The sequence below is a fragment of the Bubalus bubalis genome, chromosome 22 (genome assembly GCF_019923935.1).
Source record: "Bubalus bubalis isolate 160015118507 breed Murrah chromosome 22, NDDB_SH_1, whole genome shotgun sequence".
Taxonomy (NCBI): domain Eukaryota; kingdom Metazoa; phylum Chordata; class Mammalia; order Artiodactyla; family Bovidae; genus Bubalus; species Bubalus bubalis.
This window is the reverse complement of record NC_059178.1, coordinates 5,470,962-5,615,140: the sequence shown is the minus strand read 5'-3', so window position 1 is coordinate 5,615,140 and position 144,179 is coordinate 5,470,962. Positions and strand designations below refer to the sequence as shown.

The 144,179-nt window shown below is 46.3% G+C and overlaps 1 protein-coding gene and 1 long non-coding RNA gene across 3 annotated transcripts; both read left to right on the top strand.

The window, feature by feature from the left end:
• Nucleotides 1-39,987: 39,987 nt before the first annotated feature.
• ONECUT2 (one cut homeobox 2) lies at nt 39,988-96,944 on the top strand. 2 transcript variants are annotated; one of them, XR_003106037.3, is made up of 3 exons: nt 39,988-41,379; nt 48,157-48,237; nt 84,711-84,825. XR_003106037.3 is itself a non-coding variant. In XM_006055290.4 (2 exons), exons 1-2 carry the CDS (start codon nt 40,125-40,127, stop codon nt 84,995-84,997), a joined length of 1,542 nt encoding a protein of 513 aa, XP_006055352.4. In that variant the 5' UTR covers nt 39,988-40,124; the 3' UTR covers nt 84,998-96,944. The 2 variants fall into 2 exon arrangements, 1 of the variants encoding a protein (XP_006055352.4); XM_006055290.4 differs by lacking the exon at nt 48,157-48,237 and having other exon boundaries at nt 84,711-96,944.
• Nucleotides 96,945-100,576: 3,632 nt separating this feature from the next.
• On the top strand, nt 100,577-109,174 carry LOC123331099. The gene is made up of 4 exons (XR_006640454.1): nt 100,577-101,790; nt 102,769-102,834; nt 105,082-105,143; nt 108,558-109,174. It is a non-coding gene; the product is annotated as an uncharacterized LOC123331099 (long non-coding RNA).
• Nucleotides 109,175-144,179: the final 35,005 nt, after the last annotated feature.

Below are 144,179 nucleotides of genomic sequence, written 5' to 3'. Positions count from 1 at the left end.
TTCTTAATATCTTCTGCTTCTTAGGTCCATACCATTTCTGTCCTTTATCAAGCCCATCTTTGCGTGAAATGTTCCCTTGGTATCTCTAATTTTCTTGAAGAGATCTCTAGTCTTTCCCATTCTGTTGTTTCCTCTATTTCTTTGCATTGATTGCTGAAGAAGGTTTTCTTATCTCTCCTTGCTATTCTTTGGAACTCTACATTCAGATGCTTATATCTTTCCTTTTCTCCTTTGTTTTTCACTTCTCTTCTTTTCACAGCTATTTGTAAGCCCTCCCCAGACAGCCATTTTGCTTTTTTGCATTTCTTTTCCATGGGGATCGTCTTGATCCCTGTGTCCTGTACAATGTCACGCACCTCAGTCCATAGTTCATCAGGCACTCTATCTATCAGATCTAGGCCCTTAAATCCATTTCTCACTTCCACTGTATAATCATAAGGGATTTGATTTAGGTCATACCTGAATGGTCTAGTGGTTTCCCCTACTTTCTTCAATTTAAGTCTGAATTTGGTAATAAGGAGTTCATGATCTGAGCCACAGTCAGCTCCCAGTCTTGTTTTTGCTGACTGTATAGAGCTTCTCCATCTTTGGCTGCAAAGAATATAATCAATCTGATTTCGGTGTTGACCATCTGGTGATGTCCATGTGTAGTCTTCTCTTGTGTTGTTGGAAGAGGGTGTTTGCTATGGCCAGTGTATTCTCTTGGCAAAACTCTATTAGCCTTTGCCCTGCTTCATTCCATACTCCAAGGCCAAATTTGCCTGTTACTCCAGGTATTTCTTGACTTCCTACTTTTGCATTCTAGTCCCCTATAATGAAAAGGACATCTTTTTTGGGTGTTAGTTCTAAAAGGTCTTGTAGGTCTTCATAGAACCATTTAACTTCAGCTTCTTCAGCCTTACTGGTTGGGGCATAGGCTTGGATTACCGTGATATTGAATGGTTTGCCTTGGAAACAAACTGAGATCATTCTGTCATTTTTGAGATTGCATCCAAGTACTGCGTTTCAGACTCTTTTGTTGACCATGATGGCTACTCCATTTCTTCTAAGGGATTCCTGCCCACAGTAGTAGATATAATGGTCATCTGAGTTAAATTCACCCATTCCAGTCCATTTTAGTTCACTGATTCCTAGAATGTTGATGTTCACTCTTGCCATCTCCTGTTTGACCACTTCCAATTTGCCTTGATTCATGGACCTGACATTCCAGGTTCCTATGCAATATTGCTCTTTACAGCATCGGACCTTGCTTCCCTCACCAGTCACATCCACAACTGGGTGTTGTTTTTGCTTTGGCTCCATCCCTTCATTCTTTCTGGAGTTATTTCTCCACTGATCTCCAGTAGCATATTGGGCACCTACTGACCTGGGGAGTTCCTCTTTCAGTATCCTATCATTTTGCCTTTTTATACTGTTCATAGGGTTCTCAAGGCAAGAATACTGAAGTGGTTTGCCATTCCCTTCTCCAGTGGACCACATTCTGTCAGACCTCTCCACCATGACCTGTCCGTCTTGAGTGGCCCCACTCGGCATGGCTTAGTTTCATTGAGTTAGACAAGGCTGTGGTCTGAGATTAGGGGCGGCGGCTGAGACGAGCTACCCCACGTCTGAGGTCAGGGGTGGCGGCTGAGACGAGCTACCCCATATCCGAGGTCAGGGGCAGCAGCCGAAAGGAGCAAGCCCATGTCCAAGGAGCGGCAGCTGCGCGGGTGCAGGAGGGCTGAGAGGAGCTACTCCACATTCAAGGTCAGGAGGAGCGACCTCGTCCAAGGTACGGAGCAGCAGCTGCGCTTTGCTGGAGCAGCTGTGAAGAGATACCCCACACCCAAGGTAAGAGAAACCTAAGTAAGACAGTAGGTGTTGCAAGAGGGCATCAGAGGGCAGACACACTGAAAATGTAACATAGGTTAATATAATACTTTAAACTTTCAAAAAGAGCCATCACCAGCAGATGTTTGCATAGAGAGATGGTTCCAGGTTACACTCTTGGTGCCTGGGCACGGGTCCTGCTCCCACAGTTGTGCCTTCCCACTCCCATTTCTGTCCTGACATGAGACTGTTCTCCCTGCTACTCTGCCCTCAAATCCCCACCATGGACTGCCTTCCTTGTATTTGCTACTTCTTTGACCTTTAGCTCATCCAGCTTTGTATTTTATGCTCTGGGAGACGGCAATGGCACCCCATTCCAGTACTCTTGCCTGGAAAGTCCCATGGGTCGCTAGGAGTCGGAAAGTGAGCGACTTCACTTTCACTTTTCACTTTCACACATTGGAGAAGGAAATGGCAACCCACTCCAGTGTTCTTGCCTGGAGAATCCCAGGGACAGGGGAGCCTGGTGGGCTGCCGTCTATGGGGTCGCACAGAGTTGGACACAACTGACGCGACTTAGCAGCAGCAGCAGCAACCCAAATACTGTTAGCTCCTTGAGGCAGGGACCACACCCCATCCTGCCTTGTGTCCTTTGCTCTCTTTTACAAGAGGCACTTGGTGTTTGTTAGTTGCATGACTGTTCAGACTTGCCTGTGGCTCTCCTTAGAGTCATAATTGTAAAAGTTCCTGCAGCTGCTAGCCCTGTCTCCTTGGCAGTATCATTTCTATCAACAGAAAATGCTTTATTCAGTTTCAGACATAGAAAGACAGTGTAGCTCAGTGTATGGTGGCACTGAATGGTTTTATGGCGCTGGAGAAGACTCTTCAGAGTCTGTTGGACAGCGGGGAGGAGATCAAACCAGTAAATCCTAAAGGAAATCAACCTTGAATATTCATTGGAAGGACTGATGCTGAAGTTCCAATAGTCTGACCACCTGAAATGAAGAACTGACTCACTGGAAAAGACCCTGATGCTGGGAAAGATTGAAGGCAGGAGGAGAAGGGGACAAAGGATGAGACGGTTGGATGGCATCATTGACTCAATGGACATGAATCTGAGCAAACTCTGGGAGGTAGAGGACAGGGAAGCCTGGTGTGCTGCAGTCCATTGGGTCACAAAGAGTTGGACCTGACTTAGCAACTGAACAAAAATAGCCTCATGTAAGAGTGTCTACTCCTCTGTGGGTGGCCTGTCCCACCCCAGCCAGAATATTCCGTCATGGCCGTTAATGCTTTTCTTCTAAAGTAAAGAGCTCTGAGGGGTCAGTATGTATGTGCTCAGTCACGTCTGACTCTTTCTGATCCCATGGACTGCAACACTCCAGCCTCCCCTGTCCATCACTATCTCCCGTAATTTGCTCAGATTCATGTCCATTGAGTCAGTGATGCTATCTAAAAAGTAATAGTGGGGTAATATCTTGCCTTTAACAATGAAATTTACATCTTACTGTGGAGCTCCCAGAGGCTAACCCTGGGTCCAAGTGATCAACTGTCCCAGTTTGCAGGACTATCCCCGATTTTAGCACTAAAAAATCCTGAGTCCTGGGAAACAGTTGTTCTCCCTAAATAGAATTCAAGAGGTCTCTGAATCTGGATACAAAACAAATTATGTCCTTATTTTGATTAACCTGTAATTGAAACTAACAATTGCTTTCAATTGTAAAAGTAGGCAACAAATCAGTGATATTAGCAATATCTATGACTCGGTTACCAGCACAAATCGCAGATACTTTATTACATTAAATTGAAGCAGATATCTTAAAATATCATACGTTCTTCACTATTTTGAAATAAATGGGTATTAAAGCCACCACTTTAACTCGTTGGATCTCATTTAATGCATTAATTTAAGAAAATATATTATCAGGTCAAAATTTTTGTTTTCACTATTTTCAGTTATATGCAATACAACTATTGCTTTTTTTAAAGTATGAGACATGGTCTACAGGCTTCACTAGACTGCCAAAGAGATCTAATAGCTCAAAAAAGGTTAAGAATTGCAGAGGCACCACGCAGAACCTGAAAACCTAACTTCCTGGTACTGGAATTTACAGAACAATGTACAGGGGAAAACATTATCTCATTTTCTCCACCACACTCTCAGGTGGTTACTAATCTCCAAAGGTCATGCTGACGAAGTCTATGCACTTAACCACCAGACAATCTGAACGTCCTGCTTCCCAGGTGACGCCCCGGTGAAGAATCTGCCTGCCAATGCAGGAGACACAAGAGATTCGGGTGTGACCCCTGGGTTGGGAAGATCCCCTGGAGAAGGGAATGGCAACCAGCTCCAGTGTTCCTGCCTGGAAAAGTCCATGGACAGAGGAGCCTGGTGGGCTGCAGTTCACAGGGTCAAAAAGAGCTGGACACGACTGAAGTGACTTAGCACAGCACAACACCTATACTCTATCAAACAAAGAATAAATCATTAAAAACCCCAGAAGTATTAAAACCCCAGATATGTAAAGGTATTTATGCTTTTCCACATCTGAAATGTCAAAACTGCAGCATAAAGAGATACGCAGTTACAACTTGGCAGATAACAGAATTCACATGCATTGGTTTTTAGTCTGGCTGTTTCTGTGCAATACTCTCTATCATTGTCTCCGTAGTGGAAAAGATACAAATTGAGAGATATAACATCATAAACTAGTCAGTTCTCTCACAAATCAGTAAGTAAATATAACACAGCAGTTCTGATAAAAGTTCCAATCAGATTTTGGGAATAGAAGGCAAAGAGCAAGCAAAAAAACAATTTAACTTGACAAAGTGACTATTAAATTCAGCCCAGGAAAAAATAAATAAATAAATAAATTCAGCCCAGAGACTATTTATGCAAAAACAACCAAAAAATTCTCAGAAAGCAATTAGTAATGAATGACTAGCTTTGGTAGATATTAAAATATATAGAAAGCTACCATAGTTAAAAGTGTAATATTAGTGAATGAGTAGACAGAAAAAAAAATCGATATATTCTGCTCCAGAATAGAAATTCTGAAAGCAGATCCAAGAATTCAGTATGTAATTACAATGATATTTTAAATCAGTGATCAAATAAATGGTATTGAAAAAAAGGCTCAGTGTCTGGAAATAAATAGTTCATAAAGTTACAGTCATTGATGTTCCCAAATATGAAGAGGTATGGTGGTTGGGTTTTTTTTTTTTTTGGTGGTGGTGGTGTTTTAACAAAATTTTTCATGTTCTCCTCCCATTATATTTATCTTTTGTTTTATTTACCAGGTTATTCAAATATTTAATCACCTTGCAAATAGTCACTTCCCCAAAGTGAGCACCGTTTTTATTGGTAACTTTTTTTTTAATTCTGTTGCATTAAGTCTTAGTTGTGGACTTCCCTCATGGCTCAGCCAGTAAGGAGTCTGCCTGCAATGCAGGAGACCCAGGGTTGATCCTTGGGTTGGGAAGATCCTCTGAAGAATGAAATGGCAACCCACTCCATTATTCATGCCTGGAGACTCCCATGGACAGAGGAGCCTGCTGGGCTACAATCCATGGGGTCGCAAAGAGTCAGACATGACTGAGTGACTTCACCTCTTCCCTCTCTTAGTTGCAGCATACAGGATCTCCAAAGCGTTATGCCAAATCTTTCATTACAGCTCACAGACTCTAATTGCGGCCTACGGGCTTAAGTTGCTCCAAGGCTTATGGGATCTTAGTTCCGCCAACCAGGATTGAACCCATGTCCCCTGCAAGGCAGATTCTTAGCCACTGGACTACCAGGGAAGTCCTCTTACTGGCAAATTTTTAAGAACTGGATTTCTTTCATGTTACTGCAATGGAGAAGCCTGGGGACTAGTCTTCAGATAGTTCTGTGGTTAGAAAATTATTTACAAATATTCAATGAATGGGAATTAAGTCCCTTCTATTGGCCAAGCATCATGCCAGGTGCTCAGGATACAAAAGTGAGTAAAGCTTAGCCCTCCCTTCAAAATGCTGTTAACCTATTAGCAAGTCTGTCTGCAATATACACCATCTGGTCGCTTACTGTTTGATCATAATTTGGGCATAGTAATAGTAGCATATTGGGTAAAAATAAGGTATATCCAGTAAAACAGGAAGCACCAGAAAAATCATTCAATACAGTTTTTGCTTATTAGATCTCTGCAGAGAGATTAAGCAGGACTGTCAGATTCTGATGCCCGAGTCTGATGATGCTCGTCCAGCAGTTTTGCTGAACCAGACAGATCCTCCAAGTTCTCCCCTTCACGCCACAAAGCAGGCACAGCTGGACGCTTCATCACGGCTCTGCCCTCTCCCTGAACAAGTCCGACAAGCCGATGGTGCTAGGCCGTGACTTACAAAATATGGCATAATTGTAGACTGTAATCATCATGATGATAGCTGACTTGATAAGAGAGGTCAAATCCCATTTTTATATCCTGAGTTTCTAAAATATTGTTTCGTCAAAAAAATCAATTTCTCATTTTTCTAGCGTTAACTTGAAAAGGGTATAATTGATCACGCCTAAATCCCTTACATCACCCGGGCCTGTGTGAAAGGCTCGCGCCCAAGAAGCCACTTGAGTGAGGGCCAGGCAAAGCGGCGGTTGTCGTCAGCATCTCACACCCGTGGGCCCGAACAGCTTCCAAGCAAGAGCTTGTTTTACATCCTTCGCTTAAGGCTGTGGGGAAAACACAGGCTGGTGGAATACAGATGATCAGCTGGCTCATTTGGGTTTTGTGGTCCAGTTTGCGGACGGGATATTTATGAAATCCTGTGATTATGATGCCATCTCATTAACATTCGTTAAGTGAGAGCCACAAAGTGCATGATGGGCATCTCTGGTCTGAGGGGAGGAGGAAGAAGCAGATGAAAGCAAGATGGGGTTTCCTACTTCGGCACAGGCCAAAAGAGAGACACAGAGGGAAAGGACCCCTCCCCGCTTCCTTTAAGTCAGACTTCGAAGGGAAAAGGGAGGAGAGAGAAAAGGCGGCCGCTTTGCCATTCATCAGTGCATTTGATCCCTAAGCAAACCAGGTCCGAGACCAGCCTACGCTGATTTCCCCATGAATTCGAATGCTCAATTCCTTGTATGAATTAGCCGAGGAGACACCTCTTCCAGGATGCCTATCTAGACTGAACTTACTCCATGTGATGTCTGCACCTTCAGTGAGGCTGAGCTCAGAGTTTTCAGCACAAAGTTGCTGTTGCTGCCTTGAGACTGGTCTCTGCTCCTGTCCCTGTGGGGGGGACACAGATTCTAGCTGCTCTACCTAAAGTCTAGCTCGTCTACCTAACTGCAACTGTCCCTGAAACAAATGCTATCAGAGATAACGGCTTCACATAAAAGCAGTTCTTCCAGAAGGTAAGTGCAGAGTGAGCACCGTAAACGCTGAGGCACGGGTTATTTTGCCAACTTCCTGGCAAAGGTCCTAAAAAGAGGAAGAACGTGACCAGAAGGTCTCGATGGGTGGGGAGCTGAGTGTGCAAGGTGAGAGACAGATCAGAGAGTTAAGAGCGTCACAGACCCATGGGGAGCACCAACCTCAGAGAGGAGAGTTAAGCAGGCACACCGTTCTGGAGTAGAGAGGAAAAGAGGGCAGAAAAACAGAAATCACAAGGTAATAAAACCAAGCTTGGTCAACACTCACTCATTCACTCAATGAAGAATCCCCAGTGCATCAGGTGTTGTTCTGGGTACTGCACAGTAGAGGGAAGAAAGTCACACCCTTTGATGTCAGTGGTCTGTGTTGAGTTAATGTGTATGTGTGTGTGTGCAGGGTTGCTCAGGCACGTCCGACTCTTTGCGATCCCGTGGACTGTAGCCCACCAGGCTCCTCTATCCATGTAATTCTCCAGACAAGAATACTGGAATGGGTAGCAATTTCCTTCTCCACAGGATCTTCCCCACCCAGAAATCAAAGCTGCATCTCCCACACCTCCTGCATTGGCAGGCAGATTCTATACCGTTGAGCCAACCAGGGAAGCATTGCTCTGCAGAGCTACTTTATTTCCAGAATCTCAGCAGAGGATGAGCTGCAGCCACCCTCAGTGGTGAATACTATTTTCTTTGAAAATAAGGAAGCACTATATGTATGAGCTCCAGTGCTCTTTTGCCTGGAAAATCCCATGGGCAGAGGAGCCTGGTAGGCTTCGGTCCATTGGATTGTTAAGTCTGACACGACTGAGCGACTTCACTTTCACTTTTCCCTTTCATGCGTTGGAGAAGGAAATGGCAACCACTCCAGTGTTCTTGCCTGGAGAACCCCAGGGACGGGGGAGCCTGGAGGGCTGCTGTCTCTGGGGTCGCACAGAGTCGGACACGACTGACGTGCTGCAGCAGCAGAAACAGCAGCATATGTAGGAGCTGACAGTCTATGCTGCTGCTACTGCTAAGTCGCTTCAGTCGTGTCTGACTCTGTGCGACCCCAGAGACAGCAGCCCGCCAGGCTCCCCCGTCCCTGGGATTCTCCAGGCAAGAACACTGGAACGGGTTGCCATTTCCTTCTCCAATGCATGAAAGTGAAAAGTGAAAGTGAAGTCGCTCAGTCGTGTCCGACTCCTAGCGACCCCATGGACTGCAGCCTCCCAGGCTCCTCCGTCCATGGGATTTTCCAGGCAAGAGTACTGGAGTGGGGAGCCATTAAACCAGACAGTGTAATGAACCAACCAGTGGGAGAGGAAAAGGTATCAACAGGGCTCTCTGTTGGTTCCAGACTTGTTTTGAAAGGGAGAGGAGACTGGTCCAAATAATTCCTAAACTGAAACAAATCCTCAGACTCTCTCACAGGGCTGCAGCCACTGGCGCATGTGGTTCCTGGAGCTAGGGCAGGGGGAAGCCACTGAACAACATAAAGTTAAAAAGAACAACATGGCAAGCATCAGGCTTAAGCAGCTGAAGCTGCGGTGGCGCTTCTTGCCTGAGGACTTGTTGGCAATGAGGAAGCCCATTTACGGAGCCAACCTACGTGTAGTTTAGGTGCGATCTGGGACGAACTCTTCTAGCCGTGAGAAGCCTGGCTACGAACAGTCCAAATATAAACCCAGTTTGTGGACCGCATTCATTCCTTGAGCTAATACTTCCAGGGCACCTGCTCCACACTGTTACAGATGCTGGGGACACAGCCGTGAATAAAACTGACTTCCTGCAGCTCACACTGCAGTGAGAAGAGACAGACAATAAACCAACAGACAAACACTGGAGAGAAAGAAGGATGGACGGGGAAAAGAGAGATGAAGGCGATTTCTTCCTTGCACGTATCACAATCTAAAGTTAAAAGCTGGGACTACCCCCATGGTCCAGCGGTTAAGAATCCACCTTGCAGTGCAGTGGACATGGATTTGATCCCTGGCAGGGGAACTAAGATCCCATAGGCTGCCAAGCAATTGGGCCCGCACGCCTCAACTAGAGAGTCTCTGTGCTGCAATGATGATCCCATGGTGCTGCAAACAAGACCAGATGCAATCAAATAAATAAATATTAAAAAATAAATAAATTCAACTGAAAGCTAAGGTCACATGTTGAGTGACAAGGCGACCTGAATGACAAGAAACCCGCCACGCAAAGATGTGGTCGTGACCACTGCTTCCTGTTTCACAGCATTATGCACTTTCCTTACTGAGAAGGACCTCAGAGGTCATATCCAGTGCTCTCAGTTTATGAGACTCAGGGAAGGAGCATGTGTCTCCAAAGACACACTGAGAAGGAATCAGGACTCTCTACTCACGGACTTCCCTTTTAATTTACCGGAAGGTCTAAATAGACAAGTGATAATTATTCAACAAATATACATTGAGTTAGAACTATCTTGAGGGAGGGGGGGTGGGCACCGTGATGGCCACTCTCCAGAAACTCTCTAGAACTGAGAGACACGTAAATGAGGTAAGCAGAGACCCATCCTGTGCTCACTGGGGGCCTCAGCCCAGAAGAATGAATGGAGGAGATAGAATCAGAAGGATTATGGTGAGCAGCGATCCAAACGGAAAGAAAGGTGCAGGAAAGGTGCAGGGGAGGGGGAGTGAGGAGGAGGAGGGGCGCTTGAGCAGTGGAAGGGCTGGACACCAGGCCCACCAAGCCTAGGTGGTGGGACATCAAACACAGGACAGACTTTGGGAAGAGAGGACCTTCAAGGAATATAAATATGTCACCAGTCTCACCCCTTAAAATGATCTTGCCCACCAATCTCACACCCTCTGCATAAGCCTCCAGGTCTCCCTGTAATTTCTCAGTGATTTTAGGGGGACGATTCTAGATGGTTCCAAGCTCCTGAACATTCGCAGTACCTGCTGCCTCCCAGCTTGCAGAGAGTCTGACATTTGAGCCAACTTCAGCTTCTCTGGTGGCGCAGACGGTAAAGAATCTACCTGCAGTGCAGGAAACCGTGGGTTTGATCTCTGGGTCGGGAAGATCCCCTGGAGAAGGAAATGGCAACTGGCCCCAGTATTCTTGCCTGGAGAATCCCATGGACAGGGGAGCCTGGTGGGCTCCAGTCCATGGGTCAAAAGAGTCAGACACGACTGAGCGACTAACACTTTCACTTTCATTCAGCTCTTCTTGATCCTTTTCTTCATCCCCTTTACCTTTCCTCCACAACAAGTTCTGCACTGGGTGCTCCACACTTACAGCTCAAAATAGCAGTCATTTCTGCAATCATTTACTCGGTATTTATTTAAATGCTATATTCTATATGCTAAGCATGATTTTTCTTTTTCTTCTTCTTTTTTTTTTTTTACTTTTTGACTATACCTCAAGGCATATGGGATATTTAGTTCTCCAACCAGGGAAAGAACCTGGGCCCCCTGCAGTGGAAATATGGAGCCTTAACTGCTGGACCACCAGGGAAGTCCCAAGAATATCTCATTTAATCCTCTCTCCCTATGAGAGATGATTGGATGGCATCACCGACTCAATGGACATGAGTTTGAGTAAGCTCTGGGAGTTGGTGATGGACTGGGAGGCCTGGTGTGCTACAGTCCATGGGGTTGAAAAGAGTTGGACACGACTGAGCGACTGAACTGACTGACTGACAGTGTTTAGCTAGCAAGTTGAGTCTCAGACAGGTTAAATAATTTGCCTGAGTTCACATAGCTGAAAAGCTTTGGAGCTAGTATCCAAGTCTTTTGAACAGAGAAACTTTCCAATTTTTACTATGAAAACATTCAAGTAAAGAACTGTACAAAAAGGAAAAAGAAAAAAAAATTTTGCCTCCTTCATAATTCAGCCTTGGCGAGCCCTATCAGTTTAGACACTGGAGGTATTTTGACTCCCTCTGAAATTCTCTTTCTAGCGTGTGGCCAAATTCCCTAGATGCTGCTGAACTATGGGCAACTGATACCAGCCTTTCTTTCTTACAAGCTATTACTTAAGCCTTAGTCCAGGAAATACAGAATTTATTACGTCTCTGAACTTTCCCAGAGGGCAAGGTACCATCACATCTTTTGGAGACCAAAAGAAAAGAATTGTTAAAAGATGGAAGTGGTCCAACAGGGATGAGGCACGAGCATGTTCAGAGGCTGCGTAAGCGAGCGGCACAAACCACTCGGCCTCCAGGGCTGCTGCGCTAGGTTCTCTCCTGAGGCCGCCTGGGGAGCCTCCAGGCCCAGGGATGTTGCTGTATACAGCCCACTCTGGAGGCCCAGATGACAGCAGTCTTCTCCGAGGGCAGAGCTTCAAGTGACACACCAGTCTTCCACTTTGTACAGAAAGATAAGGGGTTGGGGTCTAGAATCTCCATGAACTCGCAGTCAGTGGCCTAGCTGGTTAGTCAGGGGGCTGCTGCTGCTAAGTCACTTCAGTCATGTCCGACTCTGTGCGACCCCCTAGATGGCAGCCCACCAGGCTCCCCCGTCCCTGGGATTCTCCAGGCAAGAACACTGGAGTGTGTTACCATTTCCTTCTCCAATGCATGAAAGCAAAAAGTGAAAGTGAAGTCGTTCAGTCGTGTCTGACTCTTCACGACCCCATGGACTGCAGCCTCCCAGGCTCCTCCTTCCATGGGATTTTCCAGGCAAGAGTACTGGAGTGGGGTGCCATTGCCTTCTTAAAGTCAGGAGGCTAGCAAGAGCCAATCTGGAGGCCTGGGGAGAAACAGGTTTGGGAAGAGGCATTTGGATGATGTAGGGGAGAGGGCACGAACGCTGAAGACTTTTGTATCACGTGTTAATTCTCACCAGAGAGCATCTCTGGGGGCAGACATTACACAGCCAGCGGGACAAAGTGAACTGACCCATCTCTGTCATCAGTCACCCCAGGCCTGGGACAGTGCATGAAACACAGAAGCCACATCTGCAGAGCTGAAACCTAAGCATGAAACCAACAGCCCAGGATCCCACTTACCCAGTGCCAGCACCGAGTATCACCAGACAGCCAACACGTGGCACCATCCCGCAAAGAGACCAGCCAGCCACCCAGGGGCAAGTCAGCTATTAGGTGTGCCACAAAGTTCGTGCGGGTTTTCCATAATACGTTACAGTATCATCAAAGACCCACAAGAGTGTCTGATCCACCAACACAGGGTTCCACAAAACACTCCCTCAGACCAAGGGGCCCACCACCCAGCAGTGCTGCTGCGGCACGGAGCATATGGCCACGGGAACCGTGATTACACACCGCTTCACTGAAAAGCCTGCTGTGAACCAGCAGTGGAACGTCTCTTTGGTGACCCAAGGGGCCGTCCCAGAGATGGTATTCTGTGAGGGTGGCAGGATCCTCTAGGACTCGATATACACTCTTAATGACTGACACGTGGTCCTGTGACCTCTTGAGGTAGAATGCATGGGTCCCAAATCCAAGAGGTGGAACTATCTACCGCCCCTGCCTCCAGGAAACCACTTGCGATCCACACAAGCTTAGGCTCTGAGGGTCTCTAGGTCCTAACTCTCAAAGAAGGGAAACGACTTCCTGGGCACACAGTAGGAGTGTCTTTGAATTTTAGGCTCCAGTTGCCACCCAACTACTTGGGGGTCCTCATGCCAAGAGACCAGCAAAATCAGCCACATGGGCTAGAGTAATTAACCCTGCCCACAGGGGAAGCTTTACTTCTGCTCTATACATAAGTAAAGAGTGTGTCTGGCAATCAGGTGATGGCCTCAGGCTTACCATTTAAGCCTGCTAGATGGATAAGACCAGCAGCCATACCCCAAGAAGGGCACAGGAATAACCAGGAGTTCAGGACCCTCTGAGAGGTAAGCCACCTAGCCCAGCAGAGGGGTTAGCCAGAATTGAGAGAAACCGAGAATGAACGGTAGAGAAGGATCATACAAGTATTAGTTACAGCCTTGAGATCAACTATGGCTGCAAGAGCCATAGTATTTCCTACTAAGCCTCATTTGTACGTTCCCAGGAAATAAGACCAATCAAAATCTGATTAAAAAAAAAATGTTCCCAGATAGGGAAGATTTATTATAAAAATCAAGTGGATTTGACAAAACTAGACAGTGTATTGGGCTTCCCTGGTGGCTCAGTCAGTAAGGAATCCACCTGCAATGCAGGAGACCTGGGTTCGATCCCTGGGTTGGGAAGATCCCCCGGAGGAGGGCATGGCAACCCACTCCAGTATTCTTGCCTGGAGAATCCCATGGACAGAGGAGCCTGGCGGGCTACAGTCCACGGGGTCACAAAGAGTCGGACACGCCTGAGCAACTAAGCACAGCACAATGTATTGAAAAGCAGAGACATGACTTTGCCAACAAAGGTCCATCTAGTCAAAGCTATGGTTTTTCCAATAGTCATGTACAGATGTGAGAGCTGGACCATAAAGAAGGCTGAGCACCAAGAACTGATGCTTTCAGTGTGTGGTGCTGGAGACGATTCTTAAGAGTCCCCTGCAAGAAGATCAAACCAGTCACTTCTAAAGGAAATTAACACTGAATATTCACTGAAAAGACTGAAGCTGAAGCTCCAATACTTTGGCTACCTGATGCAAAAAGCCAACTCATTGGAAAAGACTGAGATGCTGGGAAAAGACAAAAGGCAAAAGGAGAACGGGGCGGCAGAGGATGAGATGGTTAGGTAGCTCACTGACTCAAAGGACATGAATGTGCGCAAACTCCAGGAGACAGAGAAGGACAGGAAGCCTGGTGTGCTGTAGTCCATGGGGTCACAAAGAGCCAGACATGACTGAGCAACTGGACAACAACAAAAAGTGGATTCGAATGGCACAGCATGGACTGCAGTGCACGCTAGGGCACTCCACCCATGTCCCCTCTTCAGGGTGGACACACTCACAGCCCAGCTGCTAAGAAGACTGGACGCTGGGGACTCACAGCTGAGCTCCCCCCGGGAACTGCCCTCTACCGCTGGGATCTGCCGGATCCAGGATCGCGGCTCCTCTGAAGGGACAACCTATGGCCAGTGACTGGCTCGTGAAGGAGAACAAAGGTCTGGTCCCCACGCCTCAATATGGGACAACGCTAGAGGGTCATCTGAGCTCCAGAGCTCCCTGTAACATCAGCTGGGGTCCCGAAGCCACAGAAATACAGGTCAGTGCCTCCCTCAGCCCAGTCCTGTCTTCCCCATGACCTTTTTGATATCTCTCCTGAATACATTTGGAGCAAACTTTCTGCATGAAAATCTGTCTCAAAGTTTATTTTCAAGTACCCAATGTAAGATAGCCATGCTCACACACATCATCACACGGCCCAAACAAGACTGCACTGGAACAGATAACAGGAGAAGTTTCTTACCATGGGTCCATCTCCTTAACAAAGTTCTCCACTTAATCAAATATACCTGCCCTCTTAAAATCTGGGGGGGAGGAGGGGGGTAATTCTCCCTCCATGTCTCAGTCTAATCTATGAGGCTGCATAAGTTGTTGAATAAATCCATGGCATAGTATCCTGCTTCTTTCAACATAAAATGTTGGCCTTACATATAAAGATATAAACCAAGCGTTGGTATAAAGATAGTACGTTAAAGACATTTAATGTCAGAAAGTTCACGTGCTGTTATCATTGCAGTCTATGAGAAAGGGTTAAGAAGACTAGGTCGTTAGGTCATATAGCCTTATGGAAGTTATTTAACCTTCAATGAGCGTGTCTCCTAAACTATGTTAAAAGCTTGTTTGGACTACCGTCAGAACTGCCATGAGGATCTTATCTGTAAAGATAACAGTACCTGCCTAATTCTTAGAATGAGGCTTCTTGGAAAGACTAAATGAGGTGATATTTTACGATACCTGGAACACAGTAAACACTCCACACACGACTAGTATCAAATGAAAAGAAGCCTACAACATTACTTTGGAACTGCAACATGGTACAAAAACGCCACCAATTTTGAAAGCAGCACAATATATTCAATAGGGAATGTTTTACATTTTTTCAGAGGTTTGGCCATATCTCCTTAACACATTTAACTTCAAAGCGTCTAGTGCAGTGTTTTGCTACTGGGCAGATGCTTAAAATCCTCTCCCTGACTTTCAAGACAAGAATCAGTAATACCAGGCCTTGGCACCCTATGAATATTGGCAAGCATAAATGCTTCTGTAATACTCTGTCAAAGAGAGATTTTTTTTTTTCTGGATTAGAGTACAAAAGGAGAGGGGAAACTACATTTCTCGGATCCATATGAAAAGTCACCCAAAGATTTCAAATGTATTTTTATTGGTCTGAATATATTCCAATCAAGTTTTTTCTAATCATCTGCTATCACAGGGTCCTGGTGTATGTGCACCCATTTCCCCTTATATTTTATTAAATGAAGGATCAAGGATTACATCTATCCTGTGCTCCAGATTTTTAATGGAAACAAAATCCTCTGAGGATTATCTTAAATCCGGGTAATATTCTTAAGTGGGACCTGAACGCAGCCTAATAGTTGCAAGGTTAGAAACCCATCTCTCTGTCTCCTTAAAGTGACTCTGTGAACTCAGATCCCTGGGTCACTGAACCACTTCAATACTGGCATATGTATTATGAGGAAATACACAGATCAGAATTCAAAAAACATTCAAACATAATGCCCGAACAGGATGATCAATCCAACTCCATCAATCCAATCCATTTCATTTAATCTCACCTTTAAACAGCCCTAAACTCTGTATTCCCTTCCTGTGAGTAAGGCTAACTTTTGCCTCACCCCTCCTCTCCTTCTCTTTATTTTTTGTACCCCACTCTGAATTAGCCTTCTCAAGCTAGGACCATCACAAATCTTGCCTCCTATATATGCCTTCTTCCCTGTCCTGACTTAGCTCACGTGTGTACGTGGCTCAGTCGCTTCAGTCGTGTCTGCCTCTTTGCGACCCCATGGACTGTAGCCCGCCAGGCTCCTCTGTCCACGGAACTCTCCAGGTAAGAATATGGAGTGGGTTGCCTTTTCCTCCCCCAGGGTGTCGCCCAACACAGGGATGGAGCCCACGACTCTTATGTCTCCTGCATTGGCAGGTGGGTTCCTTACCATTAGCGCCACCTGAGAAGCCCTCTGCGTGCCTTCCTAATGAATATTATTTTCTAGAACCCATCCCCCTTTGTGACACTTGGAATGTCTCCTCCCCCTGCACCCTCTGTAAATGACCACCCCAGAGGCCAGGCCAGGCACTCTGCTCAGCACTGGCTCCCCTCCACGGGACTGAGCCCAAGGCATGCTGAGCCACTGGCCATCACGGAAACAACTCGAATAGTTCTGTGAGAACGCCTCAACACACTGAGCTGCATTTGGCATTTGATTGACAGGTTTCCATTTCACAGAGGAAATAGACCACAGAATTTTAAAAATCATTCCCATTATAAAATGTTGTTTCTTCACATTAATGATCTACATTGATATCACACTGAAAGACTTGTAAAGTCCACTCTGTTTGGGACACGGACTTCCATAAATTCCAGCAGTGACGCCTTAACTTGGCTTTTGTTCGGAACCTGAAAGCGCCCTTGGCAGGCTCCATTCCCTCCACGCGGGAACAATGCAATTGAAGTACTGGTGCTAAAGTTTCGGGTGCTGTTGTTGTTCAGTCACCCAGTCGTGTCTGACTTTTGCAACCCCGTGAACTGCAGCACGTCAGGCTGCCCTGTCCTTCACTGTCTCCCAGAGTTTGCTCAAACTCATGTCCATTGGGACCACGATGCCATCCAACTGTCTCATCCTCCGTTGCCTCCTGCCCTCAATCTTTCCCAGCATCAGGGTCTTTTCCAATGAGTCGGCTCTTCGTATCAGAGCCTTTATCGGAGCTTCAGCATCAGTCTCTGCGGTGGGTTATATATGCCTTTTCAATGTGGCATCGCTTTTCCACAAGGTCTTTGGTGGCTGAACCTAAAGAAATGAAGAGAGATGGAAATTTCAGATGCCATGGTGAGCCAAGAAGAGAGTAATTGTGAGCAAAAGGTTCAGCAACCATCAGTCCTTCAGATCATACCATGTAGATGGTCACTTTCCTATCAAGTATATTCTGCATTAATTTTAAAATGTTTAGGGACTTCCCTGGTAGTACACTGGCTAAGACCCTCAGCTCCCAAAGCAGGGGGCCCAGGTTCGATCCCTGGTCAGGGAACTAGATCCCACATGATGCAACGAAGACCCAGCACAGCCAAATAAATAAATATTAAAAAGTAAAATAAAAGTGTTTAGATATTGACTATTTCTAGTCTTGTCCCTGATCAATAAGCCGTGAGCCCTTAGACAACCGACTTAGATTTCCTGTAACCCGTCGTTGCTGCTGCTCAGTTGCTAAGTCACGTCTGACTGTGACCCCGTGGACTGCAGCATGCCAGGCTCCTCTGTCATCTCACGAACACTGAGTCGGTGATGTTATCTCACCAGCTCATCCTCTGCTGCCCCATTCTACTTTTGCCTTCAGTCTTTTCCAGCATCAGCGTTTTTCCAATGAGTCGGCTCTTGGCCAAAGTATTGGAACTTCAGCTTCAGCATCAAGTCTTCCAAAAAATATTCAGGGTTAATTTCCTTTAGGATTTTCTGAAACCTACATACTTCATATGTAAGATGGGGATAATAAAATTTTCCTTCCTAATGCAGAAAGCTAGGAGGAAGTATAACTCTCTTATTTTGTACATGAAAACAGACACGGAGGATGAGTGACTTCATGGCATAAAGTTGGTAAAAGGGGCAGGGCTAGAATCTATAATTCTAGGCTCAAACTTCTACCTAGTCTTATGATTTATTCCAACACATCAAGATATAAAATCATATGAAATAACTTGATTATAATCCTATTTGACAAAAAGATACAAATGAGGTATGAAGAGGTTTAATGTGGTTTAATGGCAGAACTTTGATTACAACCCAGGCATGCAAATGTCTAAGCCAGAGTCTTTCTATACTATCCATCAAACTGCTGTAATTTGACTTCATTTTTCTGATTGAAGAAATAAATGTAAACTTGCCCCCACATAGGTATATATTGGTGTAGCAAATATTCTAGAATGTGAAATATTTCAATGATTTCTTCTTGTATTGTTTTAGTCCTTCCCCTTTATTTGACAATTTCCTGTGTTTCTGTACTATCTTGAGATGGATACCTATTTTTTAATTAAAGCGTGGTTGATTTAAAATATTAACTTCAGGTGTACACCATAATGATTCAATATTTTTATAGATTATATTTCATTTAAAGTTATTACCAATGATTCCCTGTGCTGTACAATATATGCTGCTGTGCTGTGCTGAGTCGCTCAGCCACGTCCGATTCTTTTTGACCCTCTGGACTGTAGCCACCAGCTTTCTCTGAAGAATACTGCAGTGGGTTTCCATTTCCTCCTCCAGGGGATCTTCCTGACCCAGGGATGGAAACTGCATTTCCTGCATTGGCAGACAGATTCTTTATCACTGAGCCACCTGGGAAACCTGTACAATATATACCTACAGCTTGTTTGTTTTATACATTAAGTAGCTTGCATCTCTGAGTCCCCTACCCCTATCTTCTGCCTCCCCCATCCCTCTTCCCACTGGTAACTGCTAGTTTGTTTTCTGTGAGTCTGCTTCTGTTTTGTTATATTCACCATTTTATTTAGATTCCACATATATGTGATTAACACACACTATTTACCTTTCTTTCACTTATTTCACTAAGCATAATACCCTCCAGGTCCATCCATGTTGTTGCAAATGGCAAAATTCATTCTGTTTTAATGGCTGAGGAATATTTCAACGTATATTTTCACCACTTCTTCTTTACTCACTCATCTTTTGATGGACACTTAGGTTGCTTCCATATCTTGGCTATTTTAAATAATGCTTCTATGAACATGAGGATGCATATATCTTTTTGAATAAGGGTTACTCTTCATATATATATGTACACACATACACACACACACACACACACACACACAGGAGTGGAATTACTGGGTCTTAAAGGAATGGCAATCCACTCCAGTACTCTTGCCTGGAAAATCCCATGGACAGAGAAGCCTGGTAGGCTACAGTCCATGGGGTCGCAAAGAGTTGGACACAACTGAGGAACTTCACTTCACTATGGTAGTTCTATTTTTAATTTTTTTTAAGATTTTTTTGAGGTGGACCATTTTTTTTTAAGTCTCCATTGAATACACTGCAACACTGCCTCCCAACACCCTGACCAGGGATCGAGCCTGCGTTCGCTACACTGGAAGGCAAACTTCCAACCACTGGGCCACCGGGGAAGTCCCTAGTTTTAGTTTCTTGAGGAACTTCCATACTACTTTACATAACGGCCACACCAATTTACATTCCCATCAGCATTGTATTAGGGCTCCCTTTTCTCCACATCCTCACCAACTTTTGTTGTTTGTAGATTATTTGATGATAGCCATCCTAACAGGCATGAAGGGATATCTACTTGTAATCTTTATGATTCTGACTTGCATTCCCCTGATAATCAGCAACAATGCTGAGCATCTTTTCATGTGCTTATTGGCCATCTATATGTCTTCTTTGGGGGGAAAAAAATGTCTACTTGGGTCTTCTGTCCATTCAAATTGTTTTGCTTAAGGGTTTTAATTTTCTGATATTTCAGTGTATGAGCTGTTTATATATTTTGCATTTTAACCCTTATTGGATATGTCGTTTGCAAATATTTCCTCCCACTCAGGAGCTGTCTTTTTGTTTTGTCAGTGGTTTCTCTGCTCTGCAAAGCTTTTAAGTAGGTCCCATTTGTTTGTTTTTGCTTTTGTTTCCTTTAACTGAGGAGACTGATCCAAAAGTAATATTCCTAAACTATGTCCAAAAGTGTTCTGCCTATGTTCTCTCCTAGGAGTGTTATCGTTTCTGGGCTTACATTTAGGTCTTTGATCCATTTTGTTTATTTTTGTATGGCATAAGAAAATGTTTTAATTTCATTCTTTCATATCTAGCTGTCCAGTTTTCCCAGCACCACTTATTGAAGAAGCTGTCTTTTCCCGACTGTATATTCGTGCCCTCTTTGTCTTTCAGTGTATGCGTGCATGCTCAGTCACGTCCGACTCTTTTCATGGACTGTAGCCCACCAGGCTTCTCTGTCCATTGGATTTCCCAGGCAAGAATACTGGAGTGGGTTGCCATTTCCTCCTCCAGGGGATCTTCCTGACCCCGGGATCAGACCTGCATCTCCTCTGCCTCCTGCATTGCAGGCGGATTGTGGATTCTTCACCACTAAGCTACCAGGGAAATCATGTAGCAGTGGAGCATATGTGCACGGGTCTGCTTCCAGGCTCTCTATTCTGTCCCATTGATCTGTGTGTCCGTTTTTGTTTCAGTACAGTACTGTTTTGATGACCATAGCTCTGCAGTATAGTCCGAAGTCAGAAAGTGTGGTCGCTCCAAACTTCGTCCTTTTTTCTCAAGATTGTTTTTGCTATTGGGGTCATCTGTGGTTCCATATAAAGCTTAGGGTTATTTGTTCTCATGCTCATGCTCTGTCTCTCAGTCAAGTCCTAGTTATGTGAAAAATGTCATGGGTATCTTGATAAGGATTGCATTCAATATGTACACTGCTTTGGTTGATAGGAATTTTTGACAATACTAATTCTTCCAAACCATGAACATGTGATATCTATCCATTTCTTTGTATCCCCTTCAATTTCCCTTATCAGTATTTCATAGTTTTCATAGGACATCTCTTTCACTTCCTTGGTTAAGTTTATTCTTGGGTGTTTCACTCTTTGTGAAACAATTTAGAACAGGGTCATTTTCTTGCTTTCTCTTTCTGGTGGCTCATAAGTTTATAGGAAAGAAACAGATTTCTGTGTATTAATCTTCAGTAATTAATTAATTACTGAATTCCTTTGCTAGTGCTAATAGTTTTTTGGTGGTGACTTTTGGGTTTTCTATCTTCAGGATCATGTCATCTGAGAATAGTGATAATTCTATTTCTTCCCTTCTAACTTAGATGCCTTTTCTTTCTCCTGTCAGTTCACTTTGGCTAGGACTTCCAAAAACTGTGTTAAATAGAAGTGGCAAGACTGGGCATCCTTGTCTTTTTCCTGATTTTAGAGAAAATCTTTTCAGCTTTTCATATAAAATATGTTTGCTGCGGGTGTGTCATAAATGGCCTTTATTATTTTGAGATATATTTGCTGTGGAACAACTTGGTAAGAGTTTTTACCATGAATGGATGTTGAATTTTATCAAATGCTTTTCCTGTATCTTTTGAGATTATCATGTGATTTTTATCCTTCATTTTGTTAACATGGTGTACCACATTGATTTGCAGATAATGAAACAATCTTGCATTCTTAGAATAAACCACTCTTTATCATGGTATGATCCTTTTTATATATGGTTGAATTTCACTTGCTAACATTTTGTTGATCATTTTTGCATCTATATTCATTAGAGATTTTGGTTTGTGAAAAAACATTTCTTTTCATAGTGTGTTTGGTTTTGGCATCAAAGTAATGGTGACCTCATAGAAAGAATTTGGGAGTGCTCTCTCCTCTTCAGATTTTTGAATAGCTTGAGGAAGATAGGTATTAGCTCTGCTTTATAATTGTGGTAGAATTCTCTTATGAAAATGTCCAATACATACAATCCTGGAGTAATGTTTGCTGGGAATTTTTTTATTGCTGATTAAATTTAACTACTAGTGATCAATCTATTCAGATTACCCATTTCTTCTTGAGTCAGTCTTGGAAGATGGTATGTTTCTGGAAGTTTATCCATTTCTTCTAAGTTGTCCAATTTGTTAGCACATAACTATTCACAGAATTTTCATGATTTCTTGTATCTTTGTGATATCAGTTGTAATTTCTCCTCTTCCATTTCTTAGTTTTTATATTTAGGTCCTCCCTCTCTTTTTCTTAATAAGCCTGGCTAAAGGTTTGTCAATTTTGCTCATCCTTTAAAAAAGAAAACAGCTCTTGGATTCACTGATATTTTCTTTTGGGGAATCTATTTATTTCCTTTCTGATCTTTATTATTTTCTTCCTTTTGCTGACTCCGGGCTTTGTCATTCTTTTTCTAATTCCTTTGGATCAAGGTTTAACACAGGTCTAACACAAGTCCTATCAAAATCCCATCAAGATTTCTTATAGAGATAGATAAAATTATCCTAAAATGTATATGGAAAGACAAAGAATGAAAATATCTAAAATATTTTTAAAAAGAAAGACAAAGGAGAAGGAATTAGCCTATCTGGTTTCCAGACTTATTATATAGTTACAGTAACTGAGACTATGTAATATCAGTGGAGAGACAGACACATAACTCAATGAAATAGAATAGAGAACTCAGAAGCAGACCCACATATTTATGCCCAACTGATTTTTTACAAAGATGTAAATGTAATTCAGTGGAGGAAAAATAGTCTTTTCAATGAATGAAGCTGAACTAATTGGGTGTACACAGGCAAATAAACAAAAAGAAAAAGAACTTTGTTCTAACCCTCACTTATTTGCAAAAATTAACACAAAATGGATCTTGGACTTAAATGTTAGATGTAAAACTATAAAACTTTAGAAAAATTAAATATGAGACAATTGATCTAGGGCTAGGCAAAGCATTCTTAGCCTTGAAATCAAAAGCATGGTACACAAAAAGAAAAATTTATAAATTGGACTTTACCAAAATTTGTATTTGCTCTGTGAAAGGTCCTACTTACCAGAGTGAAAAGGCAAGGTCCAGACTGAGAAAATATTTGCTAAGTCACTTCAGTCGTGTCCGACTCTGTGTGACCCCATAGACGGCAGCCCACCAGGCTTCCCCGTCCCTGGGATTCTCCAGGCAAGAACACTGGAGTGGGTTGCCATTTCCTTCTCCAATTCGTGAAAGTGAAAAGTGAAAGTGAAGTCGCTCAGTCATGTTTGACCCTCAGCGACCCCATGGACTGCAGCCTTCCAGGCTCCTCCGTCCATGGGATTTCCCAGGCAAGAGTACTGGAGTGGGGTGCCATTGCCTTCTCCGAGAGAAAATATTTACTAACCACCCATCTGACAAAGAACGACTATCTAGGATATAAAAAGAATTCTCAAAACTCAACAGCAAAAGATAATCCAATTGGAAAATGGGCAAAATATATGAACAGACATTTCATTGATGTGTATACCGATGGCACGTAAGCACATGAAAAGATCTTCTACATCACTAGCCACTAAGGAAATCCAAATTAAAACCATAATGAAACATCACTACACAAATATTTACAATACTTAAGCTGGTAAAGATGTATAGAAACTCACTCACTCAATACATTGCTAGTGGGAAACAAAGCTGTACAGTCACTCTGGGAAAAAGTCTGCAGTTTCTTTTTTAAAAGGTCAGCAAGATGGCACAATAGGACATTTTCAGCCTTCATTCTTTCACAGAAACACACTGTCCAGAACATACCACATGTTAGGGCACAAAACAAACCTTAACAAATTTGAGAATACTGAGATAATTCCAAGGATCTTTTCCAGTTACAATGGAATGAAACTGGAAAAATTAACAAGCACATGGAAATTAAACAACACATTCTTTTTAAAAGTATTGGGTTTAAGAAGAAATCAAATTAGAAAATATCTCAAGGCAAATGAAAATAAAAATACAACATACCAAAACCAATGAGATGCAGAAAAACAGTATAGAAGGTAAAGTTTATAGCAATAAATACTTTCACTGAAAAATAAGAAAGATCTCAAATAAACAATCTCAATTTACACCTCAGGGAAGAAACTAAGCCCAAAATTAGCAGAAAGAAGGAACATTTCCAAGAATGGATAACTAAGGCACTAACAAATATTAGGGCATAAATAAATGCTAGAGAACAGATAAACATTTTTTTTAATTGATAACACTAAGAGTTGATTTTTGAAAAATAAAATCAACAAACCCTTCACTAGGCTAGGAGGTAAAAAAAAGAGAGCGAAGACACAAAAAAATAAAATCAGAAATAAAAGAGGAGACATTACAACTAATCTCACAGAAATAAAGAGGCTCATAAGAGACTATTATGAACAATCATATGCCAATAAATTGGACAACCTAAACACATACAATCGTATGCCAAAAAACTGGACAGTCTAGACACAACCTACCAAGATTGGGTCAAGGAGAAACAGAGACTCTGCACATACCAATAACGAATGAAAAAAACCAAAGGAATGGTTTTAAAACTTCCAACGTAGGAAGAGACCAGGATCAAATGACTTCATGGGTGAATTTTACCAAACATTTATAAAGAACACCAACCTTCCTTAAATGCTTCCTGAAATTAGAATAAACACTTTCAAACTAATTCTATGAAGTCAGTCTGAAACCAAAGCCAGACAAAAGATATCGCAAGAGAAAAAAGCTACAGATCAGTACCCTCCTGAACACAGACATAAAGATCCTCAAAAAACAAAAAAATACCACAAACTCATTAAAACAGCATATATCATTCACCATGACTAAGTAAAATGTATCTTTGTGATACAAGAATGATTCAATACATACAAATCAATCAACGTTACACCATATTAACAGGATAAAGGATTAAAATCACATGAATCATCACGATGGATGCATAAAAAACATTTCCCAATATTTACATCTTTTCACAGTTAAAAACTCTCAACAAGAGGTTTGACAGAAAACAAAATTCTGTAAAGCAATTATCCTTCCATTTTAAAAAAACTCTCAACAAATTAAGTATAGAAGAAACTTACTTTAATACAATAAAAGCCCACAGCAAACATCATGCTCAACAATGAAAAAGCAAAAGATTTCCTTCCAAGATCCAGAACAAGGCAAGGATGCCCACTCTTCCCTCTCCTTTTCAACACAGTACTGGAAGTCCTAGCAAGAGAAACTAGTCCAACAAAAAGAAATAAAAGCCACTCAAATCAGAAAGAAAGAAGTGGAATTACCCGTTTAAAGATGACATGACGCCATATGTAGAAACTGTAAAGACTCTACAAAAATTATGGAACTAACAAGCAAATTCAGTAAAGCTACAAGATGTAAAATCAACATATAAAAAACTGTATTTCTATATACTAACAACAACCTACCTGAAAAAGAAATGAAAATAATTCCATTTATAGTAGCATCCAAAATAAGAAAAAGCTTAGGAATAAGCTTAACAAAAGAACAGAAAGACCTGTAGACTGAAAACAACAAAACAATGACAAAGAAAAAAGACACAAATAAATTGGAAGGACATCTCATGTTCATGCATTGGAAGAATTAATACTGTTAAAATGTCAACACTTTTCAAAGTGATCTGTGGATTCCACACAGTTCCTATCAAAATATCAATGGCACTTTTATTGAAATAGAAAAAACAATCCTAAAATTCATTTAGAACCATGAAAGACCCCAAATGGCCAAAGCAATTTCGAGCAAATACAATAAAGCTGGAGGTATGGCGCTCTTTGACTTCAAAACCTTTACACAGCAAGTACACACAGACAACTCCTAAATGTTTATCTTTAGCCTCAATCTCTCACCTGAACACCTGACTCATAACCCAATTGCCTACCCACTATCCCTTCTTGAATCCTAACAGACATCTACTTAACGTGTCCAGACACATGATAAGCCCCCTCAACTTGTTCCGCTCCTCATCTTCCCCACCTCTCTTAGAATTCTTTGATAAACGTTTCAAAACACGGCTGCAGATTCTTTGTTGCTCCAGCGTCCCTTCCTCTTTGAACGAGTCCATGAATAATTCTAGGCATAGACGATGGAGGAAGTGACACGATGTGAGTTCTGAGACTAGGTCATAAAGACCCTGCAGTTTCTTCCAGGTTCTTCTCCTGGAACGTTCACCCTCAGGGACTGCTCCCTCTCAAAACCCAGCCATTATGCTGCGAGAGGCCCAGTTCAACAGAGATATTTTTTTTTAAAAAAGGTTGTTGTTTTAATTCACCACTTGGGTGGGGGGAGGAGATTTGCAGTAATAGAGAACTGGACTTGATGGTAGCTTTATTCTTTCAGTTATTCAGAACAAAAACTTTGAAGGCATGCTTGACTCCTTTCTTTCTTTCACATTCCACATCCAATGCCTCAACACATTCTGTCGGGTCTCTCTTCAAAATACGTCCAAAATCTGACCAGTTCCCACTACCTAGTCTGTAAGACGGTTCTCTAAAGTCCTAGCTTGAAAACCACAGAAACTGACTCAGGCTAACTTTTGCAAACAAATGAAGTGAAAGGAAATCAGATGGCTCACAGAACAGACCCAGAGGGATAAGAACCAGGTCCAGAAAATGGTCTGAAATCAGGGACATTTAGAAAAAGGAATCATAGCCAAAGAACCAGTTGACGCTGCCGGTCACAATGCACCAGCTTCACCAGCATGAATTCTAGGCTGTCCCATGCCTCTGTTCTTCGGTGTCTTACTTTGAGGGATGCGTATCTTATTGACTGTGTTTGGTTGATGTTCCTGAGCCCCACCTGCCAGGGGACTGCCGGGGGAAGAATAGGGAGAGTCTGGGCATTCGGGCTTTCATGGGAAGAAATTAGAGGGACTTGCCTGGTAGTCCAGTGGCTAAGACTCCACACTCCCAAGGCAGGTAGGGGGCCCAGGTTTGATCCAGTCAAGGGAAATAGAGCCCACGTGCTGCAACCAAGAGTTAGCATGCCACAACTAAGGATTTCACACGCCGCAACTAAGACCCAGTGCAGCCAAATAAAACATTTTTTAATTTTAATAAATATTAAAAAGAAGAAATTGGAGACCAATCTCCCATAAAATTCATTTCACAATGCCTTCTCCACGTATAAAAAGTGGCTGCAAATTCTGAGCAGCCAGCTAAAAGGAAAGTCGAAGATAAAGTCTGGATGAGAAGATACACTTTGTATGGTGAACAACAGGTCCTTGATATATGGTAATACAATGGAAAAATACGTAGATTCTGAATTACAGCCTTGGATTCAAGTCCTGTTCTACCACTTACTGGATGTGTGACCCTAAGAGAGTCACTTAACTCCCTGGAGACTCCACTTTTCCATCTTTAATGGGAACAATAATATCTGCCTTGCCTATCTGACAGGTTGTTTTGAGGATGGAATTACTACGCGAGCGTGTTAAGGATACTACTTCCATCTCATTTATCTTGCCCAGCCGAGGGCCAGCCTGGAGTAGGTGTTCCATAAATGTCTACAGGATGAGTAATAGCGACAGAAATGATTTGTAAAATGAAAGCCATTAATTAACGGATCCCACTAAATCCTCCTCCCAGGCCAGCAAAGTGCGATACCATCACCCGCTGCCCGTCTTAAGTAATATCAAATATGCTTGGGAGGAGACCTTTGACACAGATCATTTTTGCCACTAACCTCTTCATAAAATAAATATGGAAATGGCAGAGCAACTTACCGTTTCATTATCTAGGATAAATTTGGCTTGTAAAGCAATTTCCTTCTGAGACAAGGTTTAGGGACTCAATAATTGTTCTGAGAATCATTCTAGTCTATGTTAGTAAAGTGGCTTATTGTTTAGATTTCTGACCAATGGGTTCAAGCAACTCTGAAAAAACAAGAACTATCAAATTATAAGGTAAGTAATAACAATCCTTTAAGGAAATCATTTGGAAATAGATGGCTTAGAATTGAACATTTTTTCACATACTTGAAAGCTGTTAGCAGCAAAAAAGCATGTACTGCATACCCCCAACAGGGTCTGGAAAAGCACCTGGTAATTAAACACACTACTATTTCTGCAGAGATATGTATGAACGTTCATTCCAAGGGGGATTAAGACCGAGATATCTCACCTCCGTTCAGTTAAGGCAGTTTCAACGTGAGATTCGAAAAACTTGATTTTCAGAGCTTTTTTTGGACTTAAAAAATGCAGACAAGAAATAATGAGTCCATTTTCATCAACAAAGACCTACTGTGTCGTGCAGGAACTCTGCTCGATGTCACGTGGCAACCTGGATGGGAGGGGAGTTCGTGGAGAATGGACACGTGTACATATATACGGCTGAGTCCCTTTGCTGCTCACCTGAAACCATCACAACATGGCTAACCAGCTATACTGCAGTACAAAATAAAAAGCTTAAAGAAAAAAGAAATAACGAGGTTGTGTTTTCTATAAATAAGAGATTGTTTTCACAGAGCTTCTCGACAGAAAATGCTCTACCATGTCCATTTGAAGTTCCTACAAGCTTGAATATTAAATCTATCTCTTAAATTCATCTATATGTAAAATCACTTTCACAATATTTTAAAATAATTGAGAAAATTCTCAAATTCAACCAGAAAGATCACTTATTTCAACCTGCTGCCTAATTCAGCTGATCCCTACTATAGCATCCTAGCCAGATGGTCACTCAGCGTTTGCCGAGTACTCATGCTGATAAACGATTCACTTTTCATGCAGTAACTTGCTGTACTCTCGAGCAACCTTAATTATTAGAATCAAAGTCAACTCCCCTGACACTTTTACCCTTTGGTCCCAACTCTGCCCTGGGGATCAGCAAAAACTACTCTCCCCCAACTCTGCCACATGACAGCTAGGCAAATATTTGAAGTGGCAATCATACCATTCACCTCTTCTCCAGCCTAAACATTTGCTCGAACTCTTCCCCATAAAGCATGGTTTCCTCTTCCCTCACACCCTGAGAGCCCACGGTAATCTTTAACTTGTCAATATCTGTATTAAAATGAGGTAGGTAGAGCGAGACAAGCCTCTAGCCCAGAATACAGGGAAACTGCTACCTTCTTTGTAAGCTATATACCACATTTCTATTAGTTCAGCCCAAAATTACATTAGCTGCTTATGGAGCATAATATGTTTATACCATTTTGCACTTAGAGTAAACTACACCTCTATTTTTGCACATGCATTGTTGTGGCAATCCAGGAATCTCTTTTGATTTCTATTTTCAGCCTCAATAAAGGGATTTTATATCAGTCTGTGTTTGATTAAACGATACTGGTTTTCATTCCAACATTCATATTTCACTTTGAATCTTGATTTTGGCTTCAGTATATTAGATATGACTGCTAGCTCTCTGTCGCCTACAGATTTGATGAGCAGATCTTCTAACCTTCAGTAAAGACTTCAAAAAAATAATGAACAAGGTAGGATCAAGAGCCCTGTGGCGTACTACGAGACACTTCCCTCCTGGAAGGCATCCTCATGTGCTTACTATCTAAAACAGCCAGTGAATCTCATACACAAATAATACCAAACGAGAAAACAAGTACTAAATGAGCAGCAAGAAAAACAGAGGCTATACCAGGAAGAAGATAACACAGAACAATCAGACAGGGTTCTAAAACTTTAGTTTTAGAATTTCCAATACAAGTTGGTCTACAAAAGGGCACTTTAAAAACATGCCATTCCTTCCTGAAATGTACATACATACGTATGTGCTAGGGTTGTAACATAAAAATCCATTTCTCACTGTGGATATCACCCAGAAAGTTTACAAAGACCATGTTAAAGATTGGTATGATCTAAAGTGTCCTAGGGGAGAGTACACCAAGGGAAAAAATTTTACCCTGTCATGGATCAATAGACTCCTATAGATGTAACTTTTTCCACTGCACACTTCACTCCACCTACCCTACCCCAACTCCACTCACTACTGCATGTAACCCCAACATACAGAAATCAATATTTTAAGCATACATATAATATATATACATAATTATGATCAATTGGTTTTCCAAGGGATTACTCACTTTTAAAATGAGTCCACACAAACGTTCATTTACAAGGTAAGTGACCCTGGTTTAATACGCTTATTTGATTGACACCCAATTGTTTTCAGAATACCAAGAATACAAAATATCCAGGGTTGCTGCTGTTTGCTCACATTGTGTAACAAACCTAAGGTTAAACATGACCCTTGAAACTGTCCCCACATTTCTCCCTTCAGGACACTTTGATGATATAGTAAATATCGCTATAGTTTCACTTTGAGAAAACAGGGCTTAAGTAATTTTTTCACATAAAATTTAAAAGTCTCTTCAGAAAAAAAAAAATTCCCTCAATCTGAAATGTGTAATAAATTCTAAAAAATGACGTAATTCTGAAGCAATTTTGGTCTCATGAATCACTAAATTCTGACAGTTTCTATTCTCTCGTTCTCTGTTTTCTGTTTCTTCTGACTTTCCTGGTCTGTAAATTAGTCACAGATAGGAACCAAAAAACCCAGAACCCATTCACTGAATTACATCACTTGGAATTAGACCTACAAGAAAATTCATTTTTGAAAAATAGAATCTTGAAAGCGTTTGGAATATGAAGTTCATCATTACAAAGTTATCCCCCATTTATGTCCCAATATTTAAGTTACAATATCTTAAAAAGGCAAGTTCTTGTTGATGAAAGAGTGAAGCAAAAAAAAAAAAAATTTTTTTTAAACTAAATTAGGGTTAGTCATTATTTCCCCAAGTATGCCATGATACAGTATTAATTACCATGATGACTGTATCACTTACGTAATGGGCAATTTGATTAAGTAATAATTCTTAAAAAAGAGAAGTTTAGATTAAAAGCTGGGGGAGGAAAACTAAAGTATGAGGGAAAAAAGGAAGTAAAAATAATTCCAAAACTCAGATATGCAAGTAGCTTTAAAAAAGAAGTATAAAAATGGCAACTGAAATTTCAGATATGAGCTGACATTCTCCAAGTTCAAGGGGGTGAACACAGTTCACTGGGAACAGCATCTGCAAAGCAAAACTATCCTCCCAGAACACAAAATCCTTGCCTTAATCATATGTATGAATCTAAGCAACCTTAGTGTGTTGGTAAACTCCTAAAAATGTTTCCACTCACCCCCATCTCTGTTTTACTGGAGGTTTAAATTCACTCTAATTCACTGCCTTCCCAACAAGTCTTCTACTTAAAAAAAAAAAAAAGAGGGAGCAAGACATGCTAAAAACTGCAATGGGATCAAACATCATAGTTTTGTAGCAGACATATATAGAATATTACTGCTTAAAAGGGTTTTCAGAACTTTCACCAAGCCCAAGATTAACTAAATGGAGAATTTTCAGGATTTTTCCACAATGAAAATTACAAACCACGTTTGGAACCTGGTGTTTCAAAACAGGTGTTTCAAAACAAAACCTGATCTTTCAAAATTATCCTAAGAAATTCCATTATGTTGTCACCAGTTTATATTGATAAGGTAAAGAATTTGACATAATGCATTGCCTTTGGTTGGTTGATATGAACACAGTGCCCCCAAACCAGATTTCTCCAGTCTGATAGTTGCAAAACCATTATAAAATCCATTAAACCATCTCAGTAAGCAAGAGAGGAAAGGCCACTTTGGGTTCAGTGACCTATACTCAGCCCATGGATTATGGAGCAGGCAATGTAGTGAGAAGGCCCTTTTTGACTCTATATCTGATCTCCAGGGAGCCAGTGCTCAACTCTTTCCAGGATAAAGTCTGAAGCACACATTCCCTCCAACAAAAGAAGGCAGTTTTGGAAAGAAAGAGAAAAATGAAACAACGTAAATGAGGAGCTTGATACCTTTGATACTTCTGCTCTATATAGCTTACACACTTCCTGTATAATAAGTGATTCCCATAAACGTCGTATAAAAAAGTAATCTCAAAGGTAAGGGAAACCCACGTGGCTTTAAGATGTCCAAAGTAGCAAAACGTGAAATGTAGACGTCAGAGGACTACTCTGGCTGCCAGTGCATTTCCCATATATAAAGGGGTGAGGGTGCTTTTCTACACACTATCTCCAGACATCCCATCTTTCCACCTTTCTGCATCAATTAGAACCAAAACGGCTTCTTTAGCATGCATTGTCCACACAACTGGGTCAGCTCCTTTTTTCTGAGGACACACACTTCTCAAGTTTGTTTGAGACAAAGCAGAGGAAACTGACCTCCACCGCCTGCCCTCGGGGGGCCTCTGCCTTGAGGACTTGTTGCTCCGGCGGTGGCGGCGGGAAGTCACCCCTGTCCAGCGGCCGAGGCCTGCCCTGTCCCTCAGGAAGCAGCCTGTGCAGGGAGCCGGGGCCGGGCGAGGGTGGGGAGGGAGAGGGGGGCGCCTGGAGCCGGGCGTGCGGGGGCCGGAGGCGCCCCCAGGCCTCCCCTCAGCCTCCTGACCGAGGGAGCCCGCCCGGGGTTGGGAGGCAGCGGGTACCGCTCCCCGCCCCGGCCCAGGCGTCCACCGCAGGCCTTGAGAGAGCATCCGTCCTCGGTCCTGCCTTTTGTCTTCAGTCCCCCTCCTTCTCCTCCGCAGGGCAGGCCCTCAGCGGGCTGGAGCAGGCCGGGCGGCCTAGCGCACGCCCACCCGGGCCCCGCCGGGCCTCGGCTCGAGAAGGGGAGCCCAAGTCTCGGAGGCCTGACCCGGCCGCGTGCTCGGCGGGGGCCTCGGGGGGCCCGACCAGGAAGCCCGAACTAGGGCACCCGAGGGCCGGAGCCGATCCCCCACCCCGCCCCGCCCTCTGCCCGCCCGCGCCCCCAGGCTTTCCCCATCCCCTGCTCGTCCCGGGGATCAATAGCGGCCGCTGATTTTCCGCGACAATTGCAGCTGCCTAATTCGTCGGTGAAGAATTAAATCCGAAGCGGCCAGGCCGGCCTTTGCCGGGTCAGGCTTGGCATCGGAGACTAAGGACTCCCCTCCCGGGTCTCGTCAACTTGGGGGCCTGGTTGGGACCTACGAGGGCGCACGGGGTCAGGCCTCGCCGGCTACCACCGCCACGAGAGCGGCCCGAGCCGGGGCCGAGCCCTCCGAGGTGGGCGAAGGAAGTAGGAATTGATGGGGTGGCGGGCGACCTGGGGGAAAAGGAGGACGAGGACGCACGGGGGGCTCCCAGGCCCCTGTTGGCGCTTATTCCTGGTCCCCCCATCTCTCCGAGGCCCCGCGCAGGGCAGGGATCTCGGTTTCCTGCGGACACTCGCCTCTCCCTGACTTTGCGCAGGGATAGGAAATCCACTCTGGGGAGGCGCTCTGCCTTTGAGAAAGACGGAGAGGAGCAGAGAGAAGCGCCTAGAAACGGCATTGATTTAGACATCAATCCTGGCTGGCTTCCTCCGCCTCCCGAGCTGCGGCTGGGAGCAGGCCCCGGGGCCGGGAGGGCAGAACCCGGGCAGCTCGAGGGCGCGGTCCGCCGCGGGCGACCAACCTGCGCCCGCGGCCCCGACGCCGCTCCGCGCAAACGCGGCTTCCCCGCAGCCAACAGGTCTCTCTGCCCCGAGTCAGGTGCGCTGCGGGCATCGCTCTGCCAGGCCCGGCGACAGGATGCCCTCGGCGCCCGGCGTCTTTCAGAAGCAGCCGAACCACCTGTGCCCGGCCAGGCCCGGCCCGGCGCTGGAGGCAGTGGCCTGAGGGGACCGTGGCCCGTTCCTCGAACGCCCACGGCCGCCCCGGAACCCTGCAGTCGGCCAGAGTTTGCTTTTTTCTGACACGTTTTGGAAGCGAAACAATTCAGAATGTCTCAAAAGTGCCATCGAAGCGATTTTCCCAAAATTAAATGCTCCTGAAATAATCTCGAGTGTGTTTTCTATTCTACTTTTGATAGTATTACCTTGAAAGATCAGCTCAGACTCACTTGGCAATTTAATATCCTTGGAGGTTGATGTCCCAGGAATCTAAAAATATATATGTATCATGTGATTTTTTTAAAAAGAAACGGTCCGATTCGCGTGAATATTTTAAACCCCTCAGTTGGTTTTTAGTTTTCCAACAGAAATATTACCCTTGAAATCGGAAATAATGCTTTTCAAGTTTAAAATCCGACCAACTCTTTTTAAAAAATTCTGTATTTTTTTTTAAATCAATGGTAGCTAGACGATCTAAATTATATAAAAAGATTTTTAAACGCTCCCATTTTCAAAGAGAGAAGTAGTGCTGGATATTTGTGTTAATGTCTAAACAATATTGAAAACAGCAATCAAAAAGGGTTATGTCCAGAGCAAATAAATGATCGTTTTAAGAAGGTAATAAATAAAAGCGACGCCCGTGCTTGGTGTCTCAGAACAACTTGAAAACAGCTCCACTTTCAGAGTCCTTTTAAAAATCAACTGCAACTTTTGCCGTCCTTTTCAAAGAACAACAAAAAGATTTCACGCACAAGTTGACCTGAACAAAAGGACCTCACGCCAGGTTTTCTTTTTGCGGGCTGACGACTGGAGGAGAGGAGAACTTTAGGTACACTTGGATTGTACTCTGGGAAACCCGCTGTAAAAAGAAAATGCGAGCGCAGCTCCACACGGCTTAAAACCGATTTTAGGGCTTTGCGGGGAGAGAAAGCACGGGACAGGAACTTAAGGCCGGTGAGAAGAAAATTCGTCGACGTGGTTTTCAGGCTAACAAGTTGCTCTCTTAAAAACTCAACGTTCTTCTAGGGGGGGAAATGCTACGAGGTTATAAGAGTCAGGCTCCCCACCACCCCCCGCCCCTACTCCTCCAGCTAACTAACTAAATAAATAAAATAAGCCTTCTCTGATCTTTGCAGGTTCGAGACCTCAAATTCTCCTTCACTTTTTTATTTCCCCCAAGCATCAGATTATTTCTCCCACCAGCTTCCGAAGTGGTAGCAGCCTCGCAACCAGAATCGGAAAGAGGGGGTAGGGCTCCACTCGAGGTTCTGTTGTGAACCCCGAAGGAAGGACTGCCCGGGCAGGGACTGCGGTCCCAGTACCCAGCCCTGGCTACAGTCACCTAGGATCCAGATCGGAGGCCGGGGGACCCACCCCCGACGAAGTTCTCCCCCAGCGAGAGGGCCAGGAACCCAGAGAGAGCAGGGAGGACGAAAGACAAAAACCTCTGTGTCTCTGTGTATCCGTGTGTGTGTGTGTGTGTGTGTGTGTGTGTGTGTTGTCTGTCCTTCAGGCTCCCCACCTGTCGGGGTGGAGGGGTGCAATCAAGGTAGGCAGACCTAGTCCGGGGCTTTCTTTGAAATTAGGCAGGCGGAAGGGCAAGAAGCTTTGCTGCTAAGCTCAGCGTTCCGGCTGACGCTGCCTCTCCAGACTGGCCGCCCCAGAGCACGTGCCGAAGTTCCCTGAGACAGGGTCCCCGCCACCCCCTCCCCTACCCCAAGCCCGCCCACTTCCCACGCCCGGACTACTGAGGCTAGGTGGGTTTCGCCCAGGCTCCGACTTGCCGCTGGGTTGCGCCGGCGGCCCTACTCCGCACCTTCGAATCCAGACGACGAGCTTGGGGCTCCGAGAGAACAGTTCTCCCGGCAGGGAGGGCTCCAGGAGCCTCGTTTTTCTTTACCTAAGAGGCTAGTTGAGGGTGGGAATAACTAACCAACTCCTAGCCCTCCCCCGACCTGGTGCAGAGTGTCCTTTGTCCACCTGAAAGTTCAGGGCAGTCCCCCACCAGCTCTTGTAACTAACTTGGTAGGGTTTTTTTCCCGAAATTAACAACATCCACACAGCGCCAGAAACGGACCAAAAAAAAAAAAAAGGACCGGTTCGGCCTTACCACCTATTAATAGAAAACTTTTAAAAACAACTTTCCTAGATTCACCTGGAATCTGAGAAGGATCAGTGAATTTCTGAGCTGAGTGGCCGGAGGGAGTTTGTGAGCTAGGCTCGGGTTTTGGTTTTCCTCTCCCTGTGCCCAACTAACCAGCCGGAGCTTTCAGGCCGAAGAAAACTGGAGGTAATGGAGATATCAAACAGTCACGATTCCGAAGACGCCCTTTCCGCCACTAGCATCCACCTTCCATCTGCAAGGGTAATCACAGACTTGCGGCGTCTTCATCACCAGGGGCTCCGAGAAAATCCAACGTCATTAAAAGGAACCCTCTATTATCACTAGTATTGTGTATAGCAACATAAGAATTTCCCCCTCCTTTGAAAATTCCCCCACAATATTGAAACAGCATTTGTCTTCCGATTCCTACAAACGCTTGAGGCCTTTCTGGAAAACCATTACCATTCAATGGCTAGAAAATTGCTCTCTTTCCTTTAAAAAAAAGAATGAAAAAAAGGGCGCAGCAGCAGCTACAACTGACAACAAAAACTTTCTCCTACATAATCCCTGCTCACGGAATGACAAAGAAATGGTATTGACTTACCCCTGAACGGATGATGTGTTTGATAAGGGGGGGACTTTTTTGAAGATTTCTGTTCGGGAGCTGCACAGACAGCTGCAATTCATGGGCGACGCTGATTGCCAGAAACGCTATGGATTGGCATGGGGTCTGCAGCACACAGATCCTGATCAATACCCCTACACTCACACGCCAGATGGTTTGGGGAAGGACAAAAATAAAATAGTCCAAATCAACCCACCATTATGTCTTTTTGTATTGCTCTGATAAACCTAGTTGTAGCACAAATGCCTTCTCCCCAACACAAAACCTTCTTCAGGATTTTGAACGTTTAGGTGAAAATAAGCCGCCGCCCCCCTCTACCCTGGGGTTTGGGCTGTGGTTACTGTTGTTTAGTGAAAAACAGAGCTGTTGGGCCCCTTATCCAGGTTGGGTTTACTTGTGGTCTGTTTATTGTGTGTGTGAATAATTTATAAGTTCTCTGTTTTAATTGAATGTTCACACTCCTCAGATGCTTAAAAAAAATTTTTTTAATGTGAAAACACATATGAAAACTCCAACAGTAAAATTTTGCAGTCTTTTCCTGCACTTGCTAACTCAAATTCAGTTTGTTTGTTTTTTTCTTTTGAAGTACAATAGCTTACATTTGTCGTCAACGTGTTTTATTTACAGGGTTCTTTTGACCCATTTAAGTGTGTGGTCTTGAAGAAAGTCGGTGCTGTACATGGGGGTATCCTGAGTAATGGATAGTCTGCTCCTGATATAATGAATGGTAATTTTAATAGTCATGAAGTAGCATTTCTGCTGTTGCATTGCTGTACGGTCGAGGGGAACAAGAGTGTAACTTTAAAATAAAAGAAAAAATTCTGAGTCTCAGAACTTCTGAAGGTTAGAGCATATGTGCTGTTCAAGAGGTGGTCAGAAAGCAAGTCCTCCTTTTTATTTTCTCGAACTGTAGAGGGAAAAAAATCAAAGCTATTTCAAAACATATTTGAAAATTGTATTCAATATTAGTACTGATGTTCTTAAAATTATCTTCGAGCAGATACTAAATATTTTTCCTGTTTAAAAAGAAAGGAGGAAAACATGCAAACGTAATTCAGAAAAAAAAATTAGGGTGCTGACTAAACACACATTAATTTTTCTTTTCAATGGGTTGGGGGGTTGAAATACAAAAATGTCAAACCACTATCAAAAAAACAACGTGAAAAATCTGCTTTAATCTAGCCCAATGAAATTATACACAAAGAAGCCAATACGATTTCATGATTTCCCTGAGATCGCCAATATTGATCGAGGGAAGGGGTGGGGGAGGGAGGGGAGAGTGAGGAAGAGGCCAGAATATGCAACTCACCTTTCAGCTCCCCAGCACGTGACTGCTTCCAGGCACATGGAGATGCAATACCCAGGAGCAGATTTATCCTGGTAGCCTGATAAATGAGTTTATCATTTTGAATTTTTATTTAAATGGCAGTTTATATGCAGAGGTTTCTGAAACGGCAACAGTGCCTACCGAAGTCCCAGCCTGGGGTCACGGGCCACTCCTTGAGCCTGAAGCCAGGACAGAGGGGAGGCCGCCTTTAGTACTAGGGCACTCGGATTCCTCTCCTGCCCTCTTTGAGTCTCTGAACACTCGTGGGCCAACCAGAGATTGCACTCTTGTGTACCTATGTTCAATTCGATGTGTATTTCAAACATTTAACTTTCAAGTTATCCCCAATTGTCCAGTCGCCATCTATAAGGTGGAGAGTGGGAAGAGAGATGGTAGGAGATGGTGAGAGAGAGAGAAAAGTCAGAGAAACAGAAAAGTGAGGGATGCTACCTGCCTAGGGCTGTGACATTAAAAATTTGAGCAGCTAAGAAAAGTATATCTAGCAAATCAGGGAATCATCCACTTTCTTGCCCAGGCTTTGATAGCACAGAGAAGAGGCTATCTGAAAGAATAATTGGCAAGATTTGAGCCAGAACTCAATAAAGTTGATCTGTAAATAATTTCACCGTACATTCATGTGACAGGATGATGGGGGGAGGATTTTTTTTTTTTTTTTTTTTTGGCTCTGTATCTAGAGAGGAGGACAGCCATAAAAGGTGACTGAGACTAAGAACTGTTTTCCAAATGAATAAAACCTTTCTATAGCGCCAGGAAGGCATACAGTATTCCAGACTGTGTGTCCTTGTTTTCTTATCAAGTTTTCTTTAACAGCTGGAAGTGGTTGGAAGGGGCTGTCTTAAGGAGACCCCCTGCTCTTCTTTTGACAGCTGATCAAAAGAAAATAGGTCACGCTTCTCAAACTTATGTCCACCCTATCCTTAATTACTGTCTCTTTAAACAAAGGCAACATCTGCGCAACCTCAGCTAGCTTGAATCTTCGGAGGCAAACAGAGCGCAACCTGCTTTGGAAGAAGCAGTTACTTTTAAGGCTTTCCGTGCCGAGCGGCTCTCGGCCTTCCACCAGCCCTCTACCCCAACCCCGGGCCGCAGAAATCTGCCCCTTCTCTCTACGCGCGCTCCACTCCCAGTCGCCGACCTGGGGTTAGTCAACAACGGAAATCCTGGGTACGTGAAGGTGCACGTTTCAAAGCTGCGACTTGCGAGCGTTCTGGAACTGACCAGGGCTCTGTTCTTTTCAAAAACAAGGCTTGGATATGCAGATCTGGGCTCTAGGTCTTCTACCCACAGCCGTAACCCCGGGCTTCCCTCTCCTAGGATTTGAGGGACGTGTGTGTGTGTGTGTGTGTGTGTAAAGATCGGTAATCTCCCGGAAGGTTTACACACTCCCTGCACCCCGAAGTTTGCTGGCTACAGGCACCAGCAACAAGCCTACTGTACACGGCCCCCACCCCGAGCCTGTCCACCCCCCCCCCCCCACTCCTTTCCAACTCGCTCCCGCAGCCAGCATATGGTCACCTTGAAACCGCAGCTCCTGGTGTTCCAGTTTTGTTTTGCAATCTAGCAGGGCCCTTCTGAAGGCTCATAACTAAGAGATTTATGGGCTCGCCGGGTAATTAAATGATGTGATCGTGTTAACTTTGCATGCATCACAGCGGCCCGTTCGGGGGCGGCGAGGGCGCTGGTTGTTCCCTTCGCCCCGTAGACTATGCACTCCCCAGTCTCGGGGATTTACCATGCATTACAATACATTGGCAACTGCGTTTTTTAAAAAGCTGCATTACTGGCTCCCAGCTAGTGACCCTCGGGTAGCGGCTTGTTAGGAGATGTGAGTTTGCGTTTAACAGCCGTACGCAGTTGGCTTACTAGCCTCGAGAAAAGCTTTGGGGTGAAGCAAAGCCCTTTAGACCGGGTCATGGCAGCTTGGAAGAGACACAGAGCGGCATCTCCACAGTGATTTCTCCCCCTCGCCCGCACTCTCGCCTCTCTCTCCGCAGCACCCTCCCCTCCCCTCCGTCCCTCCCCTTGACGTTTCGTTTCAGCCGCCAAGGAGGAAAAAAAAGAGGCACAGAGCCGTCAGCCAAACCTGAACCGCGCGGCCCCGCCCCCTCCGCAGCCATTGGTGGCGGCGCGCAGGAGGCCCGCCCCTCCCGGGGAAGCCGCGGCCGCCGAGTGGCTGCCCGCGACGCCCATCGGACGCTGCCCCGCCCCGGGCCCGGGCGGGTTAGGTTGGCCGCCCCGGCGAGCGGCAGAGCCCTTCTGGACAGCTCCCGTTCGCGCAGACGGAGGACGGCGGCGCCGGAGCGGGCTCGGACATGGCGAGGCAGCGCGCCGGCCCGCGCGGCGGGGCCCGGTGACCCTCCCGAGCCCGCCCGCCTCCCGCACGCGCGCCTCGCCCGCCGCCGCCCCGGGCGCGCCCGCCCGCAGCCCGGGGCGCACACCCGCACGCGCGCTCCCCCCGCGCACACACACACGCACACACACACACACACACACGCTCTCCCGCGCCCTCCGTCGCCGCCCGCAGCTGAGCTCCGCCACGCGCGCCTCGCCAGCCCGCCGGCCGCCCCCGCCGCCGCCGCCGCCGCTCCCGGGCCCCGATGGACTGAATGAAGGCTGCCTACACCGCCTATCGATGCCTCACCAAAGACCTAGAAGGCTGCGCCATGAACCCAGAGCTGACAATGGAAAGTCTGGGCACTTTGCACGGGCCGGCCGGCGGCGGCAGTGGCGGGGGCGGCGGCGGCGGGGGCGGCGGGGGCGGCGGCGGAGGCCCGGGCCATGAGCAGGAGCTGCTGGCCAGCCCCAGCCCCCACCACGCGGGCCGCGGCGCCGCCGGCTCGCTGCGGGGCCCTCCGCCGCCGCCCCCGCCGCCGCCGCCAACGGCGCACCAGGAGCTGGGCACGGCGGCCGCGGCCGCGGCGGCGGCGGCGTCGCGCTCGGCCATGGTCACTAGCATGGCCTCGATCCTGGACGGCGGCGACTACCGGCCCGAGCTGTCCATCCCGCTCCACCACGCCATGAGCATGTCCTGCGACTCGTCCCCGCCCGGCATGGGCATGAGCAACACCTACACCACGCTGACGCCGCTGCAGCCGCTGCCGCCCATCTCCACCGTGTCGGACAAGTTCCACCACCCGCATCCGCACCACCACCCGCACCACCACCACCACCATCACCACCACCAGCAGCGCCTCTCGGGCAACGTCAGCGGCAGCTTCACGCTCCTGCGCGACGAGCGCGGGCTCCCGACCATGAACAACCTCTACAGCCCCTACAAGGAGATGCCGGGCATGGGCCAGAGCCTGTCCCCGCTGGCCGCCACACCGCTGGGCAACGGCCTGGGCGGCCTCCACAACGCGCAGCAGAGCCTGCCCAACTACGGGCCCCCGGGCCCCGACAAGATGCTCAGCCCCAACTTCGACGCGCACCACACTGCCATGCTGACCCGCGGCGACCAGCACCTGTCCCGCGGCCTGGGCACCCCGCCCGCGGCCATGATGTCGCACCTCAACGGCCTGCACCACCCGGGCCACGCTCAGTCCCACGGGCCGGTGCTGGCGCCCAGCCGCGAGAGGCCACCCTCTTCGTCTTCGGGGTCGCAGGTAGCCACCTCCGGCCAACTGGAGGAGATCAACACCAAAGAGGTGGCCCAGCGCATCACCGCCGAGCTGAAGCGCTACAGCATCCCACAGGCGATCTTCGCGCAGAGGGTGTTGTGCCGGTCTCAGGGGACTCTCTCCGACCTTCTCCGAAACCCCAAACCGTGGAGTAAACTCAAATCTGGCAGGGAGACCTTCCGCAGGATGTGGAAGTGGCTGCAGGAGCCCGAGTTCCAGCGCATGTCCGCCTTACGCCTGGCAGGTAAGCCCAGAGGGTCGTCTGGAGTCGGGCTGCCGGCTGCCCTGGCCCCGGGTGCGGGCACTGAGCCTCCCCTCCGGGTCCCCTGCCCCTCTTCCTCCACGCTTGCCATTTGTTCTCTACTTCAGTCCTTCTCCGTTTCCTCTTTCTCTCCTCTTTTCTCTGTTCTTCCTTGCTCTTTCTCTCCCTTCTCACCTCCCTGTCTCCCGAGCTTCTTGAGCGACCCGCGTCCCGGTTTTGTTCGCACTCTGCTCACCGTACCAACAACTCTGCCCTCTCTTTCGGACCTTCCGCAGTTGTGGGAGGCACGAGGAGGGTGTGCGGTGTCCACTAGGAGCCCTCTCTTTCCCAGACTCCCGGGGACGGCGGGGTTGCCTTTATTCAGAACCCTGTGCACTTGAACTCTTGTTCAGACAATACATTTCACTTCTCCCAGCTACCCGGTCTCCCTATATAGAGGCAATTTGTGGCGAGAGGTAGTGGGCTTTAGAGGGGGAAGAGCTCTCTGCTGTCTTTCTCCCCACCATGTTGGGCAAACTTATTCGGTCACTGACAGGAAGCACAGCCTTGCCCACGCGGAGAACCGGGGGAGGTGGGGGGGGGGGGGGGGGGGGCCGGGATACAACCGCGCTTCCGGAGCCGGTCTCCGGCCTTGACATTGGCGCGGGGACTTTGTGATGGAAAGAGCGGGCTGGGGCCAGCGCCCGTGTCCCTGCCCACAGTGAGGTTGGGGCTGCCACCTTCACCGCTCTGGGAGGATAGGAGAGAGGAAACTCGGAGCGGGAAGCGTCCTGCCTTACTGGCCGGCCGCCCTTTGCCCGGCTCCCAGCGCTGGCCGCGATGTGCCGAGGTGTGGTTGGACCCCGGGGACGAGGCTGGGAGCTCGCGGAAAGAGGGTGCTGAGAAATTAAGATGCAGGTTAGTTAACGCCTCTTGGGCGTTGGGCTCCCAGCTCCGCCTTTGCATTAAGCGGACGCGGATGGAGCGCAGGGCTCGGCGACTGGGAGGGCCGGCGGCCGGCGGGAGGGGACGGGTCGGCGCGCCGGTTACATTGTTCTGGAGCCGGCTTGGGCTCTTTGTGCCTCCTCTAGCGGCCGAGCCGCGAGGTACAGCCCTCTATTGTTCTAGGAGCGCAGAAACCTCCCGTGTGGGCGGCGGGAGCCAAGAGAAAGGCGCAGCCCGGGCTGCGGCTGGCACCCGGGTGCGCGCTTTTGTGCTCTGGCGCGGTATGCGTGGCGGGTGCGCTGCGCCCCCGGGGACCCTGCCACGGGCCAGGAGGGGCGAAGTGTCCAGGCGCCCCTCCGGGGAGGACGCACGGCCCCCGACTGCAGGCCGGGATTGGGCGGCTTCTTTTGGACTGAGACACCTCTCCCGATAGTCAGATTGTCTGGGGGACAATTCGCGGTGGCGGTGATTTACATACAGGAGCGGGGAGCCCGAAGTTCCGAGCCGCATACAACGGGCTTCCGGAGCTAGAGCGCAAGCTTCCTCTCCGGCTCCCTGGGGCTTTCCTCGCACCAATGAGTCTGGCTTATGGGGTGCACTCTACCGACGCTGGACAGGGTTGGGGGATGTGACAGGCGGTGGGGAGGGGGCGTTTCCACTCTGACAGCCGCCGTCCGCCTTCGCTTGTTGGAGGATTCCAGTCTCTAGTCCGTAACCGCCCTCAGTGTCCATCCGAAAAGGTCATGAAAACTAGGTCCGCCACCCCCAGAGCTTCCCCAAGTCGGTGAACTCCAAATAGTTCTGCATGGAACTCGAAACCTACTTTATCTTTCCCCTAGCTTACTCTTCATCCTCTCCTACCATTTTCTCTGATTGCTCTTGGTCCCTTGAAAAGATTAAGCAGGAAATAAAGAGTATCCGTGAAAAATGGACTGGAAGCCTACTGACAATTCCAAACGGTGTGGTCCCCCTTTGTCTTAGGCCCCCGAACATGCCTTTAGTCCCTCTCTGAGAGTTCTAGCGAGGACGGGCTTCCTGGGCACAGGCAGCAGAAGAAACTTGGCAATCGGTCTCGGGGAAGGGAGGCCAGGGTAGGGTGAAGACGGGGTGACAGCGATCTACTCTGCTCATTTCAGAGCACTGCCGCCCCCTCATGCCTGTCCCGAAAAGGACAGAGCTTTTTTTAAAAAAGCAAGCCTTCTGCCCACATCTGTCTGAAAGTGAGGTGGAAAGAAACACTTTGCTGGTCAGCCGGCTTCAAGCCTTTTTGCAACAGCGTCAGGGGGTTAGGGAGAGTGTGGCATCTGTGGGAGACCGCAGTCCCATCACCCAACACCAAAGAGTCCTGGGGCCAGTCCTGGAGGCTTTTCTGAGCAGGAGCCAGAAAGCCCCCTCAGTGGGAGACCAAGAGCCTCTTTCGGCAGGTGGAAATCTCCTGCCAGGGACCCCACTTTGCTCAAGCATTCAAATGCGTGTCTGTTTTATTACCCCGAGTTGAAAAGGGACAAGAGCTTTAGCCTTTTTATCTGGCCATTTTATCAGCAACTACAAGTGTGTCGAGTGCTTATTATTACACAGGAGTCTTTTCAGCTTGGGGTCAGTAGATCAGTCTCTTCAGACACTGCCGCAGAAGCTGGGCCTGGTAAGTAGGTATTATGTGCTTAGGAGCGCTAGCAAATGGGAGCAAATGGAGAAGAAACTCCGAGGCCTTCTCTACCAGGAGTATCCATCCCACTCTTGCAGCGGACTCACAGGGCAGCGGAGGGCTCCGGGGGCCTTTCAGCAAACCGGGTGACTCCACAGGGCAACTCTGCAGACCCCGGTGCTGGAATCTGGCAGAGAGCGCCCGGCCCCCGTCTCACAAAGACCAAGTCTCTCTCAGTCTCGTCTTAATTTCTCTATGTCCTCTTATCTTCTCTGTCTCTTCTTAATTTCCCTTTCTTGTTCTCATTTTGGGTCTTGCCAGAGGCCTAAGCAGACAGGGGTTTGAGGGAACCCTGAATTAAAAATTAAGACGTCTGGTTCCGGCCAGCGCTGCCCCCCTCTCCCGGAGGTGGAGTGCACCCACCCCATCACAGCAGAAGGGGGCCTGGCTCTCCTCCTTTCCCACCGCTGGGGTATTGGATCCACAGCCCCAGGTAGTATTTTAAAGGGGAAGGGACAATATGTCGGGGAAACTCAGGTTAGATTTCAGAGAAAGGGGTTCCAAGTGCAGGACTCCCTTCATAAAGGGTGGCCACAGCGGAAACTGTTTGGGACCACACCAGTGTCCAGGGTTGACTCCTGCAGGGCAGTTTTTATTAACCCGGGAAGAGACTTAAGAAGGGGGGGGCCAACTCCCCAGCGGCTTCCAGCACAAACTCTCTCTGGCTTTGAGCCCAAGAGGCCTCTGAACCATGCACAGACACGAACCTAGAGAGACAGAGAGAACGCAGGCAAGACAGTGGAGGGGCACCTCGTGGAGGAAAATCGAGGTACCCATGGCGGGAGTTGGTTTCCTCCGACAACTGGAAGACAGAGCGGAAGACAGAGCAGAGCCCCCAGATGACCCTCCCAGCCGGTTGGCCTCCTGTGAGCTGGACTCCCAAGGCGGCCGGCAGGGATCCTGTCTCCCGTCCCCACGGCACACAGGCACCTAGCCCGCTCCAGGCGGCCGATCTGGAGCCAACTCTGTTCCGGCGGAGAGCCCTCACTCAACCCACCAGAATGTCTCCCGCAGCGGGCCAGTGGGCCGGCCGAGGGGTCTTCCTGAGGCCACGCTGAGCCTAGGGGTGAGCCTCGGGCTGGGGACAGGGACCCATTCGCAGAGACCTTCCCCCTCCCTCGCTGACTCCCAGTCGGTCCCAGCGCGTTTTTCCTGACGGTTTTGCCTCCCTTGTCGGTAAGGCACATACCATGTTCTCTTGTGCCGGCTGGTCGGGTGAATAATTGGAAAGCTCGCCGCCATCCTATCTTGGTCAAGTCCCCGGTGGCCTCGAGAACACCTTCCTAATTTGCTTTGGGGTGGGCGGGAGCGGCGGAGAGCAGTGAACCCACGCGCGCCGCCGCCGCCGCGCGCCCTGGATGCCAGAGGCAGCGCCTTTATTTTCCTTCCAGGCTTTGCGCCGTGCGGGTATGTCACTTTTCTCAAACAAATGTGTATATGGAGGGAGATCGATGCTGATAATGTTTAGAAGATTAAAAGAGCATTAATGCTGGCAACGAGAACGTAAACGTGTGGACCCAGATTTCATTGATCCGGAATCCGATCCGGCGCGTTTCCAGTAAACCCGACGGGCGCCCTCTTCCCAGCAGAGCGCACGCCACCGGCCCGGCTCCCCGGCGCTCCTGCCGCGCCGCCTCCCCAGCTCCAGTCGGGCTCTCGGGTCTGGCGGCCGCCCCAGCCCGCGCTTCCTACCCTTGGTCTCGTCTGTCGCCGGGCTGCCGGCCTCTGGCCCCGTCCCCGCGCTCCCCGGGCTGCGGGAGTTCCCGAAGGGCTCGCACGGGAAGCGAGGCCTCCCCGTCCCGCGCTTCGGGGGCCTTCGCCTCCGCCCTGCGCAGCCCGCATCGGATCCATCAGGGCCCAGGCAACTTCTCTCCTCCGTCGAAACCACCCGGGAAATCTGGTCACCCCTCGTTACACGGGATACTCCGAGCTGAACGTTAGAAACGAGGTCTCTAAAGCTGCCTGCGAACCTCGCAGCTTCCTGATCCGCCCCCATCCTGATTTGTCTTCCTTAGGAAAGAACGTTCGAGTTAAATGTTACCAGTCGCAGACTTTCCCACCGACGCATTATTTGGACAATTAAACGAGGCCGCAGTGACAGTGGCCTAGGCGTCACCCCTCGATATTGTCTGCTCTGCTCTGGGCTAATTGGGTCAACGAGGGAAGAATCTTGTTTCTTACCCCACTGGGGGCAGGATGATGAGAAAAAACAGCCCGGGGACTACCAGTCTCGGAGACTGGGGCGAGCTTCCCTTCTGGGACCCCAGACTCAGGCCTGGCCCCCTGGTAGGAAAGTTTTCTCTGAGACATCTGCCTTGATGGGGAAACAGAAAGAACTTCAAAGCTGTTCCTCAGGGAGACTTCCACTCTGCCAACCTTTCCCGTCTTGGCCCAGTGGTTGACTTTTCCAGAAGGAACACCAAGGTGGGTGAGGGAAAGAAAGAGAAAGTTGGGGCAGTGGTGCAGGTGAGATCAGAGCTAAATCGCTCAGATTTTTTTAAAATTGTAAGTTCTCCAATTTGAGAAAAACGAAAGCTTTCCCTTCAAGAGAAAATTTCAGCCTGGAAGAAACGAGTGTTTTCCTTCTTTCTCTAAGAAGGAGATGAGAAGAAGGAGCAAGGAAAGGAGAGAGGACAAAAACAAATCTGGCGTTTTTCTGCCTTGAGGGGCGGCCAAGGGGAAGCAGTTATTTCTTTCTGTTCTCCCCAGAGATGGGGTCATCTTCCCACCAATGGGTTTCCTTAAAGAAGGGGGCTTTCAAACTGTTCCTTGATGCCTAGCCCCTCTTCTGAAAATGGACGTGAATCACCTCTGGTGATTGGATACAGAAACCGAAAAGGGCGCATGGTTCTGCCTGGTGAGGCTGGCCGCTGGCCCCTCCCCATAAGCCCCAGGGGAAGGGCCCTCGGTTCGGAGAGGTGAGCAGGGTTTTGGAGGGTGGACTCTTCATCTCTCCGTCACCCCCATCTTAGAATCTTCAATCTGCTCCTAGAATCCTCAAACAGGGCTGGATTCCTGGGGAATGGTGAGGGTGGAGCGAAGGGACACTGAGCCCCCAGGTGCTCCGTGTCTCCAGGAGGAGAGTGGGCCCACTTCTCCCTAGAGACACAGGTCTGCCCAGACATCACAGGGGGCCCAGGGCGGGGTTTACCTCCTGGAGCTCCAGGCCAGAACCTGGAGGGGAAAACGAGGCTGCCTCTGCCTCCATTCCACAACCTTGCTTTAGGGTGAGCCTTAGTTTCCTGGGCTTTAGAACCTGTTTTTCTAAGGAAAGATCGGAGGAAGGGGTTGCAGGGTTCTCACTGTTGCGGAGGCTGGTGTTGGCAGAAACTGTCTGGAGGAGAAGTGGCGTCGTGTCGGGCGTCCCTGGAGGAATGGAAACCTCAGAGGAAAAGCAGAGAGATTCCATTTCTGGGTTCCTGCCAGAGGAAGGGAACTGAGGAGGGAATAAATAGCGATTGCCGCCTGGATAAAGAGCCCTGGGGAGAAGGGTGAATGGTGAGGAGCCCGGGGCCTGAACCTTCATCTACAGACCCTGGACTGTCCTCACCCCCAGCTCGCTCAGAGGCCCCAGCTTTTCCTGACCTGGGAAAATTGCTTTTCCTGGTGGGGGGAGGCCATTATGAGGGATTCCAAGAAGGATCTTCATGCTGTCAGGTACGGAGCCTGTACACGTTGGCTGGGGGCCCCCCAGCACCCCGTCCGTCCCCCTAATGCACGTCAGTGCCTTTGGGGAAAGCTCTATGATCCCCAGATCTCCAGACTAAGGCTCTGAGAAATGGATGCAGGCAGGGGAGGAGGGGCAGGGGCCCGATTGGGTGACTGAGCCCATCTCATGCACAGCAGGGTGTGGATGGGCCGGGCGTGGGCTGTGCAGACAGAGCTAGTCTCGGTGTGGGGAGGATTCCTCAGAGCTGTGGACATTTGTTAAGAAAGCCGTCCCAAGCAAACTGTCCCAGAGGGAGGGGAGGCGCTGTGTTCCACCTTGGTGCCCCTTTCGCCATCTGAAGATCCATTACTCTTCTGTAGAAAGCAGACTTTGTTTGGGTTGGAAGCACACCTCCAACGTAATTTAATCAGCATTGGACTTTGGCTCATATAATCAAATATACATATACTTTCTCCTGCAGGAAGAAAAATAATTTCTCTGTAACCAGCATTGACTTGAAGTCATGTCATCTCCGGAAAGCATCACATTTTTAAAGGGAAAGGTAAAATTGAGGGGGAAGAGAACCCATAGCTTTTCGGTGGTTTGCCTCATAATAGCTAAGAGAGCCAGTTACCACCTAAGAAAGGATGGAAGGAACATTCTAGAAACTGAAATATATGGGCTGCTCCAATTGTAAGTATCTCACTCCAGCTTCTTCTGTGTAGTCAACCTGCCAGATCTGTATTGGTACGACAAGTTAGTAGTAGGTTGACGGACTCCTAGGAATTTCGGCTTTGTGTTTGCGTTGAGGCATCTTTGGAAGAATCGGGTGCTCCATTGCTCCATTTCTGTCTGTTTTCTTTGGAGAGACCACGGGCAGTAGCTGCAGGATCCCAGTGGGCAGCAAGCCCACCCCACCTCCAGGGCCTGGAGCATCCCCCAGAACAAGCCTGGACGCCCCACCCCCCAGACCCAGGCTCTGGGCTGTACCCAAGTTGGGTCTGTTAGGGAATCTGTTGTAAACACAGATCCATTGATTTGCATTTGTCAGAGAGTAAAGTTAAACCAGTGAAAAGAGAAGCCCTTACCCTTTTATGCAGGGCCAGGGAAACCTTTCATATTGATCCTATTGATCCAACCTTTCCCTTTAAGGAAACCACATAGTTAAAGACCCTCGTTCAATAGATTTACCCTTCGCGCTTGTGATATTCCTTTAAGTGTCCTCATCTAGGCTAGCTGGGCATTAAGCCCACGCTCCAAGCCAAACAGAAATGGAAAGGGGGTGGGAGGGGACGAGTCACGAGGCAGAATGGTGGGAAGTGAAACTGAATCAAACTGAAACACGTAATGACTCGGTTGGGGATGCTTTACTCATTCTTCTGAGATGACACGCAGGGATAAGAACAAAATAGATGCATTTAACGTGTCTCCTCTCCCTCTCCCGTCCCTTCCCTCCCCTCCTCTCTCCCCCCAAAACAAAATCTGTTTAGATGCTAGACTAACATCATGGGAACATCACTTTCTACTGTGAAATTATTTCAATCAAGCAGCTAGCTTGCTTCATTAAAACTGGTTCCCTTAAAGGCAGTTAAACTTTCACAGAAATTCTTTTGGTTCATTTGTAGCAGATTGGGAATAAAATTTGTCCCCAGATATGCAATGTTTTGGACTCTGTATCTGAGCATGAGCACTGAAGTCACTTTCGAAGAGAGGGGTTGGAGCCTTCTGATGGAAGGGGGTAGAAACCAGACCAGGAGTAAGGAACCACTTTTTCTTCTAGAGCAGTGTAGATGGAACAGGAATTGCTTAAGTATTGCTTGGTACCCCTCATGTTTACAGAGATGAAAATGAAAGTCCCCTTTGTTTCCAGAACTGTGGGCATGATCTGTTTTATTTCTTCCTTGACCCTTTTTGTTCCGTAAATAACATCCATTTGTGATTTTTTTTCCAACATGTTCTATGCGGTATACATAATTGGCTCTCTCTTGGGTTGAGTTCAGACATTCATGTTTGTTTTATGTGATTGGAAAATATTAATGATTCCTTAGGTGAGCTAATGTATTTATCTGCTGAGTGAGTTCAAAGGGCAGAGTTCAGCTATGGTTCAGGTTAATTGAACAGGAAGCTGTGAGCTCTCCAGCCTGTGTTGAACAAGAGACCAGTTCCTTAAAATATCACACTCGGCAAACACACAGTTTCACTGTCTTCATCCTGGAGTCTGATGTAAGAGGCTCAGATCAACTTGGATTGCTTGTTTAAAAACCCAAAGCAAAAGCACAGCAATGGCAACAAAGCCCCCCAAGTCCCCCTTAGGGAAGAAGAGTTTTCTCATTGGCTAATCGCTTTATTGGCAGCACTGACCTGCAGAGCAGCTGCAGCGGCCTGGATGAAGGCTCAGGCCTCAGAATAATGCGCTCCATTAGAACAGGGCAAGGCATTTTTTGTTTACTCAATTGGAGCTCCCTGCAAAGTGCCATTAACCCCGGCCCAGCCGCGTGTGTGTCGCAAAAGCCAAAGGTCACGCCAGTCAGGCTCTAGGCACAGCCAGCTCTGCCCTGGTGGGAGGGAGGAGGTGTCCTTGCTGGCATGGCCCTCTTCAAGCTTGGTCCAGCCCCGTGGGCCCCTCCAGGGCCCTGCCCAGAACAAGCACTTGCACAACTTGTTTGCATTTCCCAATTGCTGAATCATGTTACTGATGATTACACAGTTTTGATCTGAGACCCATCAAACACACATGGTAGGAAAAAAATCCTCCCTTGACCTCTTATTTATGTTCCCTTCCTCATTGTGTGTTACAGTAAATAGAATTGTGCAAACAGTGCTTTTTAGCAGGAATATAGTCTGGATTAGTGCTTGAATCAAGAAGACAGAGCTCCAAACGTGGCTGGGGGAGGGGGTTGTTTAGCAGAAAGAAGGTTTGAGGTGGAGCCAGGAGCACAGACAAGGCTTCTACCAAGAGCACCTTGAGCTAGAGCGCCACCTGCCGGGAGTCTCCTAACTGCAGTAAGCCTTGCGCCCCTAAGGGCCACACTCTTTGCTTCACTTTGTTCCTAGTATCTGTGTCTCCATTCCCCACCCTCCCGACCACTACCCATATTTTCCTAGGAATTTCTTAGAGGGCTTTTTCCTGGTCCCTTGGAACTCTAACCTCTGCCTGTTCTAATAAGTTGCTAAGGAGAAATCGTCAGTTTTGCTGTGATGGGTAAGGTGATTCGCCCACCCTGCACATTGAAGTAACAGTCTCCTGCTTAGTTGGAAAGTGCTTGGGAAGAGAAGAGGGGCAGAGAAAGCAAATATATATATATATATATCTGTGGGAGAGAAGAGGAATGTTATGTGTGTAAGAGAAATGGCTCAGTTTAAGGTGCCAGTGAGCACCGTGCCAACTATAAGGTGCTCTGCAAAGGCAAAATATTGTACCGGGGAGAGGTGGGTGAGAGAGAATCAGTGTGTGCAGAGGGGGCATCAGGAAGGACATGCCAGGTCAGTGAGCCAGAAGGTGGGCGCTTGAAAGTCCCCTGGGAAGAGAAGAAGTGAACCAGCCATTTTGCAGTTGCAAAGAAGTAAGCCACCGAACTACACCTGGAACCAGATTGGGGTGCTGGCTGAGGCTCTGTGGGCAGCAGCTGTTTCCAGGCTCGCCTCCCCTTGATCCGGGCCCACCGCCCGTGACAGCGGAGCGCCAGTGGGTGGGTTGCAGCCTGCACGCCCCAGGCTCAGACTTCAGCACCACGAACAGCGCCACGGAGTGCCCCAAGAGCCAGCGTGCGCCCACGCTGAGCAGAGCAAACTTACATCTCAGCCCAGAGAAGGGGCACGGGTCCTCTGCAGGGTTAGGTCCGGGTGGGGCCCTCCCTGATCAGCAGCTCCAGCTCTCTGATCTGAGAGCCCAAGTCTGAACAAGGCCTCCGATTGTCCTCTCTAGCCTGCGGGTTCGGTTCTCTGTGTGAGGTCAGCGGTAATAAAGGGAGAGAGGTGATGGCCTGAGGATCAAAGATGCTGAAGGACGCCTTCCTTTCGGAGAGGAAGAGTGTTACCTCTGTGTGTTGGGGGAGAGGGAGCCGGGGGAGAATTGAACTGGCTTCTGCAGGCACTGACTGCTATTCTCAACATGGTATTTCAGATTTAGAGTTTCCTTTCAAGGCTTATGGTCTGGTTGCCCCAAACACAAATGCACAAAAACGGATTTCCCCCACCACATGATTTTTGCAAACACAGTTTTCATTGTATTAACCAAGATTTTCACATCATGTCAGCAGTCATGTTGCCTGGCTGCCTCCAGTGAGGCAGGTTGGAGTTCTTGAGATTATTCCTCGATGGGGCAGTCTTTAAGAGGGACCTCTCCACCACTTCCGTCCTCATGGCCCTGGCCACGGTGAGAGCTGACGTTAGGCATTGACCCCTGCCTCTGGCCGTTTTCAGTCAGTTGCTCCGCTTTATTTGCATCTTTTAGTCCAGAGAAAGGAGGCAGGTGGGTCCTTTCGGTCTGTGATTAGTCACGACCCTATCTCTTTAGAGTTCTAGTAAAATGGCCCTTGACTTCCCAAAGCTAATGAAAATGTAAAACTTTTGCTCCATATCAGGGAACTTGAGTTCAAGCCTAATATATTGCTAAAGTGGTTCTCGGGGAGGTGGAGCATAGGAACAGACAAGTGTATCCCCTTTAAAAGAAAGTCAGGGGTATGATAAATGAGATTTTCTTCTCTGTGACAATTCATCTTTAAAGTCCAAGTGACTTGGATGAAGGGAAGAAAATCCACCCCAAGCAAAACAAACCTGGTAGAGCATTCACTCTCAGTGTTGGGAAAAAAATCATTTTCTGCGTCTGAAATTTTGCTCTGTAAATGAGCAGGAACACATTTGAATTAGATCTAAGAGCTGGTTGTAAATCTATTTGATAAACAATGATTAAAGCCGTTTCTTCAAGTCATATGGTCCTCAAATCTGCAGACATGCGTTTCCTAGTAGTTGCTGGGTTACACTACCAAAACCCTTTCCAGTAAAACATGGATTTGACAGTACGGAAAGTCATTTTTTTTAGTCTGTTTTATATGCATCACTGCATCTTATTAAAATAAGTCTGTCCACTCCACCAGGGCTTATACTAAATGCATTTCCTTTCTAGTGAACTCAATGTGGTTTTTAAAAGACATTCTATTTTGATAAGACTGCAGTGTAAACAAGACCTCTCCTGTAGTCTTCTTTGACTCCAAATACTTAAAAAAAAAAAAAAAGTAAAAGAACTTTTTGCTTTTCTGAAAGAGTGATAGATACACAAATCTAAAGGATTTTTTTTTTTAAGTTTTGGATTCAGATGCCTCCTAACATATATCAGAGTTTATATCAGTTCATGTTCAAGGCATGAACGTGAATTCTTTAGTCCACTCTTGATGTTTAACCCTTCTGATCCCCTTTTTATTTCCATTCTTCTGAAAAGGAAGAGACATTCTTCCTTTTGAAAGCCAATTTCTCACTGCTGTTGCTGCTGCTAAGTCGCTTCAGTCGTGTCCGACTCTGTGCGACCCCATAGATGGCAGCCCACCAGGCTCCCCCATCCCTGGGATTCTCCAGGCAAGAACACTGGAGTGGGTTGCCCTTTCCTTCTCCAATGCATGAAACTAAAAAGTGAAAGTGAAGTCGCTCAGTCATGTCTGACTTGTAGCGACCCCGTGGACTGCAGCCTACCAGGCTCCTCCGTCCATGGGATTTTCCAGGCAAGAGTACTGGAATGGGGTGCCATTGCCTTCTCTGAATTTCTCACTACTCAGCCATAAAAAGGAACACATTTGAGTCCATTGTAATGAGGTGGATGAACCTAGAGCCTATTACACAGACTGAAGTGAGTCAGAGAAAAATAAATAGCGTATATTAGCACATGTATATGGAATCTGGAAGGATGGTACTGATGGGTATATTCACACGGCAGCTGTGGAGACGTAGACATAGAGAAGAGACTTATGGACACGGAGGGGGAAGAAGAGGGGGAGGGGGAGATCCTTGGCGAGAGCAGCGTGGATGCGTGTGCACCAGCGTGTGTAAACAGACAGCCAGTGGGAACTTGCTGTGTGACTCGGGGAGCTCACACAGGGCCTCTGGAGTAGCCTAGAAGATGGGAATGGGCAGGAGGTGGGAGGTGGGAGGGAGGTTCGGGGGGAGGGGACGTATGTACACCTGGGGTTAATTCATGTTGATGCATGATGGAAATCAAACCAATATTGTAAACCAATCATCAATCAATTAAAAATAAATATTTTTTAAAAAGACAAAAAAAAAGGAAAAAAAAACACTTCCTCTGATTCATAGTGCTTCTCAGGTCTACAATATCCTTCTACTTCTCTGTATATTGATTCTATTAGTTTTTGAGAGTTTAATATTGAAACTTCCAACTAAAAATCTTAATATTATCTACTTAAAAAATAATTGGAACATATATTGGAACTATATGTAACTTTTTCCTGTCTCTTCTAAGTCTCCTATGAATGTGTTGTCATAGTTTCATAATTTAAAAAGTGAAGAGGAAAACAAGAAAACTCATTCCTTCCCCTCATTCTGGGCCCCTGCCTCTCTTGCCTTCTCAGGACCCGATCCCTTCCTGTGCATAGAACCTCTTCCTCACTAACTTTATTTATTTACCTTTAATTGAAGGATAATTGGTACAGTATTGGTTTCTGCCACACATCAGCATGAATCAGCCACAGGCTCACCTGTGTCCGCTCCCTCTTGTACCTCCCCCGCCTCCCTCCCCACCCAGCCCCTCTGGGTTATTACAGAGCCCGGTTTGAGCTTCCCGAGTCACGCAGCAGAGTCCCGTGCCTGTCTATTCTGCATATGGTCCTGTGTGTTTCCATGTTACTGTCTTCCTGCATCCCACCCTCTCCTTCCTCCCTGCCCCCCACCTCATTAGCTTTTTCCCATCCGAATTTTTGTGCTCCAGACTCACTTATCTTTTTTTTTAATGCTCCTCTGACCCCTGTTCTAACTCAGGCTCTTCCCTCCCTTCACTTCTGGGAAGAGCTGCTATAGCTCAGCGTGTGCTTCTGACTTGCCCTTCAGTCTGCCCTTTGCTGTCTTGTTCTGGCCACTCCTGTTTACTAAACCCACTCTTACCGGTGTCGCTGTTGAGGTCTTTGTAGCTAAACCCAGTGTCTACTTCTTAGTTCTTACCTTGGCCTCTCCGTGGCCTGTGACAGTCTCCTGACCACTCTGCCCTTGACTTCTGAAACACTGTACTCTCTTACTTTCCTTTTTGGAACTCTGGCTCCTCCTTCTCAGTCTCCTTTGTGGACTCTGCCCATCATTCAGGCCTAGGCTATTTTATTTTCACTCAACATACTCACCCCGAAGACTGCATCCATCAGGTTGTCTTCTCTCTTTGCTCAGGACTTCTAGGTCTCTTTCCAGCCCTGATATCTGCTCTGAGTTGCAGGTCTCTATTTCGTTTTGCATCTGGACATCTTTGCCTGAGTATCCTCAAACTCAGTCTATCTCAAAGTAAACTCATTTTTCTTAACCCCTGCCCCTCATCACCAAATATGAGTCTCTCTCTCTCAGTAGCATCATCTTGTACACAGAATCTCAAGCCAGGAACCAGGAAGTTAACTCAAAATTCTTTCCTTTTCCCCCAAGTTAGCCATACTGGCCACGTTGATCATACCTCCTAAATATCTGCCTCCATCCCCTCCACTACTGCCCTTGGTGGTGGTTATTCAGTCGCTGAGTTAGGTCTGACTCTTTGAGACCTGTGGACTGCAGCACGTCAGCCTTCCCTGTTCTTCACTATCTCCCGGAGTTTGTTCAGATTCATGTCCATGGAGTCAGTGATGCCATCTAAACATCTCATCCTCTGCCACCTGCTTCTCCTCCTGCCCTTAATCATTCCCAGCATCAGGGTCTTTTCCAACAATGCGGCTCTTCACATCAGGTGGCTGAAATATTGGAGCTTCAGCGTCAGTCACTGTTGGAGGCATCGCCGATTTCAACAACCTCTAAGCTGGTCTCTTCACCTCCAGACTTACCTTCTCCTGTCCATTTTCCAGCCTTAAGCCAGAGTGGTTTTTCTGGAACCCACATCTGACCACAGTACACCGCTGTTTAAGACTCTTTGTTAGCTCCCTTTGCCCATTGGTGAAGGTCCAGATTCCAGGATAGACTGACCCCTGCCCACCTCCAGTCTCATCTCCCTTCAACACACCCATTCACTCTGTGCCCCAGACACTCCAGGCCATTCCTTTACCCTAGAACACGTCTTCTCTCCCTCAACTAACTCAACTCAACTTCACATCTTGGCGGCTTAAAGGTCCTTGCCTCTAGGAAGTTTCCTCTGGTCTCCTAAATTGAGATCTCCTTGGACCACCCCTCCCGTTTCACATAGAACACAGATAGGTGTGACCTGCTTACTTGTCACTGGCCTCCCCCTCCCCAGATTGTAAGTTCTACGAGACCAAAGATTGGATATAGCATATGACAGTCAGCTAGTAAACACCTGTGAATAAATTAATGAATGCCTTTATATGATGCTGTTTCTGCCCATTTTACCCTCCCAAGTTAGTAGAAGGCATTTGAAAAAGAATCATCAGTATTGGTACATTGTTTGAAAGCAGTATTTCATGTTTCATGGTATCAAGTTCTCATTAATGACATTTCCTCCTGAGCTCAGTTACTATAGGTGTGTATGAGTTTTAAAGGGAATCTTAAAGTGGGGTTAAATCCTATCGAAAGTTTCAGACTATCGCCACCGAGGGGAGGGATGTGCAGTACTGATCACTAAGCACTATACAGGGACCTGTGTTACGGTGGACGAGTCTGCCAAGGGAACCTGCTAAACAGGTGGTTCTTGCCGCCCTGCCCACACACTGCCCTCTTCACTGCATCCGTGTCTCCGCACCCTCTCTTCCTCCTTCCTGGGTTGTCACATCTCATCTGTTCCTCTCCAGACCCTCCCCGTCCTTCCTGGCCACCTCAGGTCCTCCAACTCCGAACATTCACAACAAACTCCAGCCCATTGTTTTTTTTTCCGTTTGCTCAACTCTGGTTGCAGTCATCTCTTCCAAACGACGAAGCAGCTTCTTAGCTGGAGTCTTATAGCACTCTCTATATCTCTCTGTATCCCTTCCCTATGGCTCTGGAGGGGAGAAGCCATACACCCGTGTCTCCCACAGGTGCTGGCCCATGGCGGAACACACAGTAGTCATTTCTTTTCAGATGAGTCATTTTGATGCATTCCTGCCTATTTTTATGGATTCTCCTAATTTCAGTCACTCAGTTGGGGGGTGGGGGAAATTGGTTTTGTATGTCTGCTTATATCCGGCATTCTTTTCTAGCCTCTGCTCTTTGAAAAGGAGTATTCTTTTTTGTTAATATTTTAATCCTTGAAATACTTGCTTACATAATTAAAAATAGATTCCTGCGTAGAGGAAACAGTTCTCACGATGTCTTGTAAATAACAAAGGTGGTTCTGCTTCCACACAAAGCTGAAAATGTTACCCATTTGAGAATATTTGAGCCTGCAAACACATCAGCAAATCAGGAGGACTATTTTCCCCTTCTAAGTCATTTCGGTTATCTATAGGCCAAGTTTGCGTTTAAATGGCAATTACTTAATATACTGTAAATTCTTAGATTGTTATTGACTTAAATTTACCCGTAAAGAAAAAAGCCAGGGACTTGCCCAGTGGTACAGGGCTAAGACACCACGCTCCGCATGCAGGGAGCGGGATTCAGTCCCTGGTCGGGGAACTAAGTCCTACAAGCTGCACTGAGAGTTCCCACGTGGCCGCAAAAGGTCGTGCATGCCGCAACTGAGGCCTGGCACAGGCTAAGTAAGGTAGTGATTTTAAAAAGGAAAAAAAGCCAGGGATCAGCACTTTTATAAGTTTATCCTTTTTCTTTCTCATTTCCTGATCCTTGGCAGAGAAGTACATAAAGTTACCTGAGATCTTTGAAACCTAGTTGTTCAGAGGCATTCAGGGATATATATGGTTCTACCATCACAATACTGAACTAAGTAATTATGCATGAGGGAAAAACTAGCTTTTTTTCACCTTGATTTTACTGGAATTTTAAGATTTGAGTGGATAAATCCTCACTTCTCTCTGTAATATCCCTACAGAATCGAGTGATTACATTGTGTCAACTTTGGTGATAAACTGAAACTAAGATAATTTGCTGTGTATCTTCTGTGGAAACTATATGTTGCCTGGAGATATTTTTTTTCCTTTTGCAGTTACATTTTGACATTCATATTACATGAGTAACAAACTATGAAAACTATGCATATGTGAGCAGAATGTTTAAAACATTCCCGACCTTTGTTTTATGCCTTTGATTGAATGCATTGCTGTGCTGCATGGTGATTCAGTTCAGTTCAGTTCATTCGTGTCCGACTCTTTGCGACCCCATGAATCGCAGCACGCCAGGCCTTCCTGTCCATCACCATCTCCTGGAGTTCACTCAAACTTATGTCCATCAAGTCAGTGATGCCATCCAGCCATCTCATCCTCTGTCGTCCCCTTCTCCTCCTGCCCCCAATCCCTCCTAGCATCAGAGTCTTTCCCAATGAGTCAACTCTTTGCATGAGGTGGCCAAAGTACTGGAATTTCAGCTTCAGCATCAGTTCTTCAAATGAACACCCAGGACTGATCTCCTTTAGAATGGACTAGTTGGATCTCCTTGCAGTCCAAGGGACTCTCAAGAGTCTTCTCCAACACCACAGTACAAAAGCATCAATTCTTTGGCGCTCAGCTTTCTTCACAGTCCAACTCTCACATCCATACATGACCACTGGAAAAACCATAGCCTTGACTAGATGGACCTTTGTTGGCAAAGTAATGTCTCTGCTTTTCAATATGCTATCTAGGTTGGTCATAACTTTCCTTCCAAGGAGTAAGCGTCTTTTAACTTCATGGCTGCAGTCACCATCTGCAGTGATTTTGGAGCCCAAAAAAATAAAGTCTGACACTGTTTCCACTGTTTCCCCATCTATTTCCCATGAAGTGATGGGACCAGATGCCATGATCTTTGTTTTCTGAATGTTGAGCTTTAAGCCAACTTTTTCACTCTCCACTTTCACCTTCATCAAGAGGCTTTTGAGTTCCTCTTCACTTTCTGCCATAAGGGTGGTGTCATCTGCATATCTGAGGTTATTGAGATTTCTCCCAGCAATCTTGATTCCAGCCTGTGCTTCTTCCAGCTCAGTGTTTCTCATGATGTACTCTGCATATAAGTTAAATAAGCAGGTTGACAATATACAGCCTTGACATACTCCTTTTCCTATTTGGAATCAGTCTGTTGTTCCATGTCCAGTTCTAACTGTTGCTTCCTGACCTGCATACAAATTTCTCAAGAGGCAAGTCAGGTGGTCTGGTATTCCCATCTCTTTCAGAATTTTCCACAGTTTATTGTGATCCACACAGCCAAAGGCTTTGGCATAGTCAATAAAGCAGAAATAGATGTTTTTCTGGAACTCTCTTGCTTTTCCCATGATCCAGCAGATGTTGGCAATTTGATCTCTGGTTCCTCTCCCTTTTCTAAAACCAGCTTGAACATCTGGAAGTTCACAGTTCACATATTGCTGAAGCCTGGCTTGGAGAATTTTGAGCATGACTTTACTAGCATGTGAGATGAGTGCAATCGTGCGGTAGTTTGAGCATTCTTTGGCATTGCCTTTCTTTGGGATTGGAATGAAAACTGACCTTTTCCAGTCCTGTGGCCACTGCTGAGTTTTCCAAATTTGCTGGCATATTGAGTGCAGCACTTACACAGCATCATCTTTAAGGATTTGGAATAGCTCAACTGGAATTCCATCACCTCCACTAGCTTTGTTCATAGTGATGCTTTCTAAGGCCCACTTGACTTCACATTCCAGGATGTCTGGCTCTAGGTGAGTGATCACACCATCGTGATTATCTGGGTCGTGAAGATCTTTTTTGTACAGTTCTTCTGTGTATTCTTGCCACCTCTTCTTAATATCATCTGCTTCTGTTAGGTCCATATCATTTCTGTCCTTTATCAAGCCCATCTTTGCATGAAATGTTCCCTTGGAATCTCTAATTTTCTTGAAGAGATCTCTAGTCTTTCCCATTCTGTTGTTTTCCTCTATTTCTTTGCATGGATTGCTGAGGAAGGCTTTCTTATCTCTCCTTGCTGTTCTTTGGAACTCGGCATTCAGATGCTTATATCTTTCCTTTTCTCCTTTGCTTTTCACTTCTCTTCTTTTCACAGCTATTTGTTAGGCCTCCCCAGACAGCCATTTTGCGTTTTTGCATTTCTTTTCTATGGGGATGGTCTTGATCCCTGTCTCCTGTACACTGTCACGAACCTCAGTCCATAGTTCATCAGGCACTCTATCTATCAGATCTAGGCCCTTAAATCTATTTCTCACTTCCACTGTATAAACATAAGGGATATGATTTAGGTCGTACCTGAGTGGTCTCGTGGTCTCCCTGCTGTCTTCAGTCTAAGTCTGAGTTTGGAATGAGGAGTCACGGTCTGAGCCCCAGTCAGCGGTGCGTGGTGATCAGATATGCTTGATAAGCAGTGGCCTAAGTGACCGTCATTTGTGTGCTTTGGGTGGACAAACCAGCTTTCCACCGACACGGAGGCAGAGACAGATGGGGTTGGGCAGAGCAGGAGGCAGCTCTGAGGCCTCTCTGAAGCACCTTGAGCCCCGAGTCAGAGGCTGTCCTCTCCTCTGGTTGGGGTACCACAGCCTGGACAACCACTTGTCAGGTAGCAGGCTGATCAGCTGTCTTCAGGACTTTCCACAGAAACCCTTGCCTAGAATGATGACCTAAGGGACAAGATGGCCTTGCATGTTGGGGCGAAGGAGAGAAAAGAAATAAAGTCCATATTTTATTGAACATCTACAATGTGCTACGTATCAGTTACCCATTGCCATAATAGTAAGTAACAAACCACCCCAAAACTCGCGGCGTTGAACAATAAACATTTTCCGTCCCTGCCTTTCCCCTGGGTAACCATGAGTTTGTTTTCTACACCTGTGACTCTATTGCGGTTTTGTATGTAGATTCATTTGTACCTTTTTTCTTTCCGATTCCATGTATAAGCAATATCATATGATATTTGGGAGAGGAGTAAATTGGAAGATTGAGATTAACATACACATTACTGCATATAAAATAGATAACTAATAAGAATCTACAGTGTAGCACAGGGAACTCAGTACTCTGTAATGACCTACATGCGAAGAGAATCTAAAAAAGAGTGGATCTGTGTCTATGTATAACTGATCCACTTGGCTGCACAGCAGAAATGAACACATTATAGATCAACTGTACTCCAATAAAAAAATGAATTTAAAAAAAGCACTAAACATTTTTTTCCTCACATATCTGTAGGGCTCAGCTGACCTAGGCTGATCCCGGCTGGGTTTGCAGCTGTGGGTTGGCTGGCTTGATCATGTGTGTGTGTGACTGGCTCTGCTCCATGTTTCCCCTCCGGGGACCTCTGGGGTACCCTGGGTAGATCCTCCCAGCAATGGCGAAGAGGAAGGCACAGCAATGACACACCCCGTGACATTCCCCGGGGAAAAGCAGGTCACGTGACTGAGCCTGCAGACAGAGCAGGGGACACTAGACGATGTCACAGCAGGGTGCCTGGGTTCAGGAAAGGGTGGGTTGGAGTTTGAGCGGTTTGGGGGGTGTGTGTGTGTGTGTTGCCATCTACCTCTTACCACATATTTTAGCTCACTACCATTCTTGGAGTATGCCATTTCCATGGTTGGGATAAGGACAACAAATGGAAAATAAATCTGGAAATATTTCAAAACCAGTTATCGGGCTTTGCTGGTGTTCCAGCAGTTACGAATCTGCCTTCTGGTGCAGGGGACACAGGTTCGATCCCTGGTCCGGGCAGTCCCGCGTGCTGTGGGGCAGCTAGGTCTTGAGCCACATCTGCGGAGCCCAGGAGCACACCTAGATCCTATGCTCCACAGGAGAAGCCACAGTGAGGAGAAGCCCATGCCCCCAGGTGGAGTAGCCCCCTGTTCTCTGCACCTAGAGAAAGTCCGCTGGCAGTGGCAAAGACCCAGCGCAGCTGTTAAAGACATTAAAAAGTAGCAAACTTTCATACAAATAGCAAGCTATGCCTAGCTTGTTAGAAGCCATGTTTCTTGGTTTGAGTCTGTCTGTAGCTGTGCCTGACCTGCCCTCCGGATAGAAGCAGGCAGGACCCAAGCATCCCTCTCCTTCCTCTTCCCTTGAGTGTGGCACGGTGCCTAACACATAGTTGGCACTCAGCAAATCCTGGTGACCCCTAGGGTCACCTCTGCCGTGCTAGCAGGGTGTCCCTTCCAGTCTCACTAGATGACCATATGTGGCTCTCCATGTATTTTATAAGACCTCATTTTAAATTTTTCTGTTTTTTTTTTTCCCACTGGAATAATCACCAAATATCTGAGGAACCAAGTCCAAAGCTGCTGCCTACAGAAGTTAAGCCATCCAATCGAGAGGTTCATTATTCTGAGTGGACAAAATCCAAAGAATGAAAGCCCTTGATTCATTTTGCCAGTGAATATAGGGGCTGTTTGGAGGTGATATCAGAAAGATGGAGAGATTTACTCATTTGTGACTCTCACAATGTGAGAGGCTTGTTGACGGGTTTTTTTTTTTGGTTTGTTTTGGTTTTGGGTTTTGTTTTTTTTTAACCTGAGATTCTACCTCTGGTGTGCTTTTATTTTTTTAAATCAGAAGCAGTGTTAAAAATACTTTACGGGTTTTGCCTTGGTCCTTAATGCGGGTGTTAAGAGATGCCTTCCATTAGTGAGTATGCCTCAGATAATGTGTTTATTTGCATCTTCCTTCTTCCCTGCCTGTCCCCTAATGGTCTGGTGCACAGTGGGCTGCTTGAGCTGATTTATATGGGTCTCAGTTGCTCTCATTTGAGCATACTTAATTCAGAGAGGTGATCACATTGATTTCCCAGGCCCACTTTTCAAGACACGGTACTAACACAGATATCTCAGCAGCTCTAACTACATTGTCTGAAAAGGAAAACATTTTAAACCTTTGGAAGCAATTTTGATGGACATTTCATTGTGTTCTATATTACTCACCTAATTAAATTTCCTTCACATCGAGGTCTGTTTAAAATTCAATTGAGAAATATTTTCGAGTTCCATTGGGCAGATAACTTTGTTTAGCTGGATTTGTTCTGCGTGCATATGAAATGGCATCCTATGAATCAATGCCTGGTGCTTCTACTTTCCGTGGAGGTGAAGAAATGACACCCTGTAGGCAAATGTAGTCTCCTGTTACTCATAACAGGCCGTCTCTGGTTACTGAACTTGCTCACCCTGTCATTCCAAAAAGTCCTTGTGTTTTCGTGTCTGTGGTTTTTGCTAGGCTGATTTATTCAGATTCTGAGCATTGTGAACAAAATCTGTAACTCCTTTCATGGATGATCTGGAATTCTGGTACTCCTGTTTACAAGCTCACAGTCCAGCCTAGGCTGCTTCCCTCCTTTAGGGCACGTGTGTGTGCTTCATCGCTCAGTTGTGTCCAGCTCTTTAGACTGTAGCCCGCCAGGCTCCTCTGTCCATGGGGATTCTCCAGGCAAGAATATTGGACTGGCTTGTCATACCCTGCTCCAGGTATGAGGGGTTCCTCCTGGGATCCTCCTTGAACCCAGGTCTCCCACACTGCAGGCAGATTCTTTACTATCTGAGCCATCAGGGAAGCCCAAGAATCCTGGAGTGGGTAGTCTATCCCTTCTCCAGGGGATCTTCCCAGCCCAGGGATTGAACTGGGGTCTTCTGCATTGCAGGCAGATTTTTTACCAGCTGAGCTACCAGGGAAGCCAGGGCATACGAAAGTCTTATTTGCACAACAGAGGTGGACAGAATTCCAGATGGCGTTTGAAAACAAATATGATAAACTGTCTGAGGATGCGTCCCGTGGACGAGGCATGATTCCCAGTGTTTCATCTTTGGACGCAAAGCCCAGGGAAAAGTCCTTACCTCTCAACTCCACCCACTCTACCACCGAACACAAGAAAAACAGACCCTTGTCATCTTTTATCCTGCCTCTCCCTGACACGGCCATGCCGTTCGCATTCCATAGGCACTGCTTTAGTATTAAAAAATAAAACAGCTCCAAAGATGTACTTTTTGTTGCATTGTTACTTAACCTTTAAACATTTCAGAATTCATTAGAATCTTCAAAGCTTTCAAAGTTTATCTTGTTTATCTCTTAGTCCACTGTACCAAAATACCACAGACTGCATAGCTTATCAGAAATAGAAATGTATTGCTCATGGTTCTGGAAGAAGAAGATCAGTATGTCAGCACGGTCTGGTGAGGGCTGTCTTCAAGCTTGCAGACTTAATGGTATCCTCACCTGGGGGAAGGGGTTAGGGAGCTCTGTGGAGCCTCTTTTAGAAGGGCACTAATTCTGACTCAATGGACATGAGTCTGAGTGAACTCCGGGAGTTGGTGATGGACAGGGAGGCCTGGCGTGCTGCGATTCATGGGATCGCAAAGAGTCGGACACGACTGAGCGACTGAACTGAACTGAACTGAATTCTGTTCATAAGGTCTCCACTCTCATGACGTAAGCACCTCCCAAAGACCCCACCTACTGCTACCATCATCTTTGGAGGTTAGAATTTCAACAAATGAATTTGGGCAGTGGGGGTGGGGAACACAAGCATTCAGCCTATAGCAGTCTCTGTGCCTCAAATAATAGTGAGTATATCAGAAGATTATTGTGAGCCTTAAATTAGCTCAGGCATATAGATACTTAAAACTGCTGATCCATTGTGAATGCTTGCTAATATAGTTGCTATCATTATTATTATTATTAGTTGATTAATATTACCTTTGTAACTTCTCTGTACATTAGCAGGAGATTTGGCCTGAGTCACCAACTCTTCCATCGTTTTTACATATCAGGAGTATTGCTTGGTGTCGTCACTGAGAGCATGAGCTTTGAGGCTAGACAGATCCAGTGCCAGCTATACCACTTAGCTAGCTGTGTGAGCTCACTCAAGTCATTAACCTTGAGGAACCTCAGTTGCTTTCCCTGTAGAATGGGGACAAGGCTGGTGCTGACTTGATAGTTGGTGTGCTGGTTAAATGAGACGCTGTAGTATTTAGCACTGCCCGCATACCCAGGATCATCCCCTGTTTCACAGGGGCAGGATATATGTCAGTTTCACTGGTGGAACTGTGATGAGAGAGATGGCCAGACACCACACTGGTCTTTGGGTGTTCCCCTTGCAAGCTGGTCAGACACGCAGCAGTGTTACCCTGCCACACTCCCTCTCTCCCCCACCCCCAGGTCCTTTTAAGACTCTTAACAATTATAAGCATTTTGCTAAGTGTGGGCTTAGAACCCGGGAATCTGCTATGCATGCAGTATGTTCTGATTGGCATCCTTACTGACTGATTTTGGGATAAGGTCCATTCTGTAAGTGTGGTACATGTTGAGCACAAACTCTGCATTTGCTAGAATTGTACAATTGTACGTATAAAAATTGCAGCTCCACCACCGATGCTCGGCTTGTCTTCATGATCGCAGGTTTGGGAGTCATTTCAGAAAGCTATTTTCTCCAACACCCAGGTAGTGCTGAGGCTAAAAGTGCCAAGTACTGTTTCTTCTTTTCTGGTTTCAGTATGGCCGAACCTTGCCTTTTTCTCTTGTTCCCCTGATCCTGAAGAGGTCCTCTTCATGGCATCATCTTTATTCCCAAAGCCAGGAGCCTTAACATGAAAAAGAAAGAAAGAAAGAAAGAAAACCCACAGACACTTTGCTTTTCCTGAGGTAACAACTTACCTGCTAATAGAAGATTTTGAAGCCAGGGGCTTCCACTGAGTTCTCAACATGCAAGTCTATTTAAACAGTCTGTAGAATCCTTCCCTGACCCCAAATTACTCCGAAGCATTAATTGTCCTAGCGGTTTCATGGCCACATTATTTCATATTCATTAGTGTTTTCATGAAAAATTATAACACTAATTAGAGCGGCTTCCAGTTAATTCGCTGGGTGATTCATTACTCTCTCCCCTCTTGGTGCTCTGCATGTGGTCATCTTGGAGAAAGCATCCAAGGGGTAATTGCAGCTCTATTCCCTGAGTGATCGCCTAATGCCATTAGTTCTAATCCACAGGCGCGTCTCCGGCGGGCTCTGATGGGGTCTGGCTGCAGCTGCACCCTCGCCCCCGCCCTGTGGATGCACCGAGGTCGGGTCCTCTGGAGGGGGTCCAGCGCAGCAGAGGGGCGGAGCTCCCGGTGGGAGGTGAGCATCTCTGTGAGCCTGTCCTGGAATCTGAGATAGGAGAGTGCTCAGAGAAATCTACCCCAAGAACTCAGAGTTGGGAAGTAATAACAAAAACAAGATTTTCCTCCGTTTTAACAGCTATGTGGCTGAGCATGGGCTAGACTTTGGGAGCCTGGTTCACTCTCAGACCTCTGCTGCTCACATCTTTTCATTAAAAGTTTGCGTGTCCTCATGTCCCTTGGACGGCAGCCTCAAAAACCCGGGACGGGGTGGGCAGGCCAGCCCGTGACATCATCCGCAACAAGGTGGTCTCTCTCGGAGCAGAATTTCCGCGTCAGAGCACATGGGCATATTCAACCATATCAGATCCTGCTAGACAGTTTTCTAACCTGTTACATAAATTTACACTGCCATCAGCGGTCTGGGAGTGTTCCCATGTTCCTCGCCAGTAGTTGAGATTGAGAGATTTTCATTTAAGCCATTTTGTAGATATGTAAGGGTGTTTTATGTGTATAATTCCTGGATTGCTAGTCATTTTGAGTACCTTTTTATATAATTGTTGGAAATCTGGATTTCTTCTTCTGTGAAGTGCCGGTTCAGGTCTCTGCCTGTTTTCCTATTGGGATGTCTGACTTTTTCTGGTTGATTTCCAAAAGACTTTATATATCCATATATTCTGGATTCAGGCCTTTTGTCAGTCACATGCGCTGAAAATATCCATGGCTCTCCTTGCACGCTATCTCCCTCCCTCCCTCTCTGTGTCTGTCTCTATTTCCTCTCTTATTTGTGGCGTTTATTATACAGAAGCTCTCAATTTTAATGTGCTGTAATATATCAGTCTTTTTCCTTTGCTATAGTATTTTTTAAGTCTTGTTTAAGAAATCTTTCTTGAGATTATTAAGATATTACCCTATATTATTTTATAAAACTTTATCATTTTGCCATTTACACTGAGTTCTGTGATTCCTACAGAACTTTTTTGTGTGTGCATGACATAAAGTAGGGGGTCAGGAATCAAGCCCTGCCCCCATGCCTGTCTAGTTACCCTAGCTCCATTATTAGAAAGACTACCTTTCCTCATGTTCTGCAGTGCCCGTCTTATTAAATCCCGTGTCATGTGTATATGGGGCTTCCCTGGTAACTCAGCGGGTAAAGAATCTGCCTGCAATGCAGGAGATCCTGGTTCAATTCCCGAGTCAGGAAGATCCCCTGGAGAAAGAACAGGCTACCCACTCCAGTATTCATGGGCTTCCCTGGTGGCTTAGATAGTAATGAACCTGCCAGCAATGCAGGAGACCTGGGTTCAATCCCTGGGTTGGGAAGATCCCCTGGAGGAGGGCATGGCTACCCACTCCAGTATTCTTGCCTGGAGAATCCCCATGAACAGAAGAGCCTGGCGGGCTACAGTCCATGGGGTCGCAAAGACTCAGACGTGACTGAGGGACTAAGCACAGCACAGCCGTATGTATGTGGATCTGTTTGTAGGCTTTCTGTGCTGTTACACTGGTCTTGTTGTATATCCTCTCCGGGTATTGCACTGTTAGAGTCTTATTAGAGGTCTTGATAGTTAATATAGCAAGTCCTCCCATCTATTCTTCTTCATCATCAAGAATGGCTTGACTGTTCTTTGATTTTTTTGTATCCTCCCCTAGATTTTAGAATCAGCTTGTTAAATCCAAAAAGCTGAAAGGAAAGAAAGAAGACAGGAAAGGAACAAGAGAGATCTGCTAAGATTTTTACTAAAGATTTACATAAAGATCTATAGATCAATATGGAGAGAATTACATTTTTTACAGTATTGAGTCTTACAATTCATTTATAGTACGCTTTAATTTCTCTAAGAGTATATCATTTTCTTTGCTAAACTCTTGCATGCCTAATGTTAGATTTATTTCTATGTACTTGATGTTTTAATCCTACCGTAAATGGTGTCTTTTTCATTTTCTGTTTGTTGTGTTTTGTAGAAATACAGTTGATTTTTGTCTGTGGATATTGAGTCTAGGAGCCTTGCTAAATTCTCATATTAATTCTAGTAGTTTACCAGTGTATTATCTTGGATTTTCTATGGATGTATAATCCATATTGATGTTTGTATGTTCATCTTAAAATTGACCAGCTTACTCAACTTTCTTATTGGTTCTAATAATTTGGGTGTTGAGGCTCTTATGTTTTGTAGGTTAAAAAAATCATATTAACTTATCATTGAGTGTTCGCTTTCTGCCGAGAGAAGCAATATAGGGTAGCTGTTCAGGACAAGGAGTCTGGAATCTGACTACCCGAGTTTGAATCCCACCTCTATTACTTTTCTGTGTAACCTTGAATAATTTACCTAATCCTCTGTGACTCAGGATAATAAATTGTAAACTACCTCATAGGTTGATCTTAAAAATTGAGTTAATGCAACTTCAAAAACACTTATCAAGTCATGAGCACTCAGTTTATGCTGACTTTTTTTATCAATTATACTAGCATCATTCCTTTCTAAATTCCCATTTCTTGTTTTTTTCTCATTTAATTGCACTGGCTACTTTTCCAGTGTTAATACTGAATCTTAGTGGTGCTTTCAGACCTCACCTGAAACTTAACACTGTGAAATATTCCTTCTAGGTTGTTTTAAAGGCACGGTTATTTGGTTTTGTTTTTCATCATTTGACATATATTCAACCCCCTTTAACTGCACTTGTGAATCTGCGTTAAATTCTGCAAGAGGGAGATAACTTTTTAGAGGAAGGTAATTTTTTAGAGGAATTTCCTTTTGTCAAACTCTGCTATTTACATAATGATGAAAACCATTAATAATGGAATTATTTCTTTTTAAATATCATTGAAATCTTTCTGTAAAAGGAGGTATCGACCCTTCTATGTTCCTGAAGATTCATTGATATAGTCTTTCCAAAAAGATGCTGTTTGTTGACATAATGATACTCCTTTTGATGCTGGGGTTGCATGAAGGACTATTTATATTCACGCAGACCTGCTGGCCAGTCCTTTTTAGCAAAATATCATGTTCTTGAGCTTTTAATTTTGATTATATTCCAAGTATGTCTTCAGTTTCCCTTCATAGAGTACACAGATGGAAGCTGTCACGACGTTGTTGATCGGCTATACCCCAGTACAAAATTAAAAGTTTTTTTAGAACTGTAAAAAAGTGTGTACAGATACACGTTTTGAGTCATCATATAACTGAAAATGCTTCCCTGCAGGAAAGACCACCTGAACTGCATAAATTCTAACCTAACAAGTGTGGCATCTGTTTGGCTCTTAATTTCCTCCAATGCTGTGTATTTCTCATTTTCTTTCAAGAGTTTCTTTCTCACCTCTTTCCTTTTTTTTTACATACTACTATTTATAGAGTTGTGTCTCATTTTCTTCTTAATTATTTTCTGATCCTGTTTCAGAGAATCCAGCTCTCTTTTGCATCATCTTGAGATACCAAATAATTCTCTACAATGTTCTTTTAAGCTTCTATAAGATATTTTTAGATGAATTTTCTCTGATTCCAGGTAGCTTCTGTTTTTCTGTTTTCCAATATTTTCCATCTCTTTCCTTTTGTCCTATTTATTCATCCTCAAAGGAGGAAGACCCAGTCAGGCTTGATGGAATTAATAAAGGGTGTGTGTTTTCCTCCCAGCCTCCTTCCTGGATGTTGGTGCGCTCAACCTTGTAGATCTACAGTAAATTGCCAGTTAATACACCTAACGCAGCTCCTACTATTTAACTAGCTTTCTCGTAATTTGGCTCTGCTGGACTGACATAGATTCATCACCTGAGTCCATTCCTAGGCTGCTGACAAGCTGCTCAAATGATGTGTGTGCATCAGTTCCCCGTATGTCATTGTTGTTGAGTCACTAAGTCGTGTCCAACCTTGTGTGACCCTGTGGACTGTATCCCACCAGACTTCTCTGTCCATGGAATTCTCCAAGCCAGAATACTGGAGTGGGTTACCATTTCCTTCTCAGGGAATCTTCCTGACCCAGGGATCAAACCCACGTCTCCTGCATTGGCAGGCGGGTTCTTTGCCATCTGAGGAATCCCCAGTCCCTGGTATGCCATGAGCCCGATCGTCCTCTCGTCCTTATCCTCACCTGGAGCACCCTTGGGAAACTGTACCTCCTGGGGTTCGCTCTGCCACCACTGATGTCCCTCTTCTACCCACCCACCCTCATTTTTTTTCCTGGGTGTTTTCTGAGAATTGCAGTTCTCAACTCTAGTAGGTATTAGTAAAAGGGAGTGGATAGCACTCTGGCTGTTTCAAAAGGCATCACCCATCATGTTGAGTGATCGCTGCTTAATTTGAGTTTCTGAACAGCTGGAGGACTCAGGTGTTATTTTTCCTACCCAGTTCCATCAGCCTTGTGTTTAGGTGAAAATTCCTCATAAATGTCCCCCATGCAAGTTGATGGCGGTCTTGGTGTTCAGTTTGGTGAGTTCTATGTTTTATTCTATTAATTGGTCTTTAAGATGATTTTAGTGGGAAGTTAGGCGAGGCTGTACTGGATTCTTCTACCAACTTTTAGGCAAGCGTTCTGTCCAGAATGAAATATTTGTTTCAGCAACTCACAACATCCTGGATAGCTTGCAGGAGCGCAGCCCGCAGCAGTTCTAAAGATCTCTCTTTGCCAGGCTTCTTCATAGGCAGAATAGATGACCAGAAATCATGATTCCAAAAGCTGAGTGCCCCCTAAAGATTATTCTAATAGCCAAGGAAAGAATAAAAAGCGCACTGAGGGGCTTCCCAAGTGGCTCAGGGGTGAAGAATCCGCCTGCCAATGCAAGAGATGCAGGTTCAATCCCTGGTCCAGGAAGATCCCACAAGCCGCAGAGCAACTAAGCCCGTGTGCCACAACTACTGAGCCTGTGCTCTCAAGCCCAGAGCCCATGGTCTGCTGCAAGGAAGCCACGGCAGAGAGAAGCCCGTGTATCGCAGCTGGAGAGCAGCTGCGGCTCGCCGCAACTAGAGAAAAGTCTGCACAGCAATGAAACCCCGGCACAGCAAAAGTCAGTTAAAAACTAAAAAAAAAAACAAACAAACAAACAAAAAAAAAAACAAAAAACCCACTGAGTTAGCAGTGAGGTAATCTGGGTTTTCAGGCCTCAGTCATTGACTCCTGTGGTCAGTGTTAGGCAAATCATGACACCTCTAAGAACCCTGAGAGCCCCGGACTCCTTTGTAATTCAGTCACTCAATCATGCCCGATTCTTTGCGACCCCATGGACTGCAGTACGCCAGGCTTCTCTGTCCTTCACCATCTCCCAGAGCTTGCTCAAACTCACATCCATTGTGTCAGTGATATCATCTAACCATCTCATCTTCTGCTGCCCTCTTCTTTTGCCTTCAGTCTTTCCCAGCATCAGGGTCTTTTCCGATGAATCAGCTCTTTGCATCAGGTGGCCAAAGAATTGGAGCTTCAGCATCAGTCCTTCCAATGAATATTCAGGGTTGGTTTCCTTTAGGATGGACTGTTTGGATCTCTCTAAAGTAAAGGAGAGGACCAAGTGGTCTCTAACACCCTGCCAGTCTAGGACTCAGTGGTCTTACCAGCTGACCCAGAACCTCTGCTGTTCGAAGCCTGTTCCTTGGGGCTCCCTGTTTTCCTCCCGAGTTTCTGCTGAAAGGGGAGCAGGGGAGGAGAAGGCACGTCCACGCTGGGCAGCTGAGCCCCACCCTCGGGCAGAACGTACCTGGAGGGACCATGGGAAGAGCGGGCAGCACGATGCAGAGACCCGGCGCCTCCTCTGGAGACCGCCCTCTGGGGACCCGCCCTCTGGAGACTCGCCCTCTGGGGACCCCCCTCTTGAGACCTGCCCTCTGGGGACCCCACTCTGGAGACCTGCCCTCTGGAGACCCCCCTCTGCGGACCTGCCCTCTGGAGACCCCCCTCTGGGGACCCGCCCTCTGGAGACCCCCCCTCTGGAGACCCGCCTCTGGGGCCTTGCAGGCCTCTCTCTGAGCAAGTGGTCAGGCAGCCCAGGACCCCACTGGCTGAGTCCCCTCCAGTGACTTTGTGTTGCAGGGCAAACAGGCAGAGGAGATCAAGCCTGTTGCCCTCCAAGGAGGCCTTCGAGGCGTGGGAGCTCGGGGTGGTGGCTGGCTCGTTGCCACTCATGCGACAATGAATAGACCTGGGGGAGGTGCTGTGTTACTTGTTACCACCAACCGCTTATACCAGTTTCCTTGGTGAATCAGTTGGTAAAGAGTCTGCCTGCAATGCAGGAGACCCAGGTTCGATGCCTGGGTCGGGAAGATCCCCTGGAGGAGGAAACGGCATCCCACTCCAGTATTCTTGCCTGAGGAATCCCCATGGACAGAGGAGCCTGGCGAGCTAGAGTCCACAAGGTCCAAGAGTTGGACACGACTGAGCAAGTAAACCTACCCACGTATCCCGCTTATCCCCCAGCCCGGGTAAAGGCAGGGGCGGGGTTACGGGAAGCACAGTGAGTTCTCACTTATCACCCATGTTTCCCAGACGGGAGGAAGCGGGCACCACAGGACTCCCAGGTAGGCAGAGATGTGCCCAGGTCAGAGGTGAAGCCCCAGGTGGGGTTCAAGCATTCCAGGCAACACTAGGCTTCCTGGGGCTCCTGGCTTCTCTGCACTTGGGGCCAGACCCCTTCCAGGGTCTTCAGAATGAAGGGTGCGTGTTCACACACACGTGGTCCCCTCCCCTCTCTTTCCCTCCCTCTTCTCTTTTCTCTCTCCTCTCTCCCTCCTGCTCCAGCATCTCCCGCCAGTAATATTTGCTCAAATGATAAGCCAGGCAGCAGCCTGCTCACTGGCACGTGGTGGTTTGGTTCAGAGTGCCTTGGCTGTTGAGGATGATGTGTGAAATGGTTTAGAAGGTTTTCTCACCAAGGAAGGCCAGTTAGAAGGGAGCAAAAGGAGGATAAAACCCCAGCGACCAAGAATGACCCCAAGTCGGTTTGGGAAGCACAACCCCCCTTTCTCTGCCCTAGGCCACTGAAGTGGACACCGGCCTGGGTGCCCCTGGGTCTGCTGCCCATGTGGATGGGCAGCCAGTCTGTGAGGAAAGTCAGCTCCCAGCCCAGAGAAAAAGCCATTAAGTTTCCCCCTGACTCTGGCCAGGGACGTTTGGAGAAACGAGAGAGGAGTTGGAATTTAGTTCTCAGGGGTCAAGTTTACCCTACTTGCTCTATGGTCATCTAGACCAAGGTGGCCTTTGATGATAAGGTTTGGAGTCACAGAGAAGCAGGGAAAACTGCAAAGCATTGAACTGCAAAGTATTTATAATTTCCAAATCTTAGCACAAGATAAATGATGAAGAGATCTTGTCCTTGGCAGTCCCTCCCCCTGCATCAAGCCCTCCCGCCTCCCCAGGGACTGATCAGCGCCCCGGGCCACCCTGAGCCCAGGCCTGGGTGTCACACCCCACCTCTGCTGGTCCCTGTAGCAACATGCCAGGACCTATCCTGTTGGCCGGAGGAGTCCTCATTGCTACGATTTATTAGCATTACGGCTTCCCGAACATTAAATATGTACTATCAGAGTGCGTAACTCTTCTATTCTTGCTTCCTTATTTGAATGCAAGGCATGCTGTTATTATTTCAAAAGCTCTTGAGCATGCAGATTAACTCCTGAGGAACGGGGGCCTTCCTGGACAACCATCCCTCCTCCCATCCTGACAGCCACACAGAGAAGTAAGGGAGTTGATTTCCCTTGCTCTGACCTCAAAACCCCGTAGGTTTCTCGGAATGAGGCTGGAGGTACAGACATGACCTTCCTCTGTAATGGACTTCTGCATCACCCAGTCGATCACCTCGGTTGATGGTCCCAACCCAGCTGCAGCCCCTGTGTGTGTGCCCTCCTTGCTGGAGACAGTTAGGCCCCCTCTCTGCACCAGCCCTTGGAGGAGGGCGGCTTCAGGCTCTCCAGATGAAAGCTGGAGACATCTTCCTTGGGCACTGTTTTCAAACCCGTATCCTGGGGGGTTAAGTGACTGCTCTGTCAAAGCACACCCCGATGGCTTCCGGCCCCACCCCCGCCCAGTGCCCCAGCAAGATCACATTGACCTGCTCAGGGCAAGTATTTACTGAATGTGGGGAGAAGAGAGCACGACTGCATTATTTATCAGGGGCTCACAATACCCATCACGTGTAGAATGTATTTGGACATAAATTAGTGATGCTAGGAAACACCAGGGGTCCCAAACCTATCAGGACCCTGGACACGTATGTAAAAACACATCACAGTCTTACCTTTCCTAGGAGTCTGGGAGCTGGCTCTGAGGCAACTTCCACCAGGAAGACAAAACTCTTTAACTTTTTATTGGCCATAAGCCCTCTGGACAGTTCATCTACAATTGATCAAGTCTTGGCAAATCATTTCAGCCTCTAAATTCTTAACTTCACTTTCTTACCCCACCCCACCCTTTTTTCTTCTTTCTCTGTGAAGCAAGGAGAGAAGGCAGTGGCACCCGACTCCAGTACTCTTACCTGGAAAATCCCATGGATGGAGGAGCCTGGTAGGCTGCAGTCCATGGGGTCGCTAGGAGTCGAACATGACTGAGCGACTTCACTTTCACTTTTCACTTTCATCCACTGGAGAAGGAAATGGCAACCCACTCCAGTGTTCTTGCCTGGAGAATCCCAGGGACGGGGGAGCCTGGTGGGCTGCCGTCTATGGGGTCGCACAGAGTCGGACATGACTGAAGCGACTTAGCAGCAGCAGCAGCAGCTGTGAAGCAAGGAGGGATATTTACGGACTGCCAACTGTGCCCCAAGCATTGAACTACCCCTTGATGTCTGAAAGGTTTGCATTAGTATCCATCCCCATTTTACGGATGAGGAGATGGAGGCTCCAGGTCATGCAGCTGATAAGTGGCCAACGTAAAACTGGCGACCAGGTCTTGGACTTCAGGCCGAGGTTTTTTTTCACCCTGCATTCACTCACAGCCTGGGCAGGAAGGCGACAGTTGTTCTTTGCTTCCTTATCAGCTCTGTGTAGCCACAGGGATGCCACCTGCCACAGAACCACAGAACCAGTGGCATACAGCCATGGATGTTTATTTCTGCTCAGGAGTCCACAGGTCAGCTGGGCAGTTCTGCTGTTCAAGGCCATGCTCGGGTGGTCTCTGCTGGGTCCGCTGCAGTCAGTGGCTGGGGTGGGCAGACCCAGGCTGGCCTGGGCTTGTCACGTGGCATCCAGCGCTCTGGGAACGTGAACAAGTCACCCGGCTTCTGGAGGTGTAGGCTGTCCCTTCTGCTGGCCAGAGCGAATCGCCAGACCAGCCCAGATCCAGGAAGAGCAGATCGCCTCCATCTCGTGCGGGGAGGCCCTGCAGAGTGGCGGCAGGAGGCCGGGATGGTGGCGGGGAAGAACAGGGGCCAGTTTCGCAGTTTGCCTGCCTTGGTCCCTCTGCGGGGCTGCCTTGCTTCCCCCGGGGCCTGCCCCTGCTTCCTAGAAGCCTCAGTTGCCCTGCTCCCTCCTCGCCACGCCTGCCCTCAGAGCTGTTTCTTGTTTGTACTGGGGCTGTTGTGCAGGATGACTTTGAAGCAGGATTTCAGTGGCCCTCTTCCCAGGGGAAGGGATGCAGTCAGTCTGGCAGGGGTTAAGCCTTCCACTGACCTGATTAAGCTGAGGCAGGCTGCCTTCAGCATCAGCCAGCAGGGGGGCAGAAACCACACCAAGAAGGAGTCTCCTCTGCCTGCACCTGAGGCCGGTGCGTCTTCTGGGTACTGTGCGGGGGCAAGGGGTGGCTCTCCACTGACCATCCTTGAGCATCTCCAGGCATCATGTTATGCCAGTGGGGCCATGGTTCCTCTGCTTTGTGGGGGCATGGCCCCCTCACCACCACCCCTGCCACCCCAGGCCTCTGCAAGGACCTCTCTTTGTTTTGTGTGTTTGTGGTTTCCAGGGAAGAGGTTTGGAAGGAAAGGTCTACCTCCGCAGGACTCCCAGGCCAGCTGGTTGACATGGGAGATGATGCTGGGCAGTGAGGGGAGAGGAGAGTGCAGCCTGGAGGAGGGGGCACGGGGCAGGAGGGGAGGCCAAGCTGGAAAGGGCTTCTGGGTTCCTGGAGGACTGGGATGGGCCAGAAAGCTCATGAGAAGAAGCCAGCACGCGGAGAGGAAGCAGGAAAGCTGGGAGTTTAAAATGGGGGGTGGAGAATTGGGAGATCGGGATTGACATATGCACACTGTAGATACTACGCATCAAACAGGTAACTAATGAGAACAAGCCTTACAGCTCAGGGAACTCTACTGGGTCTCTGTGGTGACCGAATGGGAAGGAAGTCCCAAACGGGATTTTTTGGACACACACACACACACATATATATACACACACGCATTGCAACCCTTGGACTGTAGCCCACCAGGCTCCTCAGTCCATGGGATTTTTCAGACCAGAATACTGGAGTGGGTTGCCATTTCCTCCTCCAGGGGATCTTCCCAACTCAGGGATCAAACCTGCATCTCCTATGTCTCCTGCATTGCAGGTGGATTCTTAACCCACTGAGCCATCAGGGACGCCCTTAGATACTACGTATAAAATACATAACTAATGAGAACAAGCCTTATAGCACAGGGAACTCTACTCAGTCTCTGTGATGACTGAATGGGAAGGAAGTCCAAAAGGGAGGGGATTTTTTGGACACATGCACGCACACACACACGCACACACGCACGCACGCACGCACACACACACACATACACACACACACACACATTCATATATATACATATTTATATATATATGGTTGATTCACTTTGCTGTACAGCAGAAACACAACATTTAAAACAACTCTAATAAAAATTAATTTTAAAAAAAGAGAAAAAAATAAAAAATCTAAAAGATGTGAGCTAAGAGCACAAGTATTGGGAGGCTGATGTTTCCGGACCCCAGAGACCGCGTGGTACCCACAGGGACCCCACTAACTCACGCGTGGTGCCTGCTCGGACCGCCTTCGCCAGCAGACAGTTCCTGACCCCTGCGAGGTGGCCCAAAGGGTTAAGGAGACTGAAGCTTCTAGACTGAAAGGGAAGAGACACCCCGATTCCATTTCCCACGAAGGCAGGTAGGGTAAGTATCCCCAAAAAGAGGCACCTGCCCACCACGGGACTCGAGAGGTGGAAGGGGCTGTGTGTGGTAACAGCTTGGAGGGAATGGCTGACGACGTCCTTAATTCTTCGGACCCCTTGAGAAGTCAAGGAGAAAGACCGCGTTTGCATTTGGTTTGGGAAGATCGGTAAGACAGCACCAGGCGGAGGGAGAGGAAGGCGGAAGGCACATCGTCAGGAGGACGGACGGACAGATAGACAGCAGTTGTTTTGGTCCAGTCCCCGGGAGGGGGAGGGAGGCGCGGCGGCCACGCCCCGGCCACCCGGCTGGGACCGGAAGAGCTCCGGACTCAGGCGGGGCAGGACCTGCCCTGCCCGCGGCCGTGTCGGTCTTCTCCCCGTGTCCGTGGCCTCCAGAAAAGCAAACCTACAGCGTCTTTTTGTTTCAAGTCGTAGGCCTGTTATTCATTTCCGTGAAACATTTTCCTTTCTGCCAACGGGGGCGGTTAGGCCGGAGTCCACGGGACCCTTCTGGTGCTCAGATTCTGCAGCGGATCGTGGGACGGGTTCCCCAGAAACAGACAGGAGGCTGTCCCGCACTTTTTCTCAGCAGGGACCTGCATTCTTGGGGCAGAATCCCCGTGGCGTGGGGCGGGGTGGGGAAGGGGGTGGTCTCAGCTCCAAAGCGAGCAGAACTGGCAGAGCAGGGCGGCTGCTGGGCCCCTCGGGACTGAGAGCGGCGGGGAAGGGGCTTCCAGGCCTACGTGTCAGCCCCGACGTTCATTTTGTCATTCAGGTGCTAGGTCATGTCCGACTCTTGGCGACCCCGTGGACTGCAGCCCACCAGGCTTCCCTGTCCATCACCATCTCCTGGAGCTCGCTCAAACCCATGTCCGTTGAGTCGGTGATGCCGTCCAACCGCCTCACCCTCTGTCGTCACCTTCTCCTCCCGCCCTCAGTCTTTCCCGGCATCGGGTCTTTTCAAATGAGTCGGCTCCTCGCGTTATGTGCCCTAAAGTCACTGAACTTTCTCACTCACGGCATGCAAATACCAGAGACCTCTGTCCCAGCAAGGAAAATCAGTGATGGGTGAGAACGAGCCTTTTCCGTCAGAGGGATGACACGGTCTCTGCCCTTTGTGGCCGGCGGGGTGGGGGTTGGGGGGAGCGCCCTACCCGGCTGTGCATGAAAGGCAAGCCCGTGGCTACACATCTCACTTGTCGCGCCTCCTGCATGTTTTTCTCGAGTCTCTGATGCTGTCCGTCACCCTGTCCTGCCTCCCTTTGAATCCACTCCTGATGGGAATGACTTCTGGCTGTACAGCCTTGCCATGTGCCTGGCTGCACATGGGCAAGTGTTGGACGGCACTGTGGCCAGGTGCCCTGGGTGCTGGAGGACAACTGAGCCTCTGAGGATATCCAGGAGTGGCCTGGCCACTGGGGGGACGTTGGGGGGACGCAGGGAGAAAGGGCCAGTGGTGGAAGTTCTCTCGCTCCTGGTGTAGGAAGATCCGCTCCAGGGAAGTGGCACGGGCTTGGAGATGAACTTTCTTTGTCAGGTTCTGCCCCTCTGAAGGGTGGCCACCAGCCAACAGGTGAATGGGCATCTCAGGGATCTCGGAGGGCTTGAGCCTCAAACCAGCACTTCCCCTCTTCTTATTTCACCCTGCAAGCCCGGTGGTCTGAAACATTTGTCCACGTGTCTTAGGCAGTTAGCGGTCACCTCTGTTGTTAAACACAGATGCCTCCATCTCTGTAATCTGCTAGTCCCAGGTCATGGGTCACAAAAGACAGGTAGTGTTATCCATCTGAGCTGATACTGTTCCTGCCCCAGAAGGGGAGAAAAAGCTCTGTAGCCCCAATAGGCAGCCTCGTTGCACGCAAATGACTTCTCCTGTCTTTGCCATAGACAGGAGCTCTCAAACTTCCATGGCCCACTTGGGGACCACTTCCCAAGAGAGGAAGGAAGATGGGGAATGGCTGGGGGATGACTCCCTCCTCCCATCCAGCAACACACACACACACACACACATACACAGCCCCATGGCACGCCCTCCCTTCTCTCCTGGAAGAGGGAGGAGAAGAAGCAGACCCCAGCGCTGGCAGGAGTCCGAGCTAACCTCCCATCCTCCAGGAGCAGAGCTTACCTCGAGTGGGAGGAGCTCAGCTCATCCACACGGCTGATGAGCACCGTCTGTTGGGTTTCTAGCACGTGTTCCTGGGCTGTCGGGAGCTACTTGGCATTTCCCGAGCTGTTATGAGATGGGTATTTGACTGTAGCACGCAATGTTCTCACACCAAAACCATTGACACTCTTGACTGTGCCCCTGGGCATAGCTGACTTTACATCTTGTCTGAGAAATTCTGAGGTTCCTGCCTTCATGCCAACTCCCAGATGTCATTTGATCTGTCTGCTTTTTCTTAGACTTGCAAAGCAGATGTTTGCCCTCTTTTTGTACCTTCCTTCAGCTCCTGACCAACTGCTTTTGTAGGAATCATGGGGTGGCAGCTGCCAAGTGTCAGGACTTTGGGCATGTTCCTTATTTGTTGCCTCATTCTTTTGGGCTTTTGGACTTGCCATGCATTGTCAAACCACAGGCTGCAGCTTTGCGTTATTTGGTATCAGATCTGTTGGCTTTGGGAAGCTCTTGGGAAGCAATACACAGGATGTGTTGATCTGTTCTTTCTCTGCAGGTTGCTGAACGTTAAACTTTTAACATTTTGTCTCTTAACTCGTATATGGATGTATCTTCAAATATAATCTGACAGGCCAACTTGGACCAGCATCAGCACTGCCTAAGCACCCTCTTAAAAGCTCAAATACACCCCACACCAGTCAGAATGATCACCATTAGAAAGTCTATTAATACAGGTAGTAAATGCTAGAGCGGGCGTGGGAAAAAGGGAACCCTACCACACTGTTGGTGGGGTGTAAATTAGTGCATCTGTGATGGAGAACAGTATAGAGGTTCCTTAAAAAACTAAAAATAGAGTTACCATGTAAGCGTGCAATCCCACTCCTGGGCATATACCCAGAGGAACCGTAATTTGAAAAGATAGATGCACCTCCAGTGCTCACAGCAACACTGCTTACCATCCGAGATGTGGAGACGACGCAGATGTCCATCAGCCGATCAATGGATAAAGATGTGAGATGCACGTGTGTGTATGTGTGTGTGTGTACGTGTGCCACACATAATGTGCATTTGCACACACAATGGAGTGCTACTCAGCCATAAAAAAGAACAAAACAATGTCATTTGCGCAACATGGATGGACCTAGAGATTATCATATTAAGTGAAGTAAGAGAAAGAGAAAGATTTGATATTACTTATGTGTGGATTCTAAAAAGCGATACAGGTGAACTTATTTACAAACAAAAATACATTCACAGACACAGAAAACAAACTTACGGTTACCAAAGGGGTTAACAGGGAATGGGGAAGGAGAGCTAAGTTAGGAGTTTGGGATTAACATATACACATTGCTTTATATAAAATCAAGAACAGGGACCTACTGGACAGCATAGGGAACTATATCCAATATCTTGTAATAGCCTATAATGGACAAACCTGAAAAAGAATATGTGTGTGTGTGTGTGTGTGTGTGTGTAACTGAATCACTTTTCTGTATACCTAAAACTGGCACAACATTGTAAATTAACTACACTTCAGTTTCTTAATGGGTTTTTTTAAGGCACCAATAAAGCATTATCTGAAGAATAATCAATACTGGTATGAAGGCTGAGGACTGTGTGATTAACCCAAAGAGAATGAATTGACTGAGGGTCTCAGCCGAAGTTAGTGGAATCTATGTGGCCAGATCTTGTTATCAGGCGGTTTCCCCACACCACTGTTTACTCAGAATCTTCCAAATGTGGGCTTGACACCTGTGTCCCGGGAGGCTGGGGTGAGAACAGCAATCCGGGAACCTGAATTGGTTGTGGGGTCAAGCACACAGGCTTTCATGTCTCAGAAGCGCCCTCAGAGGTTTGTGAAAGCTCAGATTCCAGAACCCTACCCCACATAGTGAGAGTCAGGATTTCTTGGGACAGACCCCCGGGGCTGCCCTGCAGATAGATTCTATTTAAGGGGCCAGGGGCGTGAGTGCCATCTCTGTAGAGGACGAAGATGGGGAGACCCAAGGTCTGGACGCCTGCCCTGGGCCTGCAGCCAGCCTGGAATGTGACCTTAACTCAGTCACTTACACCCTCAGGTCTCCACTTATTCATTTTAAAGTAAGAATAATTCTTCCACTTACCTACCTTGGGATTCCTGGGGTAATCCAGCCAGAGGGAAGGTGGCATGCACACACTTTGCCTCATGGAAGCCTCTACAGAGGTGAGCATCTTCCTTCCATTATGCTGATGAGGAAGACAGGCACTGGGAGGTTATGTCATTTACCGAGATGCCAAGTCTTGGAGGTGAAGGAGCCCAGATTAGAATCCAGGTGTTGGGTTCCAGAACATTTCATTCCATCAGGGTGCTCCTCTGAGACTCTGGGAGCCAGACAGATCCTTGTTGCCCTTCATGGGTCACAGCCTTGTCGTGGTGAAGTGGTTTGCGTGACTCAGTGAAGCTATGAGCCATACCGTGTAGGGCCAGCCAACACGGACGGGTCACAGTGGGGAGTTCTGACAGAACGTGGTCTGCTGGAGGAGGGAATGCCAACCACTCTAGTATTCTTGCTGCGAGAACCCCATGAGCAGTGTGAAAAAGCAAAAAGACACGACACTGGAAAGGGAGCCCCTAGGGTTGGCAGGTGTCCAGTATGCTGCTTGGAAAGAGCGGAGGGCAACTCCTCATAGCTCCAGAGAGAAGGAAGTGGCAGGGACAAAGCAGAAGTGACGTCGTGGAGGTGTGTCTGATGGTGAAAGTCAAGGCCAATGTTGTAAAGAACAATATTGCACAGGAACCTGGAATGTTAGGTTCGTGAATCAAGACTGGACGTGGTAAAGCAGGAGCAGGATATGGACCAGCCGCATCACCTGGGAGCTCATTAGAAATGCAGACTGTTGGGCCCCACCCAGGTTGACCGCCTCAGATCCTGCGTTTGAACAAGCTTTCCAGATAATCCCTGAGCAATTAAGCTTTGTTTTTTTAGTATCTATTTATTCAGGCTGCGCTGGGTCTTCATTGCTTTCTGCAGGCAGGCTTTCTCTAGTTGTGGCGAGCAGGGGCTGATCTCTAGTTGCGACGTGAAGGCTTCTCACTGAGGTGGTGTCTCTTGGTGTGGAGCACAGGCTCTGGGGCGTGTAGGCTTCAGTAACTGTGGCACACAGGCTTAGTTGACTTGTAGCATATGGAAACTTATGGACCAGGGATCGAACCCACGTTCCCTGCATTGGCAGGTGGGTTCTTAACCACTGGACCACCAGGGAAGTCCCCACTCTGAACTTCAGAAGCACGGTTGTAGAGGATTGCACTAGAGAGAGTAAGTTTACCAATGCAGTTAAAGTAAATATCCAAAATCCAGCAAAAGTGTGACCTCCCAGGGATAATCAAAGAAGAAATCTTACCTGGGAAGTTCCTATGGGAGAAGAGTAACTGTAAGCTGTTTCAGCCCTTTCTGAGTTCCCATTGCAGGGCAAGTGCCCTTTATCTGAGAGAATCCAAGCTTTCCAAGAGATCGGGGTTTGGAATGAAACAAATTGTTTCTTATAGGTGTGTATATGTGGGCTTCCCTGGTGGCTCAGCTAGTAAAGAATCCGCCTGCAATGCAGGAGAGCTGAGTTCCATCTCTGGGTGGGGAACATCCTCTGGAGAAGGGAAAGGCTACCCACTCCAGGATTTTGGCCTGGAGAATTTCATGGACTGTGTATCCATGGAGTCACAAAGAGTCACAACTGAGCGCCTTTCACTTTCATATGTGTGTTGTGTTTAATTCTCAAAGGTAATACAATTACTTGTGGAAGTAAGAGAAGGAAAAGAGGAGGAGAGGGTTTAGCAGAGCTGACGCCGCCCAGCAGTTCTACGGAGGGCTCTCCTGCCCCTGCCCTTTTTTACAGCTTCTTACTTGTTTCAGGAGTGATCCCTTTATGGCTGATGGCATCCAACAGGGAGGCTGGCCAGTTGTGTCGGGGGGTGTTCAGCTTCCAGAATATCTTTCCTGTGAGTGTTGGTCCTCAGGTTAAATCCTAAGACCCTGCCGTTTGAAGGATGTTCCCCTGATACTCACACCGCAGCAGCCCCACTACAGCTCATTCTCCTTGCAGAATGCAGAGAAAAAAATGGCCTGACCCAAAGCTCAGAAGCAAGACTCACAAATCAGGGCTTTGAGAAGTCTGAAAAGGCTTCCAGACAGTACTCCAGACAGCTCGCCTTGGGGGGAACGTCAGAAGAGTACAAGGAGAGCTCAGCTGGGGCCAGAATGTCCAGTAGGAGTTGGTTCAGAGAAGGATGCTCAAAGCTAGACTTCTGCTCCCTCCTCACCTTTCCTGGATCAGCTGTGTCTGTTGTTCAGACAGACTAAGTTGTGTCCGACTCTCTGCGACCCCATGGACTGCAGCACACCAGGCTTCCCTGTTCTTCACTATCTCCCAGAGTTTGCTCAAACTCACGTCTGTTGAGTCGGTGATGCCGTCTAATCTAACCATCTCATCCTCTGCCACCCTCTTCAGCTTTTGCCGTCAATCTTTCCCAGCATCAGTCTTTTCCAATGAGTCGGCTCTTGAGGCTACACAAAAACCTTGAATGAGTTGAGGTTTCTGTCCAGTGATTTTAGCGCGTGTTCTCGTGTTTAAATTTGTGACTTATATGCTCTGTAGTAGCTCTTAGAGGTTACTTTTCTGGGACCCACTCTGTCTGTGAAATGTGCACATTCCTGAAAGAGTCAAGACACCACTTGTCCTCAGTATCCCAAGCATTCAGTTATGTCCGTGGTTCCAAAAAGCCAGTGGGGAGCGTCACACAGACCTGATGCCCGCCTTCCAGGAACGTGTAGGGTAAGGTGAGGCAGTGACACATATTAAAGTGTGCTGGCAGCCCAGCTGTGGAGACCTAGCTACTGAATCAGACACGCTCCATCTACTTATTCACATATCTAGGGCTCTAATCTGATCCTCTGTAAATGTGGGTTCTTCTGCCAACCTCAGCCCTGGTCTTCATGTACTGGCTTCACATCAGACCAGCCAAATTACAACTGGTTAAACCAAGTTTTTCATGGACTTCCCCTCCCTGTTTGATTTTATGTTTGTGTTTTTTTTTTTTTTTAATTTTTTCGAAAGTCTAGAGGAAGGGGATTTGGGGTTGGGATGATGCCATCACTCCTTTCATTCTGTTCACAACTTTTTGAGTCATGTGGGTGGAAGGTTTGATTTCGAGAAATGACACCACTTTTAAGTTTTGACTCCAGAAAGTCGTTGTGGCTCAGCTCTCAGCAGTTCTAGAGGGAGACTGTGAAAGAGGAACCGGGTAACCAGGCTTCCCCCAGGGGAAGGGGTCCTTTTCTTCAGAATACCTGATTTCACAGATGAAGAGTTTTAAGAGGGTGGGGGTAGGCGGTCAGGGGTGAAAAAGAAAGCAACAGGCGTTTGGTTCAAAAACCCGAGTGTGTAGAACAGCTCTGTTCTTTTCTCCTCTCTCCGTCCCCCGACTAACAGATGCCCTCCATCACGCAGAGATGAACTGGGAAGGCTGGTTACTGACAGCCAGGCAGTTCGCAGAATAAAGTTTAACGGTCTACATCCCCTCTGCGAGTCTGTCCCTGTTTCTTGGTGCATCAGCTCAGGGGGAGGGCCGGGTCTCAGCCTCACCCTGACTCTCTGCTACTTCTCTCCCCCTTCCAGCGTGCAAACGCAAAGAGCAAGAGCCCAACAAGGACAGGAACAATTCCCAGAAGAAATCCCGCCTGGTGTTCACCGACCTCCAACGCCGAACGCTCTTCGCCATCTTCAAGGAGAACAAGCGCCCATCCAAAGAGATGCAGATCACCATTTCCCAGCAGCTGGGCCTGGAGCTCACTACCGTCAGCAACTTCTTCATGAACGCCCGGCGCCGCAGCCTGGAGAAGTGGCAGGATGACCTGAGCGCGGGCGGCGCCTCGTCCACCTCCGGCACTTGCACCAAAGCGTGACGGAAGGACTCTCAGCTGGGCACAAGTCGCCTCCCGACGAGGACAACCGATACCCAAAGAAAACGCAGAGGAAAGAGACACCGGATTCTTAGCTGGGGCCCTTCACTGGTGATTTGAAAGCACAATTCTCTTGAAACTTTTCTATTCTAGCTGTAATCATAGGCCAGGTGTTCTTTTTTGTTCATTTATTTTTAATGGCTATGGAATCCACATGCAAGCTGAAAACTAATCTCTTTGAACCGGACATTGTCCTCTGAGCGAGCGTGCTAAGCACCCCAGGAACCCAAATGGGGCCTTCCTAGAGCAAGTCCATTCCAGCGTAGTGTCAGCCAATCAGGATTGCTTAGAATGTCAGCATCCCAGTTTGGATCCTGTCAGCCTCTTGCAGTCAGCGTTCCCATGAGTTAATAGTAGGACTCTGGCTTGTATAAGGACTCTTGAGTTTGGGTTCCCAAGATGCTACAGTAAGAGAAGAATCTAGCAACAAGAATGACCTCATTTGCTTTCTAAGTGCTTAGCTTCATCAAACCGTAGTTCACCAACATTCACAGCCATAACATAAAAAACCATCCGAATGACAATTACTGAGCACAAATTTTAAATATGGAAGTTTAAAAACAAAAAAAAAAATCCAAGGACCTGTTTTTTCCCAACTCAGGCATCGTTTTCATTGAATGGTTTAGAAAGCTTTAAGTTGATCCAGTTCACAGTTTTCTTTTCCTTACCTCCTGGAAATCTCACGTGGTCTTAGATCCATCAAAAAATAAAACAAACCAAGTCAGTTCACTTGAGCGCCAAGTATCAAGCACAACGAAGATAAACAGACAAGTGAGGGAGGTTCTGGATTCACTGCATCTGGATTTTCAAGACACCAATTGGGAAGTCAAGAGGGAATCATTGGGAATATGGCTTCAAGCACATTTTGCAGTTTGCTACAAATTCTGTTTGTACATAATGAAAACGCACACTCAGGAGGCCAATTTAACTGTTACGGTATACAGACCAAATGCAGCATTTTAAAAGATCTAGATTTTTTTAGATCATAAATGTATCCTTCTTGGTTATCCATCACCTGGTTCCTCCTATTGTGCATTATGACCACCACATAATACATTCTCACGCTTTCAGATTTGGGTTGTTCCCTTGTCCATCCCATCAATAGGGATGTTTTCAGTGTTTCCTAGCAAGGAAAAAAAAGAATTCAAACCACCAAACATGTTGCTCATAACCATCATCTAGTCCTGAATCTCTTTCATTGTTGAATCATCCTAGCAGAACAGCTGAATAAATCTGGAGAAAAACACAGCACACCAAAGAAGCAGAATATTGCAAACCAAAGACATTTATTACTTGCCATTTTCTAGCCTGAAAAAAATACTGTGATTACTTTTAGAAGTCAGAAAACCTGTGCAACTCCAAATGGCTTTCAGCGCTCGCATTTGGCTCATCCCTGGGCCGAGTGGACCGGCTCCGCCAAGGATGTTAGCCAAGCCACCGAGCAAGTGGCTTTCCAGTTCCTGGCTGTCACCTTCCCACAGCAAGTGGAGGAGGGCCCACAGGACCCCAGGAGATTGCGACAGTCACCATGTGCATATTTACCAGTGAATGGCCCCAGGTGGGCACCACAGGGGTGTTCAAAGCAAGCCAAACGCTGCAATGATGCTTTACAGACACTTGAGACTGACTTTTTTTATGAATTACTTAATCGAAACCAAAGAAACTTTTTCTGCACCTACTTCTGCAACAAACAAAACTGTCCCATTGAAATGAATAAAGAAAAACGGACGTCCATGAAAATCCACCACCACCAAGATGGAAGCAAGCCAGAAAGGAAAAAAAAAACAGAAACAAAAAACATCAAGACACACTGTGTTCAAACGGACCTCTTGGGACATTTTTTGGAAGCAGATTTTTAAAAAGGGTTTGAGACAGGAAGAGAAATAAGGAAGAGCCTCCGTGGCTGCTGCTCCATCCGACGACTCACGCGGTAATCTTAAAGGTGAAGATTGTCTTTAATTTGTGCCTATGCAGTTTTTCAAAAGAACACGGAACAGAGCAACAGAAACCTCAACAGCTACAATACCAAAGATGAGGATTTCTCACACCTTTGTTTCAGTTCATTATCCCCTCTTGCCTGGCTTAAATACTAATAGCGCCATTGATCTGTGTGTAAAGGTAATCAATTTTGTTTCTGAGCAACGAGAGGAAAGGGTCATTTATTTGATTTTATTGTTTCCCTATCATTTTGTTTTACGGCTTTCTACCCAACATGGAATCTCTCAGAAGATTCCATGGAACTCCACTTTAAGATGTTGGGGGTACTGAGCAGTTCTCTCTGCTCAGCAGAGCGTGGGGAATCTTACTGTCACTTGAATGTTCTTTGCTTAACCCTCCCTTACTCTTGGTTCCTTCTGTGTTCAGAGTCTCATCATCAAGGGAGGGAAGGAGAGTGAGGGTCAGGAGTAGGGGTCTTGGGGACGCATCCTCTCCCGAGCCACAGAACCAAAGAATTTGTAGAGGAATTGACAAGCCTCATCTTCATGTGATTGCTACATCCTAACAGGGCTTCATTTGGGGGTGGGGGGAGACATGTAAAAACGATTGTCAGTTTCTACTTTTCTATTAGCTTTTTAAAAAATCAGCTGTAAAGTTGCATTTCTAAAGAAAGAGATATATATAATATATGAATACATATATAGATTCAACTTGACATTGGTGATAACCCAAAGTTATTGCTGTTCAAATTCACGTCTTGTTTTTGTCAAGTGCTTCATCACTTAAGTACTCAGTTCAGAGCTTTGCTCATTTCTCATGCCATCCCAGAGTGTGGATGATTTAGAGTATTCTGATTTCTGTGAAAATTCCTGGGAAAGGTTGAAAGTCAAGTTCAAGCATTTCAATGTTTTAACGTGTTGATAAATGGGTCCATGGGACAAATGAGTGTTATTTGTATTTCGAGTCATCTCTGTTCTCTGTCTCAGCCATGATCAGGGTGGTGAGTGACGTCCATCCACCATGGCCAGGGAGGTGGGTATTCGTCTTCTCTAACTGCTGGGGAAGCTCAGTGGTCCGTTCCCACCAGTTACAGAGATGAGGCCAGCCCAGACACGTCTTCTTCAGGAGCCCTGTCCCACTGGGGTGTTCGAGATGCCCCTCAATGAGTAGATCCACCGAAGGGACTTCTTGCAAAAGTCTAGCTCCTGCTGCAGTGGGTTCATCAGGTTTCCTCAGGGTGGTAATGACCAGTTTGTTTAGACAAGCCCGTGTGCAGCCACGGCTGGCACTGGGGTGAGGCAGAGGTGTTGGGGGGTAGGGGTGTCTCAGTCCTGGAGAGCAAACACAAGGCAAGGAGTAGGGAGGATCCCCGATTCTTGCTTGGAAGACCTGTTGTCTGTGGTGCCAGCTCCTTGCCCCCTCCACATCAGTCTCCCTTTGCAGAGGCAGCAGCCTGGAGCCATGAAAAGAAAGTGACTTTCCGTGGCTTTTATAATTCATCCTACCCGGGGATGTTCCTTGACTTTGCCCTGTGTTGCTTTGTCTCTTGCTCATTCTCCATGTCTCCTTTGTCAAATGACCAAGAAAAGAGCATATTTCAGCAGGGGAGTGCTCCTATTGGGTTGATAAAAGCAAATTTCAACTTGGGCATTTCTTAATGAAACTTTGTGACTCATGGCCAATGGAAATGCTTGTTCTTCCCGAGACTGGGCTGAGGAGCGAAGCCTGCTTGGTTTGGTTAGTGATTCTTTGGCATGCCAGTCTCAGCATTTGGGTCTCTGGTGTCCTCTGAAGATGTCTACACTGAAAGAGGCTGCCTTCGTGGCCTGAGATTTCAACTCTGGTCCAAGCAAGTGTAGACACATACACCCTCAGTGTTCCTGGGGACCAGAGGGAGATATCATAATGTAAAAAAAAGGCAAGAACTTCCCTCCGGGGTTTTGATAAATGTCTCATAGCAAATAATGCCATACCAGAGAGAAGTGCTTGCTTCTGAAAAATTATTTACGTACATATATAAATACATGTGTGTGTCTATATATTTGTGTATTGAAAAGTTAAGTCCTACAGAATTTCAATTTGTTAAAAATGTGAAAGAAAGAAGAAAAAACCCTGCAAACTGAATTATAATGGAATTTGACCCACTATGTCTTTCCTCAAGCATTTAAAAACTTATTTTAGGTTAACAATTTTAGAAAAAAAAACTCTTTGGACTTAGTTATAGTTTAGGATCCATTTCCTCAATCCAAGAAAAATTCCAGGCATTAGCAATGAAAAGGGCAGGGCAGAGTGAAGGGACAGTTCCAAACCAAATTCACATTCTTGAGACAATGGAAATCCAAAAGCTATTGGCTGGAAAATTCTTTATTTCTTTAGGGAAATAGGCTTGCCTCCGTTTTTGTTTTCAATGTGATTTTTGTTCTGAGGATGTAGTTCTTTCATTCCAGGAAACTTTTATTTTAAAAAGAGCCAATATATTTCTGAAAAAAAAAAAAGAAAAGAAAAAGAAAACAGCAACAACAATAAAAACTCATCCACAATATTTAAAGGCCTTTCCAAAATGTAAAATAGCATGTAGGTTGTAACACTTAACAGTACAGGTGGGAATAAGGCAGGTACCCTGACACTTGGGAGAAATCGCCTCTGCAGGGTCTCTTTTCCTGAGGGCTCTGGAAATTCAAGCTCATTTTCATTTCTAGCTAAAATAAAATTAGGAGTAAATCTGATACACACACAGGCACATTTTTGTTAAGTCAGACAGTGTATTTCAGAGCCAAACATAAATGCCTTTTAGACGATCAGCCATTTTTCTTTATGCTGGGTGTCCACCTATTCATGCTGATATATTAAAGCTAAACAGCTTTTTGAAAGGTAGGGCTGCCACGTGGGTGCAGGGGAATCTTTCCCAGCCTTGAAAGTGCTGGTAGAATCATACACGTGTCCATTGATTACTGTTCCTGAAGCATCGTGACAATAGACCTTTGTGGTGAACTCTGATTTTCAGGAGGTTGCATAGTAGGAATAGGAATGTCTTAAAAATAGAAAAAGAGCAGGCTGGGTTCCAGTCTTATTGAAGAAGAATGGAGTATATTAAAAAGTAGAGAAAAAGATGATCCATGTGGCCAAGCAAGGTCGACCCCAAAGCCCAAACCCAAGTACTATGACAGTAACCGTCACGATTCCTAACCAATCAGAGCTGATTTTTTGTTGCTGCTGCTGCCAATGCCTTTTGGTTCAGACTAGTCAGCCTGACCAGTAAGAGCAAGTGAAACATGGCAGACAGAAAAGGGATACAGTTGGTTTGCCTATACCATTCTGATGTTTACCTGTAAGGTTGGAGAGCTTTTATACATTTAGCAAAGACCAAGTCGCCTCTACAGCAACAGCAGATTCTAGTTTTCAAATAAGGCCACAAAATCCATACTAAAAGAAGCAAGTGTACCAGAGTTCACTGTATAAATCTTATCTAGTTAATGACGTTGGCTTTAAATATGGCTGTCCCAATGCCTATTTTCTACCTATGATTTTTTTTTTCTTTCCAAGGGCCAAGGGGAGGGAGGGTTGGTTTATTTGTTTTAGAAAGTCTCAGAATTGGTTATAAAAAATTTTTAATGTATTAAAATGACATAGAGCCTCCCTTAGGCCCTGAACTTAGAGTTGAGGCTGATGGGCTGTTCCGTGAACCCCACGGGGACCGGAAGTCTTCCTGTTCTCAGATACCAAAAAGGCTCTGACAGCCAGAGGCAAGTGAAAGCTGGAGTCTAAGCTTTCCTTACTGGTGTTGAGTTAAGTTGCCTGGAATTAACCAGTTCATTCCCTTTTAATGGAGGAAAAACACACATGGCTACAGATCTGTTCATTCCACAGAAGTCTTCCACTCTGCTCCAGCCTTAGCAGAGATATTTCCCACCGCATAAACCTTGGTAGACACAATTGCCTAATCCTTGTACCATCTTCAGCTTGAATGTATACAGATTTAGACGCCTCTTTCACCATGTATTCTCAAAGGCATCTTATAGCAACACCCATCGCCTGTGAGTGTCCACACTGCACAGACACTTCCATATGTCCATATATACTGTCCCCGTTACAATAAATACATTTTCAATGGTCGTTTCACATGTATGTGGTACTTCTACAGTGTACACTGTTTTTATTATTTATTGTAACATTGAAAACCAAAATGCAGGGGGGGGAAACATTCCAGCATCTTCATTCCCTACACTTGGAATTCCACTCATTTGGTCACATCCAAGGTAAACTCAGCTTTCAAGAAACCTTACATTTTATTTAATCATCTGTGTAAGAACGACACACGTGCTTGATGACTTCGGTTGAATAGCTTTATTCTGGATCTTTCATTAACTAAAGCTAAATCCAAAGACCTGAAAAAAGAACACACACCCCAAAAAAAAAGGAAGAGGAAGGAAAAAGTAGCAAAGTACGAACTAATGAAGAAAAAAGTGGGCTCTGGTTTCCAGGGTTGAGAAAATGGTGATATGGTTGTGGGGGGGGCTGTGTCAGCTAGAGGGAGGGACATGGTGATTTTTTTTTCGTGCTTGTCACATTTAAATGGTCTTTTTGAATGTGAGAAAGTTCAGAGGTTATAATTTTCTGCTTTATTTTCATTTAGACTGTGGAAAGAGGCTATATGTTTTGTCCATTGAAAAATGAAGACAAAAGAAACCTTCTTTTTTTTCCCGTTATCTCTTTGGGTTATAATCCAACAAGCTAAGTACCATTAATGTAATTAATTTATTTAAATTAGTTTTTAGAACACTATATGTATAGGATTTTGATAATTACTTAATCTTTCCTTACTCTGATTTTACTCTTTGTGCTTATTTATCAGAACCTAAACCAATGGTGCATCAGAGATGCGCGATCCCTTTTAGAATCGAAGGTCTGCTTTATAAAGCAGAGAAATTCTGTTACAGACAGGGAAGAAATACAGGTTACAAAAAAAAAAAAATGAGGTATTTTTCTTTCTTGAATTAACTTTGAAAATAGTTTAAGTAACAGTGATTAAATTATTTAAGTTCGCAGCCCCACCTGGTACCAAGCGAACTTCACCTTTTAATTATTGGGGCCCTCAGAGCCTTCATATTGTAACTTATTTATTTAACTTATTCAGCATCTGCAAAAGGTGCACGATATAGTTTATATTTTTTATTTAAAACAACAGAAAGCACTGCAGTTTGTTTGCTGTCAGATGGACAACAGAGCAAAGTTTGTGGACAAGCAATGACTATTCAACCCGAACCTGTGCATTCAGAAAACGCATGCTGAGACCCTGCTTCACCAGCCTGGATTTCGGGGCTTCTGTAAAGAAACTGGAATAATAAATTAAAAAAAAAAATCAGAACAGCAAAAAGAAACCCTTACACTAGCTGCTTCCAAGAATGAACTCTGTGTGTGTGTAAAACAACAAACAAAAAAGGAAAAAAAAAAAAGCAGAAAAAAGAAAAAAAAAAAAGGAAAAACTTTCTATTTCTAGTGAGAACCAAAGAAGGCTACCTCACTGACTTTTTCCATTTGTAATTTTAATCGTGTTGATGACACCAAAGATACCAAAGATTTCTTTCTCTGTGCGGTCTGCATTTTGCTTGTGCTCTTTTATAATTTTAACTCTTCTCTCTGATGTATGGCATGTATGGCCACAGCTCAGATACCCCAAAGAAATAGTTAATCTATGCGACAGTGGCTGCTGATCGGGAAAGGGATGTTTTCTGTGTTTTTCTTCATGCGTTCGCTGTCCCCTCCACGTGTTCAGGACGCGTGTTCAGGATGCACGTTCAGATGTTGCCGTCATTGGGTTCCTGAAATTCCAAATTGATGAAGAAGCCTGGTTGAAAGTGGCCTTCGGTCCCAGCCACGACCTCTGTCCCCTGCTTTGGAGCTGCCACAGTTGAGATTTCCAATGATAAGAATCCTAATCATTGAACGGTAGAGCTGGAAGGGACCTTAAGAAGTTTTTAGTCCAGCCCCTGGAGGCCCAGAGGAGTGAAATAGTTACCCAACGCAAGTAACTGACCCAGAGGCAAAGTCCAGTCAAGCCTCTGGGTCACTACTGTGTTCGAGCCTCGAGCGTCTCTGCCTGAGACGGGCCACACGTTGGCAAGAGGACGAGGGCTTGGAGCTTGTCGTGGACATTTTTACCCGGTAGAAATAGGCACAGGTATTTTGGTATCTGTCTAGCTAGAATCTCAACATAAAGTCACATGAGATCAGTTGCTTGTAAATGTGGTTAGGCTTGATCTATTAGAGCTCACAGAGGGGTGTTTGCCCTGGAAGTACATGCTGTTCCATTGAGATCACTGTTGAACCTCCCGCCTCCAGAGTGTTGTAGAGACAAGCTTCTGATTCAGTGAGAAGAGAAAATTCATTCTTGGTCGGCTGAGTTGAATTGTTATGCATATTTTTATTTGCATAAAAATAAAAAATGCATAAAATTTGCATTTGTCAGTATTTGTCAGAGAGGGGAATTCAATCACCACATATACATGTGACATTTAAGCTGTTCAGCTTTTCCCTTTTCCTCTTGACACAATACATCATTTCGAGGGCACCTCTGTACTTATGAGAGAAGTTTAAGCTGTGTATCATCGGATGCTGAAACATTACTCATTAGGAACAAAAGATGACCACAAAATTTCAGAGGAATCAATTTGCCTGTTTAGTGCTTAAAGTTACTTCTCTTTTCCCTTCTTACTCATGAAGTGAATTGGTCTTAAGTTTCTTTTGAGTCAATTAACTGATTAATTCACCACGAAGATTCAGTCACCAGAGTGATTTGTACATGAGCAAGGTGAAATCATTCTCAACTGTTGACCAAATGAGTTTCAGACATATGTGAAGATCAGCCTCCAGTCTGGTTGTTTATTGGATACTAGTATTTTGCATTTCAACTAACGTAGTTCTCTTTCAGCTTTTTAAATGACCATTTACACAAAGAAGCTAAGGAGGGAAAAGACCAGTCAATTCCTCCAATCCACGCATTGATGTGAGTATAGCTAGTAGAGGAAATTAGAAGCTAGACTGACAGACTTGAAGGAACACTCAGTTATCCCTTCCTGTAGTTTCCAAGCAGCGTACTGACCCATGTGAATCTTCTTTCCGGTCCAAACAGGCTCCAAGCGCCATCTGCCCCCCCATACCAGGCAAAGGTGTAAGGCCTGACTTTCAGATAGCAAATTGCTTTGGTTTTCTTCCCAAATTCCTATTGGAAGTAGCATTCTCCGAATACCCGGGAGACAGGTGTTCTCCCAGACCAAGACGATCTGGTGGTTGAGCAGCGAAGTACTCTGTAAGCCAACACCGCCTTCCCCAGCCTTCCAACCACCAAGCCCCTAGAAGAGGGAGTGCAGGGAGACGGATGGCAGCCTGAACACAGAAAACAGCCCCGGTTGGCAGACCCTTCCTCAGCAATTCCCCCCTCAGCCTCATGCTTCACTTGCAAAGTGTGATGTAACCACGGGACGAGTGCCTTGCTTGAACCAAAGCAACGATTTAGCCAGTCTGGACTTCTCTGTGTGTTTTTTTTAATCCTTCCTGTGAATACCTCAGCTTCCACTGGGCCTCCATACAGTAAATTGGTGGGCTTATTGTACTGTGGTGCTTTGCAATGCAACCCTGCAAACAACGAGATTTGTACTAATACCAAAGGTTCTTTCTCTGTCTCTCCTCTGCCTCCCCTGTTCTTCTCCCTTTTCTAGTTCTTCACGGTTCCAAAGCTTTAATATGAACCTGGGCATGTTGGCAATGCAGACCGCGCAATTCCTTACCGAATTTTCTCAGATATACCTCATAGATAATAGTGTTTAGAGTAATGTTATTATAGCGTATGTAATAAATTATTCACTGTTTCTTTTGGTAACTGTGATTTAAAAAAAGAAAAAAGAAAAAAAAAAAGCTTTATACGTTTTAGGTTGTGCTTTTGTAATAGACGAAAAGGTGAGCTTAAAAAAAAATGTACGGTTTTCCCCCCCTTTGAATTTTATTTATTCTGGATTGGGGAAAGTTGCAGAATGAGCCCAAAGTTTACAGTTTCATATTTTGCTGAAGAAACAATCTGTGTTCATTTGCTCTGTTGAAAAAAAAAATTTATTATTTTCTACATTTGTGCTACTTGGTCTGAACAATTAATTGTTCTGTGTTAACAGTGTAGTATTATAATTAGCAACTGCCAATCAGTGCTATAATTTTATGCATGAGGCTAAAAATTTAGCAGTGTGATGCATTGTGGTCTTAAATAGCAACGTTTTTCATTTTGAACTAGATCTTCCCCTTTGGTTCAATGGACTTTGTTTATGCATGGGCGCCAAATTGTTAGCGGTTGTGGAACGGTTGTGTATACATTAAACTGTGAAAATGTACACAGTTCAGCCTCAGACAGTGGTAATATTGGTTTTTTGGGAGCTGTCTCACCTCGAAAATACCTTGACCTCTGTTGGGATTTCAAACCGAGTCAGACTAAATCGAGTTCACGTGCGAGGAGAAGGGTCATTCCGAGTTTGAGTTCGCCACCTCGAGTCCCCCAGTCAGATTCTCATAACCCAGCTATCTCACGCCATGCGAGAGGAGCTTGGAAACAAGCACTGAAAAACAGCTCTGCATCTTAAGTTCCCACAAGAGAGTCCTTTTGACTTTCTGTTCCTGACCTCAGACATAACTGGCCACCTGTATGGAGATGCAGATCAACCCAGGACTCGCCTCTCCTGGGTCTTTGCTTGGAGATGGCCACTTTGTGCTCGATTTCCTGGAAGAATACTGGAATATTCTGTCAGGGCAGTTCAGATGGCGTCAGTATCATTCATTGTTCTCTGGGTTCTCTGTCCCTTTTCCTGGACAACGCCACCAGCTGTTCCAGTTTTTGGGGGGCAAAGATAGATGGCCATTCCTCAAAGCTTCACCTGTGCACCCATATCATGGATTTTCCTCCCTAGAGTGAGAGATGAGTCTAGCTTACTCTTTTCTGCCCAACAATGTTGCATCTATCCTAAAGCGGGTATAAGAAGTTTTGAAACCTAGTTTAGTAAAACCTTCTTTGTATAAACTCCCTAATTATCGGAGGCCCCTATATATCTCAAAAAGTATTTTTCACTTGCAGTGGATTGGGCAAACTCGTTCTTTCTTATTTTGGGTCCCGAGGCCCATTCTCAAGTTTCATACCTATTCCCCCAATCAACATGCTTGACATAAAACCAAATCAGTTGCCAAGCACACTTTATTTTGCATAGGAGTGCAGCTTAGGAAACAGCAGTGGGAAGGCCACAGCCCACTCTGCAAAATCTTGGAAATCACCCACGGTAGCACATTTATATGACCGTCCATGAGAATATACTGAAAATGTGCTTTCATTAATAATGCCAAGAAACATTTTATTTGGCCTTATAAAGTAGATCGTGATAATGAAAGTTTTGTAATAGATAGTCTTGATTTCTTCCCTTATTAATCTGCCAAAGACAGGAATGGATACAAGAATTTTAAGTCGATTTTTGTTGACCGTTTATGATTGTAATTGTGTTTAATCTTCCAGAAAGCTTTCTATGTTCTTCTACCATAAAATCAAATGGATGTTTCAGTCAAGTTCTCCTCACCCTCACAAACCCACACACGAATCCTCTCGAAGCAGGTGTTGTAGAATCTACGAAGTTCAAATGTGTTTTCAATCCAAAGTAAACAGAGGAGTGTCTGAGACATGAGTGTGCCCAACAGTTTTTATTACGAGAGACGCATGGGTCTGGCTTATTAACTAGGATTTGCCAAGAAGACTTGTCTTATGAAACTCGAGGTATATTTTGTTATGCCATTTTATGTCCTTTTTTTTTTAAAAAAAAAAAAAAAACTTTGTGGAAAGTGATATGTTGAATCAAGTGTAAGCTGAGTTTTCCAGACAACTGAAGTAGCTACATCGTGAATGTTATTTTGTTATTAAAGGGTTTTTACTCAATGCTTGTGCCAGTGGATGTCCTTTTCCTTGGAGACACAGAACTATGGAAGTGCCTCACCTGGGCCTGGGTTTCCCTCCTGCTCTCTTGGGGACATGTGGGCCTGGCCTGGGAAAGGAAGGTCATGGGCTGGAAGGTAGAGTTTGGCTCTAGGGCACATGAATGTGAAAGTTTTCGTTGCTCAGTCGTGTCCACCTCTTTGCAACCCTGTGGGCTGCAGCCCGCCAGGCTCCTCTGTCCATGGAATTCTCCAGGCCAGCGCACTGGAGTGGGTTGCCATTTCCTCAAGATCTGCATAACTATCAGCTTTGAAGAGAGCTGGGTCAAAACTTTCTAACCTCACTCTCTGGACCCCAACAGTTCTCTGAGATCCCTTGGCCTTAAGCACATGCCGGCATGAAAGCAGACCCCGGTTCTTACAGGAAAGGCCAGGAAGTCAAAGTAGCCGTCCTGAATCCTCCGTCACCCACCGGACACTCACCTGTCCTCAGGCGGGGCTCCGCCAGCCAGGGTTGTGGGTGGCCCATCTGGTTGGCTTGACCTGCGCCCTCACTGTGCTTCAGGGGTCCGGGTCCCACACTGCAGCGGGGCTCATTTAAGTCAGAGCCCCCCACATCACCCTTCCTCTGCACCCTGGTTTAGTGAATCCATCTGTAGATTTTACAAACAATTATTTGGAGAACAAAGAGAGGTATGAATGGGTTTTCCTGTTGTTTTGTTTCCAGTTTATATTTTGGCTATCCCCAGTTCTTTGAAAAATAGACGAGGGGAAAGGAGATGCCGGCGCCTCTCTGCCTGGCCCCTCTCTTGGGGGACCATGCACGTTGCCCGTGTTACTGGTTTTTCTTAGAGGACAGGCTGAACCACAGCTATGGAGCCAACCAAAGACATGGCCCATCGATGCCTACTTTAACCTCTGTTTGAAAGTCCTCTTCAAAAGTCTATACGATGTGGGGGCTTCCCCCGTCTCCCTTGCACGCATGCGTGAATGCGTGCTAAGTCGCTTCACTTGCGTCCAACTCTGTGCGACCCTGTGGACTATAGCCTGCCAGGCTTCCCTGTCCATGGGATTCTCCGGGCAAGGATACTGGAGTGGGTTGCCATGCCCTCCTCCAGGGGATCTTCCCAACCCAGGGATCAAACCCACATCTCTTAAGTCTCCTGCCTTGGCAGGTGGATTCTTTACCACTGGTGCCACCTGGGAAGCTTCCATCTCCCTTGCTTTGATCCAATTTGGCATTTAGCTAAAGAATCTGATTATTACGTAGCAAAAATTTTTTCAGATTATGACAGGAAACCTGCTACCTGGACATCAGAGTTAACTCTTCAAAGACCATCCAGCTGTTGAACAGGTAGTCATACCATTATCAGATACTTCCTTGAAGCTAGAATATTATTTCCCTTCTTTACTATGTCTTTTTGTGTTACACAAGTCTAAATGGGGCCAGCAAACTTCATACCATGAACGGTTATAATGTACATGTTAATTCACTTCAGTCGTGTCTGACTCTTGGTGACCCTACAGGCTTCTCAGTCCATGAGGTTCTCCAGGCAAGAATACTGGAGTGGGTTGGCCATTTCCTTCTCCAGGGGATCTTCCCCACCCAGGGATCGAACCCACGTCTCTTACATCTCCTGCGTTGGCAGGCAGGTTGTTTACCACTAGCACCACTTGGGAAACCCACAAGAGATTATAAGATACCTGGCAAATTGGAATTCCAGAAACAAGAAGATAACCTTCCCACTGACAAAATGCTAAAGGACATATGCATTTGGCAGGCAGGAACTGAGAGGATACAGACTTAATCTTGGTGTTGGTTCCTCTTCCAACCCACACCTCCAATCACCAACTCTTATTTTCACTCACTCAGTCCTAGAGCCATTGAGTCTCCTCTGGTCTCAGATGCCAAAGAACTTGATAAAGATGATTCAGAATTGACCAGCATCCCCATTAGTTCCCTTCTTCATCCTTTGCTTTTCTTCAAGAAGGTGTTTCCCCAGACTGCAGGGAAAAAGCCTGGCCATTTTTTTCACCCTTCCTATTCTAATATTTCTACCCAAATTAATATTTTACTGGCACAGGTGCTGAAGATTCTTACTTGGTCGATGACCTCTTATTAGAGAAACTGTCCGTCCACCACAGTGAGTGAGAACAAGTTCCAATATCTTCCATCGGTTTTTCTTCTCGGGATCAAATCAGTTAGGGCTCTTTTCTCCCTTTGGGCCCTGATGACCTCAGAGGAGTTAAATTTGGATATTAAAAATGCCTTTTAATTTCACAGGCTGTCCTGTGGGTCTTGAATCCTTCTTTCCAAGCTGTTGGTTGCTGTATGATTTTGAAAGTGACTAAAATGAGAGAAGGAAGGGGAAGGACAGAAGAATTTGTCCCAGCTCTATTTGAAGTTTTAAAAGGGGAAGAAAAGACTCATGAAGTCACAGGCAAATGGCTTTACTATCAGAGCCCATGCTCAGTCATGGGGCTTCTCGGTCAGCTTTTCCAGAACCCCAGCCCTTTAGAAATCCAGGTACCTTTGCGAGGTCTCCACCCAGATTCTAAGAGAAGAGATCAGAGAGTCACATACATACCTCTTGCTCGGGTTCCTTGCTTTTACAGCTATTATCTGCAAGAAAATCATGGAGGAAAACTTTAAACTTTTACTTCCAGTCAAAGTAAAAGTGACCTCTTTTATTTTAGGTAGGAGACCTCACCTCTCCTACCTAAAATCAGGAAAACACACTCCTAAAATCTGCATTCCTTTCTGTTTTGGAAAAAAAAAACAATCACACACACTAGTTAATTCACATTATTTCCTTTTAACCCTCAGCTATACTGACAAAGCATATTATCATCCAGATTTTGCCCCATCTCGGACCTGTTAAGGCCGACTGTGCTGAAAGATTTTCCAGGGATGGTCAACAGGGTGGATGTTTGGTGGCTGTCCTGAAATGCTGATGAGGACGAGAAGCACACCACGCTCGGGGCTGCTCACCCCTTGATGAGCTCCCAGTCCTTTGGAAGATTTGATTGAATGTTAATTGCATTTTCAGTTCTGCTTATTTCCCACCCTGGTGTTTTGTCTGCAACATTACTTACACTGGATTCTTTCTATTTTTATTCCTATCATTAAATGGTAGTGCTGTAAATTCTGCAATTAATGTCAAATAAACTGCTTTCATTCACTGACCATGTCTCAGCTGGCCTCTTTCTCTTTTCGTGGAAAGGTCTGAGTCTCCTTCTCCCTGCTGCCTCCCGTTGTGGTTTCATAAAGAACAGTCAAGTTGTTCTGCTTTGTAAGACAGCAACTTCTTACCTCTTAAAGGATGCAAGGCAGGTTTTATCATCACCAGATCTGTCATCCCTGCCATCGGTTACAAAGGGTTAGGGATGCCCCTGTAAAGATGACCTTATTCTTAACCCACAGAGATTTAAAAAAAAAAAAACTTTAGCGGTAACTCATCCTGACTTTATCCTTATACAGATTCCATATGAGCATCAGATTCCATATGAGCCTCCTAAACCAGAAATGGAACATAGGTTCCTTTAGGAATCAGACCTCCCTTGCATTCCCCCAGGTTCCAAGTGAGAAATTTCATGGATTCTGTGAAGGCAAGGGAGGACAGGAGGGGTTCTCCAACCTATCTATCTTAATACCTTTAGTCTTACTAGCCACCAAAGTTCATGGGTCACATTTCTCACAATAGTTGATAGGCTACAATTTTCACCATTAAGATGTTACTTCTGGCATTCAGTGTGCTAATTAGCAGAGCCTGGCACGGACTGAGATATGGATGGCTGAAGCACAGATGTGAGCAGTGGCTGCCCGGGATTAAGACCCTTTAGGAACCATGTTCCTGCACACCCTTGATGAGGGCAGCTTACTGCGCCCAGACTGAAGCTTGAACACACGCACTATGCCACATTCTCCATGCTCGGCCTGCTACAGTAAGCCAGGGTCATTATGACAACAGTTGAGCCTTTATTCACATCCTATGTTAGGAAAGATTGGAGAGTATATGTTAATTTCCACATAAATAACGATACATACTTTACACTGGTGTTTAAAAACTACTTTTGGGGACTTGGTCCAGTGGTTAAATATCCATGCTTCTTAACTGCAAGGGGTACAGGTTCAATCCCTGATCAGAGAACTAAGATCCCACATGCCATACAGTGCAGCCAAAAAGGTAAACAAAATAAAAATTACTTTTCTATTCCTTTATTTATTCATCTTATTTTTCCTGCAACCGGTAGTACAGGTATTATTCTTCTCATGGAATAATTAAGTGCAAACAGTTTCATACTCACCTAATAATAACTCACACAGATGGATAGTTACCATGTATGAGATATTGTGCAAAACATTTGACACCATTTATCTCATGTTGTTCTCCCAACTGCCTTATAAGGCAGGTACTATAATTATCTCCACGTTACAGATGAAGGAACAGGTGTTGAGAGATTAGGTAACTTGCTGCGGGTCACTCACAAGGCAGCCTGACTCCAGGGCTGAGCTCTTATACCTGCAGAGTTTCCTTGGGTTAACTGCAGAGTTGAGTAATCACAGCTTGGGGCTCCTACGCCTGGGTTCTTTCAATAGGAAGTCCTGTTCGTTAAGCAGCAGAGATGGGTGGAAGTGAAGACCAGCAGTTCAAAGGTCCTTCTAGCATCTCCACCAGGTGTGTTCACGGCTGAACACTCGTTTTGTTATGACTGAGAAGTTGCTCACAGCTCCAAGTCTCCATTCTGCTCTTGGGAACTCCATCCAGGACATTCGTGTGGAACTCCATGGAGATGACAAGAAATGATTTGGGACTTCCCAGACCACAGAGAAGCCTACGGAAGTGCAGGTAAGATGTCACTGTTGGCTGTGGGTACTCAAAGTGCCCACAAAAATGAATTTTTAAGGACACTAAGAGCTGCAGAGCTGAAACCACAAAGAAAGTAGCAGGTTGTTGGTACAAACCAGTGGCTACAAACACATCTCCTAACAGGATTATTTTTGAGTAACCTCATTTGAGACTTACGTGGTCCTTGATATCATCATCACTGTTATTGTCATTATTACTTTCATCTTCAGCATCTTCAGGAGACTAATAAATAACTCTCTTGTCTTCTCCTTCAAGCTTAGAACTAATTACGAAATAAGACACAAAAATTAAACATGAACATTTTTAATCTGTGGTTTGGGTAGAGCCGAGTTGGAGAACATGAATTGGCTTGGATTGTGACCAAAGGGGCTTCCTAATATAATCCTGCTGGGTTGAACTTATCCCCCAGACTGCCCGCCAGTGTTACTCTTGTTCAGTCCTGCTTTCCTCCGCACTCACAGGGGTTGCTCCCAAAAGCACGTTCCAATAAACCTGCATGTAGATCTTGGTGTCCGAGTCTGCCACCCAGGGGACCGAACCTACAACGACGACTTATTTGTATTTATTTTGCTGTTGTTGGAGCATAACTGCTTACAGCGTTGTGTTACTCTCTGCCACACCACAGCGTGAATCAGCTATGTGTACACACGTGTCCCCTCCCGCTGGAGCCCCCCTCCTGCTCCTCAAGGTCACCCCCATCCACGGAGCCGAGCTCCCTGTGCTGTCCCGCGGCTCCCCACTAGCTCCTTGACGGCTGGCAGTGTCTGCGTGTCCACACTACCCTCTCACTTCTGCCCACCCTCTCCCCCCTCACCCCACCAGGACACCTACTTATGGGCCCCGTTACTCTCTCTACCCATGAAAATGCCAGACACTCACCTGGGGGAGGAGGAAGGAAAGGAGGGCATCTCCAAGACCCAGCTGTTATCTAAAACAGGTTTTTTTTTTTTTTACAAGAGACTGAGCTATTGTGACCTGGTAAGACTTGCTTTGCTTCTACGGGTCCAGCAGAGAGAAAAGGAGGTGAGGAATGTGGTCCCAACTCAGACTTTGGCTCGGCTTGGGTGGGTGGCCCGCCTCCACCCACAGGGCAGGGCAGGGTGGAAGGCAAGAGGCCCCAGGTCCTTGTCCTCACTGGGCTGAGGAAGGCCGGCCCAAGGCCTGCCAGACCAAAGTTGCAGCTGGTCTCCCCGCCCCCAGAGAAGCAGCTGCCCCTTCCAGACCAACCTAGCCACAGTGTGCTCAGGATGAAGCCACACTTATCCACTTCCTTGCCTTTCTAGTGTGTGATACGGAAAATGTGAGCTGTTCTCACACACATGTGCCTGAAGCCCCAAAGTGCATGATGTGTGCTTTGGGTTAAGTACGACCCTGGATAGGTACCAGGCTCTGGGACAGATGCACCCCAGACAGGGAGTCCCCGACCTCTGGGCCGGTGACTGCAGCCCTGGGATGAGGGTGTCGCTCTTTCTGAGCCGCTTGCATCGGGGAGGTGGGTCTGGAGACAGTGAGAGACAGTGTGGCCTCCTGCTCAGCCATGGGGCCCAGTGCACCTTCGCTTTTCCCGGGTGACATCATCCTTTTCTTGCCGGACTGGGTTTTGCTGTCATGTCTAAGGAACCATTCCCTCATTCAAGGTCATGAAGATTGGACACTTAGGTTTTCTGTGAAGTGTTTAATGATTTTCGCTCTTCTGTGTGGGTCTTTGATCTACTCTAAGTTTTGGATATGGTGGAAGGTAGACTAGCTTCCTTCTTCATGTATCCTATGTTTTCTCAGCACCATCTGTTGAAAAGACTGTCCTTTCCCCATGAATTTTCTTGACAGCTGCCTCATTTGATACTTTCTACATACTGTGAAAGGGTTCCAATTTCTCTCTATCCTCATCAACACTATTATTTTTTTTTTATTTTAGCCATCCTAGTGAGTATGAAGGCAGATCTCATCCTGGTTTTGATCTGTATTTCCCTAATGAGTAACAAACAGATGATTAACGATGTTGAGCATCTTTTCATGTAGACATTAATTTTTTAAATAAATTTTAATTTTTAGAAGTTTTAGATTTACAGAAAAATTGTGAAGATAGTACTGAGAAGTTCCCGTATACCCAGGAACCAGTTTCCACCACTATCAACATTTTACATTAGTATGAATCATTTTTACAATTAATGAACCAATAATGGCACATTATTAAAGTCCATATTTCATTCAGATTTCCTTAGTTTTTACCTAATATCCTTTCCCTGCTTCAGAATTCCATGTTACATTTAGGCCTCGTGTCTTCTGAGGCCCCTTAATTTCTCAGAGTTTCCTTATTTTTTGTGAACTTGACCATTTTTCCATTTTTAAAAAAATTGAGGCATCATTGACATATGACATTATATTAGTTTCAGGTACACAATATAATGATTCGATATTTGTGTATGTTGCACAATAACCACCACACTAAATCCAGATAACTTCCATTACCGCACAAAGTTACAGAAGTATTTTTCTTGTGAGCAGAATTTTTAAGATATACTCTCAGCAACTTTCAAATACGCAATGCTGTGTTATTACCTATAGTCACCTTGCTGTATATTATATCCCCGTGACTTATTCACTTTATAGGTGAAAGTTTTTTGACTCCTTTCACCCATTTGGCACCCCACCCCCCTCCCAGTGCTACCAGCCCCCTGCCTCTGGTAACCACCAGTTTCTTCTCTGTATCTATGAGCTCAGTTTGTTTACTTTTTTTTAGCTTCTACATACAAGTGAGACCATATGGTATTTGTCTTTCTCTGTTTGACTTATTTCACTTAGAATAATGCCATCAAGCTCCATCCATGTGGTGAATGGCTAGTTTCCCTTCTTCTTCATAGCTGAATAATTTTCCATTATATATATTATTTATATGGGGCTTCCCTGGTGGCTCAGAGGTTAAAATATCTGCCTGCAATGCGGGAGACCCAGGTTCAATCCCTGGGTCAGAAAGATCCCCTGGAGAAGGAAATGGCAACCCACTCCAGTATTCTTGCCTGAAGAATTCCATGGACAGAGGAACCTGGTGGGCTAGAGTCCACGGGGTCGCAAAGAGTTGGACACGACTAAGCGACTTCACTTTCTTTCTTTCTTTCTATACACACACACATACACACACACACATTGTCTTGATTCATTCATCCATTAGTGGACACTTAGGTTTGTCCATAGCTTGGCTATTACAAATAGTGCTGCGATGAACATGGGAGTATAGATGTCTTTTCAAATTCAAGTCTTTCTTTTTTTCAGATAAATATCCACAAGTAGAATTGCTGGATCTGATCTGGACCATTTTGAGGAGGACTGGTCAGGTATTTTGTAGACTACCCCTCTACTGGGTTTCATCTGACATTTTTCTAATGATTAGACTGATGTCATGGGTTTAGAGGAGGAAGACCGCAAAGGTAAAGTGCCATTCTCATCACATCTGATCAAGGGTTTATAGTATCAACGTGACTTACAATGGTTGAGGCTGACCTTGACCACCCGGCTGAGGTAGTGTTGGTCAGTTTTCTCCACTAAAAAATTACTCTTTTTCCTCCTTTCCATGCCATCCACTTTAGAAGGCAATCACTGCATGCAGCCCACACGTAAGGAGTGGGCTCCCTTTCCTATTCCCTACTTCCTGCCTCCAGTTCCCCATCTTTTCAGAATCTCCAGCTCAGCGCAGCTCTAGACTGAGCACCTAGAGGCCACCTGGAGTGGCACAGAGATGCAAACCTGCCTCCCTTCTCCCCTCAGGCCTTCCCACGTTCCTTCGGACTCGGGAGGAGCAGCCCTATCTTTGTGAAAAGTTACCTATTAACAGAGACAACAATCCCAGAATTGCCAGGAAAGTTCCAGTCTCAGCAATCCCATACAGCATTCCTAAATATGCTTTAATCCTCAACACGATAGGAAAAAAAAAAAGGCAGTCATCAGATCGATAGCACACACGTGTGCACGGTGCGTGTGCAGAGCAGGCTTCAGCAGAGCTCGGGAGCAGATGAGGTTTTCCTTTGATGCCCTTCCTCTGGTGGTTTCAGGCTCCCCCCAGACCCCCCCCCCATGCCCCCATGCTGAACGCCCCCCACCCTGGCCTGCTCTCTACCAGCCCTAGATTTCTGCCTCTCCTACTTCCTAGGCCAGATACCAACATAAGCTCATTAGCACTTGAGCTTGCAAAACTGTATCCAGAACAGGAAAGGGTGGGTTGGCAAAAGCAATGATTTTCAATCCATTTACTTGTCATTTCTTGAGACTGTTGAAAGCAAGCTACCTCTCTGCTTTCAACCTGTAGAAAAGGCGGTCATCCTCCAACAGTAAAATTGATTCGGCCTCTAGGTGTTTCTACCCAGCCTGGGCTTTAAATTTGCATTTCTATCGCTCCCTCCAAGCCCGAGGAAGGTAACCCAGGCTTCCCACTTGCCTCATTAACTTTCTACCACTTTGGTTTTTCACATTCCTAATCAAACCCCATTTTGGAAATACTAGTCATTTCTCAGAAGCTTGAGAAACTTTTTGCTTTCTCCTGTGTGAAGTTTTAGGGGAAAAAAATGTTTATTTTCCCCTCTAGCCTTATTTTGACTTAGTTGAAGTCACTGGAGACAGAACAAACTTTGCATTTTGATCAGGCCTCTTTCGAATGTGCCGGCACTGCAGCTGAATTTCAATGATTCTCAACAGATGAGTATCAGAGAAGCCCACTCCCAGGGCTTCTATGTCGGTAAGAGTCCAGATCATCCAGCATTTGCTGTCTATTTATTCTGAAGACAAGTACGTGTCCTTCAAATTCCTTTCGCAAATAATTAGGAGCACTTTCTTTGGGGTCCAGCATCTACATTAAGCAACCACAAGCACACAAAAAATATAGAATAATCAGCATTCCTTCAGGAGCTCATAATCCAGTTGAGGGTCAAGGTGCGTACCTAACATGCTTAAATAACATTGTAAAGTAACGTGAGTGTGTTTAAACAACTACTCTAGATGTGTGAATGGGGTTTTACACCTAAATTCTGATGTGGGTGTTCCCCACATATCCAAGAAGCAAGCAGTTGTCAGGCACCAGCTGTTCATCCTTCAGTGAACACAAGGCGGACACGAACACCACTCCTAGCATCGGATTCCACAGGTGAAGGGCTCAGCCCTATAAAACTGCCCCTCACCCCCACTTCAGATGCCTCTGCTTATCAACCAGATATTGATTTCAGGTTTCCAAGACCCGCTCCTTAGGTTTGATTAATTTGCCAGAGGGGCCCACAGAACTCAGAGAAACGGTTTCCTTACTGGACTCAGAAACAGGCAGATGGACAAGATGCACAGGGCAAGGGATAGGAAAGGGGTGCAGAGCTCCCATGCCATCTCTAAGCCATCCCTCTCCCAGAATCTCCACGTGTTCACCAGCCAGGAAGCTCTCAGAATACTTTCCTTTGGGGTGATAAAGGAGGCTTCATCACATGGGCGTGATTGATTATGTCACTGACCATTGGCGACTGAACTCAGTCTCCAGCCTCTGTTCTCTCCCAGAAGATCTGGCAGTGGGACTGGAAGCTCCAGTTCTCTGGTCACAGGATTGGTTCTCAGGACTTTGCTGTGCTCAAGGCACTCAGTCGCGTGGTTCTCCTGACTACTAACCCCCGACCTCAGGAGCCTTCCAAAAGTCACCTAATTAACCTAAGAGACACCTTCAAGCTCTCATCACTTAGGACATTTCAAAGGATTTAGGAGCTCTGCTAGAAATGGGATAAAGACAAATATATTTATTCTAAATCGCAATAGTGCATGTACATATCCAACTTGAGGGACAAGCCTCCCATACCAAAAGCACTCCCCTGGTTCATGTATGTTTGGAGCTTCTGTAGGGCTCATTCCAACGCCAGTTTAATGATCACAAAAGAAAACCCAGCTTCTCTACTTCCACATGCGAGCTTGGTTTTTATGGTTGTTTTTAATCTTACAGCTTCCTATTTGATCACACACCTTCAGCAGATTTGACTAGGAATTACTTGAAACCATTATCACAAATAATATCTATTGTATCTATTCTCAGAGGAGATTTTCTCAACCTGCTCTGTTCTGTCCGTTAATTAGGGTCTTGCCACCTTGATTTCCTTTCTTATCCAGTCTAGAGCGCTGAACAAGCTCTAGCGATGCTGTTGCCAAGCCCTTCAATTCCTTCACCTCTGCTGGCTTGCATTCCACATACCATGAAGCAGCCCAGCCTGAGAGTTACCCCACTCTGCTGCCTCGACTCCACACTTAGGCCCGAGGAGAAAATCCCAGTGAATCTGGTACCACCACACATGCACTGTTTCCAAAATCAGTAACCCTCTCCTCCTCTCTCTTTGGGTCGGCTCCACGGCCTGCACTGTGGCCCAGGTTTTACAAATGGTTTTCACTCCTCTCCAGCTTGCTGTACTTTCCCTACCTACCCTCACTCTCAATTTCACCCATATGCTCTAAGAACTCTCTCAACCAGTTGCCAGCCTCCCTTCTCACATTCTACTAATTCATCTCAGGAAAGAGCTACCCATCCTGTCTAAGCCTAAACCACCCCTTGAGGTTTGGACATCACTCCTTCCTTGTCTGGGTCCTGCCTCTATCAACTGGCCCCTGTTTTTTGCTTTGTTCTCAACATGTCTACCTCCAATCTCCTTTCCTACCAAATAAATGAAAATTTTTAAATCCAACTGTCTACCCTGTATCTCCTTCTAATGATCACCCTCTTCCTCTCCTTCTCTACACAGCAAGACATTTGAAACAATACTTGACTCTCACCATCACCGTTGCCTCAAGACGCATTCAGTCCTTAACCCTTTGTGATCTGATGTCCATCTGGGCCACCCTCCTGAAGAAACACTTCGTCAAGAAATTTAAGGCCTTCCTGCTTTGTGAACCCAGGGGATCCTTTCAATTTGCATCTGACAGTTCCTTTATGCAACACGTTGCACCGCTAACCACTCCTTCCTTTTGGAAACACTCTTCTTTGGCTCCCCAAACACCATCATCCTGCCCCTCTGACCACTCCAGCTCAGTCTCTTTCCCAACACTCCTCTTCCTCAGACCAACCATGAAAAGCCCCTGGTGTTCTATCTTCTCTAAAGCGTCTTCCTGACTGATCTCACCCATATGCTGATGAAAACTTTATTTACAGCCCCAACTTTTTCCTGGGCTTTGTAGAAATATATCTAATTACATATCATGGCCACAGTTATTGACTTCACTGCCCTGATTCAATGCCTCACATCCCTCATTTCATTATTGGATCTTTAAAAAGAGTCTTGACTAATCTTCCAGAAACTATAAAACTCCTAGAGGAGAACATAGGCAAAACACTCTCTGACATACATCACAGCAGGATCCTCTATGACCCACCTCCCAGAATATTGGAAATAAAAGCAAAAATAAACAAATAGGACCTAATTAACCTTAAAAGCTTCTGCACATCAAAGGAAACTATTAGCAAGGTGAAAAGACAGCCTTCAGAATGGGAGAAGATAATAGCAAATGAAGCAACTGACAAACAACTAATCTCGAGAATATACAAGCAACTCCTACAGCTCAACTCCAGAAAAATAAATGACCCAATCAAAAAATGGGCCAAAGAACTAAATAGACATTTCTCCAAAGAAGACATACAGATGGCTAACAAACACATGAAAAGATGCTCAACATCACTCATTATCAGAGAAATGCAAATCAAAACCACTATGAGGTACCATTTCACACCAGTCAGAATGGCTGCAATCCAAAAGTCTACAAGTAATAAATGCTGGAGAGGGTGTGGAGAAAAGGGAATCCTCTTACACTGTTGGTGGGAATGCAAACTAGTACAGCCACTATGGAGAACACTGTGGAGATTCCTTAAAAAACTGGAAATAGACCTGCCTTATGATCCAGCAATCCCACTGCTGGGCATACACACTGAGGAAACCAGAAGGGAAAGAGACACGTGTACCCCAATGTTCATCGCAGCACTGTTTATAATAGCCAGGACATGAAAGCAACCTAGATGTCCATCAGCAGATGAATGGATAAGAAAGCTGTGGTACATATACACAATGGAGTATTACTCAGCCATTAAAAAGAATACATTTGAATCAGTTCTAATGAGGTGGATGAAACTGGAGCCTATTATACAGAGTGAAGTAAGCCAGAAAGAAAAACACCAATACAGTATACTAACACATATATATGGAATTTAGAAAGATGGTAACAATAACCCTGTGTACGAGACAACAAAAGAGACACTGATGTATTGAACAGTCTTATGGACTCTGTGAGAGAGGGAGAGGGTGGGAAGATTTGGGAGAATGGCATTGAAACATGTAAAATATCATGTATGAAACGAGTTGCCAGTCCAGGTTCGATGCACGATACTGGATGCTTGGGGCTGGTGCACTGGGACGACCCAGAGGGATGGAATGGGGAGGGAGGAGGGAGGAGGGTTCAGGATGGGGAACACATGTATACCTGTGGTGGATTCATTTTGATATTTGGCAAAACTAATACAATTATGTAAAGTTTAAAAATAAAATAAAAAAATTAAAAAAAATAAAAAAAAGAAATAGAAATAAAAAAATAAAATAAAATAAAAATTAAATTAAAAAAATAAAATATATGAAAGTAAAAAAAAATAAAATAAAAGAATCATGAAAAAAAAAATAAAAAGGGTCTTGACTAATCTTGCCTCCAAGATTGTCTTCCCTCCAGCTCATCCTCTACACCGCAGCCAGCTCACTGTTTCTAAACCGTGAATCTGATTTTGTCCCTTCCTTAAACAATTTCAGTGGTCTTCTCCAGTGTTCTAGGATAAAATACAAAATCTTTAGTGTGACTCTCATGGCTTTTCTCCATGTGAAACTAGCCCACATCTCCAGCCTCACCTGTTAATTGTTACTGAAAATGTGGATATCGATGTCATCTGCCTTCACTAATCAAGGTCATTTTAAGACTTGCATATCCTCCAAGACACATATAGCCTTAACAAATAAGAGTTATCTTCTGGCACTTGGAGTCAGCTGTGTCTAGTTGGAGCTAGGCTGGTGGAGATCGGTTAGGACCACTGATCCTTCAACTGGACATGCACGGGTGTCCCCTTGGTGACCTTCCAAAGGTGCAGAGGTCTGTAGCTTCGTTACACCTGTGCAGAACAATAATTATCACCCCTTTTCCCAATCACCTTTCTCCATCTTCCTCATGCCTCAGACCCCTCTGTTGCTGTATTCATTTTCCTATAAATACCCCCAGCCCCTTGCCCTGGGGAGGCAGACTTAAGGCTTGTTTTTCCATCTCTTTGCTCGGCTACCTTGCAAGTTAAGCCTTCTCTTTGCTGCAAACCTCAGCATTTGGGCTTGTTGTGCATCAGGCCAAAGACCCTGGTCCGGTAGCATTACCATCCAGCCTCCCACTTTAAAGCCTAATCCTAAAGTGATAGTCACAAGTACTAATACCTAAAAGCTCTGTCTACTTTTTTCCCCCCGTTGCTCTCTCTTCCCTCTTTCTGGAACATCTTTTTTTGTCTGATGGACTCCTGCTTACCTTTAAAGACCCGTGTCTAGATTAGAGGTCCCTGTAGTCCTGTGTTTCTACCAGCCCGAGACCCACCCACCTTGGATTCTCTGTTTCCCCCACTGCCCAGTGAGTTGCTTAGAAACAGGGCTGAGTCTTACTCATTTTTGCATCACCGGCCTCTTGTCTTCACAAAGTGGGATACAATGAAAATGGAAAGGGTCCGGCCCGAGGGAAGAGGAGTCAGGAGCCACCCGACAAGGCAAGAGAAGTAAGGTCAGGAGGTAGCCACGTGCTAGCCCATGCCTCAGCAGAGAATTGACAAGCAGAGAGCCAGGGTGAGCAGAGCTCCGTTGGGAAGAGGGGCCCTGAGCCCGGGTTGGAGCTAAGGAAAGCTGGCTTCTGGTGGAGGAAACGTTCCCAGGCGAGGGCAAGTCCTGGAGTCAGCTGGAGGGGAGGGTGGGGGCTTTACTTCCTGTGGGAAGGCTCTAAGAAGCACCCGGACACTGTGGTCTCTGGGTGACCACTCAGCTGAGAATGTACTGAGGCTGCAAACCAAATGAAAGAAACAGATTAAGGCAGGTTTACCTGGGGTCAGGAGATGAGCCCTGAGCAGTCCAGAAACCCCTTGACTTTTCTCCTATTCCCAAGGAAATGTTTAAGTTCACTACATTTCTCATCCAGTTTTCGAAGTCTCAGTGCAAATGTGTTTCCTATTTGTGTGTATCTCTGACAGATAAATGCACAGTGGCCCTGATGAGAAAAATCCCTCTGACGAGCTCCCGTCTCTCTTCATACCATCTCCTGCCAATGTTGATACAATATTTATTAAGGCTTAAATAGCACCGTTATGTGCACACGTTGATTTAGAATGATGGAGTGCGTCAACACAGAGAGCAGGAACTCAGCCGCAGAGTAGCGACCCCCAAAGGACAGGAGATGCACCATTAGCTGAAGACCGAAGCTAGCAAATGTCACCCGCAGGGAAGAATGACTCTGTAATTAGGGCTTCCTATATGCCTATTAACATCAATTTTTATAAGTGTATTTTCAAAAACATTTTAAAATGTATGCACAGTTTCAGAATTCAAACAGGCTATTTACTGTGCTGTTACTGAATAAAAACTACGTATCACCTCCCCTACCCAATACATCAGAGGAAACCCCTTTTAAGCTTTCGTTTTCAATTCTCCACATTACCACCATGAATTCTAAATAACATGCTTAGATCTCAGTTTCTTAATTTACTAGCAGTAGAAATAGAGTCATTTCTGTTATCTGATGGAGAAGGAATTCAGCTCACACCTCTCTGAGTGTTACTAGTTATATTCACGTGTGTGGTTTTTCTATTAGTTCCTTTATACGTTGAAGTCATGTGCTTAATCTTGCTTTTTTCTTTTTGGTTCTGTCTTCTTTATATACTATCTCTCATCTCATCCCAAAATAAAATGAGGTGAGTTGCACCCCTACACTCAACCCTTCACGCCTCCTGCTCTTGACTTCTGCCAGCTGGAGTGTTACCTTTACAATGTCTTTTATTACATGCACAGTCTATCCTACAACTAAAATTAGGTCTTATGTTTTGATCATAAAAATCAAAACTAGCAACCATCTAACTATAGTTATGTGAAAGTGAAAGTGAAGTCACTCAATCGTGTCAGACTCTTTGCAACCCCATAGACTGTGGCCTACCAGGCTCCTCTGTCCATGGGATTCTCCAGGCAACAGTACTGGAGTGGGTTGCCATTTCCTTCTCCAGGGGATCTTCCCAACCCAGGGATTGAACCTGGGTCTTCTGCATTGGAGGCAGACACTTTAACCTCTGAGCCATATGATCATTTAACTATTAGTACAGAAGTAGTGTGATTAGAGGAGAAGGCGATGGCACCCCACTCCAGTACTCTTGCCTGGAAAATCCCATGGATGGAGGAGCCTGGTAGGCTGCAGTCCATGGGGTCGCTAAGAGTTGGACACGACTGAGCGACTTCACTTTCACTTTTCACTTTTCACTTTCATGCATTGGAGAAGGAAATGACAACCCACTCCAGTGTTATTGCCTAGAGAATCCCAGGGATGGGGGAGCCTGGTGGGCTGCCGTCTATGGGGTTGGGCAGAGTCAGACACAACTGAAGCGACTTAGCAGCAGCAGCAGCAGTGTGATTAGATGCACTGAAAATACAATGATTTGTAACTGACTCTCTCAAAGGAGGAAGTCCCCAAGGTTAAAGTCAAATGAACTCTCCTATATTCCATCCAGTGAGCAGGCCACACACAGTTTTGCTCATTTTGTATTTAAATCAAAACTTTCTTCTCTAATTTTTCAATTGTTTTCTTGGCATTTCTTATTTCTCATACTGTTTTCTTGTTGAGAGGGGAAAAAGAACTTGTCTTCTTCCCCACTGGGTTAAGAGCTCTGAGCTTGTTTATTGTCCTGCCTGTTAATCCTCTTTCTAAGAGGAATTCCTTTTAGGGTCTTTTGGCCTGGTGCTTTGATCTGGGCCTTTGCTGCTGCTGTAGAGGTATCATCCCTCCTGTTTCACACCTAGTTCCCACCTCTGTTTCCTGGACAGGGAGCTACTTCTCTCAATAGCATGCACGCATGCTTAGTCGCTCAGTCGTGTCCGACTCTTTGCAATCCCATGGACTGTAGCCGGCCAGGCTCCTCTATCCATGGGACATTTCAGGCAAGAATACTGGAGTGGGTTGCCATTTCCTTCTTCAACTCTTGATAGAGGACACTCTCAAATAAAAATTTTTAAAAGAAAGGTTGATTGGGACTTTCCTGATGGTCCAGTGGTTAAGACTCTGTCCTGCCAACGCAGGGGGCATGATCCCTGGTTGGGGAAAAAACACCCCACATGTGACTCAGCATTGAAAAAAAACAAAGGTTGCTTAGGAGATAAAGATTCTGATTTCATTCTGAATCCCGCATGGCTGGAAAAGTGTTTCTTTTACCTTCATATTTAATTGATAGATCTATAATATTCTTATATTAAACTTAAGATTTCCCCCCTCAGAAATTTAAGGACCATCATTTATGTCCTCCAGTGTTTTGACAAGAAGTCTTGTGCCTGTGATACGCTTATTCTTTTATTAGTAACCCCTCCCTCTTTCTCTCTTTCCCTCTCCATTTCTCAAGAGAAATATAACGAGGGTCATACGTGTAATGTAAACTTTTTCTAGCAGACACTTAAAAGTAAAAAGAAACAGGTGAAATGAATTTGATGGTCTATTTTCACTTAATCCAATATATCCAAAATAGAACTGCAACATGTAGTCAGTATTTTACATGTCATTGTTTAGATCCTTCCCGTTATTTTTCTCACGCTGAATCTTTGAAATCTAGTGTCTATTTTATACTTGTAGCACATCTCAGTCTGGGCCAGCTACATCTCCTGATCTCAATAGCCATGTGACAACCAGCTCTGGACAGTGCAGGGGTGTGACTGCCTCCTTATTTTGTGGTATATTACTTCACCTCAAGACATGAGTCTTTTTTTTTCTCTTTCCTGCTTAGAAATTGGTGTGCCCTTTTTCCTTTGGGTTTTATGTTAGTCTTCCCCTGTGTAACGCTTGTTTGTGGTCTGCTGATCTTGGACTGCCCATTCGTGCTTATGAATGAAATGCTCAGTTGACTGGCATAAGAAGCCACGATGGGCTTTCTCTAGGAAGATGTGCGTTCCTACACATCCTCTGACCTCCTGCCTGAATCAGGGCAGTAGTGGTAGCTGATGGGATCTCAGTTCTTGAGAGCTGGCACCCCCTTAGACCCCTTCCCTAACTGCCAAAAGTTTAAAAGAGTTTTTCCAGCACACAGGAGGAGCCCAGCCTTCTTCAGACAGCTGACTTCCTCCCTGTAGATAGCTCTCATTAACTGAATCTCTTACAGTGTTTAGAATCTCTGGGCTGTGGAGCCCTTCCCCACTTCCTTTCTTGCTCTGAGAGATTTATTCTTCACTGTCACTTCACTGGGCTTCCCTTGTGGCTCAGCTGGTAGTGAGTCTGCCTGCAGTGCAGAAGACCTGGGTTCGATGTCTGGGTTGGGAAGACCCCACCCACTGCATTATTCAGACCTGGAGAATCCCACGGACTGTATAGTCCACGGGGTTGCAAAGAGTCGGACACGACTGCGTGACTGTCACTTGCACACTTCACTAGGATTTGTGTTCAGCTGCCATCTAAGCCAAAAGACCACTTATCTTCAAAGAAAGTATTTCTCCTCTCCTAAAGCCATTGTTTCCCATAAACTAATAAACAAGTGTTTGCCTTTGAAACTTGATTTTCATGGTAGAACTTCTATTGGCCAAGGCATAGTCTTTTTTTTTTATGTTGTTAACTAGTGATATGTCTCCACGGAAGTTTAAACCGAGTCCAATTTTCCTCTCCAAGATCCTAAGTTGAAACATTTTTAAGCATGTACAGAGATGCTCCCAGCCCTTTCCCCTCCCTTTCTCCCCCAACGAATGAGTGCTTTGGAATTGAGGGTTTGCCTGTGCTCTGTCATCTACAGTATAGGGGAAAACACTGGCCTAATGGTGAGGCGACATGGATTCTAGTCTCGACGTAGCCACTCTCAGTTCTGGTGGTGATTTCCTGCCACTTCTCAGCCTCAGCTGTAAAGAGGGCATAAACACTCTTCCTGCATTTCTCAGTGGGCCATATAAGGAGGAGAAGAGCTAATGTATCGACACATAGTCACTCAAATTTTGTTGACTGATCCAATGAAGGGTTTAAGGCACGTGTCTCATTTTAAGGGCCTGCTGCTCTGCAGCTAAAGGCCAACAGAGCTGATCAGTCTCCCTGCCAGTGTTCAGCGGGGCAGGCAGACTGGACCAGGCTCTCCCCTCTCTCCCAGAGGATTTTCCAGAATGACCCCAGGTATTACCCCAAAGGCAACGGAAGCTAGCTCTGGTCATGACCTCCCCTGGTTCACTGGCCACTGACCTTCCCAACCCAGCAGTTTCTCCTGTGGGGGAGGAACCACAACCTATGTAGCAGATACTCGTTAATCCCCTGGCAAGGCTAGGGAGATGACGGGGACCTACAGGAGGCTGGGAACTGTGAAAGGGCCTGTGGTCACTTAGTCTCACACCCTCCGTTTAGAGATGAGGGCCCAAGTGAGCCTGAGTGGGAAAGGGGCTTCCCCAGTTAGTGACGGAGCAAGACTCTAGAGGTGCTCAGGCTCATGTGTGACGGTCACATGTGACTTCTCCCCAACACGAAGCCTCATTGTGAAGCACTTCCTGGAGACAGGCTTCTTTAACATTGCCAAGCTGGGTCTTGGGACAGTGACCTGAACTTCAAGCCCAGGAAGGCTTTGGACCTCAAGTCTGTACTAGCACCTGCCGGAACTCGCAGCTTATGAGAGACCTCTTGGTGCGGGGACATCTCCCTTTGCCCAGTTTCCAGGCCGTCCCCCTTCCTGGTGACCTGAGTCCCCACCCAGCAGCAGCACACATGCCCACATTTTGCCCCAAAGTGCCTGGCACACTGCAGGCTCCCACTGTCTCCAAGGGGCCCCAGGGCCTGGCCGGAGGAGGGTAATGGCAGGAAGCCCATAATATATTAAAACAGCAGATTAAAACAAACAAGAGCATTTTGGATCATATTACACATCACTCTCCTCATGTCTGACAACAGGATAAAAAAAAAGCAAAGGCGGTAAAAGACAACCGTAGACCATAATGGTCTAATAACTTGGTGATAAAAGCGCTTGTGGGAGCAGCGTGGGAGCCGTCTGCTCCTGGTGCAGGAGTCGGAGCTCCCCTCCAGATCCACAGTGGTGTACTCAGAGGCATTACTGCTTAAGTGCTCGTTTAAGACTTCCTCGAAAATGCAGCACGCTCGCTGGAGAATCATAATTAGGCCTCAGTTGTGGGCCGTATTCACACGTTGTGCATCATCCTTAAAGATGACAGAAGAAAATTATCCAAGGCCATGTGGAATGGACGTCAGATCTTGCACCATTGTCCTCCATGGAAAAAAAAAAAACCACTTAATAGTCACCTGTTGAGACATGCAGCTTTCTGCATATGGAACAATATGACTTCTTGTTTTGAAAATAGGAGAAAAGTTGGGAATGCGGGAAGGCTGTGAGCACCAGAACCCTGGGATCTGCATGACGGGGATGGACACGGTCAGATCCACAGAACTGTAAGAGTGCAAGTCTTCTTTCATTCATCGGGCACTGTCAAAACCCGGAGAGACACAGTTTCAGCAAAAATCACAGGTCAAGTTTATCAGGAGTATACCAGCCCCCAGCTGACTCAATACTTGGAGGAGGAAATCTTCAGAAAACCACTTTTGTCTAATAGTCTGTACAATGAAATAAAATATCACTAAAACATTCAACTATTTCTCTGTTACTCTTTTTTCTTCCCTCAACCTTCTCCTCTCAAACCCATTCCCATCCTTAAGTTTCTTTGTTTTTAGTATTTATTTATTTGGCTTCTCCCAGTCTTAGCTGGGGCATGTAGGCTGCCAGCCCCAGCCCCCTGCATTGGGAGCCCAGAGTCTTAACCCCTGGACCACAGGGAAGTCTGCCATTCCTAAGTTTCTCCTACGGGAAATAGCTTCCTAGGGAAGGACAAGCCTATCCGACCATCACACCCTTCACACCAGCACCAGTCTCCCCCTGACCCCTCTTCTCCATCAGAGGAAGAATTTCACTGAGGTCAACTCCACAAGGGATCAGACCTAAGCTTGCTTTCAAGTCGTCTTTGTTTGTATTCTGAACTGGCCTATTGCTGTTATTTCTTCCTCTTTTCTGAACTGTTCACACACACCAAGAGGCATATATTTATATTTATTGGTTGTTGTTCGTTTTTTGGGTTTTGTTTTTTTTTTCTGTTCCCCATCACCAAGAGCACTCACAAGTCACTGGCTCTTCTGTGATCTCGTTTGGCCCTTGGCCATGTATGACTTTAGTCGATTGGCTTTTTCATGGGTTACAATCCTCTCTGCTTCAGCACACAATAGTCCATTCCATTTCATTGTCTTTCTCACCAAGACCCAGGGCAGTGCTCACGGCAGAACTCAACGAACCCTTGTTCGGTTGACAGAACTGTTGAATCCAGCCAGGGCTCATCTGGAGGCCTGGGGAATAAGGATAACAATAAATGGATATCTCTAAACAATGCCTAAATGTCATTTCTGTTCATTTTTCTTGTAACCTCCCGCTCCCCAAAATGTCCTTCCCATCTTCATAGACTTGGCTGGAAAACAGTCCATCTTTTCTTCTCTCCTAACTTTGCGAAATGGGATTACAAGCAACGAGAGACATAATTATGAAAAAGAGCGGAATAAAAGGCCTGTAACACTCAGGGTGGTCCAAACCCAAAGTTTCAACAGTTGACTGGATGTCATCACATGCGTCTTCTTTAGGAAAATGGTAAACACTTTAGCATCTACGTTCTCTTTCCTTTCTCTTTAAGTTTTATTAGCCACTGAAGCATTTGCGGAATGTTTCAGAATTTGAGAAACCATATCACACAGATTTATCTTATTCTATTTTCATGACAACTCTGGGTGCTGAGTAATGGATTATTATTTCCACTTTACAGATTCTGAAATCTGCAATTTGATAAGAGCCTCATGGCTAATAAAGGAGGTGTTACAAATCAGTGAAAAAGGAATAAATTATTCAAAAGTGATTTTTAGAAAAATTGGCTTTCTTGGTGGTAGGAAACATCTAAATATTCCTTTCATAAAACCAATTGAAGATGTGTTAAAAAAAATTATATTACTTCCACAATTGTAAAAAGCTATTAAAAAAAAATATGGGTAAATATCTGATCCCTGATTGGAAGAACTCTCCAAACATCAAACAGTGTGGGAAACCACAAAGGAACAGACTAACAGATTATACCACACAAAGATCTGGATGTCTAGTTTTAAAAAATTAAAAGCAAACAATAAATTGGAAAAATATTAGCCACGTACATGACAGGCAAAGGCTACTACTCTTACTATATAAGAAATCTACAAATTGATAAGGAAAATAAATGGAAAAATGGGTAAAAGTTATAAATAGACAATTTACAAAAGAGAAAATACACAAGTCCACCTAATACACCTAATAGAAGAAAAGCTATTCAGCCAGAAAAAGTAATCAAAAGAATAAATAGAATCACCAAATACAGCTTCTTGCTTATCAAATTAGTAAAATATGGAAAGACTGATAGTACTAGGTGCTACAGAGGTGAATTGAGAGAAATAAAAATTATATGACCTTTCTGAAAGGCAGCTTGGCCATGTGTATCAAGAACCTTGAAAATAATCATGTTCTCTGATGTGGTAATTCCTCTTTAAAGAAGGACTCAGGACTTCGCTGGTGGCTCAGTGGTAAAGAATCAGGAGATTCTTTACCAATGCAGGAGACTCAGGTTCAGTACATGGGTCAGGAAGATTCCCTGAAGAAGGGAATGCAACCCACTCCAATATTCTTGCCTTGAAAATCCCATGGACAGAGAAGCCTGGTGGGCTACAGTCCATGGGGTCGCAAAGAGTCAGACACGACTAAAGCAACTTTATTAGCACACAAACATAACGGAACTCAACTTCCAGTCACATATTTCCACATCCCCTATTCCTTCTACCTTATCACACTTTTTCATTTCACAGATGAGGAAAAGGACTCTTAACAGCTAAAAAGCTCACAATACCCTAAAATCACTTCTGGGAATTTCCTGGCGGCCCAGGGGTTAGGACTCTGTGCACTTTTCACTGCTGACGGCCGGGGCTCGATCCCTGGTAAGAGAACTGAGATCCCGCAAGCTGTGAGGCATGGCCAAAATTTTCAAATAAAAAAGTAAAATCACTTAAAGGTTGGTGGCTCTGCAAAGTCCTAATTATATACTTACTACTCATTAGTCCTCATTGGTGCTTCTGGGTTCTGCTTTTCCTGTTTAACATTATTTAATATTTAAATCCCCACATCAGTATAGTCAATATGTACATCGTTTTAAGAGGTGGCAGTCACTGCTATGTTCGCCGAACCCCATCGCCCTTCCAGCCTGGACAGATAGTGATACGTTCCCCAGGCTTCCATGCAGTTAAGCGCAGCGGATTGACTTCTGGCCACTCGAATGTGGATCAAAGTAAGGTTGCCTCCGGTTCCAGTTCATGAACTTACCCCTGCCGTCCTCTGTCACCCTTGTTCCCGAATTCACCTGTGTGATGCAGAGAGGAAGTGGTGGAGCCACAGAATGGCAGGAACTTGGGTCCCTGAATGACTGAGTGGAGCTGAGAACCTCCCCCAGCCAACCCCTGTTGGATTGTGACGTGGGCAAGAAATAAAATTCTGCAGTTATCCTACCCTAACCCTGAAGACATAGCTAACTATTTCATCATCTTTCTACATTAAAAACAAAAAAAAATTTGGCTGCAACCCAGGGGCATGTGGGATCTTAGTTCCCCAACCAGGAATCGAACCCATGACTCTCCAGTGGAAGTGTGGAGTCCTAACCACTGGACCGCCAGGGAAGTCCTATCCCATCATCTTAACAGATCATAGTCTGATTAACCCCGCTCCTGTCTTGGGTGTTTTTATTGTTGCTATAATGCCATGATTATATTTGAACAAAGTATGCTGTTTTATTTGTTCCTTCTGGCTTATACTCACTGAGTATATTTCCCCAGTTGGGATGACCAGGGGCCCTACCAACTCATCAACAGGGTTTTAATTATTTCATAGCTCTTGTTTTGTTATACTATTATCAAACGGCTCTCTAGAAATCCTGGTGCAAAAGAGTGCAGCATCAGCAACGTCTCGTGTTTCCCATAGCCTCAGCAGCACTGGATTTTAATGTTTTCAGTTATGCTGTTAATTCCTTCGCACCCATGAGAAACATGGATGTTACTGAAGTCCTTTACAGTTTTAACACTTTGAGGGAGTTCCTCTACCCTAGAGTACGTGGCAGATCAACTTTGGTTCTTCCAGCCCTAGCACATTCCCTACCCTTTGGCCTGCCGGCTGAGGCATGCAGCCACGGGGACATTCACAGGTCCTGCGTTAGGAAAGTGATGACCTCGCACAATGCAGTAACAGGAATCAAGCTTTCACTTCTGTTTTACAAAACAGGCTTTTGGAAACTCACAGCAGAGACTGGAGTTTTAAGGGGGGAGGAAGAAAGCTTTCTGGGTTTCAAAGCCTGGCTTTTGAGCCTGAGAAGCCTCAGGCCTGAAGGACTCAGGGCATACGGTGGAGGCATAAATAATAGATTTGGAAGAATAGGTGATCAGTCAGAGTCAGACAGCTCTGCCCCGGGCTAGATAAAGTTTCTCTGGGTTGAGGGAGCTGAGAAGTGTAGAAGGAAGAGAGGGCTTAACTGGTGGGTCCCGAAAGGCAGAGGTCTGTGACAGAAGCCCTGAGGGGCAGCTTGAAGGCCGGTTCCCCACGTGTGCCAAGCAGTGGGGAGGGTATGGATTCACCCATCCATTCAGGAAGGCACTGCTTTGAGCACTGTGGATGCAAATAGACAGAGCCTTGCTCTCATGGAGCTGACATCCTAACAAGGGGATAGAGACGCTAAACAAACAAATATAAATATATATATAGGTGTGTGTGTGTGCTCAGTCACTCAGTCTATGTCCGACTCTGCAACCCTAGGGACTGTAGCCCACCAGGCTCCTCTGTCCATGGGATTTTCCAGGCAAGAATATTGGAATGGATTGCTATTTCCTCCTCCAGGGGATCTTCCCAACTTGGGGATCGAACCTGGGTCTCCTGCATCGGCAGGCGGATTCTTTACCACTGAGCCACCTGGGAAGCCCTGAGTTCAGGAGTATAGACTAAAGCAGTCAGATTATGTGAAGAAGTACCAGGAACATCAAAATATGAATTAACCTTCCCTGGAAATTGGTTGCTAACTGACATAAATAAGCCTCTTGATTAGGTGAATGTGATGAAAGAGGAGTTTTGTTTTTTTCAGCAGCTTCTTACTGATTTTTCTACTTGGGCAGGTGAAACACACACAAGCTGTGGAAGAACAAGGATCAGGAATCAGGCCCCAGCTATCGACAGATTGGCACTGCTGCTCTAAATGAAGTGCCCACCTGGGCCTCCTTTTCATCTCAAAGGCCACGTGGCACCACCCCATTCATCTGCACAGACTGTCAAATTCTCTCTCCCGGACTTCTGTGACCTTCATCTTCTTCTCTGCTCGTGCCTGAGTGTGGCAGCTGGATTGGATTGATTAAAGTTTTAGCCCTGTCTTGTTTTTTAATTCAAGAGCTAAACGGAGCATTTAAATGAACTTGTGGCGGGACTGACTGTGAGGATCCTGAAACCCGGTTAACCGTTCTCCTCGGCAACCCCGCCTCCCATTATTACTGTTCTGGCTCCAGGTTGGTTTCTGGGTAATGCTCACAGTTGTTCACAATGACATCATGGGAGCTAGTGAGAGAGATTAACGTTCATTTCCATCCATCCGTCCATCACTGGAGGCCCAGGGTTCATTAACCGTCCTCTACTCACAACTGGCCTCCACTTTCTGTAACTCACCGAGGGCTTTAATGAAGCAGGCTTGAGTTTGTCAGTTTCCCTTAGCTTTGACCGGAAGGGAAACCAGTTCTCTGGTGCCAAGCGTCTTTTATCCTGCAGAAGGAATGTAAGGAGAAGGGGACAGAGGGCCCGGCATGGTGATATAGATGTCTGAACATGTTGATTCATCATTTCTACTCGCAAACACCAAGAAGATCTGCCACCAGATCATGGATGCTAAACTTGAACCTTTCCTTCTGCTCCGAGTCTTCAGTATGATTGCTGTTTTTTGGGCAGTCCCTTGATCCCTCTACTCTGTTCTTCCTCTATAATCACCTCTGGCTCTTATGACAGTGGAAGGAATGCAAGAGAAGGGGCACGGGCATCCTCACCCAAGCCTGGACCGGGCACCGAACACCACGCCCCCACTAAATTCTCAAGGCTTGCCCATCCAGTGCCATCCATCCAAGTCAAACCATTCAACAAATATTTATCAGTCACTTTCTGTGCGACAGGCACTCTGCCAGGTGCCAGCGGTGTCTGAAACTGTACCAAGGATTTTGGTTTGAATTCAGGTTCAGTGAAGCCAGCAGATCAGGAGATGGCTGCTGCTGCAAAGACAGTTCCCGACCCTCATCAGCCAGATAGATTCCCTCGTAAAAAGAGAAAAAGCTGAAAACCCATGCAATGACATGGATGAACCTCGGAGAATAATGATGAGTACAAGAAGCCAGATGCAAAAACAAATAGCATATATTAACGCATGTGTATGGAGCCTGGAAAGATCATACTGATGAACCTATTTGCAGAGCAGCAATGGGGGATGGAGACTTGGAGAACAGACTTTTATGGACACGTGGGGGTGGTGGATAGGAAGGAGAGGGGGAGGTAAATGGAGAGAGTCGCATGGAAACATACACTAACATGTAAAATAGATAAAAGGGAGTTTGCTGTATGACTCAGGGAACTCAAACGGGGGCTCCACGACAACATAGAGGAGTGGGATGGGGCGGGAGGTGGAGGGGTAGGCTCAAGGGGGAGGGGACATGTGTATGCCTATGGCTCATTCAAGATGTATGGCAGAAACCAACACAATATTGCAATTATCCTACAATTAAATAAAAGTTTTTAAAATGCCAGATGCAAAAAGATGTCTGTTTATATGAGGTTCAAGAACATCTAAAACTTACAGAAGTCAGAATAGGGGTGGGTGGGCGGGTGGTGACTTTGAAGGTACACAGAGGACACAGAAACTTTCTGGATGCTAAACATGCTCCATACGATGCTCTGTGCGGTGTTATATGGCTGAATGCAAACATGAAAACGAAAAGATAGCTTGATACTTACAGCTCCCAGGAGGAGGGTGCACCGTGTCACTGTGTACAGGCCTCATGGAGAAGCACTGGGGTCAGTCAGGAGGCAGGAGTGAGGGGCAAGCAAGGACCAACGCCTTATTGACGGTTTTCATGGGGAGGGATGGGTGAGGTTGAGGAAGCTTGGCATTGGACAGTCTGCAGAGCTTCCCCAGGCTTTGGGCTACAAAGGTGGTCCCCTGTTCTCTGGTACCCAGCCTTGGGGTGATTTAGGACAGGAAGATAATGTCCCCGATTTCCAGCAAAGCCTGATGAAAGCAAGTGGGTGGGGTGTATGGATTTGGGATTGGTGGGTTTGCATATCCAGCGTAGGCTTGCAGACCATTGTTTGCTAGCTCTAGGAATTAACACTGGGAGGGGCAGTTTTTCCCAATCTGTAAGGTCCCAAGATGTCAAAGCATCATACTATATAGAAAAGAAAAAAGATGATCAGTACACTGGACTTCCCAAAATGACAGGCTCTACCCTTGAAGAGCTCTCAGACCTCAAAATAACTGCAGGGGAGCTCAATTCCACTATGGCACAGGGTATACCAGTCATCTCTGGGGGTGTCTGCCCAGCTCACGACCTCAAACTCTCGGGAAACAGACTGAATTTAAGGAGCAGCAGGAGCCTGGCTGGTGGTTCATGACGTTATCGCCACCAGCGCCGCCCTCATTGTGGCTAACTGGACCAAGGCGGACCCCGGTCACCAAGCTGAGCCAGTCAGATGTCCTTTTCTACCAGCTCGAAACTGAGACTCAGAGACGGCAGACCTGTGTGGGTACAAATTATAACAGGTAAACATACACAGGAGTGAGGAGACAGCCTTCCTTCCCCGCACAAACCGGCAATACCCAAACCCAACTACACATTAGAGTCCTTTGGGGAACTTGTAAGAAATGTAACAAGGTCAGTCTCAACTCAGATCACTTACATCAGAATCCCTGAGAGTGGGGCCAGGTGTCAGAGCCCCCGTTTACAGTCTGATTCACCCTGTACCCCCATCAAAACGCTCCTACGGACCCTCCGAGAGCTCCACTGTGTGGGAATGTCATGGGACTGTACTGCTCCTCACATCCACCGGCTCGTGGAGCACTGCAGTGGGGAAGCTAGAGAGGGCTTCTAGTCACTGCTCTCTTGCTGAGCTTCTAATAAAACGACTGTCCATCCAAGGAAGATGTGTGGTGCACCTAAGATGTCAACACGTCAATTAACCAAGAAGTATTTTTAGAGAGCGGGGTGAATGAGAGAAAAGATGAATGTCCTGCTCTGGGGGAGCCTTTAATTAGGTCGCAGAAAGAGCTTAAATGTCAAAGTAGATAAACACACACAGATATACCTGTGCCCTCGTGCGGTCCATTTTAACTGATGGTAGGAATCCAAGCACGATGCACGTTGAATGAACGGTGCCCCACGTGATCGGAAATGAATGATCACTATGGGCTTGCTGGTCCAGGAAGACTTCTGGCAGGTGGGGCAGTTTAACCGGGTCTTTTGAGGAAAAGTGGGCTTCAAACAGTGGAGAAGGCAGGCCACGCATGGCAAGCCTCCCAGACCACGGTGACCAGCTGTGCAGGAACTTGAAGGAGCACCTTCCCCACTGCGTTATGGAAGAGGAGGCTGTTCCCCGAGTCTTCCCACCCACCTCCCATCGCTCTCCTCAGGGGAAATCGTCCTCCCTTCATTCCCCTCCGACAGCCTTGGGGTTGATCCCCCTCCCCGCCAGGGTGACTTCTTTCTGTCTCAGGCAAACAGGGACACTCGGGCACTTAAACTGCCCCTGGTCTAAATCCAAGAAAGCACAGGGAACCTCCCATAGACCCCACGTCAGGAGATCTGGTCTCATCCCTGGGCAGACACCACCCTTCAAAGACATCTAAGCATCGTTGGTGGTTGTGGTTTAGTCCCTAAGTTGTGTCCGACTCTTTTGCAACCCCTTGGGCTGTCAGAGGAGCCCACCAGGCGCCTCTGTCCATGGGATTTCCCAGGCAAGAATACTGGAGGGGGTTGCCATTTCCTTCTCCAGGGAAATCTTCCCAACCCGGAGATTGAACCTGCATCTCCCGCATTGGCAGGTGAACTCTTTACTACTAAGTCACCGGAAAAGCCTTGGGGCATCAATTACCCCAAACGCAGTCATCTCAGAACAGCTGCTCTAAGGGACAGAGACAGATGAGAGTTTTTGGTCCAGTGGCTGGGCTCTGCCCAGGAGCTAATCCCTAAACACCCAGGCCCTGCAGCAAGTGTAACACCTTGTTGTTCCAGAGAAAACGTCCTTCCTGCGTTCTGTGCCCACAGCAAGTCCCTGTCCAGCTTGAGAAGAACCTGCTGCCCTAGCTTCAGCCGTCTCCCCTCTGAGCCCCTCCGGTGCCCCCTGGCCGCCCCCAGGCCCCCTGTCCTCCTCCTCGTCTCCCTTCCTGGGCCCCTCCTCCCTCAGCTGCAGCTGACTTGCAAGTATTTAGTCTAAAATTCTCAAATGTCTGCCTGGCCCTCTGCTGCCTTCAAACCCACAGCCCCCATGCAGAGTTTCAGGCCAGGAGAGTCCCTTTCTGTGCCCCCGAGGCGGGGGGACCTCAGATTTCCACTCATTTCTGCTCCTTTGTTGTTGCTCGCCAGTTACTCAGTCGTGACCAACTCTTTGTGACCCCATGGACTGCAGCACGCCAAGCTTCCATCACCATGTCCCGGAGTTTGCTCAGACTCATGTCCATTCTGTGCCTTTAAAAATGTCCTTTTCCTGAGATAGGGAGTTGGGGATGGACAGGCACACACGGCTGTGTTTAACATGGGTAACCAACAGACACCTACTGCATAGCACATGGAACTCGGCTCGGCGTTATGTGGCAGCCTGGATGGGGAGGAGGTTCTGGGGGAGAATGGAGGCATGTACGTGTACAGCTGAGTCCCTTTGCTGTCCACCTGAAACTATCACAACATTGTTAATCGGCTATACCCCAATACAAAATAAAAAGTTTTTAAAAAACTAATCCATTTCTTCCACTGGGTTTGGGTGTGAGAGCAACCTCTAGGAACATCTGGGAACTGATGTCTCAGGGTCCCCCTGGTCATGGGGCTCAGTGTTCCCCTCTGTACAACCCGGAGTGGACTGTGACCTCTCTCTAAAGGCAGCCCCACCTTCTGACCCTGTTTACAGGCTTCCCCGCTACAGCAGCTTATCTGCAGCTGTCAGCTTTAAGCCAGGCTGCACTCAGGTCCTTCTGCTCTGCTCCATTTCCTTACACCACTCCAGAGTGGAAGCACTCCTCACGTGCGTTTTTGAAAGACCTTGGAAAGCTCGGCAGAAATCAGTATCAGCAGCCCATTTACGGTTTTAGAATATCTGGATAATTTATTTGATGTCAGGGAGCCTGAGCCCTCCCTCTCCACCTGGGCCCACGAAGGGCTCCACTGCATTTCCTTTGCATGTTTGTTTTGGTTTGCCCTGAAATGCTAGCCAGCCACATGGAGCCCTTTATCATTATTCCAAATGGATTTTTTCCCCTTCATAATGACAGACTCCTGGGAAGGTTGGACACTGAGCCAATGTTTCTTCCCCTTTAGAAAAAAGACACAACAACAACAAAAACCAACAGCTAATATAGACTTCTTCCTTCCACTCCGGGCAGGCTGCGGTTCTCAGATTTCAGCCTCACTTCGCTGTCCTTCCTAAGACTATGAACACTGAGTGCCGGCACAGAGACCCTCTCCTGATAGCTTCCTGTCCCCTTCCTGCTGCCCAGGGCAGTCACACAGAAAAGTGAACCCTGACTAAGGTGACACAGTTAAAAAAATAACATCTCACACCCAGCAGGCTGCAGACAGAGCCCGGTGCATGCTCTTGGGGCTGTCCTTCCAGAAATGGCTGAGAAAGATGCAGCTGACATTTCCAGCAATTTGCATAATGTCCATCCCCCAGGGCGCTCTCATCCTTCCTGGCTTTGGACTGAGATTCAGATGTGCGGTGCTCCCTGCCTTTTTGCGGTCTCAATACAGCCTCCACCCGGAATCGTGGGGTCTGGCCCGAAACTCCATGTTCTCGCAGGACAGTTGGCATGGCACCTTTAGTGTCTGTGCCTGATTTTATGGCCTTGTGATCTTGTGCCCTTTGCAGTTCAAAGGTCACATCAGGCAGCAGGCAGGGAGGTTTTTGATGTAACCTCTGAACCCCAGAAAACAAAAGGACACAGGCCCACAGAGACAATCCATCTAAAAACGGTCATCTGAAGAATGCAACTCAATCAGCCCAGAGCGTGCAAATCACCGGACATTTTCACGGGGGCGTCTTGCTAAATCCAAACTTAGTATCACAAGAAGGGACACAAATCCCCTGATCCGAACACATAAATCAAAGCTTGAGAAGAGCAAAGAAAGGAGTTTACGACAGGCCCAGAATGCATGGATTTGCAAGATGTCATTTAGAAATTGGTTACCTCCCCTCCTCCTGCCCCCATCAGATGCACACGCATGTGTGCACACGTGCACACACACACACACACACACACACGCTGGTCAGTACTTGTCCACCACTTGAAAATCAAGCATTTCCCTTTCTGATGGTTTGCCCAGTGGCAAAGCCCACCATGGACAGATGTGTGAGGCCTATCAGAGGCCAAGGGTTTTCTCCTCGGCCACCAGAACCACCCTCAGAAACGGCTGAGAGGCAGTGAAGCAGACAGCCCACAAGGCGACGAGGACATGTCAGATAGGTGAGAGGCTGGCCCCGCAAAGCAGGTCGTGTTCTGCCAAACAGATGTCACCTCCCATACCACAGATTGTCCCTCATCAGCCCTTAATACCTGGTATACATGCCCCTGGGCAAAGGTCAGACTAATTTCTGAACCGATGAGAAATACAATTCGAATAGTTCAGGAGCTGAACAGGAGTTGCTCCCATCATTCATTACCAAAGAAGCTTAATTTCTTTAAAAAAATAAACGTCTAAGTATGTGTATCTAGCATAGCCAGAGCAGACACTGGTGCTGCAAAACAGATCTTGAGAACATTGCCCAGTAAAAGTTCTGCTGGGAGACCAGACCGTGGGGTGGGGGCAATAGATGTGCCTTAACCCAGAGGGATGGTATGGGGAGGCAGGAGGGAGGAGGGTTCAGGATGGGAACACATGTATACCTGTGGCAGATTCATTTTGATATATGGCAAAACCAATACAATATTGTAAAGTTAAATAAAATAAAATTTAAAAAAATAAAAAATAAAGTATATAATTACAATATGATAAACATAAAAAAATTAAAAAAAAAATAAATGAAGATTAGGTTTCAAATAGAACACATGTTCTCCTCTGTGCTGACACAGAAACATTATATAGCATCATGTAGGTCCTCATCGCATACTCTCCATTCGGAAGAAATTTCCTCTCCACTGTATCTCATCCAGCCTCCTCCGTCTCTTTCAACTTCTCATCCAACAGTCAATGCCCTGGGAGGTGTGACTATGTTTTTAATTATATCTGAACAGGAGCACAATTGTATTGAATAAAAATGTGTTCTGAACAATTGGACCCAAAAGCAATTTCTTTTTTTTCTTAATTGTGTGACTGTGCCAGGTCTTGGTTGCAGCGTGTGGGATCTAGTTCCCCGACCAGGGATTGAACCTGGGCCCCTGCATTGGGATAAGCGCGTCTTAGTCACTGGACCACCAGTGTGTGTGTGCTCAGTCGCTCAGTTGTGTCTGACTCTCTGTGACACCATGGACTGTAGCCCACCAGGTTCCTCTGTCCCCAAGATTTTTCAGGCAAGAATACTGGAGTGGATTGCCATCTCCTGTTCCAGGGGATCTTCCCAACCCTGGGGTTGAACTCGTGTCTCTTGCGTCTCCTGTATTGGCAGGTGGGTTCTTTACCGCTGTGCCACCTGGGAAGCCCTCTGGACCATTAGTTCAGTTAGTTCAGTTCAGTCTCTCAGTCGTGTCCAACTCTTCGCGACCCCATGAATCACAGCACACCAGGCCTCCCTGTCCATCACCAACTCCCAGAGTTCACTCAGACTCATGTCCATCAAGTCAGTGATGCCATCCAGCCATCTCATCCTCTGTCGTCCCCTTCTCCTCCTGCCCCCAATCCCTCCCAGCATCAGAGTCTTTTCCAATGAGTCAACTCTTCACGTGAGGTGGCCAAAGTACTGGAGTTTCAGCTTCAGCATCATTCCCTCCAAAGAAATCCCAGGGCTAATCTCCTTCAGAATGGACTGGTTGCATCTCCTTGCAGTCCAAGGGACTCGCAAGAGTCTTCTCCAACACCACAGTTCAAAAGCATCAATTCTTCGGCACTCAGCCTTCTTCACAGTCCAACTCTCACATCCATACATGACCACAGGAAAAACCATAGCCTTGACCAGACGGACCTTTGTTGGCAAAGTAATGTCTCTGCTTTTGAATATGCTATCTAGGTTGGACATAATTTTCCTTCCAAGGAGTAAGCGTCTTTTAATTTCATGGCTGCAGTCACCATCTGCAGTGATTTTGGAGCCCAAAAAAAGAAAGTCTGACACTGTTTCCACTGTTTCCCCATCTATTTCCCATGAAGTGATGGGACCGGATGCCATGATCTTCGTTTTCTGAATGTGGAGCTTTAAGCCAACTTTTTCACGCTCCTCTTTCACTCTTGTCAAGAGGCTTTTGAGTTCCTCTTCACTTTCTGCCATAAGGGTGGTGTCATCTGCATATCTGAGGTTATTGGTATTTCTCCCAGCAATCTTGATTCCAGCTTGTGTTTCTTCCAGTCCAGCGTTTCTCATGATGTACTCTGCATAGAAGTTAAATAAACAGGGTGACAATATACAGCCTTGATGTACTCCTTTTCCTATTTGGAACCAGTCTGTTGTTCCATGTCCAGTTCTAACTGTTGCTTCCTGACCTGCATACAGATTTCTCAAGAGGCAGGTCAGGTGATCTGGTATTCCCATCTCTTTCAGAATTTTCCACAGTTTATTGTGATCCACACAATCAAAGGCTTTGGCATCTGGACCACCAGAGCAGTCCCCAAAAGCAATTTCAGATGGAATAAGTACCCTAGAAAGAACGAGTCCTGGTCTGTGAGTTGGAAGACCAGCGCTGTGTGACCTTGCCCAGGCTACCTCATCTCTCTGAGCTTGGATTTCTTCATCTGTAAATTTGCAATCGCATTTGTGCCTCCCAAGGGCCTGCTGAGCACAGGCTCTGTCCAGGGCCCAGGACAACCTCAAAACTGTCATAATCCTCTGTTTCTGGACAATCTTACCCCAGCATAGGAGGATGGACTGAAGAGCTGGCTCTCTAACCCTACTCTTTTTGAAAAGTAAATTTATTTATTTATCTTTGGCTGTGTTGGGTCTTTGTTGCTGTGCAACGCTTTCTCTAGTTGTGGAGAGCGGGGGCTCCTCTCTGCGCACACAGGCTTCTCACTGTGGTGCCTTCTCTTGCTGCGGAGCACGGGCTCTAGGCGCTCAGTTTTCAGGGCTTAGTCGCCCCACGCATGTGGGATCTTCCAGATCAGGGACTGAACTGTGTCCCCTGCATTGGCAGGCGAACTCTCAACCACTGGATGACCTGGGAAGTCCTCTAATCCTATTCTGTAACTCAGGAATCCCACGAGCTGTTTCCTTCTCAGGGAAAGTGAAGTACAGCCCACTGAAACCATTTTCCAAAGGGTAACTGAGCATCAAACATTATTTTTTTAATGGGCCGCCAAATTTTCCATGCTCTTTTGGAAGCCTAGTTTAAGATTATATAGGAACTCTACTAAAGCTGGTCAAAATTGAGAGTTGCCAAAGCCCCTGGAGTGCTCTGGTGGGGTAGTTTCTGCTGGGTTGAGGGTTCAAGGCTGCTGTAACTGGAAAAGGCTGGGCTTCACTTGGTCAGAGCACCCCATCTTTATCTGCTTCGTAGACACTCAGGGCAGGACCACCAGAGGTTGCGTGGCTAGTTGGGACCAGGAAGGATGGAAGCTCAGGTTTCTCCAATCCCAGCCCATAATAATGGTTACCGTAGTGAGTGGTCACTCTGGTCCAGAGCATTTGTGTTTTACGTGTCATCTCGGTTCATCTCTGCAACAGGTAGCTGGTAGGTATTACTCTCATCTGAGAGGTGAGGAGGCAGCGTTTTGAGAGGTTTGATTACTCAGGTCTCATGTCGGATACATGGGGAGCCAAGGCTGGGTTCCTGGTCATGCTTGTAACCACCCACCCCAGTCCTGAGACTGCGTTTCTATGCTCTGACCCTACCATGCTGCCTTATAAGCAGATGGCAGCATCTCAGATCCTCAGGCATGAGTGGGAGTGGTTTCTGGGAAAGGCAAGAAGAGCAGGTGCAGGGGCTTGAAAGTGAAAGTAAAGTCAAAGTTGCCGAGTCATGTCCGCCTCTGCGACCCCAAGCACTGTAGCCCGCCAGGCTCCTCTGTCCATGGGATTCTCCAGACCAGAGTACTAGAGTGGGTAGCCTTTCCCTTCTCCAGGGGATCTTCCCAAGCCAGGGATCAAACCTGGGTCTCCCACATTGCAGGCGGATTCTTTACCATCTGAGCCACCAGGGAAGCAGGGGGTTGAAAGGTATCCTCCTAAAACATGTATATGGCTTAAACCGCAGAACCTGGGATGTGATCTATTTTGGAAAAAGGGTCTCTGCAGATATAATTAAGGATCTTAAATTGAGATTACCCCGGATTATGCTGGTGGGCTCTCAATCCAATGACACACCTCCTTCTCAGAGATGGAAAAGAAGATGCAGACGCAGAGGAGGAGCTGTGGGAAAGTGGAGGCAGAGATCGCAGTGAGGCCTCCCCAAGTGAGGAATGCCTGGTGCTTCCGTAAGCTGGAAAAGGCAAGGAAGGGCTTTTCCTAGAGCCTTCAGAGGGAAAACAGCTCTGCCAACACCTTCATTTTGGACTTGCTTTCCAAACTGGTACAGAATAAATTTCTGGGCTTTTCATGCCACGGGGTTTGAGGTACATTGCTACAGTAGCCCTGGAGAACGAGACAGAATAAAGATCTCCTCTCAGAAGAGTTGTGTGCCTTTTTAGGGGATGTGGATCCAGATCCCATCTGTCTGCAGCAACCTAGTCCTTCTCATGAAGCCAGATTAGTTACTTAGGCTCCTAAGGCCAACGAACCTGGTCCTGTCAAACTGAAATCTCCATTCTCATGGGAGGGCTGGGAGCTGAAAGGCCATCTGGTAAATTCACACCACCTCCCAGTCCAGACTCCAACCCGCCCTCCTCAAGCCCTTTACCGTTACAAAGCTTCTAATTGGGTTTTTTTGTACTATTATTCCATCCATTTTTGCCTAATGAAGGCCAGTTTCTTTCCCAGTAAAACTTGGCAACAGATCCCAGACATGTTCTAGCCTGAGTCCAAAATCTAGATTTACAAATTAGCCAAGGCTCGAGTGTGTTAGAGAAAGATTCTTTACTTCATCAATGGTTTCCTTTAGTTTCTTTTACCTTTCAAATACATGTTAAATGTAATTAGATTTACAAAACCCACCTCCATAGAGATATTTAGGAACACACTTTTACATAAATTATGATCCATGGCACAGATTGCGGGTTTATTCACAAGGAACCCTGGGGTTATGAGATGAAAGGAACTGGATGTCCTTCTAAGATGGATCTGGGACTGGCAAACCAGCAGGTAGGGCTGATGGATTGAATCATCCTTCCCTGTTCCTACTCTTCTCATCTATAAATCAGAAGGACCATCTGCCCCAAATGTAGGCAGTTTAAAGAATCCTGGAACAGTGCTGTTCTGATGGCCAGAGATGAATGTCCTGGGAGGTCAGGCCAGTGTAGGTCACCTCTGTCCATCCCAAGGGCTGCAGGGCCAGTAGACAGCCAGACCACTGAGAAACCTGCCTGAGCACAAGAGTCAGGAAGTTCTGCCTTACAAGTATTTTTAGTACCTATTTAATATTTAATAAACTCAATTAAAAAAAGAATAGTCCCAATCATCAGACACAAACCTTGGAAAGACAAATATTTGAGGATGCCTCCAAAGCAGATAAAAGGAGAGAGAGTTGTTTTTTTTTTTTTTTAATAAAAGCTTATGTTAAGATTTTTAATAAAATGAAATCAGCATAATAGCAAATTCTGTGGGACTCTCCCTGTGAATCATGCCAAGAATTAATCCTTGGAGATTGGAAAATCCTTGTGGATGTATGGTTTGGGGAATATATACAAGTCCAAGTTTCCTCCAATTTCAGAACAAAGACACCTTTCCTCCAACTCTCCCAACCTTCAGGTACACACACACACACACACACACATACATACACACTCGATGAACCAAGAAAGGAAGGAAAGAGATCAGTAATGAGAGAGCCCACTAATGGGTTGGCTTAAGTATAAAACAACAGCCCATCACTGTTCTAGAAAATAATCAATCAAGCACTTAATTTTAAACATAAAAGTAAGCTGCCAGGAGACAGCTAATAGATAACCAAATAAATTAACAGTTGTAGGTGGGATTTGAAGCCAGGTCAGATTTCCTTCCCCCGCCAAGCTCTGAGCCCATGCAGATAAAGGGGCTCCCCAGCTGGGCACTTGACATCACACTGTTTCCAAGTGGGAAATCTCCTTTTAGCCAATATCCCCTCTCAGCGGGCTGGTCACTTCAGGGAACTGTCCTTTGTACATCTTCCCTACATTTTATAACACGCTTACTCTACAATGTTGATGGGCGACTTGGCCTTGGCCCAGGTCCGCAGTGGGTTAGCATGGACATGAAAACCTTCAGAAGCGTAGAAACAGGAAGGAACACGCTCCCTGCTGACCTTTCTTAAAGGGACAATTGTGTAAGTGCTGAGGTTACCTGAGTTGGAGGCCCAACCCAGCTCTGATGGACGGCGCTGCCCTTTGAGAGCTGGCTCAGAGCCACGCGGGGACAGGTGGGTGTGCAGGACACACACAGCACCACTCAGGTAACTGCAGAACCATAAAGTGAAAAAAAAGTGAAGTCGCTCAGTTGTGTCCAACTCTTTGCGACCCCATGGACTGTAGCCTATCAGGCTCCTCCGTCCATGGGATTTTCCAGGCAAGAGTGCTGGAGTAGGGTGCCATTTCCTTCTCCAGGGGATCTTCCCAACCCAGGAATCGAAGCTGGGTCTCCTGCATTGCAGGCAGACGCTTTACCGTCTGAGCCACCAGGTAAGTGAAATGCACACGTAATCAATCCCCCAAGTTGTTTCAACTCGAAACTCAGTTTTCTTCCAACATTCAAACTCTTTGCAAAGTTATTGATGAAGAAGGACTAATAACTTTATTGTCTGTCTCTTCTCCCTCTATCCATGACATTCTCAGGGCAAGTGACCAAAAGTAGAAGCGACAAGGAACATGAAAGGCAGGACTAGAGAACTGATCCCCGATTCCTAAAAAAGGTTCTGCAAGGGCTCTGAACTTCAAGGATAACGTTCGTTCTGACATCACATCTCCATGAAAAAGCAACACAGCAAAATTCCACCTCCTAGAATAAGGTCACACTGAGTACAAGACAGTCAGCAGTCATCTGCTAACCAAACAAGTAACCCAAGTCAATAATAGCAACCATACACTGAGTCTTTAACACATACACCAAGCACTGCACCTTACTAAATACATTATGCATGTGATCTCCTTTAATCCTCTTTTAAAAATTTGCAAAAATATCCTTTGATCCAGAAAACCCACTTCTAGGGATTTTTCCTATGGAAATGATTGAGGATATGCCCAAAGTTTTTTTTTTTTTTTTTTTGTTTTTTTTTTTTTTTTTGTCTATAAGGCTATTTATCAAATATAAGCAAAAAATGAAAATAATAATTTCTGATAATAAACAGGTGGTAAACAAATTACAAATTCACACAGCATAATATTGTACAGCCACTTAAAACTACACTGTAAAAGAATACGTAATGACAGATAAAATTTGCCCATGAGATAGTGTTCAATGAGTAATGAGCATAGAAGAGTAGGAACACGATGAGTATTTTTAGAGGTTTAAAGTGCACAACATAAATATGCATAAAATACATGAGATGAGATTCATCAAGTGCCATAGGAATATGAGTGATTCTTTCCCTTCATTTTATTTCTCCTTCTAATTTCTTAGTTTTATGATAGGAAATATCTTTTAAAAATGATGACTCAAGGGAATTAATTCCTTGGCAGTCCATGGGTTAGGCACTTTCACTGCCAAGGGCCTGGGTTCAATCCCTGGTCAGGGAAGTAAGATTCCATAAGCCACGCAGCATGACCAAAAAATAACAATGTTAAATAAAATTTTAAAAATGACTCAAGTACCATGTCCAGTCCCTTGGAGGGAGGGCATGGCAACCCACTCCACTATTCTTGCCTGGAGAATCCCCATGGACAGAGGAGCCTAGCGAGCAACAGTCCATGGGGTCACAAAAAGTTCAGACAGGACTGAGCAACTAAGCACTATGTCCAGTTGTTCATAGATGTTCGTTAACTTAGCCCAGTTCACATGCAAAGCCCTTCTGGTCTACAGCATGGTTTTGCACACATTGTCTCAGCGGACCCTCAGAGCAGTCTTTCTGTGTGGACAGGGCAGTTGTTTTCAAATTCTGCAGATTTCCAAACATATAAAGAAATTAAAGAGAAAGATACAAACAGCCCAGAGCCTCCCTTTGCCCCTCAGCGGGCAGCAGCCAGGCCTCACTGGAGGAGGGTTGCCCAGGCTGTAGTCTACCGGCCTGGTGCTCCAAGCCCTCCTGTTCATGAGGGTGCCGCAGCTCCAGCTGCTGCCTCCTTGGCTTTCAGAGTAACCTGTCTCATTCCTGTTTTGACTTTTCCCCGCATGGGTGCTTGAGTTTTCCAGAATTCTGCTCTGCTCTGGATAGCGAGGGAGTATGCGGTAGGGGACCATTCCAGGATACGTGGTCAGCAAAGTCTCCCAAAAGGAATGGAGTCAGCAGTGTGATGGAGCTGGCCTATGCTCACCGAAGCCAGTTATTAGCATCTCTTCCCAACTCTGCCATCAGTGACATCACAAAGGTAGCTCAGGAATTGGCCGAGGTGGACATATTTACACCATGGAAACCCGCAAACCCTGAACATTGCAGGACCTATTCCCTCCCAGAAAGCCAGTTGTTAAGTGTCCAGCACAGGGCTGAGTGGTCTTAGAACTAGAAATCCATATAACGGAAATGAAGTTCGACTATCCGGACTCTTGGTGTAAACACGATTATGCCTGCAGAGACTAATGCAGGATATGACGGTTGTTTTGAAATGATGTCACAATTCAGAAAACTGCTTGCATATTTACAAACCTGCCAATTTGCCTCCTCTCCACCCTCCTTGTGGCCACTTAATTTGAAGAGGATCCAAGCAAGAGGAAACAGTCAAAGAAAGGCCATCTAAGGCATTTTTTAAAATCCCCAAACTTGATGGACCCAAGTGATGTTTGAAACAAGAAGAGCCACTTAGGTGCTCTGTCCAGGACAACTCCACCTCCTTGACCCGAGGTCCGCCTCCTCCAAGTGTCCTCGTGGTGGCGGGGGTGGGGGTGGGGGTTGCTGGTCCCTGCTCTGGCTCCCAATCCTGGGGCCACCTCCGGGGGTGCTTCCTGAACCAGCCCGGCTCTTTTCTGCCCTTGTGGAGGACTCAGCGGGGAGTGAAACCTGATCAGGAAATAATTTGGTCCAGATGGTGCTGATGCAGACAGAGATAACGGGCAGAAGCATTCAGCAGGGCACATTGCTAGTCTGGGGGAATCCATTTACATTTCTTTGAGGAGTGTCTGTACAGGGATGCCCCTACCCTCGAAGGGTACCTTGGGTTACCTAGCTGCCCGCACATATCTGCGCATGCGCCAGAAGGGACCGTCCCCTCTCCGGATGAAGGTGGGACCAGACCGACCTTTTCTGCCCGGCAGCACTGTGACAGCTCAGCTGGGTACTTGGCCTTCGGGGGATGTGGAGCGGATCAGGCATAAAGCCCTGAAGACATCCTCAGCTCCCAGGGATCAAGGGATTGCAGCAAAGGATAACGGGGGTGCTGAAAGCATCGCAGATGCGCGGCAGGGTGAAGGGGCTGCCTGGAGCGGCGGTCTCCATTTCGGTCAAGTTCAGAGGCATAGAAGAGGCTGGAATCCACCATTTGACCCAGACTTGTTTTTGTTTTGTTTTTTCCTCGTGTCACAGACTCGACATAAAAAAAGACACAAAGGAAGGACATTCCTCATCTGCAGAGCCCAACCCTCAGAAGAGATGGCTTTGCTTCAGGAAAGATAGGAGATGTGAAACCAGAGACGCCAGAGTGTGATGGAAGGGCTGCGATAGGATGGGAAGACTCAGGGCGGCCATCGGGCGGCCTGGACCGGGCGCTCCTCTCATCCGCTCCGCGGTCACGGGCCCCACGAGGTCTGGCCCATCAGGAAAGCGGACCACAGAAAGGCACTCGGAGCCACGGGTGACCTTGGGAAGCGCGGCACGTGTTCCCTGAACAGACACCCGCTCGCTCACTGCAGCCTGTGGTCCTCCGGGCGACTGACCTGGAAAGTTGAAGGAAGCCCTGCTTCCCAGGCCTCTGATGCTGGAAATCAGGCCTCCATCCACCCCTCCAGCCGCAGCTGATAGGGAGAGAGAAACCTTCACTCTTCAGGGCCTCTCTTAGTACCAACAGGTCCGTGAGAATTTGTTGGACATAATTGGGATTTTACTAAAAACATTAAAATCTCCAGTCACCACGGGGTAGCTCCCACTGTAAAGAGACAGTGATCTATATAACGAATCTGGGAACAATGCAACCTTGAGACCCGCATAGACCATCTCCATCATCCTGAAAAGTTCCCTTTCAGGCAATAGTGTTTTGGTAAATGATCACCAACCAGGTATCTGGAAAAAATGATCTATGTATATGTGTGGATATTTATTATATTAATAACTTTCACCAGTATAAAAGCCATAGGATGCACAATTTACAGCCAATAACAAAATACATAATACTCTTTCCTATAAATCCCATGTAGTCAATAAATTCTCAAAGAATGCTTTTGTTGATTTTTATCAAGCTCTTGCATATGTGCTTCCTGGTGGGACAGTGGTAAAGAATCTACCTTCCAAAGCAGGAGACACAGGTTCCATCTCTGGGTCGGGAAGATCCCCTGCAGAAGGGAACGGCAACCCACTCCAGGATTCTTGCCTGGGAAATCCCACAGACAGAGGAGCCTGGTGGGCTACTGTCCATTGGGTCCCAAAGAGTCGGATGTAACCAAGCAACTAAACAGCAACAACAATGTTTATCTGTAGCCAACTTACACAGTTCTGAGATGAATGCTGATGATTTTATTTACATTAATGAGTAATACAAATGTGACATAATCTCACTTGGAGACATCAGATACTACTTTTCACATAATAGGATATTTCCTCAAAGTTTTGTGCTATTCACAATGACTGTAACGGCTACAGACGTGACACCTTTTAAAACACATGAACATTTTTTCCATCACTCTAAGTCTAGGTAAGCAACAAAACAAGCAAGCCCTGAGTTGTTGTATGTGCTGATTTCCAGTGTAAACAGCCCTCTGGTAGTCAATTTCAAGCTACCCACAGGGTGTCACTGAACAAAGCTGGAAAGAATGGTACAGTAGCTCATCATTAGACAGTGGTTTCACCACAGAGGTGTCAGAAACGCAAATAACCTCTAGAAAAACGATGATAAAATATAGTAAGGTCATTGGGAAATGATTATTGAGTGTTATTTTTTAAAATATAATTTTACTGTAAGATATTAACATGCTTTTAAATAAATTTGTACTACTTTTGGCTGTGCCGGGTCTTCGCTGCCGTGCTGGCTTTTCTCTAGTTGTGGAGAGCTGGGGCTGCTCCCTAGCTGTGGTGAGCAGGCTTCTGCTTCCGGAGGCTTTTCTTGCTGGTGAGGACAGGCGCTAGGCGTGGGCTCAGTAGCTGGGGTTCTGGGCTCCAGGGCAGAGGCTCGGTACTTGTGCTGCATGGGCTTAGTTGCTCCTCAGCCCGTGGGATCTTCCCGGATCAGGGATCCAATCCGTCTCTCTTGCATTGGCAACCGGATTCTTCACCATTGAGCCACCAGGGAAGCCCAAGAATATAACATTTTTAATGATTGCTCTGTAACAACCTGAAATTTTAACCAACTGGCTGACAAACCCCTGCTTGTATCCCTGTGCAGTTAATCCCATCCTATAAGTTTTATATATATATATATATATATATATATATATATATATATACACACGTGCTGTGCGGTGCTAAATCACTTCAGTTGTGTCTGACTCTTTTGTGGCCCCAGGGACTGTAGCCTGCCAGGCTCCTCTGTCCATGGGATTCTCCAGGCAAGGATACTAGATGGGTTGCCATGCCTTCTCCCGGAGAAGGCAATGGCACCCAACTCCAGTACTCTTGCCTGGAGAATCCCATGGACGGAAGAGCCTGGTAGGCTGCAGTCCATGGGATCGCTAAGAGTTGGAACTGACCGAGCGACTTCACTTTCACTTTTCACTGTCATGCATTGGAGAAGGAAATGGCAACCCACTCCAGTGTTCTTGCCTGGAGAATCCCAGGGGCGGGACAGCCTGGTGGGCTGACGTCTATGGGGTCACACAGAGTTGGACACGACTGAAGTGACTTAGCAGCAGCAGCAGCATGCCTTCTCCAGGGGATCTTCCCAACCCAGGGAGCGAACCCATATCTTCTCTCCTGCATTGGCAGGTAGGTTCTTTACCATTAGTGCCACCTGGAAAGCCTATATATATATAATTTTTTTAACAAGGAAAAAGGTAAAAATATAGAATATCGCCTGTATTCTCAGGGTAAAATGATTATTTCTTAAAATACCAGGAAGATAAAGCTTCAGCCCACTGGGGAGAGTGGAAGGAGCGACTCCAGCCTAGGTACTTTCCTTTCGAGACCAGGCTACTGAGGGGGCGCCCAGAACATCAGAACGACAGCTGTCAAACCACCTGAAATGGGAGCTGGCCACTCCTTCCAGAGAGCTTATCACCAAGGTTCAAGCCAGGCTTTTTTCCAAAAATGTTTTTAATTCCAACATCCCTCCTAATGGCTTACTGTAGACTAATTTAGCCAGGAGTTATGCTAAAAATGGAAGCTAATGATTTCAGCAAAAAAAAACTAAGCCGGTACCAACAGAGTATATTGTAAGAAACATTATCATGGGTGCCTTTGTTTTCCACTTTCCTGTAGAAAGGCTTAATAAGATTTCCACAGCAAATGCAAACCCGCTTCCTCCCCTCCTGAGGGCCTAGACTGTAAATATGGTCTCTGGAGGCAGCGACTCCCCAGAGCCCTCCTGAGGCTCGTCTCACGCTGGGAGCCGCGGTTCCGCTGAAGAGTGCCCACTGCTGTTGCTTGCCATGACTGCCTTTCGTTGAACATTGACAGCATCAACTTCCTTCTCTGGGAGTGCCCGCCAGTGCCCACCACTCAGCTCAGTGCCTTGCAGCTTGGCACACTTTACACTTTCCTGAAGACATTGTAAAAAGAAGCATGCTTTCAACGCAAAGATCTGATATTGGTCATAACACACAACTGTCCAACCAGGACAAATCTAGCAAAAAAAAAAAAAAAAAAAAAACAAAGCAAGTTTTCAGGTGCCACCGTTTGAATGAGCCAGGAACGTGAGAAAGTACGAGCACACTTCAGTATCACTCTTGTTCAGTCATTAAGTGGTGTCCAACACTGAGACCCCATGGACTGCAGCACGCCAGGCTTCCCTGTCCGTCCCTGTCTCTCAGAGTTTGCTCAAACTCATGTCCATTGTGACACAATTAAATATTTCAGCTGGCAATGATTGAAGCAGAATTCAGGTTTCTTGAGCCATTCGATGTTCATATTTAATTCATTTGATGTATGTATCCTGAAACCTTATGATACCAACTTCTACTAATAAAAAAAGAAATCTGAGTGTCGCAGAAAGCTGCCTGAACTGGGAGAAGTTACTAATGGGGCTTCTTACAATGGAATCTCAATCGTTAGGCGATTAGAACAAAATTCCCAAGAATGATATTTACGAAGCCCAGGGCACAACCTTGATGAAAGGATTTTAATTGTATAGTTTTTAGAAACAAAGAAATGGTTAGCTTTTGTCTTCCTCTGAGGATTCCCATATTAAGTCAGAAACTACAGGATCCTAACTTAGGATGCTTGTTTTAGGGTCAACTCAGAATTTTCTTTTTCCAGCTCGTAACATCTCAGTGAATTTCCCATTTCCACCCAATGTGGGGAAGCATGTTCGTGGGCCATCTTCAGGATCCTGACAGCAGGGCTTTCGCCAGCCAATTTAAGAGCTTAGCGATGCAATACCGAGGATGCAGGCGAGGGCTCTAGGCTTACTCACCGGCACTCGCCTACAGGCACACAGGTGTGAGTTCCTGCTTGCTGCCAGCTTTAAGCTCTGCCCTCTGGCTAACAGAGAATTGGGCTCCTTGCCCATCCCCCCTCCTCCCGCCCCTCCCACAGGCCCCAACCCCGGAGCGAAGGGAAGAATACAGCAGAGTCCTAGGATCACAGCCCCACGAGGTACATTCTGGGGCGGGGGCACGTCCCACTGCTGTGCCTGCTCAGTGGCGGGGACCCACCCTCACGGTGCAAGCTGTATTTTGGATAAACACAGTGGCGTGAGATTGAGCAAATGACCTCTCTTCTTGCATACCTTAGGGTTCCTTGAATTAAATACCCAATTTATGAGAACAGATTAGCCAAGGGAAAAAAAATGCAGTGACTTTACTAGGAGACTCATCCCATCAACTCAGTGTATCTTCCCCCAAAAGAAATGAAGAAGAAAATGAAATATTATTATGTAAATGTCCTAATGTAAATTTAGTATTGTTAATGTACCTTCGGACAGGCCAGTTTGGACAATTTGGAACAGAAAATCCACTGACTCTTCATATAGCTACATAATCATCATTGTCTAAATAATTTCAGCCATAAAGAAAAATTTGACAGAACCCTGGAGAAATGTCACATTCTGCTTAGGGGATTACTTGAGCAGGGATGTGTACTCTGAGGTACTACCAGGGAAAGTCATGGGTTTTTACCAGTCAACATCGCCTAGCCATGGATGTACATTTAAAGGGCTTTTAATAATGAGTTCCATTTCTCCTGATACAAAACAAATTTTCTTTGGGTGCAACAATTTCCTTTAACCTTAAAAAGGTCAGTTGTTCCAGAATGCATATTCTATAGAAGAGTTCCTTCCTCTTGTGCTAAGTAGACAGGGTTCTGAGCCTTATAATAACCCTGGCAAGCTAAACTGCCTCATCATCACAGCTTCTGCAAGTTTGCCGTATAAGGTGATTCATCACTTAAAGCCAGGTCTGGACACAAGTGCAGCTTAAAGAAAGTGCCAGCTGTACACTGCTAATTACCAGGGCAAACATTTGTATTTCAAAGTTGACAAACAGGATAATAATTCCCACAGACCATTAGTTCTAAAAAGAGCGACTGTTGATTCCATCCCACCAAATGCTCCGCCTTCAGGCATGGGCCCCTACCCATCTTTAGTTAGTAACAGTTGAAGGCAACACTTCTTAGATCAACAAATGCCTAGGCAGTGATCCTCATAATTAAATCCCCCTGTGCCTCTCACTGGGCTTCCCTGGTGGCCCAGATGGCAAAGACTCTGCCTGCAATGCAGGAGACCCAGGTTCGATCCCTGGGTCAGGAAGATCCCCCAGAGAAGGGAATGGCAACCCACTCCAGAATCCTTTCCTGGAGAATTCCATGGGCAGAGGAGCCTGGCGGGCTACATAATATAATATAATACAGCCCTTGGTGCCGCAGAGTCAGACACAACTGAGCCACTAACACTTTCACTTTGCCTCTCACTACAAAGGCCAGTCTGGCCCAACTTAGAGTCAAGGATGCTTTTCCTGACAGCCGAGGCACTGTTGATTTGAAAGTTTCCTTAGCAATAAGGGTCTTCAGACACGGTAGCCAGAGCTATTGGTTGGACTTTCCCCGCAGCATCTCTAAAATAACATACATTCAGCTCTACAGCAGTGCAGGTGAGCAGGCCCTCGGCGAATTTCCTGGAGGAGGCAG

Excerpts from the sequence above, each read along its gene's own strand:
- ONECUT2 (XM_006055290.4), top strand. The coding sequence starts at position 40,125 with ATGAAGGCTGCCTACACCGCCTATCGATGCCTCACCAAAGACCTAGAA. Across the intron at positions 41,380-84,710 it reads GTCCGCCTTACGCCTGGCAG|CGTGCAAACGCAAAGAGCAA; the intron begins GTAAGCCCAGAG and ends TCCCCCTTCCAG.